At 37.8% G+C, this 101,238-nt stretch overlaps 2 protein-coding genes across 3 annotated transcripts; one reads left to right on the top strand and one right to left on the bottom strand.

Moving 5' to 3' along the window:
- Nucleotides 1-546: 546 nt before the first annotated feature.
- Nucleotides 547-63,886, bottom strand: Rga (Regena). The gene is made up of 8 exons (XM_067779509.1): nt 63,029-63,886; nt 18,483-18,615; nt 18,244-18,407; nt 17,952-18,186; nt 4,141-4,455; nt 1,152-1,356; nt 927-1,091; nt 547-849 (listed from the first exon to the last, which is right to left on the bottom strand). Exons 2-8 carry the CDS (start codon nt 18,610-18,612, stop codon nt 651-653), a joined length of 1,413 nt encoding a protein of 470 aa, XP_067635610.1. The 5' UTR covers nt 18,613-18,615; nt 63,029-63,886; the 3' UTR covers nt 547-650.
- An 11,345-nt stretch (nt 63,887-75,231) lies between these two features.
- Nucleotides 75,232-83,943, top strand: Vha26 (V-type proton ATPase subunit Vha26). 2 transcript variants are annotated; one of them, XM_067779616.1, is made up of 5 exons: nt 75,232-75,342; nt 75,454-75,566; nt 78,780-78,992; nt 79,288-79,608; nt 81,223-83,943. In XM_067779616.1, the coding sequence occupies exons 2-5, from the start codon at nt 75,534-75,536 to the stop codon at nt 81,226-81,228; spliced, it is 573 nt and encodes a 190-aa protein (XP_067635717.1). In that variant the 5' UTR covers nt 75,232-75,342; nt 75,454-75,533; the 3' UTR covers nt 81,229-83,943. The 2 variants fall into 2 exon arrangements, with proteins under 2 accessions (XP_067635717.1, XP_067635722.1); XM_067779621.1 differs by having other exon boundaries at nt 75,263-75,338.
- Nucleotides 83,944-101,238: the final 17,295 nt, after the last annotated feature.

Raw genomic sequence — 101,238 nt, 5'->3', positions numbered from 1 at the left:
CCCTTGAATCCAATGGTCGCAGTGCGATCCTCAATTAATTATCTATCTATCTATCATGTCCTGCATGCGATGTGTCCCCACATGACACAAATCATCTTTACAGTTGTAATGTGGACCTACGCCTCTAACACCTCTCCATATGGACCGCCCCTGTTGAAACTGCCAATTTCCTTGAACTTCCGTTAGAGGACTTTGATGACAATTTGTGAGTCGTCGGGCCCATTGAATGGGGAGGACTGTTAATACAACAACATGCAACGTTCCGTTTCTGATTGAGTCAAGATATTAATGGTTCATATCAAACTTTCAGAATCACCTTCACTCTCGTTTTCACTCCTGAATTAAGACATTTTATTTATTAAGAGACCAACAAACAATGTTTCCAAAACGTTCTAGGTCTGACAACTCCAAAAGCCTTTGAAATGTAAAACCGAAAGTAAGGGAAACAAATTCAGCATTCAATTACTACATCAAAGGGCGAAGAGTCTCGGATATTTATATACAATCTTTCAAGAACACAGTAACATATGAGCACACAGAAATAACTACAATTTCTTAATATAATTTTATTTTCATCATGCTTTTTTCCTTATTCTCAAAAAAAGATTTTTTTTTAATTTTTTTCGTGTTTTTTGTATATTTTTTTAATATTATACAGACTGTCCATTCATGTTCACTAACGCAGATATATTGGGACATTTTTCTAATTTCTCAGCGTCAATTTGGAAATCCTTGGACATACGTTTCCAACTTTGCGCATCGAAGTAGTAGAATTTTCCTTGATTATTCCCAGGAATTCGAGTTATCCATATTTTTTCTTCTATGTGAAATCTCCAATCGCGACCATAACTGCAAAAATAGGAATTAAAGTTCTCCATATCGATTTGCAATACAAAAATTAATGAACACCAAAGACTTATACTAACAGTTCCGCTGCGGCCATCATTTGCCAAATGTCGCCGATATTCGTGTAAAACAAGAAAAAAAGCAGATCTTCTTGCAGTTTATTTAGTAAAGGTGCGGACAGTTTATCCTTTATCGCATAATTTATCAGATATTCGGTTGGCACGTTGCATTCAACGTCTTGTACTCTAGATCAATATAATGTTTTCATAAATATATATTGAATATTTATTCAAATTTTTACAAACCTGCAGGGGTGATCCGCAAACGGTCCGGCGAATGTAGGATGTAAACTTTCCTGTGAATTCAGGTTCAGACCGAGGCCGGTAAGATCATTTCCTAACGCCAACGTCACCAAATTTGGATCTGATTCCGCCGCTCTTATGAATGTTAGGAGACCCACCATACCAAACTGGTTATTCACCATACTCGCTGGAATATTTGTGACCTTGCCTAAATTTAATAATAAGACATAATATTATTAACATTGATAAAAATGTAAATGTGGAAATATGTATGTATGCATGTGAAAACATCACATTGTAGAGATGAGAACTGAGAATAAACACATTTTACTTATGTATGAGTAGTTATTAGTTAAACAAAAACAAGAGCTGATGAACTAACTCTAAATATTGTAGTTGTAAAATCAATAACTATGTGTATAAAGGACTAACATTAAAAAATTTTATCTGGGGAGGGGGCACCATATGTAAACGCCATAAGCAAATTATTTCGAGTTGATAAAATTCTTTCGAAATTTTGAAATTCGGTAGATTACCAAACTGATGCCATGGTGGAATAACCAGGTGAAGTAAGCCGTCAATTATCTCGCTCTAAATTCTTCTTTCTTCTGTCATTCGCCTATCTGAAAAATTTTCACAATGTTGTCCCCGAATAAGTGTTGCTTTTTGCATTTTTCAGGAGTGAAATATGCCACTTTTAGTACTTTTTTCACATAAACTATTAGGTGAGTATCGATGGATCTTTACTGGATTTAGGGTATCTTTGGTGTTGGCTTCCATAAGTAAGGCCGTGCTAAACTAACACTTCCATATTTTTTATATTATTATTATATACATATGTTAAATTTGTTCCCAAAAAAATTGAAACAGGTCTTTGGTTAAACAACCTATTTGCATTCATGTCATATTCACCAAGGATCTTCCCCTGTACAGAACTACTGAAGACTTTTGACTAATGTTTTTCTCATTATAACAAGAACCCCAAAATTGTCGTATTATACCTTATTTTGAAAAAACTTCGCCTAAACAGTGGAATTCTAAATATACAAAAATTGTAACTCACTGTTGCTGTTTGCCCCTAAAAATCAGAACACTAAGATGAGAGGAATGTTACACTTACGGATTGTAATTTAGAATATATGAATCCAGATCGCTTCGGATCAGCATATTTTGGTTCTAGGCCGAATGCCGCTGGGCTAGTCTATCCCCTGATATATTTTGGTGAATAATAACTTGGTAACATTACTAATACATCATGAATTCAACTGTCAAGAATTTTTGGGGATCTTCTGATTAAGTTTGTTATTATATATTAGAAGAAGAAAAATTAAAAAAAAAGTTGTTCGCAATCAAACTTTTTTTGTGTTTTGTGTAAAAATACTATACCAGTTTGCAAATACAATGATGCAAGATAATTTGCACAAAATCCTGAACTCCACTTTATGATATTTCATTTATAATCCTTGAAATGTGTTTATTTACAAATCCAAAGGGAGGCACACTATGGGAGGCTGAGTAATTAAAATGTTTGTTTGAAAAACTTCGTTACATCAAACAAGGTTGAGTTCTATACCTTGTTTGATGTAACGAAGTCATTTTAAGGGATTTAAAACTTATGTTTGGTGCGAATATAAAACTGGGACTGTTCTTTCCATTGAACCGGTTTTCGCAAAGTTGGAACGTTACACCTTGACCCCTTTTTTAAACAACTCCCCAATTACACAGCCACGCAAAAAAAAAGGTTAGCGATCTGGTAACGCGACTCGTGAATTTTCAAATCCGCTATCAGATTTGGCCAATCCTAATCAAAAAAAAAAAAAAAAAACACAAAGGCCCGGTTTATTAGTGGTTGGTTAAGCTAAGCTTAAACTAAGCTTGCTTAAACTCTAGTCAAATTTAAACTCCAGTTAAACTACTGAGCAGTTTTCCAGTCACAGTTTAAGGCCGCCTTTGGGGTACGCTCTTTTGTGCGGCAACATTGGCTTTTTTATTATCTAGATAATTTGTAGATACGGCAACAGCTAGATTTTGTTTACCCAACAAACATGGAAACAAATTCTCAGGCGAAATATAATATAGTTCTCGAGTTGATATCCGACTTCGTTCTCCAGTCACTATCCAACCTTTGAGAAATTTTGTAAAATTAAAAGTTTTCCAGTTGATCTGCAACGTCATTAATATTTTGCAATTATTATCCTAATTTCGAGAGATTTTGAGAAATGTACAGTTCTCAAATGAATAGTCAACCCATTTTTCGAGTTGATATCAAAATACCAAATTTCCCGTATTGTTATTATTTTCTTAGCAGAAATAAACACTTTAGGGTTTCAAATCAACTCGCAGTTTTGACAGCTTTTTCCTAAATGATTGCAGTGCTGGAAAGTTCCAGTGGAATATTAGTTTAGGTACCTAAAATTTAGGCGAACTCGCACCTAGCCTTATGTAATAGCATATTTTGTAAGTACGCTATGATTTTCGAGTTGAGCCACTGTTTCGAAACAACTCTTGAGATTCTAGAAGTATGCCTAGTTATCAACATGAGTTCTAATGGTACTCAAGCCCAAATGTTTGTTGGGTATATTCGACGCCATTTCGTACGAACGCAAATAACTGATAGGTTAACTAGAGTTTAACCCTGGTAGATCGGCCGCTTAAGCTTAGCTTATACTTCAGTTAAAGTAGACTTAAAATTTGCAGAATAAGTTTAAGCGGAGTTTAACTGACAAACTGAGTTGAACTTGTACTGAAAAACCGGGCCTAAGAATCACTAGCGATTGGTTTAAAATTGAGGATATGGTCGAACCACGACTTGCCAATTCTCATTAGCGGATTCGTATTCGCATTACATACCAGCTACTCTCCATTCTCATCTCTGAGTTACTTTGGTTTGGAAAAATATTTTGTGAACGTATGAGCACAATTTGGTGTGAACAACAAAAAAACAATCAATTCATTAAATATGTATGAAAAGAGTTATTTAAAAAAAATTTACCATCAGGTGATGTTTGCACTCCGCTTTTCATAAGTTTATCATTGCTGGAATTATCGTGCTGATGGTCGATTCCTCCTCTACCACTACTGCCGCCACCACTACTAGCGCTAACGCCAACGCCACTCCCAACGGCACCTAACCCACTGCCGCCCACAATCGAGTTCAACGTCTTATCAGCACTACCATCCAAATTATTCTCCGTGATGCCCGAATTCGTTGTACCGTCAGTGATTTGAGTGCCCGGTAACGCAGGGAAATCTTCATTCGACATGGTGAATTCCGACTGTTCCGATGTTGGCTGTTTGACCATGCCAACTATATATACGTAAGTAGTAGGTACAATGTAGCATATTCAAACATACGTTTATTTGTAGAGGAGCGTGACGAATTGATCAATTTTGCGTTCAGGAAATGACGTGTCAATGAAGAAAACGAGAACAAGAAAACAGAAAAGAAAACCCTATTATGAGGAAAATGTTGCCTGATGCCATAGATTTATATTCATACATACATGTGTCTATAGTAGGTGTACATATGTATGTATGTACTATATATATAAAAAATAAGCTTAAAATTTATACTTGTCAAAATTTTTGGTATTGTCAAATGAAATGAATCTTTTTTTATGTATGATGTTATTCGAATGTTAAAATTTTGTTTCCAGTTACATACTACATACGTCCTGGAGTTGGCTACACCACAACCACACAATGTGTTTTTTGCGCTAACAGGATCCCCTCAACACTTAGAGAGCATATTTTTTAGGATATGAGATTTATATCAGTTGAAATTATTAATAAATAGGCGAAAGGAAAATATGAATTATTACATACGAAAGATATAACTGTGTTTTTTTATGTTCATGAAAAGAACGAAGCCCCACAACAACGTCAAAAACTAAATAACAAAAACGTTATAAAACTTCAGTGTTTATTGCAAAAAAAGAAATAAACTATGTTTCATATCATTTAGCCATGCCCGTACGCACGTCTGTCCGTTAACACGATAACTTGAGTAAATTTTGAGCTATCTTAATGAAATTTGGTATGTAAGTTCCTGGGCACTCATCTCAGATCGCTATTTCTAATGAACGAAATAGGACTATAACCACGCCCACTTTTTCGATATCGAAATTTTCGAAAAACCGAAAAAGTGCGATAATTCATTACCAAAGACGTATAATGCGATGAAACTTGGTAGGTGGGTTGACCTTATGACGCAGAATAGAAAATTTAGTAAAATTTTGGACAATGGGCGTGGCACCGCCCACTTCTGAAATAAGGTAATTTAAAAGTTTTGCAAGCTGTAATTTGGCAGTCGTTGAAGATATCATGATGAAATTTGGCAGGAACGTTATTCCTATTACTACATGTGTTCTTAGTAAAAATTAGGAAAAACGGATGACGAACACGCCCACTTGAAAAAAAAAATTTTTAAGTCAAATTTTAACAAAAAATAGAATATCTTTACTGTATGTAAGTAAACTATGTGAACATTCAACTCAACTCCAGTATGATATGGTGCAAACAAATACAAAAATAAAGGAAAATTTCAAAATGGGCGTGGCTCCGCCCTTTTTCATTTAATTTCTCTAGAATACTTTTAATTCCATAAGTCGAACAAAAATTTACCAATTCTAGTGAAATTTGGTAAGAGCATAGCTTCTATGACGATAACTGCTTTCTGTGAAAATGGGCGGAATCGGTTGAAGCCACGCCCAGTTTTTATACACAGTCGACCGTCTGTCCTTCCGCAAGGGCGTTAACACGATAACTTTAGCAAAAATCGATATATATTAATAAACTTAGTTCACGCACTTGCGTGAACTCACTTTGTCTTGGTATTAAAAATGGGCGAAATCCGACTATGACCACGCCCACTTTTTCGATATCGAAAATTCCGAAAAAAGAAAAAAATACCATAATTCTATACCAAATACGAAAAAAGGGATGAAACATGGTAATTGGATTGGTTTATTGACGCAAAATATAACTTTGGAAAAAACTTTGTAAAATGGGTGTGACACCTACCATATTAAGTAGAAGAAAATGAAAAAGTTCTGCAGGGCGAAATCAAAAGCCCTCGCTATCATGGCAGGAATACTGTTCGTGGTATTACATATATAAATAAATTAGCGATACCCGACAAATGATGTTCTGAGTCACCCTGGTCCACATTTTGGTCGATATCTCGAAAACGCCTTCACATATACAACTGAGGGCCACTTCCTTTTAAAACCCTCAATATCTTTAACTTGATACCCATATCGTACAAACACATTGTAGAGTCACCTTTATGGCGATATATCGAAAAGACGTCCACCTATAGAACTAAGGCTCACTCCCTTTTAAAATACTTATTAACACCTTTCATTTGATACCCATTTCGTACAAACACATTCTAGAGTCACCTGGTCCACCTTTATGGCGATATCTCGAAAAGGCGTCCCCCTATAGAACTAAGGCCAACTCCCTTTTAAAATACTCATTAACACTTTTCATTTGATACCCATATCGTACAAACCCATTTTACGCTTCCCAAGGCAGTCGGTTATATGTACCGGAGCGACTCGGGATTTTTCCCGACCAAGGACTGTCATTTCAGTGTGACCCCATTTAATTTGTTGCGTCCCTCCCACAAATTGTCATCCTTCCAGCAGCTCCTTGCAACAGGACTGCTCCATATTCTCTTACTCCGGGAAGGCATCGAATCCAATCCGGGTCCGTCTCCTGACCCCGGTCCTGAGAAATGGTTTTGCTGCATCTGCCGGAAAAGAATCTTTTTAGTACGGTCATACTCTGTTCAGTGTGTCTCTACCTTCCAGCAGCCCCGCTGCTCAGCAAGCCACAACAAGTACCCGCTGCTGCTCGCGCCCCACGGCGCCAACAACTCAAACAGCTGCTACCACTCATAACTACTACCTTCGTAGTAGAGTCGGTACCAATGCTGAGCATCAGCCATTGCCCCCGTCTTCTCCCCCCCCCCCCCCTCTCTTTTCCGTCAGCAATAGTGTAGGTCAGGGAAACAGACTTTTAGTCCCTACCTCCGTTTGCACCGTTTGCCAGCACAGAATATATATGTTTGCCACATCGGCCCAATGCAGCTCCTGCCTTGGGTGGTGCAACTTTCCTAGATGTTCTGGTCTCCGCGACGGCAACCCCCCGACGGGTTTCATCGCGCCATGTTGCCAGGTCGCAAACCCAAATCATCCGGGTACCCCAATGCTTGCCCAAGGACGCCCAGTCCCAGGGCCACAACAGCAATTGTGTCCTGGCCTTCCACAACCCAGGCGTAGTCACTCGTCACTTACCCCCAGAGTGGTGGCGTCTCCCCTTATGCACTTCAGAATTCTGCAGTTAAACTGTAATGGACTAACTGGGAAGATTACGGATATAGTCGATTTCATGAAGCGGCACAACATCCGCATTGCTGCGATTCAAGAGATTAAACTCACAGCAAGATCTGCATTGCAGACCTGTTCTGGGTATAATGTCCACAGGAAAGACCGCGAGAGCGGAAATGGAGGCGGCCTCGCGTTTATCATACACCACTCTGTGCAATATTATATATTTGATCCTGGCATCGACCGCAGGGACAATGTCTTAGAACGTCAAGGCCTATCTGCCCGGTCAGGCGATGCAAACCTAGAAATCATCAACATCTACATCCCTCCTGCCACCTGTTGCCCCAGTGGATACCGCCCTAATATCAGAGCCTTACTCACTGGCAACAATCGCATTATCTTAGGCGATTTCAATGCCCATCACGATCTATGGCACTCAAACTTGCGGGCGGACAGTAGGGGTGAGATGTTGGCGGATCAAATAGAAGAAACGACGCTCTTCACAATAAACGGAGACGCCCCCACACGTATGGCAGAAAGCTGTCACAGTTCGCCAGATATCTCAATCGTGAGCGCAGAACTCGTAAACTGCGTCAATTGGCAGCCGATGATAACATTGGCATTCGACCACCTGCCTATACTTATTTCGCTCGAGTGTTTCGCGACTTCATCGTCACCGAAAAACGCACTTTCATAGACTTCAAAAAAGGAAAGTGGGAAGAATATAAATCTTTTACAGACAACCGACTGATGCCCGCCAAGGGGAGCGTGCCTTCCGCAAGGTCATTGATTCCGCCTCGGCACGTTTCATTCCCGCCAGGAGAATTCCCGAAATCCGGCCCCACTTCCCGGCGGAGGCCGCAAGAGAACGTGACCTTATAAGACAGCTTGATCCAGGCGACCCCCAAATAAGGGATATAAACCAACGCATCAGATTGCTTGTGGACGAACACAAGCGGGCGAAATGGGAGGAGCACCTAAGAGGTTGTAACCTCTCTACCGGTGTGGGTAAACTTTGGTCCACCGTAAAGTCCCTATAGAATCCGACTAAACACAAAGACAAAGTTTCCATCGAATTTGGCGACAAAGTGCTGTCGGATGCGCAAAAATGCGCGAGCGCTTTCTGCCGACAATATATAATGCATCCTACTGTCGACAAAGATAGACGGAGAGCCAATAGACACGCACATAAACACAAATTCAGCGCGTCACCAATCACCATCACCGCTAAAGAGGTTGAGGACCCCATTGGTCGCGCTAAACCATCCAAAGCAGTGGGCCCAGACGGCATAGCGATGCTTAAAAGCCTAGGGAAAGAGGGTTTCAAATATTTAGCGCATGTCTTCAACCTGTCTCTTTCCACCGTTGTCATACCCAAGAAATGGAAAATGGCCAAGGTGGTCCCGCTACTAAAGCCTGGGAAACCAGCTAACATAGGTGAGTCGTATCGTCCGATATCTCTCCTATCGCCAGTGGCAAAGACGCTTGAAGCCATTTTGCTCCCTTATTTCCAAGCAAATTTGCAGCTGTCCTCTCATCAGCATGGCTTCAGAAAACTCCATAGCACTACCACCGCGCTAAATGCCATTAGCACCCAGATAAATTGCGGTTTAAATGAATACCCCAACCATAGAACAGTACTCGTAGCGCTACACCTATCATAAGCTTTTGATACCGTCAACCATGGCTCGTTACTGCAAGACCTGGAATGGTCTACCCTTCCCCCATGTCTTAAAAGGTCGACCGCAAATTATCTGGGTGGTCGGCAGGCATCGGTGCAATTTAGAAACGAAACATCAAAACCAAGGAGAATTAAACAAGGGGTGTCACAGGGTGGTGTCCTATCCCCACTTTTGTTTAATTTCTACATATCTAAGCTACCTTCACCACCGGAAGGAGTCACAATCTTCCGCGACCTTATTTACAACATGGACGTCCCAAATGTCGACCATCTTGAACATCCACGTCGATGGCACTACGCTACCGACTGTCCTACACCCCAAAATCTTGGGTGTGACGTTTGATCAGGATCTACATTTTGGTGAGCACGCAGCCGCAATTGTTCCGAGAATTCAGAGCCGTAACAAAATCCTCAAATCCCTCGCTGGCAATACCTGGGGAAAAGATAAAGAAACGCTCATGACTACATACAGTGCAATTAGCCAGCCGATTACGTGCTACGCGTCACCCATATGGTCGCCAAGCCTAAAAATTACCCACTGGAAGAAACTACAGGCCTGCCAAAATACTGCTCTCAGAATTGCCACGGGCTGTGTTCTTATGTCCCCAGAACACCATCTGCATAATGAGGCGAGAATACTCCCCATCAGGGAGAGAAATGAGATGCTGACCAAACAGTTCCTGTTGAATACCCAGAAACCTGAGCATCCCAAAGACATCTGATTGATGAACCAGCACCGCCTAGTGGCTTAAGGAGTCATCTCCGTAAGCATTTTGAGGAAATACGGCACCTGAGAACCCAGCCGTATGAAGCGAAAAAACACAAGCAGGTCCTTGGTGAACTCCATAAACAGGCGTCGGACCTTTATGCCGGGAATTGCCCGGTGAATCCAGTACTTAAAGAAAAGTATCCAAAACTCCGAAGAGGAACGCATACTCCCCAGGGAAACGCGTGTCACTTTTGCTCAACTTCGTTCTGGATACTGTAACAGGTTAAACTCTTACCTATCCAGAATCAGACCCGACATACAAAATGTATGCCCCGCTTGCAATGTGTCCCCACATAACACCAACCATCTATTTAATTGTAATGTGGAACCAACGCCTCTAACACCCCTTTCCTTATGGTCCACCCCTGTTGAAACGGCAAGTTTCCTTGGACTCCCGTTAGAGGATATTGATGACAACTTATGATCGGTCGCGTCTGTTAGGTGGGGCGAAGCATTGCTACAACAACAACAACAACAGTCACCCCTGGTCCACCTTTATGGCGATATCTCGAAAAGGCGTCCACCTATAGAACTAAGGGCCACTCCCTTTTAAAATACTCATTAACACCTTTCATTTGATACCCATATCGTAAAAAGACATTCTAGAGTCACCCCTGGTCCACCTTTATGGCGATATCTCGAAAATACGTCCACCTATAGAACTAAGGCCCACTCCCTTTTAAAATACTCATTAACACCTTTCATTTGATACCCATATCGCCCATACACATTCTAGAGTCACCCCTGGTCCACCTTTATGGCGCTATCTCGAAAATGCGTTCACCTATAGAACTAAGGGCCACTCCCTTTTAAAATACTCATTAACACTTTTCATTTGATACCCATATCGTTCAAACACATTCTAGAGTCACCCCTGGTCCACCTTTATGGCGATATCTCGAAAAGACGTCCACCTATAGAACTAAGGCCAAATCCCTTTTAAAATACTCATTAACACCTTTCATTTGATACCCATATCGCACAAACACATTCTAGAGTCAGCCCTGGTCCACCTTTATGGCGATATCTCGAAAAGACGTCCACCTATAGAACTAAGGCCCACTCCCTTTTAAAATACTCATTAACACCTTTCCTTTGATACCCATATCGCACAAACACATTCTAGTCACCCCTGGTCCACCTTTATGGCGTTATCTCGAATATGCGTCCACCTATAGAACTAAGGGCCACTCCCTTTAAAATACTCATTAACACTTTTCATTTGATACCCATATCGCACAAACACATTCTAGAGTCACCCCTGGTCCACCTTTATGGCGATATCTCGAAAAGACGTCCACCTATAGAACTAAGGCCCACTCCCTTTTAAAATACTCAATAACACCTTTCATTTGATACCCATATCGCACAAACACATTCTAGAGTCACCCCTAGTCCACCCTTATGGCGATATCTCGAAAAGACGTCCACCTATAGAACTAAGGCCCACTCCCTTTTAAAATACTCATTAACACTTTTCATTTGATACCCATATCGTACAAACACATTCTAGAGTCACCTCTGGTCCACCTTTATGGCGATATCTCGAAAAGGCGTCCACCTATAGAACTAAGGCCAATTCCCTTTTAAAATACTCATTAACACCTTTCATTTGATACCCATACCGTACAAACACATTCTAGAGTCACCCCTGGTCCACCTTTATGGCGATATCTCGAAAAGGCGTCCACTTATAGAACTAAGGCCCACTCCCTTTTAATACCTTTTATTTGATAACCATGTCATACAAACACATTCCAGGTTTACCCTAAGGCTCATTTTCCTACATGTTGATTTTCCCTTATTTGACAAAGGATGAAGGAATATCGTTCCAAAAAACGCCACCCTTGGTCTACAATTTGGTCGATATTTCCCAAACTTATGTGATATGGAATTAAAAACCACTTATAAACCATCTACGAAACCAACGCAGCTAAGCTCTCAGCTGAGTATGTAATGTTCGGTTACACCCGAGCTTAGCCTTCCTTACTTGTTATGTTTGCCTTCTGGTTGTGTTGCGAAGAAATAGTGGCAGTTGTTGTTGCCCCATCCAATAGGTGTGACCGATCACAAATTGTCATCAATATCCTCTAACGGGAGTCCAAGGAAACTTGCTATTTCAACAGGGGTGGACCATAATGAGAGGGGTGTTAGAGGCGTTGGTTCCACCATACAGTTGAAGATATGGTTGGTGTCATGTGGGGACACGTTATAAGCAGGACATATGTTTTGTATGTCGAGGTTGATCCTGGATAGGTAAGAGTTTAACCTGTTACAGTATCCAGATCGAAGTTGAGCTAGAGACACTCGCGTTTCCCTAGGGAGTGTGCGTTCCTCTTCTGCAAGTTTAGGGTATTGTTCTTTGAGTCCAGGATGCACCTGGCAATACCTGGCAATACTGACGCCTGTTTTTTCACTGAGGACCTGCTAGTGTTTTTTGGCTTCATACGGCTGTGTTCTCAGGTGCCGTGGCAGTGGCCCTAATAGCAGTTGGCCCCTCTAATAGCAGATAAATACTTAACAATACTGTTATTGCTACCTTTGATTTAACAGTGGATATCGACTGTTAGCAAGGGCATTTGCATAGCCACCTCTGCATCATTTCCTGGTGCATATAATGTTATTCAGTCCAAGTGTAAGTAACTTGCTCATTGGTTCATGGCGTGGCAGCAAATTGTTTCTGTGCTGTGTTTCTGGTAAGCGAGATTTCAAACCAGAAGCAAATGCTGTCACAGTCAGTTACAGTTGATCCCTCCAAGAAGTCGCAGACATTTTCTGTGATATTTTAGAAGCTGTGACAAAATCACAAGTACACGAATATTTGTCAACTCAACCTATGAAGTTTTTTAATACTATATAGTGATGGGAAAGGGCTAATGGCGACCTCTTTCGAAACCCCCAGCGGGTTAGGGGGTTAGAATATACCCGCGGTAGGTATGCCTGTCGTAAGAGGCGACTAAAATACCGGATTCAAGGGGTTTGTGTAGCGCAGCCCTTTCAGGTTGCCAGCGCAATACATAGCTTCTCCAAACACAATTGTCAACCTCACCTATCCGTGGCGAATCCTGTTTCATTAACAGCCGAGGCTCTGGCGACCCCGAACTCCTCATGGATCTAGGGTGTGGGAGGGCGGGATGGACTAGGTCGCATGTGTTGATAACAAATCGTTCCCGAGATGGTCGGGCTTGGTACCGGAACGTACCGGATCTGCATCCGGCAAAGGACCATCAACTCGATAACACTCCCTAAGACCTTCGGGGAGTGTCCTTATCGCTACAACAACAACAACAACCTCTTCCGAAAAAAGCTATTAATATGGTATCTTTTTGACTAAGTTCATATTTAAGCAGCTTTTTTTCCAGGAATTGAATACAAATTTTTTAAAAAGACTTATTTTGGGTTCGATTAATCAAATTAATCAGAAACGGTTGCTTTATCGAAAACTGTACAACGTATACAGTCAGTCGCGATTTAAGGAGCGAATGCGAAAATCTCTAAGTTGAAATTCCAAGCTGGCGGGGCTAGTAGTTATTAATATTTGACTAACATCTGAAGGTAAACGTCTATCCTTCTATAAGTCCAGTTATTTTGATGTTGTTGTTGTTAGTTTGTATCAAATCAAATCATCAAATCATGTGGCAGTCTGAAAAGCCTCCCTGTTCTTCTCAGATTTGAAAAAGCTATGTATATTAAAATATTTTTCTTAGCTAGTAAATTACATCAGTTAAGTCATGCAAAGAATACAACTATATTACATCGAATGTACATATAAATTATCTTTTAAAATGTGATGTATTAAAAATATTTTTGTTTTCACATTTTAGCAGTGAGTTTGATTTCGCTTTTTTTTTGAACACAATTGCAAAGAGTAAACGTAATAATAATAATTGTTTACAACAAAGACGCCAAACCAAAGTTATAACTGCGTAAGCGCCTTTGTTAAGCGAAACAAGTAAAGGTGTCTAAGTTAGGATGTAACCGAATATTATATACTCAGCGTGAGCTGAGCGTGGCACCGCCCGTTTAAAACAAATGTCTCCACATTTCCTCTTACAATAAGACTTGATAAGTGAAATATCATTGATTCAAAACTATTTTTGCTAAGTTATAGCTTATTATTCTAGTCTACGACCCTTTTAAATTTATTTTATATCTACGTTGCCGTGGTCTTGAAGCGATCCCATCCATTTTTACTAGAAATATTTTCTCCTATAAGGAAAATATATGTATATAATTTTATTACGATATGTTAATTTTTCTTCGACTTATGGCTCCCGAAACATAGAACATTGCTTAGTCATAATAGGGGTGGTGCAACACCCATTTTCAAAAATTTTAGTGTTTTCCAATTTAATGTTATAATTTAATTTAGAAAGTAAAATTCTATTGACACAAAACTCTTTTTCGCTAAGATATAGCTAATTATTTTCGTCTACGACCTTTTAAAAATTTTTTATATAAAAGTGGGCGTGGTTCTCAACCGATTTCGTTAATTTTTCTTCAACGTATTCCTTATAGTAAAGGCAACCTCTCTGCCAAATTTTGTTACGATAGGTTTAACGATTTTTGATTTATGATCAAAATTTGTAAAATTGATTTTATCACAAGTGGGCGGTGCCACGCCCATTTAAAAAAATGTCAACATTTTAGGTGTATTATTTACTAAATAATCAGGTTTTTTGTGTTTTCCAAAATGTTATATATATAAAGTGGGCGTGGTTATCATCCGAATTCGATCATTTTCAATACCGATCTATTCTGGGTCCAGATAAGCTCGTGTACCAAATTTGGTGAATATATCTCAATATTTACTCAAGTTATCGTGTTAACGGACATACGGACGGACATGGCTCAATAAAATTTTTTTTCGATACTGATGATTTTGATATATGGAAGTCTATATATATCTCGATTCCTTTATACCTGTACAACCAACCGTTATCCAATCAAAGTCAATATACTCAATATACACAAAAACCAAAACTATGCTACTATTATTTTTCAAAACCGCCACCTTAACAACTAAAAAGAATGCTCAATGTATATATTAATCACCAATTAAATAGAACAAGTAAGAAAGTCTAAGTTTGGGTAAAACCGAAAATTACATTCGCAACTGTGCACTTTTGAATTGGCTTTTTGAAATTTTAAACATTCGCTGATTGAAATTTGTAAGGGAAAATAGAAGGAAGATTTGCGAAAATCAAAAAGAAATGTATGTTTATGAATTGGAAAAATTACGCAATTTGTGTTGATGAAATTTATCGCACATTTTATTAGTGACAGATGTTATTCAAAACTAAAATTTTTTGAGAACACGCAAAGTTTAATTTTTCATACAGCTTTGACGATAATCTCGTCATAAGTAAGACCAACTGCACCTTAATCAGGTTTATGCTACGCCTCACATTTTTAGAAATTTCACGCGCCCAACGCTTTTATTTAATTGTCTGATCAATGCCCTAGATTGATGAGAAGTGTGATGACTAGTATTTAGGACCTACCTAATTATTTTCTAGCTTTTAGTATTATTACTACTTAATGTAAGTATTGTTTTCAATAAAACCGTTTAACTTAAACATTTTTTTAATTATTTTATTTACAAGTTTTTAGTCTTTATTTAATTGCCTATCATTTCTCATTCTATTTAGTTCATTTCAGTCAAGTCTATGCTAAGTATCAGTAATGGGCCCTTAATCCTTACAAGACTTTACTCCACTCAGCTCCACGTATGCTCGTCCCTCCTCGAACTTCAGAGTATTTTGATGTCACTTTTACCGGACTGTATATAATATTTCTTCCAAAATGAATCAAATCGGACCACAAATACGATTTTTCCGAATATCTCGATCCTTGCGCCACCTAGCGGGAGATTTTTCACAAAGCGATTTCTATTCCCGTATGTAATATATTGTGACGAATATTACCATCTCTAAGTGTTTACTAAGTAAATAATCACGCAACAACAGAAAAAAAAACATTGATGCGAGCCACATATGTACATGTACATAAACACATTAATCATCATGTACACACATATGTTCATACAAGCAGCACATAGATACTCACAAAAGTATGCAATCATCATTACTCACATATACATATGCGCGGCTATGCGAGAGGCAATAAACTACAGATACACACGCGACGCGTATAGCTGGTAACCAAGTAGAAAATTCTAGCAGAAGAAACGCCTAGAAGTATGCAAACGAGACAGCAGAGAGTATAAAAGGAGCGAAAGCTGAGTAGGCAATAATCAGTTTGATTTAAGCACGCTTTCAGTTGCGAAGTATAAGTGTTATTGTGAAGTATTTTCAAAGAAGTCTATTAATGACCATTTTGCATTATTGAATGTTGGAGTTATTTATTCAACAGTTTAGCGATACGAACGTTGGTAGAAGGTTGCAAGTAAGCGGAATTTCACTAAATTCGTTACAATATGTTCCAAATATGAGCTAAATCGGACCACACATGCGATTTTTTGAAATATTTCGATCCATGCGCCACCTCTCGGAGTTTTTTCTTATTATTGCATTTTCATCGGGTTCTGAACTATATTCCAAGTTTCTAGCTTGTAGCTTATCGGGAAGTTACTTCTACCGCACTGTATGTAATATTTGAGTATTTTCAATATCTCGATCCTTGCCGCACCTAGCGGGATTTTTTTTCATAAAGCGATTTCTATTTCTGTATGTAATATTTGTTCCAAATGTGAGCCAAATCGAACCACAAATACGAGTATTTTTAATATCTCGATACTTGCCTCTCAATCATTGCGCCACCTAGCGGGAGTTTTTTCACAAAGCGATTTCTATTCCCGTACGTAATATATGTTCCAAATATGAGCTAAATCGGACCACAAATACGATTTTTTTTAAATATTTCGATCCATGTGCCACCTCTCGGAGTTTTTTTCTTACTATTGCATTGTCATCGGGTTCTGAACTATATTCCAAGTATCAAGCTTGTAGCTTATCGGGAAGTTACTTCTACCGGACTGGATGTAATATTTCAGTATTTTTAATATCTCATCCTTGCGGCACCTAGCGGGATTTTTTTTATAAAGCGATTTCTATTTCTGTATGAATATTTGTTCCAAATATGAGCCAAATCGAACCACAAATACGAGTATTTTTAATATCTCGATCCTTGCCTCTCAATCCTTGTACCACCTAGCGGCGATTTTTTTCATAGGTCGCTTTCTATTCTTGTATGTATTATGTGTTCCAAGTATGAGCCAAATCGGACCATAAATACGATTTTTTTAATATATCGATCCTTGCGCCACCTAGCGGCGATTTTTTTCATAGGCCGCTTTCTATTCATGTATGTATTATGTGTTCCAAATATGAACCAAATAGGACCACAAATACGATTTTTTTGAATATCTCGATCCTTGCGCCACCTAGCGCCGATTTTTTTCATAGGCCGCTTTCTATTCATGTATGTATTATGTGTTCCAAATATGAGCCATATCGGAACATAAATACGATTTTTTGAATATCTCGATCCTTGCGCCACCTAGCGGCGATTTTTTTTAGAGGTCACTTTCTATTCATGTATGTATTATGTGTTCCAAATATGAACCAAATCGGACCACAAAAACAATTTTTTGAAATATTTCGATCCATGCGCCACCTATCGGAGCTTTTTTCTTATTATTGCATTGTCATCGGGTTCTGAACTATATTCCAAGTTTCAAGCTTGCAGCTTATCGGGAAGTTACTTAAATTTCAATTACAAAATTCGTGCCAACCGGCCGTCCACCCTGTCAAGTCAAGCTAAATAAAACCGTTTATTAATACAACCGTTTAAAAAGGGCATTTAGTACAGCTTAAGGCAAATGTGATGCTCAAACGATTGTGAATTACCCGATTTGTATGCTAGTGTACGAATGAAACCTTATGATTATACTGGTCTAATCATATACATAGAGCTTTCTTGTGTTATTTAAAACTTTTAATTTCTTAAATATAATAAAGAAAAAATATTTATAAGAATATCGTTGAAAAACTCACAAGAGGTAAAGAAATTACCATAAGGTTTGCTTCCCGGTGGCTGGAGGGGATTCGTCTGAGGCAGTGTTTGATCGTTTTGACCACGCACATTTGTCAACGATGGAAATTCCGTTGGATCGAGAAGCGCGGGCGTTCCCGTATCTCCACTGCCACCAAAAACAGTGGGAAAGCCACTCGCACCACCTCCAGTACCATAGCCACCTCGTCCCGATTGCATAAAGCTGCCCATATTCGACTAAAAATAAATAAAATATTAGTTTTTTCGTTAAATTAAAAATTTGTGGAAAATTACCATAGGACCGCCACCCAACGCTTGCATTGCTCGTCGTTCGAACGTTTGCTGACCAAAGATATTCGCACGACCCCCTCTTGATAACGCTGGACCACCCACCGACAACTGTGCATTACGATTCGGTGAGAGTTGAGGTTGTTGCGTTTGTCCGTAATTTGCACCGCCTATAAAATTAATACGATATTTCAAATTTCAATTTATTACCGCCATGCCCTTGAATTCGAGAACATGCTTCTTACCCGTTGGAAACATGCCAGACGTGGGTGTTACATGTCCCGAAAGCGAACTACCACCGAATCCTGTAGTTCGTCCCGTCATTGAGGCGTTCGCTAAACTTCTTGGAGGCTGTTGAAAATTTAAATTCGCCATGATCTGAAATAAAAGGTTTTCGAAAAAATTAATTAAATCGCATGGAGTTATATATTTTATGAAATTTGACGAAGCTTTGGCCAAACGAAGTAATCTAATTCTTCTAACATTTTAAGTGATCCCTCCCTAACTTTAGTATACGGCATACAACAGGTTTATAGACACAAACATGACGCTTTTTAATTTATAAGCCTCCACCCTTAGCTCCGCACAAAGAAAATACAACAAAAAATTGCTTGGATCTCGGTTGCCACACTTATGAAATGTCAGAGTTTTAACGATTTAAAATAAATTGTGGCCCGGTGGGAACAATACTGAAGAGTGCTTCTAACAATTTCCAAAAAGCCGCGAAGTTTTCACTAAAGAGTCTTATAATGATCGCAAAAACAATGCCGAAATATGACGGATAGTTTCGAAATGATTCCTAAGGTCCCAGAAGTACCCCTAAAATAAACCCGAAAAGCCTTAAAGACAATGCCGGAAAGTTGTTGTTGTTGTTGTAGCGATAAGGTTTATCCCCGAAGGTTTTGGGGTGTGTTGATGTGATGGCCCTTTTCCAGATACAGATCCGGCACACTCCGGTAACACAGCACCATTAAGGTGCTAGCCCGACCATCTCTGGAACGATTTATATGGCCACATTAAAGTTTCAGGCCATACCTGCCTCCCCACTCCCTAGTTCCATGAGGAGCTTGGGTTCGCCAGAGCCTCGTCTGTTTGTGAAACAGAATTCGCCACGGATAGGTGAGGTTGACAATTGGGTTTGGAGAAGCTATATATTGCGCTGGTAACCTGAAAGGGTTGCGCTACACAGCCCCTTGAATCTGGTATTTTAGTCGCCTCTTCCGACAGGCATACCTACCGCTGGTATATTCTGACCTCCTAAACCGCTGGGGGTTAAGTCTTCAAAATGATTAGGAAATAGTTCCAAATTTTTTTGGAGACAGTCCAAGAAAGATCCGAAGACCGTCCGGAATAATTCCGAAAATAGTTTGCAAGTGATCCCACTGGTCTGGGATAAACTAACAGTTATAACGATTTAGAGCAGTGGTCGTCGTCATCATCATAATTAATTGGCGCTAAACCGCTTAAGCGATTTTAGCCCTTTAGTAACAAATCATGCCAGCTATCCGTTTCGCGATAACTGCGAATGCAGTGGCGGATCCAGGGGGAGGCGAGGGGGCCTATCACCCCGCCACGATGTGGAACTTATGAAAATTATAAAGTTTGTTTTAATTACATATAAAATGTTTAGCTTTTATGTATGTATAATCTATAAGATCGTCCTAACCTCAACCCCCCTACCAAATCGTGCAGGATCCGCCCCTGTGCGAATGTCTGCGTAAAGCTCGTAGTTTCACATTATACCTCTTCCGATACTCGCCGTCGGCATCACGGACAAGACAATACATCTTTCCGAGAACTTTTCTTTCCAACACTCCAAAAGCCATTTCATCTTTTTTCGACACCGTCCATGATTCCGTGCCATACATCAGGACAGGTATGATGTGCGACTTGTAGAGCGTTATATTTGTTCGTAGAGAGAGGACTTTACTTTTCAATTGCCTCTCAGTCCAAAGTAGCACTTGGTGGAAAGAGTTATTTTCCGTTACATTTCTAAGCTGACATCGTTTTTTGATGTTAATGCTGGTTCCCAAATAGACAAAATCATTTACAGTCTCGAATTTATATCCTTCAACAGTGACGTGGCTGCCAAAGCGCGAATGCTCCGATTCTTTCTTGGATGACAGCACCTACCTCGTCTTATCCTCTTTACCGCAACACCAACATTTTTTGCTTTGTTTGGTTTCGAATGGCTCGGAGAGGCCCTTCGCAATCCTTACGGTGGTGGTGTTGCCAAAGTAATTTGGCGAGCCTTATTAACTTTGCAGGCAACTTAAATTCAGACATAGCAGCATACAATCAGCTTCTTTTCGCGCTTTCAAATGTTGCTTTGAAGTCGACGTAAAGATGGTGAGTGTCGATCGTGAGTCTTCTCTAGGATCTGGCGCATCGTGAAAATCTATTCGATAGGAGGTTTACCAGGTCTGAAGCCGCACTGATAAGGTTAAATTAGTTTGTTATACGCGGGAGATTACCTCATTCAGGCCAAAAACATACCACTTTGACTTTAATAGAAAAACATGACTTAAATATAACCGACGATATATCGAACATAATAAAATAACCGAAACTTTAATTTCATAAAACTACCAAAGTCTCATTTCCATATCTTCTACGATGAACCGCAAAATGTTATGTTTTTATGATTTCCTGAGTCACAGCATTTCGAATTTGCCATACTGAAAGCGAACACCTCATGCTCAATGCTGTGAGATAAAGTTCTACTGGTCTCAGCAATTTGAAAGAGCTTAATTTTTGTTATAATTCGAATGGCCTTGAACAAGAGGAAAGGAAGTAATTAAATAAAATTCAATACTGTTATTTTAGTTGACCAACGAAGAAGAAGCAGTAAGACTGCGGTAATCCCAGTACTTTTCCGTATTTGTCTACATTGTACATTTTTGTAAGTTGTCTACATTGATATTTCGCATATTTTTTTTTTTTAAGAAAGTAGCTTGCTAAAAATTTGAATAGAGGAGGCGAAAAAAACCTCTTAAAAGCCATGCAGATGAACCTAAATCAGGACAGAGCAACGTCTGTCGAGGCTGCTAATATTAAATAAAGTTGTATTCTTGCTTTTTGAGTTTTGAAGCAGTGAAGGATGAATGGCAAAATCTTTTTAGATTTATAGCAAGTAAAACTATAGAGAAAATGTACAACATGACGAATATAGTATGTAGGAATAAAGAAAAAACGAAATTCGACCCCGTTTGAGGTTTTTACTTTGCTTATTACACATATCTTACGGGACTAACGAAAGCTCACTTAAGTGGCCATAAAAAACAAAGAAAATCATTTTGGTATTTATATTTAACTAGTTTTACCCGTCGTACGTTGTAACGCCCGAGATCGAATGAATATTGCGTTATTTTTTCTGTTTTGTTTGTTGATAATTTAGTTTATTGTTCTTCTATTTTATTAATATATCTTATTGTAATGCAATTGGGTACACAATATTTTTGGTTTTTTCGTTCGGTGCAAAGATAAGCACATTTTTTGGCATTCCAACTCTAGAGCAAACAACATATTGCTGGCCATGGGAAGAGCACAGACTCTAAATTTATTCCTGCAACAGTAGGCGATTGTCCTTGTGCCTTGTTGATTGTAATTGCAAAAGTAAGGCGTACATGAAACTGAAAGAGCTTAAAATTAAATGGCAAACCTGTAGGGATCCGTGGAACAACAACTCTTCTTCGCTTTTACCGCTGATGATTGTTGCTTCGATTACATCCGGCATTAATTTCTGGTTCCATTGCACAATTTCGGTGGGTCTCAATTCCGAAGAAGCATGATTGGTGAGCCAATTTTCAAAGTTAATATATGCGCAAGCATTCCAGGTGGTTCTAAAGAGTTTAGAAATTCAATTGGATAATTCACAATTTGATCTTCATCTGTAACTGTGTCGATCGATTTATATTTCGTCACTTCACCAGGAATTTCGTTTTGAATGCGATCATTGATTTTGTTAACATGATAATTTTTGGGTGCTAAGATTGCTCGTTCGCATAGCCAAAAAAATTTAAATTTAAAATTCTTAATTCTGAAATATGAAAAACCCTCGTCTTGATCGAAGGAACCTATAGCCAAAATTTGGTGATGATTGAAGTGTGGGAAATACGTTTCCATAGGGAACACACACAGAATTTGAGCTTTATATGTATAAATCTGCGCCTTTTTGTTATCTTTTTTGAAATATCAACATTTTCTGAAGGCAAACTTACTTAAAATGAGGAAAAACATTTCCTAAAAAACTGTTTTTGAATTGATCAAAATTTCAATGTAATGAGCATTGGAAACAAAAAGCGCAACTAACATCTGATCGCTCATAATTGGCACACACATCCGCAAACATCACTAATGGCCATATTACATATCTTTAAGGAAATTCAAGTACAATTTTCAAACAGATAAAACTGTGATAATTTTGGAAAATATAGCATTTAGGACATCTTATTTGCAGTAAAGAGAAAATGTTTGCTCATATTCAAGTACTAGCAGACCCGTCAGACGTTGTTCTGCCCTAAATTTGGTTTATCTCCATACATTTTACTAAACTGTTTCCGTCTAACTCTGTCCTTTCCCCCTCTTCACTTTTTCCTAATCCTTTTATTCACTCCTCCCTCCGTCTTTTTCGCTTCATCTATCGTCTATATTCGTCTCACTATTTCTCTTTCTCAGTCTCCTTCCCTCTTTTCTCTTCTCTCAAGTTCTTCTCATTCTTCTTCATCCCTTATTGCCAGTCCCAGAGGGTCGTATGTATTTTGTTCCAGTCCCAGTCCCAATCCGAGTCTCAGTCTCAATCCTAGTTCTAATCCCAGTCCCAGTCCGTCTCTGGTCTACTTCCCGGAAAAAAGGATCGTAAATACTAATATAAGCAAATCTATATATACCAAATTTCAGGCAAATCGAGTAGGACGTATGTAAATAGGTATGTGAGTATTATTAATTCATGTCTTTATTTCGGCTTCGCATGCATATTTATCAGTTTTGCCAGGTTGATGCGACTATATCGAATATCACAATGAAAATTACTTTAACCCTTCGTTAGGCACGTAGATTTCTGTTACGTGGTTAGGCACGTGGTCTACAATCGTAGACCATTTTAATATTATGACTAAAAGTGTTATTCATTTTTGTTTTTTGATAATACTTCATAAGTATATTCTGTGATTCAATATGAGGAATATAAACTAGTATCTTGATCAAAATATATCTCTATGTTCTGTAAATTTAATAAAAACATTAATGTATGAGTTGTTTTATCATTTATTGTAATTCATATGTGTTTTTTCTTATAACTAATGGACGATTTACAAGAATGTTTTTATTAGTCGTAAAACTTAAAACAAAAATATGTAAAATTCACTTCTTTAAGTAAAAAAATAAAAGTTCAGCACAAAACTTATGATTTTTGCAAGCAAATCTGCTGCATTTAGTGCACGACTTTCGGGATGAGTTATTTATATTGCGAGGACAAATATGACAACGTCCGACATAGTTACTTGGTGGTTGAGTGGGTTGTGGTGCAATACTTGGGATGCCAAGAAGGTTGTGGGCTCGCTGCCTCATTTCCCTGGGTAGTCGAGGATTCTTTGATCTAACTTCAATTTGTGGTCGCATGAGCTCCCAAGCGCATTTTTCAAGAAATTCACTGCGTTTTATATTCTTTTGGGGATTAGTTACATGGTGGTTGAGTGGGCTCGCTGCCTCATTTCCCTGGGTAGTCGAGGATTCTTTGATCTAACTTCAATTTGTGGTCGAATGAGCTCCCAAGCGCATTTTTCAAGAAATTCACTGCGTTTTATATTCTTTTGGGGATTATTTGCTTTATAAACACAAAGACCAGAGAAATTTAGTAAATTGTAAAATGTTACCATTGGCCAACAACGCGTATTCCGTCTGAAAGAATTTCATAATCGCTCGATACTTCTAGTTCCGATTCGGTCTCGAGGTCACTCTCTTCAGCAGCATTGACATTGACATCCATATCTTCGTCAACCTCCGCCTCGTCTTCTTCATCCATAGCGCTTTCTTCACTACTTGATAGCTCGGAGAGGCATCTTTCGCATACTTCAGAATTTTTGCTCCTTTCCACTTGTCTTTCTTTGGAATCAGACATAATATTATCTCAAAATAGTGATATTACCACACCTTTGTAACAAAATATACGCAGAACTTACCTGAACTTAACTAATATTATAGCAAGAAAAAGTAACGTCGTTAGTCACATGGTCTACATATGTAGACCAGCACTGTTCGGACCTTGATATAATTTACAACTGCACGTCAAACCCGCACTGAATGCACTAATTGGATAAAGAGATTAATTTTAAACAGCTATTGAAATAATATGTAATTTAAGAGAAAAATTTAAGGAGTTGCACGACTCTGAAAAGAGGTGGTCTACGATTGTAGACCACGTGCCTAATGAAGGGTTAAATCTCTCAGCAACAGCTTTATATATTTATTACACCAACATTCTATGGGTATCCGGGTCCACGTTTTGGCCTATATCTCGAGACTCTTAGTCACCCAGCGGCATAAAAATTACTCTGTACTAAAGCACACATCAACAGCTTCAATTTGATACCCATAATGTAAAATCACATCCTAGTGTTACCCTGGTCCACGTTTTTTCCTATATCTCGAGACCCTAATCACAAATATGTATAAAAATTTCCCTGTACTAAAGCACTCATCAACAGCTTTCATTTGTTATCCATATTGTATTAACACATTCTAGGGGTATCCGGGTCCACGTTTTGGCCTATATCTCGAGACCCTAGTCACCCAAGGGTACGAAAAATACGCCGTATCAAGGTACTCATAAACAGCTTCCATTTGATACCCATATTGTACAAACACATCCCAGGATTACCCAGGTCCACATTTTGATCACAAGACCCTAGCCAGAACGGGATAAAAGGTATCCTATGTTCGTCTCCTGGTTCTAAGCTACCTCGCCACCAATTTTCGGCCAAATCGGTTCATCCGTTCACCATTTAGTTGAATAATTATTGGCGCCACTTCACACGTATTATTATTCTCTTTCGTATTTATTCGTATTTAGTTGTCGATACAGCGATTTTGAACTATCAGCGATTTTGAACTATCAGTGAAAATAGTGATGGCGATTTTTGAATCGCGGCTATTTTTTACAGCTATAGCGATCGCTTTAATTTATTTTTAACAAGTGAATATATACAGAATATATGAACCAAAATTGCAATAAAAAGAAAAAATATGCACCTTTTAATGTAAACTGATGTAATGCGAAATTCTAGTTTTCTGAGATATTGGCCCCTATTATGACCATTATTCGATCTTCGATCTTCGCTGGCTATCGAACATCGAAAATCGAATTTGAAATTGGTATTATGACAACTCATCTCTGTCGAAATTTTCGTTGTGTATCTAATTTTCAGCGAACAGAAATTTGTTTTCGACGCTGTATCGAATGAAAAAGAATTGTTTAAAATGTAAGTTTTTTGTATTTATGTTCTACTTTTTTACTACCTAGTATTAATTTTAAACTATTTGAATTAATTTTATATATATCCAAGGTCGTGAGTACAAAACAACAGCTTGAAAGACTGATTTCAATTATGGAATAAAATCCCCATATAGAAAAGGAACTTGCACATTATAGAAATGCAACTTTGCTTGATGCAGTTCAGCCTCCTCGTAATTCAATTTTATCTATCTTTCACAAATAAAATTTTCCAAGACATTCAACACCTCTGATAATACCACAGACACAGTCGGCTGGGCAAGTCCGAGTGCATTTTCGTTTCCAGTGCTCAGTTGGTAGGATCCCTGAGCACAAAATCGGAGAACTGTTGCCAAAATTAAAAAATATTAGGAATAGAATTGGCTCTTGTGAACTGCTGCAGCAGTTCATCTGTACTGGACAATAAGTCCATGAATGCTTCTTTGGACAGTCTGAAATTTTGAACAAATCTGTAAACAAAACTTATAATTTCAACAATTTAACAACTTATTTAGAAAGCTACACTTACGTGGTGGAATTCATTTCCAAAGGATTTGAAGCATTTCACCCGTCTTTTACTTCTGGCTAGCTCCAGTAAGCTTTCCTTTTCATCTGACGAATCATCAAACCATAATTCCGTTGTAGTCATAATTTTATTTTTAATATTTGCATTTAATCTAGTTCTGCTTTTGTTTATTTATTTTATTTTATTTGACAGAGTATTGGAAATGTGCTATTGTGAACTTTTGAATTTATCGAAATTCACAATAACGCTTGCCTTCATCGAACGCGCGTCATAATACCGAATGAAAATTCGTTCGATCAGCTCTTTCGACCACAGTCGAAGATCGAATTTGTCTCATAATAGGGACCATAATGATATATATTATTAACTGGCTGAAGACATTATGTTCAGTTACACTCAATGAGATGAAACTAGCGGAAATAGATGTCTATGCATCTTTGTTTTATAAATTTTGCTAATTGAAAATGTTTTGATTTTTAAATGTAAAATGAATTAACCCGAAATAAATCTGTATATGTAACACCATAAAAAAATGATTTATTTACTATTATTTTTATACTACACCGATGTATTCAGAAATAATCCGTATGAATTTATTCTGAAAGTTGTATTTGGCTGCATAATGTTTTTATAGTAAAGTGAATTAATTTTTAATGAAAAACGCAGAGGAAAAATATAACAAATTCTTCAGACTATTATAAAAATATTCTTTGACAGAAAATTAGCCACCCAATTCAGTGCCCTAGAAATAAGCCGGAGAATTCAACCATATAATATGACATAACTTGAATTGCATTCTCCTAAAAAACTTAAATTTTGAGTTACATCTGTTTACAACAAGACGAGTGATAGATATTTCTATAATTCTTTTATTTTTCCATCAAAACCACAAATTTTATAAAACTGCTAACGGCTACTGCCTGGAAGTATTAACTTAGGGATTACATAGGTAACCAATCTTAGACCAAGTCTAAAGGCCCAGGTCTATTTGGCGTCATTTGTAATTAAAACCAAAAAAAATTTAGTCACTTAATCTTTTTTATACACTTCACGAAATATTTATATGAACGGGGAATTTTACAATTATCAATTAGCATGCGTTTCATTTATGGACTCATAAAATTGCCACATTTCACTGCTTGTTTTTTGCTCTCATGTTTCACTCGGTATTATAACGGATTTTTAATAAATTAATACAACCCAGATCAAAACTTCGTTTATAAAAATCACAATTCAAAATAATGTCGCCAGAAAGAGCAAACTAGCTAAAAGTAAAGACAGCTGAGTGCTGCCAGAGGTGATTTTCATTCTTCATGAAGAAATATCGCCGTAGTCGCTGTTGGCGAAATGCTGCCAGAGGTGATTGTCATTAAAAAGAATTTCATGCTGAAGGAAAATAGCCCATCACTGATATATTTGGATAGCGATAGCTATCACTGTTAGCGATTTTTCATACGCGGCGATGCAATCGCCAATAGTGAAATATCGTTCATCACTAGTTCTCGCTGAACAAGCAGAGTAGCGACATCGGGTGAGGCTATTATTTATTTGCGCATTTGCGAAAAGATATTTTGTAAACGCTCTGCGCAGAATGTTTTCATAGTTTAATGTTAGGAATTTATTTTGTTTAAATTTGTCCTTAGACTCAAGCAATAAAGTAGTATTTGTATGGCAAATTTACGAATTAACTACTTTCTGTGTGTTAACAAACATGCGTGCATACACAGGGCCGTAGAGAGAAAATACGGGCCCGGGACTAAACAATTTACGGGCCCCCTATAAGAAATCCACTAATAGTTTTGATTAATTTGAATTAACGACGTCTCATTCATGAATCATTAGTGATGAATTACATAAAAAAAATGTTTCCCACATCAACTAAATGATTTTTGGACTAAGAGCTGAAAATAAAATTAACACAGAATATTTACTATTTATACTATTTTATTGTAACGTAGAAATAAAATTCTCTTTTAACAGCCACATATTGTTTCAAATAATATTTTCTAGTTATTTGGTAACATTTTAATACATTTCTGATAAATTTAATTATGATTATAAATTTTAAATATTCAATATAGAAGGTTCGGATATCAAAGAGTGGCTTTTCTTGCTTTTTTCGCTGCAAAATTTTTTATAATAATATCAAAATTTAACTGTCTTGCCAAAACGGATTCAACACAAAGCGTGGCAAGTCCTAAAACACGCTCTTTAGATGAACGCGATCTATGAAAGTTTTTGGTTCTTGAAAGGACGCTGAATGAATGTTCTGCACTAGCTACAGTGACAGATATAGTGCAAAAGATACGTAAAGCAATACAAATGTTGGGGAAAATTGTGTACAGATTTTGAACATAGACGGCATTTAGCAATTCCAATGGTGACAGACCTTTATCAAAATTTTCTTCGTAAATGTGTTTCAAGTGAATTATTTCGCATTCTAAGCTTTGAGAAATGTCCGACTTCCGTCTTCAAATTGCCACAGAAAGGAAAAGGTCTCGCTCAAATTTTTCATAGCTGCAAATCGTTCAGTAATGCCAGTGATGATCAACGATCACCAACAATGTATTGTTTTTAAAATCAGACTCTGAATCATCCGTAATCATCTCTTGTAATTATTTTCAGAACGTCTTTCGGGGTTTCTCTTTCGAATGTCCGGAAACTTTGGCGAGATGTTCAATTGAATAGCAACTGTTTTGCATTCCTTTAAAATTGTTTCCCATTGGTTCCTGATCAACTTCAAATCAGCTAATAAGGCATCTAGATGTCGGACCTCAACATCTATTGTGGCGTCTCTAGTTTCGACGACCACGTTTCTTCCATTAATGGTAGTCAGTATTTTAAACCAAATTGAGGACAGCAAGATACATTCGAACTTGTTGATGTACTTGAGAATGCCGGTAACATCTCCGTATGCTTGCACAGTCAAAGTCGGTTTTTTTCTTTTGGTTGAAAGGCTATGAAGAGAGCTCGGTACACTTTTTAGGATGTTCCATCGTTGTAGAGTGCTGCTGTAAATAGTAAAACATTTTTGTACAACACTCTGCAGCATCAACACCACATAAATTGAGACTGAAGGTTGCACAAGGCGATTAATCAGCATTCGAGTTTTTGTCGAGAATGTGACGTAGTGCTCCGTTGTAAGCTCCTTTCATATTGGCGCCGTTATCGTACCCTTGTGTACGACAATCTTTTAATGGGATTTCATGTTTACCTAGAGTATGACAAATTAGATCACCGATTTTCTGACCAGTTCCAAAACCAAAAACCGTTCTTGAATTGTAAAATTTGTTGCTTTCGAATTGAAATGGAGTTAGCTCAAAATGAACGTAGTCAACGTTACTAGCCTCAGGCATGCATCAACGATAATACTCGTAGCAAAATATTTGGCTTTCTTGCCTTGATCTAATAGTTTCCCTCGCGTGCTTTGCACAAATTTCTATAAACTCGTTCTGAATGTCTGGGGAAAGATAGTGAACTTGTAAAAGTGTGTGCTGCTGTTATAAAATCCTAACTTTCTGCAAATGATCTCTAAGTACCGGATCATAATGGCTTATGAGATCTTAGATGCCCAAAAAATGTTCATTGTTTCGTTCACCAAGATATATACTTTCGCCTTTGAAAGCTAGGCCTCTTTCACCCAAAAATAAAATAGTGTCAAAAATTCTAGATATATAAAATTTCTTTCCACTTTTGAGTTTCAGTGATTAGTTGTTCATTGATAAGTGTATCAACTGTAGACTCCTTTTAAATTAAAGATCGCCATAACATTTAATGTGATCTTGAGTATTTTGGTGTGATCGCAGTTTATCGTATAGCTTCTTCCATACCTGGAATTTCGAATATCCGCCAGGACAACAAATTTTAGGTCGATTTAAAGTATTGGTGCTTAACAGACGACATGGTAGGCAATAAAAAGTATTGCTACTACTAACCAATCACGCTCCACTTTCTCTGAATTTGGCAAGATCCTGTTTAACAACGAGGTAGGAAATGCCTCGTCATGACAATCACGAGGAGAAATAACAGGACATTTTTGATGACCTCGACAAATTATTTCGTTGACTTATTCAGATCGCAAAAACTCATTATTCACGGTAAATAAGATGGAGTTTGATACAGAGTTGGTGGTATTGTTCGAAGGCTTTTTGAAGATGAACCTTCATCAGTGTCACCACGAAAACTTTACGATTTCGGATTCATGTAAACATACATTTTTGTTTAATGTTTTTATTGTCTCCTCAAGCCCAGGCAAAAAATCACTATCAATATTCGTTGCTTTTGAAATTCGGCTTAAAATTTGCACATGGAACAACTAAAGACTCTCCTGAATTAAAAAAAATGGCTTAGTACCTCTAAATCGCGGGCCGCCTGAGAAACCCGGACCCGGGGTAATCCCCCCTATCCCCCTCTCGACGGGCCTGTGCATACGTCCTACCTCATTGATTTTTCATCAACAACTAAACCATTGTTTACTATATAGTTCGGCAGCTTAAATTGAGGTTATGTTGCGAATAGAGTGGAAGGCACTCGAATGCAGTGAAATATTGATGTAATGCATTTAAGCTGCCAAACTATATTGTAACGTATTTTGGGAAATTCTGCTAACGTTCGAATCGCTAAATTGTTGAATAAATTACTCCAATATTCTGTATTGCAAAATGGTCTTTATTAGAATCACTCCAATATTCTGTATTGCAAAATGGTATTTATTAGACTACGTTGGGAGTAGTACAATTATACCTCACAATTAAACTTCACTTCGCAACTGATAGCGTGTTTAAATCAAACTGAATACTGATTACTCAGCTGCGATGCTTTTATACTCTCAGGTTTCTCGTTCATCTATTTCTCCTAAGGTCTAGTCATTTCGCGAAACTGTATTCCAGAACAATTGTATCCCTTGCTTAGCTATATACATGTATACCTATTTGTAGTTTACGTTTCTCTTATAGCCATATGCGGTTGTATGCGTGAGAACTACTTCGGCTGATGATACATGTGCTTTGCGAGTATCTCTTCGTGTTCCTTGTATGTACATATGTGTGTAAATGATGATTGATTAGTGTACGTACATACGAGTAGCTGCTTAGTATCAGCCTACTAATACTGGTATCAGGTTAGTGATGCTAATATTCGTCACAATACTGTAAACAATGGTAATGAGTAAGAATTTCTCAAGAAAAAACTGCTAACTTTTATCTTTTAATGGTTTTATATTTTCATTCTAAAATTAAAAAAAAAAAATTTTTATAAATTTTATTATTACTCTAATTTATTCACTATACGTGACCCGGTCTATGAAAAGGTGGCTTATGACTCAAATAAATGTTTCCCCTTTTTTCTGGTTTCGATAGTTTTTGAGACGCTCTTTCACATGGTGGAAACTAGAAAGTCCTAACTTGCTTAGAAGTGTACTAAAAATGTAGAGAAAGAAGAGCACAAATGAAAGACGACGAAGCCTTTGGTTCCTGCCACTTAGGTGGCTGGTGAAGCATCCTCAGATTTTTTGATAGAATTTTTTCGATGGCAATGGAGCCAAAATATCGGTCAGAAACTGGTTTGTGCTTTGCCTTTTGGGCATGACTGTTCATAATGCAAAAGAAAAACTACTAAGAAACTGAATAAATGCATTGTTTATCTTCACAGCTGTTTCTCGCAATTTATTTTTTGAGTCATAAGCCACCTTTTCATAGACCGGGTCACATATAATAACAAAATTTTCTAATTACCCTAACAACTTCAATATTATACTCTAAATTTAAGCTATTGGAATAAAATATAAATAACACGATTAATATAATAATTCATAAAGCATTATTTTTGTAAAAAACTTTTCAATAATTTTAGGGAATATATTCCTTAATTTTTTCAATCAAGAACACTTGATTGAATATTTTTCACATTATTTAAATGTACGAATTAGCTCATTGAATAAGAGTAGTCGACTGCAAATCTACGGCCGTGACAGTTACACAATTAAATTTTTCAATACAATTTTCTCCATTTTTACTTCCTATAATAGTTTCGTTTGATGTTTTCCGCACATTTCCATACAAAATTGGATAATCTTACATTGCAAAATTGAGGCACTTCTCGGAGTGCTAGAGTCTTGAAACTTGGAACACGCATCGGAACCCGAAGACAATTTAGCATGAGGGAAACAAATGTTCGGTATGTGGTCCGAACTTGGAAATTTTGCTTTCGAGTTTTAAGGAACTTCCCGGTAACCCAGTGACCTGAAACTTTGCACATAGCTTCGGGCTTTGTTACATTGTTATATTTAGAATAAAAGAGTTTTCCAGATGGGACAGGCATAGAGATGTTTAGAGGTATTTAAAAGTCTATTTAGAATTTGGAACATTACGATAGATTTTTAAGTAGCTACTCATTGAGTTAGAAACATGAAACCTTACACATAGTTCAGGTCGCCTTGACAATGCAACAAAAAGAGAAAATAAAAAGAAGATAACAAAATTGCTTCCTCTACTTCCTCTATTTACATAAATGGACCAGAAGAAACGAAAAATCTATCTTTAAACAAATACATAATCCTGTTGAACTTTTATATTCAAATTTTAACATAACCACTGTAAAAATTTGAATGAGTAACAAAAATATAAAGCCGATCTTAGAAAATAGATTATTTTGAAAGCCTATATATTGTTAATTAAGAAAAGCGTTTTGCTACTTTTTAGCGTTTTGACATGATGTTCAATATGGTGATGCAGCGGTCTTCAGCGGGTGATAGAAAGAGATACAGAGTGAGACCACGATAGACAATTGAAAATCAGGTGATCGGTTCTATTTGTAATTTTGACGTCTATGCAGAAATTAACACATTTGTTTTATCCACAATGGTTTCTATAGCACAAGATCAATTTAATTTTTTCTTTGGTTTCAGGAATTTTTTTTGAATAGGAAGATGATGTGAGCCATCCTCCGTTTCAAAAATTAAAGTATTAAGCCATTCTATGATATGATATTGAAATTTGTAGGCCAAGAGAGAATATTCCATGAGGACCATGCGATTTAAACATTTACTTCTGGAGCTTCAAATGGAATTTCTGAACTTAAATTGGAATTCTCTGAATTTCAAATTCAAATGTTGAACTTAAATTTTTATTTTTGAATTTGACTTGTAGTGTTCTGAACTTAAAATGAAAACTCTGCACGTGAATCGTAAAGTCTTGACAGTGAATTGCGTTTTGTGAGATTAAATATGAAATGAAAGTTCTGAATTTGAGTAGAAATTTCTTGAATTTAAACTTTATGTTATTTAAAAAGAAAGTTCGTGTTATCAGTAATCGAAATTCATTTCTCGAATCACAATAGTTCGAAAGTAGTGAAAAGGATATATGGCATATGTGAAATCGTGGATACACATGCTGATTAGATCCAAAATATATAACCCTTTTTACAAATACTTTAATATTTGTCGTTGAGAAAGTTGTCAGGTACCCAGTTCTTTTTCTTGCAGTCTGGAAGAAAATTCCTTTTCGGAAAACAAAGGTCTGATTTGGCAAGCTATTTGGGAATGTGCCAATTAAGCGACATTAAGCTCAGATAAAAGCAAGACCATTGCGTACTATATAGTTTGGCAGATTAGATTGAGGTTATGTTGCGAATAGAGTGGAAGGCAGTAAAAGAGGGCAGTCGAATGGAGTGCAATGAAGAACAGCAGGAAGAGCAGAGTTGCATTGCATCAATATACATTCAAACTTTGTATCGAATTGCAGATAAATATAGAAAAAATAACTAAATACTTGAATATAAGCAAACATTTTGTCTTAATTACTGCAAATAAATGCTATATATTCCAAGTATGTCTGTTTAAAAATTTAACTTGATTTTCCTTCAAGATTTTAGTGATGTTTGTGTGCGTGTGCGATCAGCTGTTCGTTGCGCTGCTTGTTAAGGTTTACAAAACTTTTGAGAATAGGGAAACCAACAAAAACCGTTCAAGCAGTAAAATTAAATGTGGGGAACAGCGCTAAAAGTAGTTAAAACAGTTGTACAAAACTTAATGTCGGATCTCTCCAGAAAAGTTCGGTTATACGGACAGCATCGAATAAAATGATAAAATTTCTTCACATGTAATTGCTATAATTATTTTTTCCATGTTAAAAAAAATAAGTACAAAGTGACTTTTAGCACTTTTAGAGCATTTTTCAATTTGAAGAACGTTTTGTACCAGTCTTTAGATTTGTCCCTTTTTCATATATAATTTACCATTTCTCATACCTATATGACACTACTTTATTTTCTCTGTAGTTTTCTTGTATTTTCTCTTATATTTTTTGTCGCCTGCCCTCCTAATACGGTTTCGGTACTGGTGTAAGTGTGTAAACTATATTTCAAAAACTAACGAAATACAAGAAAAATACAACCTAGTTATTAAAAACAAACGAGCCAGTTTGTATTTCGATAGGTTTTTTTTGACATTCGGCCTTTTTTCTTTATTTTTTCTGACAAATGAAAATTTTGTTTTTAGTTTGAAAATTTTGTGCACAAAACCACAACTAAAATAAACTTTCTTGTGAAAATGTGAACCATCAGATACCGAAATAATTTATTTTTATAAACCCAATGGATTAATACCATCCAAAGCCCGCCCAACCGACACGAGGGGCGCATCCGCATGACGCAGGGATTTTGTTTTTGCCGAGTTGTTGATAGGCGGAGGTTTATTAAGCGTCGAGATCTAAAACTGCTCAGCTCCAGAAAAAAAATCATCAGCTGAGTATTATATACATAACAGTTGAAAATTATACATATAGTAAATTGTTAAATAAGTTAACGCTTTTAGCATATAAAGATTTTTTTATATATTTTTTTTTTAGTTTGTTACGAGTTAAGATCGGATAGGACAGTTTTCCCGTGTTATTTGCATTGTTTTTATTGTAAAAATTGTTAATGAAAAAGTAAAATTTTAAACATAAACAAAAACATGTCAAACTCACTAATTATGGGGGAATAGTGTTCTCGCTTTCTCATGGTAGATATTGTCTTTGTATTTTGAAGTTCCGATAAAGTTTCGGCAGTTTTTCTAGCTTGGAATCAAAGACAAAATAAGGTAGTGTCATATAGGCATCAAATACATTTTTGCCCTGGGGCCGTATCGTAACATACGTTCACAGATCGAATACGATACGAACGAAAACTATGTACATGATTTTAAAGCTTACTGCTAAGCTCCAAAATAGTGCATAAATCCAAGTAAGTATTTGGCGCCATGCGAATGTAAAGTTACAGCCGTAGAACTCATTGCAAGGCGAAAAACCGAAGAACCTTTAGGCCGAGCTTCTCTTCCAATTTGCGTTGTGCTCTTTTCCCTACATACTGGCTGGACGGGATGTTAATGTTTTATGTCGACTCCGAACGGCAACTGCAAAGCAGATGAGATTTCACTTAGAGGCTTTTCAGGGCAGAAATACAGTCAGAGTGCTTGCCAAATCACTGCCAAGGGGCGACCCCGCTTAGAAAATATTTTTTCTAATTGAAAAGACTTGAATTGAAAAAACACTTAAATTGTGGATGTTGCATTGCTCGGGACGTGAATCAGGACCATCGGTGTAGTACCCTTATATGGCCGTTACTTTAGTTATAAAGTAACAGAGCTGTCAAATTGCTATTTAAGACACAAAAATAAGCTAAGACGAACCTACAATAAATTGCTAACAGCAGTCACAATGTACAATCAACAAAATACTACCTTAGAAATGCAAAAAACGCATACATGTACCCATTGATTCGGCAATAAGTGTAGTCATATATCCAGCACAAACAAAAACATGTTAACCACAACAACGGGAAGTTAAGAATGAAGCAGTCATCTGCACCCGAATGTCTCGCCTTCAATGGTAGCAACAAAAACTACATAGGCCGTCAGTGTTATTATGATTCAAGCCAAACAACCAACTCGCCACCATATATCTATTTGAAGATCTGTTTACTTCAGCGGTCCTCATTTAGTGAAATAATTATTGGCGCCACTTCACACGTATTATTATTCTATTTCGTCTTTATTCATCTGTAATTGTCGCTGAACAAGCCATTGTGGATAAAACAAGTGTGATGTCTTATCCGTCAATTGCTTGACAGCATGTTCAATATAGCTACTTTTAAGCGTTTTGGCAGCGTTTTGACAGGGTGTTCAATATGGCGGCGGATAGGGCCGGCTATCTTCAGTGGTTAATAGAAAAGGATACAAAATGAGACAGTGATAGTCAATAAAAAATCAGGTGATCCATTCTATTTGTTTATGCAGAAGTTATCACACTTGTCTTATCCACAATGGAACAAGCAGAGTAGCAACATCGGATGAGGCTATTGTTTATTTGCGCATTTGCGAAAAGATATTTTGCTAACAATCGCTCATGCGCAGAATGTTTTCATGGTTTAAAACCCCGACACATAAGCAGTTTTTTCATATAGATGAGTTTAACACAAGCTTATGCATTATGAGTAGATTGCACGTATTTTTATGGAGAACGGTAGAATGAGCGACACTGGCGCCATCTGATATTGAAAAGTAGCGAACTCCCAAATTTTGTTGCTAGCAAATCATAAGAAATTGACTTTGCTTTGGTTAAGTGTGTTGGCACACTTTGCAAGTGAAATTATTTTTCCCACTGGTTGGTAAATTTTCTAACATTTTTCGCAATTAAAAACTGCAATATAACAATCGAATACGACACAAAATATGTTAGCAAGTATTTTTGTTGTATAGGGAGAATGTTTATAACAGTGCTTCGCGAAATTTTGTATGTGAATGCGCAAAGCGTAATAAACTTCAATTGCCAAGTCTGAAGTTCCTTCATATTTACGAACGCAACATCTTAGTTGATTGTGGCGATGTTATTGGAATGTATAAGCTTGTGTTAAACGCATCTACATACATGAAAAATGTCATTGTGCCGCGGCCTTTAATGTTAGCAATTTATTTTGTTTAAATTTTTCCTTAGACTCAAGCAATAAAGTAGTATTTGTATGGCAATTACGAATTACTTTCGGTGTGTTAACAAACATGCGTGCATACGTTTTACCTCATTGATTTTTCATCAACAACTAAACCACTACCAATAAGATGATTTTAGTTTTACTCACACAGCCACAGTTTTCACTTTGGGGACCACTGGTTTAGTTTCACAACCAGTGCACGGACTTTACCACTTTATTGGTAGATCTACCAACTTTTTGACCAATTCCCTTTTTCTACCACTTCTACCATCAAAGCCCAAACATCTACCAACATTTCAAAATGTTCGCATTGAAACCAAATACTGCGATCATTAGGTAAACGTATTTAATTGCCGAGCACACCCAAATAACATTAAGAGGTGACACTAACCAAACCAAACTCAAAATTGAAAAATTTGTGCACAAATTCAGACAAGAAATAAATATGTTTATGAAATAAATGTAGTAAATGAGCACGCAAATATTTTCCTGCGCTATTTTCATCAGTTTTTTGTGAACGAAATGATTTTGAACGAAAATAAAAAAAATTTTAAGTAAACGATAATATACCGAAGTCGGTTATTTTGTGCCAATATTTTTGATACATTGGAAAATTGTTGTGGTAATTAGACGTAAATTTTCGTCAGTATTTAAAGCTCGAAATACAGGAAAAAAGCAAGTATCATATAGGCATAAGCTATGTATATATAAATTTACATGTATTTTTTTGTTTTCTTTACATGTTTCTTTTTAAAAGTGTCATTTCCGTGAAATGTGCTTTATTTATTTTACAATACATTATGAATTGTTTTGTACAAATATAAACTGTAGCTATTGTTTTCTTGGAAAAAAAATCTACCAACTTCTACCACTATTTTCATTTTTCGTCTACCAACATTCTCTTTTTAAAAGTCCGCGCACTATTCACAACGTAGTACGGCTATAAGAACGGCCTCCCTTTTGCGCCAGTTGTAGGGTACTAGTTTTATTTGTTTGCACACTATTCACGCATACAAATGCTACGGTTTGCTTTGACAATATAGAAACATGTGAATATATAAGTTCGTCCCTACAGGAAAATCTAGCACGCCCGACAGAGGTTGTCCTGTCAAAACATTGTGTGCCTTCTATTGTTGAAATTACTGTCCTTCATTCAACTTCCTCCCGCTTTCCACTCTTTGTTCTCCTTGCGTTCCATCTCCTCCGTATGTGGACTCAGTATATCAGATATTGAATGTTTACCTGAAAAAGTCTCGGGAAATTTTCAAATTTAGATTGTAATAGGTATAGTACTGTAAAGACTCTTATCAAACCCGTTCTTTTGATGTCATCACAACAACTTAAATGGGAAACGTCTGGGCGCCCTCGGTCGAAATCGGCTAGACCGAATATAAGAACTATTTGGGTTCAAGGAGTTGTGTAGCGCAACCTTTTCAAGGTTGCCAGCCCAATTTGAAACTTCTCCAGCCCAATTGTCAATTGATGGCCTAGGTTTAATGTGGCCATATTAAATCGTTCCCGAAAAGGTCGGGCTTGTACCTTAATGCTGCTTTTTAACAGAACGTACCGGATTTATGTATGTATGTATGACAAAGAACCATAAATATCTATAACACTCCCCAAAACCTTCGGGGATTGACTTAATCGCTATAACATTAACAACTCGTTTTTACTCTAGCTAATGCTGTGTTATAGAGATTTTTTCAGAAGGGCACGTATTATATTCACATGAATCTATGTAAATACATACATATTTAATGAGTGTCATCAAACGGACGAAGGTGCGCATAAAGGATAGCATCGAGGGCAAGAATAACATTATACAAAAAACATTTTAGTACACAATGGCAAGATGGCATTGATTTGCATGTACGTATGTTACATTAGACCATTGTGAATACATACAAGTGAAAAACCTTTCTATTCCTCCATTGCCATACCTACCTGTCAAATAATAGGTTTTTTCTTGCACCCGGGCTCGCGGTTAATAAATTAAAGTACCATGAATTGGCTATTTGTGTTTCAAACCAACTTTTCTTTGAATGTACATACATATGTATATATAAAAAAAATCAGACTACATATTAATATTCATTTGTAAAATCTAGTAAGCAAACTATATAAGCAGCCAGTTAAGCACACATTTTAAAATATGTAAATACATAATGTGTTATACTAGTCATCTACAAAAATGTTTCATAAACACTATTGAGCAAATGACTTAAGTAATCGAACAGCGACTTAACAGGTGATCGAGGCTGTTTACTATTGTGATAGTTTTTATCAAACATTCGCCACTTGCCTGAATTCACAACGCATTAGACTATTTCATTATAGGGAGGGGAGTCTTGAGTATTAAATATTACTGCCGGGATAAGGAATCTTGTGTTCGAGTGGAGGGGGAGGGGCGTGGGTGTGTCTAGCGGGTACTAAAAATTGCTTGCAATAACAAAAACCAAATATCCCAAAATATGATTCTTTTATAATTTTTTTATTAAATATAAACCAAATTGTAGTTATTTTCAAACTACTAATCTTTCAATAGTGCGACCCGTCGAGGTACAGATAAAAATTCGTTTAATACCAATACAACATCGACGTGTAGATCGCGATGAATATTAAGCACAGCAAGACCATTAAGGCGGTATTCACTCATTGTCGATCTTAGGTAAGCCTTAAGGCGACGCAAAGTTGAAATCGTTCGTTAATTTCCGGCAGTCGTACCAGGCAAAACAGCCATGATTCTCAAGGCTTGGTGTATATTGGGGAAAGCATCAGCGTTACAAATATCAAGGGCTTCTAATGAATTATGAATCTTCATACCCTCGATGCGCTCGCCCCACAGCTGAGCCTCATTCGTCCATATTGCTGGCAATGAGTCATGCGAAATAGGTTCATGTCTTGCATAATTTAGAACAAGACTCTATATCAAAATGTCGTGTTTTGTCAGGGAAGAGACAAGTGAAGTTAGACAAAATTTCTCAGTGTTTCAAAAATTGATGTTGTAAATGCGTAATGAAAAGATCCAAGTAAGGAATGTATACTGAAATTCGATATTCTTCAATTTCACGCTGTAAATTCGTGCGTGCAAGGCTTGGTTTTCGAATTTCAATCTCATACTTATCCATATATATAATAATTCTATATCAATACCTTCCTATCTTCCTAATGTGCAAATTTTCTGTCAATCATTACCCAATATGCACAATTACAACTTTTTTCCAACCTTTGAGAAATATGTAGCTCTCAAATGGAAATCCAACTTTTGCAACAATTGGAGATCAAATCGTTTTTCCAAAGTTGGTTTTCAAATTGAGTGCTCTTGGAGGTCAATTTGAGGTATTACTTAAAATTTTTTCAGATGGTAACGCATTTATTCATTTATGTGTGTGGCAATGCTGGCCAATCATCTGTCAAAAGATTGGATAGCAGTGAAACTGAAAGTAGTGAAAAAAGTGAATTAATTGATATATTTCGGAGAAGTACCCAATTTTAGTATTGTAAGTATTTAATTAATTAAATATACATATGTGCAACTATTAAAATGCATAGAAGCAAGAAAATTAGAAGTGAGGTAAGGCAGGTGGTGGCTTTGCTGTCGGAGCGCTCGCCAACAATTGAAAGTTTGCCAATGGAGCCTTCCGCGTCAAATGCTGCATACAATCGTCCTTTGGGAAACTTTTCAAGTGAAGAAACTTCCTCGGAAAGCGATTCAGAAGAGATTGCGGATGATTTGCCCAACTTAAATGATGAAAGCGTTTCTATCGGAACCCGCCTATGGAAGCATAGGTAAAGGGCGGCCCCCACTCCGTTGGAAAGACCAGGTGGAAAACGATTTAAACTCCCTTGGTGTGACCAATAGGCGCCAGTTGGCAGAGAGGAAGAGCAACTGGCGCGCCGTAAATTAAATAAGTAAGTAAATGATGAGTTAGCTAGTTGGGCAGTAGAATTCAATATTACAAATGTAGCTGCCAATAGCGTTATTCCACCATGAGCTTGAACAAACGATATATGGATGAACGTTTTCAAAATTTTACTTATTTTGAGTTTTTAATGAAGTAAATTTTTGATGAAGTAAACAAAATATGAGTACTGGACTAGCTGCTATTGGTGTTGAAATAATATCAATTTTGTAAATTTTACTTATAACAGCTGAAAATCTTACGACCGCTAACTAGATTTGTTTTCAATTTATGCCATTCGTGGCGCCTACGCATATTTTGTAACGGTTAATTCTGTGCATGAGAAATTCGTAGTTGTCAGTTGGTATTATTTGCTTTTTTTTGTCGTTTTTTGGTCACTAAGGGGTCATTTACATACGTATATCTGCGCACTCAGCACAAATCGGTAATGCTATTCTGTGGAGTTCTTAAAACAATAAAAATTTTATAATACTCATGGAAAACAAAAGCTTACTTTTTCATTTGGAGAACGAAATAGCCTAATGTACAATATTGATAGAAGCAAGAATGCTTGTTGAAATATACATATATTTAAGCCCCTCTTTTACAAAAATTTAACGACAGCCTTGAAATTTTGTCTCCTTCTCTCGTTGTATGTCTGTACTGTAATGTTTTACAGGCTGCACAGCTCAGTAGTAGTGATATAGAAGTATAAAGCAGCAGACATTGGTGCGTTATCGGTAACCGTATCGGTAACCTTATAGCAGCTGATTCGACCAACCTTATGGGAATCAATGCAATCGATTATTGGTGTCGCTAAGGTCGTAACCGTATCGTAGCCAACCAATTGGTTTTTGGTTTTCCGCCGTAACGATAAACAGCTGATTACGTTAGGGATACGACAAACGGCACCAATGACTCTGCTTTTACATTTATGTACTTATCGCATATACACAAAGTTGCTTGAAAAATTGTTTTGAAATTTTCTTCCACACGTTCCCTCCTAAATACGAAAATGTTTCTGACAGCATCTGCTAGCTCCACTACATCGCCTAAATCCTGATGGACACTTTGTAGAGCACAACATGTAGTCATATATAACCCACTCATAATTGACATGTTTTAACCATTTATATAATTTCTTTTTTACTTCAAATTGTTTCTATAGAAATGTTTTTTCAAAGCCATATAAATCTACGGTGTTCACAACGTTCATATATTTTAAGAGTACAAGATCAAAAAAGCCTAGATACAGTTTTGTAGCCATTAAATTTTAGTCTAATTAGTTTTTAGGCTGGGCGTTCGAACGCCGATAACGACGATAAAGACACTCCTCCAAGGTTTTGGAGTGTTGTCGATGTTGATGGTCCTTTGCCGGATATTGATCCGATACGTTCCGGTAACAAAGCACCATTAAGGTACCAGCCCGACCATTTCGGGAACGATTAATGTAACCACATTGATCCTTCTAGGCCATCCCGCCCCCATCCTCTGGTTCCATGAGGAACTTGGACTCGCCAGAGCCTCGCCTGCTAAATATGTGTATGATACATTCATATTTGTAACAGGATTCCCTTCGCGTAGATCATGCTGACAATTGGGTTGCGCAAGCTTTGAAGCTATAAAGCTTTGGCGCTTATCAACCCCTTGAATCCCACATTACCGGTACTGTTGTTGCTATTGTATTAACGATAAAGACACTCCCCGAAGTTTTTAGGGAGTGTTATCGATGTTGATGGTTTCGGTAACAAAGCACCAATAAGGTACTATCCCGACCATCTCGGAAACCATTAATATGACCACATTGAACCTTCTGGGCCATCCCGCCCCATCCCTAGTTCCATGACGAACTTCCGCTCGCCAGAGTTGTAACTGCTAATCTCCGAATAGATGTTCAGATCATCGGCATACAGCAGAAATTTGGAATTGGAAAAGCAAGAACCAATGCCAAGATAAATAATAGGGGGCCCAGGATACTACCCCAAGGCACTGCTGAAGTTACAATATTTGCTTCGGTTGTAAAGATAAGACTTAATCCACAGCAGAAAACTCGAGTGGAACCCATAACAGGCTAGCTTCGCGATCAGAATTTTATCGGAAATTTTGTCGAAGGCTTTAGAGAAATAAGTATATTGTATCAACTTCAAAACCACTCCTAAATACCATATAGCAATCCTCCGAGAAAACTGCTAGGTTCGTTAATGTTGGATGGTACATGTGTTTGACGCTAAAATAAAGCTTGTCTTTGAGAATACATTCAAAGGGTTTCGAGAGTTGGTAGAGAGTTTAGAAATGTGTCTGTATGTAATTGGCACAGTTATTTTTACTGCCAGACTTAAATATGAGAGTGATTGTTGCCTGCTTCCATTCGTCAATAAACGTGTGCTCAGCCAAACAACAAAACATCAATTGTTGTCAGCTCTCTCAATGCTGCGAGAACATTGCGCAGTGATATTAATAGTTGCGCGCTTAAGCTGTAAACACAATGCCGAGCGACGACGATATACGCCGCGTCGGGCGATGACATTTTTCAAATTACGCCGACATTTGGTCTACTTAAAACACAATGCCGGGCGAAATTGACGCTGTGTATTCAGAGTGGCCATTATTTAGAAATAAATATGAAAACAATTAAAACTTTTTTAATTCTCTGCTTTAGCACTTGACTGCTAAAACACGCCCAAAATGTTGAGAAATTAACAAAACAACACAAAAAGGTTAAGAAATTAAATTAAAAATTATATGTATAGAAAAAAAAACTGTTTTTGGATATTATGTTTTCTTTTTTTATACTTAAAAAATTGAACAGCAGCAACCCTTGGGATGTTTGTCGTAATCGCCCGGCGGCGACGATAGAAATAAATCTATCGTCGCAAAATGACGTCGCGTAAATTTCGCTCTTGGCGTTCATTGTGTTCACCTTCATGTAATTATGGGGATTCTATTTTTGACAAGGCGATGTTCGTCGCGTTTATTTCGCGGCGTCAGGGCATTGTGTTTCAAGCTTTAAACATGTGTCGTTGTCGCTGTCTCTTGTTCTCCCCGTGCAACAGTGTATGCAATGCCATTTTTTCGACCGATCACCTGTTTTTGCAAGTGTTAATACGGCTGTAAATAACTGTGCGCCATCGTCTACATTGCTTTCTACTGCTAACTCAGATAATGAAAAGTGTAATATGTCTTATGCCCAACAGCTCGCGGCTCCATCTGTAACTGTTAATAAATCTACTGTAGCTAATGCCAATGCTGCCGATACTGCTAATGCTGCTGATACTGCTAATTATTCGACTCCTAGCAACATTTCTGTTAACTTTAATGCTAATTACATTCCAAATAAAACTGCAAATGCCTAAGCTGCTGCTAAACACATAGCCGCTGTAAAGTCAACACGAATGCTAAACATATGTACACCATTAGCTGTAAACAAGATTTCTCATGATAATGCAACAGTAAATGTTGCTGCTAACACTCAAGTTGAAATTACTGCTGTTAATAACAACCATTAATGACAATGCTGCTTCCAGTTCCCGCTGCGCGTTTGCCTAATGTTGACAATGCGCAACCGAGGCAGGTGACTGCCGTGCCGCCTCGCAGGACAAATTTTGTATCACGTCTTCATTCTACGCTTATGGAAAATGATATTATTAAGTATATAGAAGATAGGCTAGACCTTTCACAACCTATTAAAATAGGCGTGTATAAATTTAAATTTAGTTATGATATTTCATCATTTAAAATATTAGTGCCCGACGCTTATTTTGATAGAGTTCTTGAATATTCATTCTGGCCAAAACATTCTGTTGTGCATTTGTTTACAAAAAACCTAACGCCGCAAGAACTTCAAAAAACTCAAAAATCTCTGCGGAAACAGTGAAAAAATAACCATCACCTACCGAAATGTTCGCTCCCTAAGATCGAAATTAAGTACCTTTTTTCTGAATAGGTTTATTTTTACTTCTCAAGTTATAGTTATATATATATATATTTTTTTTACCTTGAACTAGGTCTTAAAGACCGTAAATAAATAAATTATTATTATATATATAGATTTTACTGAAACCTGGTTAAAAGCTGATAATTTTAATTCTGAACTCTTTTCACGTAAATATGTAGTTTATCGGCGTGATCGTGAAGCTAGAGCAGGTGGTGTCCTTATTGCTGTTGACTCGACGCTTCCATCTGAGTTGCTGCTATTGTACATCAAAACTGACATTGAATTCATAGCAGTAAAGCTGGAGACATTGGTGCTTTATCGGTAACCGTATCAGTAACCTTTTAACAGCTGATTCGACCAACCTTATGAGAATCAATGCAATCGATTATTGGTGCCGCTAAAGTCGTAACCGTATCGTAGCCAACCAATTGGGTTTTGGTTTACCGTCGTAACGATAAACAGCTGATTACGTTAGGGATACGGATACAGCGATACGACATACGGCACCAATGACTCCAGCTTAAGGTTGCCTTGCACAATTTTAGTTTGTTTAGCTGCTGCTCGTATATACCGCCACGATCGGATACACGTTTATACATGTCATAGCACTGTTATTTGTAGTTTGTACTCGCAATTGCGAGACAAAGACCGCCAGTAGTTCTTGGTGATTTCAATTTATCATCAGTAAATTAGATCAATACCATCGACTAAAATTTTATGACTCCCACTACTCAGCACGAGTTTTTAAATATCCTGCTAGATACATCTCTTCTCCAAGTGAATAATATTTTAAATTCCAAAAGGAAAATCTTAGTCTTAGTGTTTACAGATGACTACGGCTATTACTCTAACCCGAACTCCCCCATTATCCCTTCCTGAAGACCCTCTTCATCCTACGCTTGAGATAGTACTGGATGTTGTTGAACCTGTGATGCTCGATGTTTCTAAGCCGAATTCCCGACCCCGTTCGAGATGTTTTTCAAAGACGAATTTTAGTGAGCTCAATAAATTGATTTCTGCCCATGACTGGTCGAGTCTTTATGCGTATACAGACGTTGAAACAGCGACATTTATAGCTCTCTTGATGCTTTCTTTGAAAGCTGTGCCCCGGGTAAACCACCTTGGTTCTCAAGGCAACTATTAAGACTTGATAATATTAAATCTAGACTCTATAAGCGTTTCAAAAGATCTGGAAAAGCTATTGATTTTTCTAAATATTTAGTGGCACGCTCCAATTTTCATCGTTGTTGTTGTTCATCGTCTTAACCAGCAGTGTTATAAAGGTTACTTATCATGCTGCATATTCCAATTTATTAATAACCCGAAAGGTTTCTACAGATTTGTTAATTCCAAAAGGAAAACTTCTGGTTTTCCATCTACTTTTATTTATGGGTGCAAAAACGCAAATTCTGATAACGAAATCGCAGATTTATTTGCTGAAGTCTTTAAATCAACCTATTCATCCCAATGTGTCCAATCTGATGTTTATCCATATTGCTTGGAAAGTTCTAATAATGTTTTAAACCCATTTATTGATAAAGATACTGTTCTTAATAGTCTTCTTGCATTGAAACCGATATCTTCACCGGGTCCAGATGGTGTTCCTAGTTGTGTACTTAAGTACTGTGCTGTCAGCTTATCTGAGCCTATCTTTAAATTATTTAAACTGTCTCTGGCATCCGCATCATTCCCATCTATTTGGCAACAATGGTTTATTATACCTTTGCATAGCAAGGAGCAAAATGCAAGAAGATTTGGACTCATTGTATAGATGGCTTTGCACTAATAAACTCAAGCTTAACGTTAACAAAACTAAGTTCATGGTTTTATCTAGGACGACCAATAGAGAATCACTTAATTTTGATCTAAAAATAATGAATACTAGCATTGAGGATGTCAAAATATTTAAGTACTTAGGGATCCTGATTGACAATTAACTGAGGTTTACAGATCATATTGATTATATTGTTGCCAAAATGGGCAAAAAAATTGGATTTTGGAAGAGATCGTGTAAACTTATTAGTAAGAAATATAAGTTGAAAGTGTATAGATCCATCATAGAACCGCACTTCTTATATTGCCCTACAATATTCTTTATTGCCAATGAAACAAGTAGACAGGTTACAAATTATGCAAAACAAAGCTATGAGATTTATATTGAAAGTTAGGTACGACACTTCCATAAAGAGTATGCTTGATGCACTAACTGGCTGAGCGTGAAACGGTTGATTTTTTACCATAGTATGAAATTTGTATTTTATATCAAGCATGGTAAATTACCAGCCTACCTAAGTGAAAAACTTGTTTATGTGAATGAAACCCATTCTTACATAATCAGGAAAAATAATAATTTTAGATTACCTCTTCTCAAAACAGAAACGGACAAGCAAAATATATTTTACAAAGGCCTGAAATGTTTTAATGAACTACCTAATCATGTTAAAAATTGTGAAAACTTAAACACCTTCAAAAAAAGTTTATTAGAATATTGCAAAACCCTTCCAATAAGATAAAATATTTTGTATCTGTATTCCATGTTACTGATCCTTGAGCGTACACAGCAATCCAAATAGACACAGAGGAACCTTATGCATCAGGTCAAATACATATATTGCTCGCAATCAAATTAGGAAAGAATTCCTGAAAATATCGTCCCGGACAAACAGTTGGAGTGTTCATGTGAATCACGTATATTCTTACAACAATGATATATTATAATTAATTATGTTTACATAAAAGCTGGTACAGGGAGAATTGGAAACACGTTCTTTCCAACCGTCCGATAAGAGTGGCTTATTCTGCTGAGCTGCTAGCTTTTGGGTTGACCGGAATCAAATGCATTCCGACAGCATAAATAATAAAACTGGGTAATCATACGTCTTGGAGTAGGGCAGGATTGAGAACACGTCCTTCCAACCTCCCAATGATATGACTCCAAGACTCGCCCGTTGGGACCACCAGTTCCCGTGCTGATCGGAATCTCATGCATTCCGACACCCCAAACGTTAGAATCCTATTATTATTAAAATGTATTTAAAAATTTTTAATAATCTAAGTTTTAGGCTTAAAACGCCGTAATAATAAATAAATAAATAATAATAATAATAATAATAAAAAAGGTAGTAGGTCTAATATTGAGAACTACAGAGGCATAGCTAAGCTCTAGCTAAGCTATCCCTAAAACTTTTGAGCAGATAATTACATACCAGCTTCAATACCTGTGTAGCTCTTTAATATCACCTTGAATTTACGTCTTTTGTTATGAATGGTTTTTTTAGATTGCAAACAAACAGATGTAATTTACACCGACTTTAGTAAAGCATTTGACTCTGTTAATCACGAGCTCTTAGTTCACAACCTTGATCTTCTGGGCTTTCCAGCGCCTCTATTAAGTTGGATTTCAAGTTATCTTGAAAATAGGACTCAGCAAATTTCTTCAACAACAATCTTTCAAAGTCGTTTGATTGCGTGCCCCAGGGTAGCCATTTGGGTCCATTAATTTTTACCCTGTTCATTAACGACTTATCAAAGGTTATCTTACATTCTAGAGTTTTTATGTACGCAGATGATGTTAAACTTTGTTACACATATCTACCTTCACACTTGTTCTGTTTTAATCAGCTTCAGGGCCGATCTTGACTCATTTCATTTTCACCGTGTGAAGCCGGTCCTGACATCTTATATACTTAACGGCAACCCTTTGGAGTGGATATCTGTTGCAACTGATCTAGGTGTTATTTTTGATCCGAAATTAAGTTTTACCATGCATATTTCAACCACTATAAACAAAGCAACTGGTGTATTAGGTTTTATCAAACGTTGGGCTAAAGAGTTTGATGACCCTTATTTCACAAAGATCCTTTATACCTCGATGGTACGTTGTTGTTGTTGTTGTTGTAGCAATGCTCGGCCCACCTAATAGCCGCGACCGATCACAAATTGTCATCAATATCCTCTAACGGGAGTCCAAGGAAACTTGCCGTTTCAACAGGGGTGGACCATAAGGAAAGGGGTGTTAGAGGCGTTGGTTCCACATTACAATTGAAGAGATGGTTGGTGTCATGTGGGGACACATTGCAAGCGGGGCATACATTTTGTATGTCGGGGTTGATTCTGGATAGGTAAGAGTTTAACCTGTTACAGTATCCAGAAAGAAGTTGAGCAAGAGTGACACGCGTTTCCCTGGGGAGTATGCGTTCCTCTTCCGCAAGTTTTGGATAATTTTCGTTAAGTACTGGATTCACCGGGCAATTCCCGGCATAAAGGTCCGACGCCTGTTTATGGAGTTCACCAAGGACCTGCTTGTGTTTTTTCACTTCATACGGCTGGGTTCTCAGGTGCCGTATTTCCTCAAAATGCTTACGGATTGACTCCTTAAGCCCCTAGGCGGTGCTGGTTCATCAATCAGATGTCTGTTGGGATGCCCAGGTTTCTGGGTATTCAACAGGAACTGTTTGGTCAGCATCTCATTTCTCTCCCTGATGGGGAGTATTCTCGCCTCATTATGCAGATGGTGTTCTGGGGACATAAGAAGACAGCCCGTGGCGATTCTGAGAGCAGTATTTTGGCAGGCCTGTAGTTTCTTCCAGTGGGTGATTTTTAGGCTTGGCGACCATATGGGTGACGCGTAGCACGTAATCGGCTGGCTAATTGCTTTGTATGTAGTCATGAGCGTTTCTTTATCTTTTCCCCAAGTACTGCCAGCGAGGGATTTGAGGATTTTGTTACGGCTCTGAATTCTCGGAACAATTGCGGCTGCGTGCTCACCAAAATGTAGATCCTGATCAAACGTCACACCCAAGATTTTGGGGTGTAGGACAGTCGGTAGCGTAGTGCCATCGACGTGGATGTTCAAAATGGTCGACATTTGGGGCGTCCATGTTGTAAATAAGGTCGCGGAAGATTTAGTCGGTGATAATCCCAGGTTTCGCGAGGGGAAAAAACTGGAGAGATCAGGGAGGTAGCCGTTTATTTTATTGCATAGCGCATCGATCTTTGGGCCTGGGCCTGTGGCCATTATTGTGCAGTCATCGGCGTAGGAAACGATTGTGACTCCTTCCGGTGGTGAAGGTAGCTAAGATATGTAGATATTAAACAAAAGTGGGGATAGGACACCACCCTGTGGCACCCCCTGTTTAATTCTCCTTGGTTTTGATGTTTGATGGCGGCCACCGTGGTGTGATGGTAGCGTGCTCCGCCTATCACACCGTATGCCCTGGGTTCAACTCCCGGGCAAAGCAACATCAAAATTTTAGAAATAAGATTTTTCAATTAGAAGAAAATTTTTCTTAGCGGGGTCGCCCCTCGGCAGTGTCTGGCAAGCGCTCCGATTGTATTTCTGCCATGAAAAGCTCTCAGTGAAAACTCATCTGCCTTGCAGATGCCGTTCGGAGTCGGCATAAAACATGTAGGTCCCATCCGGCCAATATGTAGGGAAAAATCAAGAGGAGCACGACGCAAATTGGAAGAGAAGCTCGGCCTTAGATCTCTTCGGAGGTTATCGCGCCTTACATTTATTTATTTTATTTGATGTTTCGTTTCTAAATTGCACCGATGCCTGCCGACCACCCAGATAATTTGCGGTCCACCTTTTAAGACATGGGGGAAGGGTAGACCCTTCCAGGTCCTGCAGTAACGAGCCATGGTTGACCGTATCAAAAGCTTTTGATAGGTCTAGCGCTACGAGTACTGTTCTATGGTGGGGGTATTGATTTAAACCGCAATTTATCTGGGTGCTAATGGCATTTAGCGCGGTGGTAGTGCTATGGAGTTTTCTGAAGCCATGCTGATGAGGGGCTAGCTGCAAATTTGCTTGGAAATAAGGGAGCAAAATGGCTTCAAGCGTCTTTGCCACTGGCGATAGGAGAGATATCGGACGATGCGACTCACCTATGTTAGCTGGTTTCCCAGGCTTCAGTAGCGGGACCACCTTGGCCATTTTCCATTTCTCAGGTATGACAAAGGTGGAAAGAGACAGATTGAAGACATGCGCTAAAAATTTGAACCCCTTTTTCCCTAGGTTTTTAAGCATCGGCATGGCTATGCCGTCTGGGCCCACTGCTTTGGATGGTTTAGCACGACCAATGGCGTCCTCAACCTCTTTAGCGGTGATGGTGATTGGTGACGCGCTGAATTTGTGTTTATGTGCGCGTCTATTGGCTCTCCGTCTATCTTTGTCGACCGTAGGATGCATTATATATTGTCGGCAGAAAGCGCTCGCGCATTTTTTTGCGTCCGACAACACTTTGTCGCCAAAGGCGATGGAAACTTTGTCTGTGTGCTTAGTCCGATTCGATAGGGACTTTACGGTGGACCAAAGTTTACCCACACCGGTAGAGAGGTTACAACCTCTTAGGTGCTCCTCCCATTTCGCCCGCTTGTGTTCATCTACAAGCAATCTGATGCGTTGGTTTATATCCCTTATTTGGGGGTCGCCTGGATCAAGCTGTCTTATAAGGTCACGTTCTCTCGATAAGTTTGCGGCCTCCGCCGGGAAGTGGGGCCGGATTTCGGGAATTCTCCCGGCGGGAATGAAATGTGCCGAGGCGGATTTAATGACCTTACGGAAGGCACGCTCCCCTTGGCGGGCATCAGTCGGGATAGGGAGGGCAGATAGGCGGCTGTCTGTAAAGGATTTATATTCTTCCCACTTTCCCTTTTTGAAGTTTATGAAAGTGCGTTTTTCAGTGACGATGAAGTCGGCGTTACGCTCAAGCAAAATAAGTATGGGCAGGTGGTCGGATGCCAATGTTACCATCGGCTGCCAGTTGACGCAGTTTACGAGTTCTGCGCTCACGATTGAGATATCTGGCGAGCTGTGACAGCTTCCTACCATACGTGTGGGGGCGTCTCCGTTTATTGTGCAGAACGTCGTTTCTTCTATTTTATCCGCCAACATCTCACCCCTACTGTCCGCCCGCAAGTTTGAATGCCATAGATCATGATGGGCATTGAAATCGCCTAAGATAATGCGATTGTTGCCAGTGAGTAAGGCCCTGATATTAGGGCGGTATCCACTGGGGCAACAGGTGGCAGGAGGGATGTAGATGTTGATGATTTCTAGGTTTACATCGCCTGATCGGACAGATAGGCCTTGACGTTCTAAGACATTGTCCCTGCGGTCGATGCCAGGATCAAATATATGTATAATATTGCACAGAGTGGTGTATGATAAACGCGAGACCGCCTCCATTTCCGCTCTCGCGGTCTTTCCTGTGGACGTTATACCCAGAGCAGGTCTGCAATACAGATCTTGCTGTGAGTTTAGTCTCTTGAATCGCAGCAATGCGGATGTTGTGCCGCTTCATGAAATCTACTATCTCCGTAATCTTCCCAGTTAGTCCATTACAGTTTAACTGCAGAACTCTGAAGTGCATAAGGGGAGACGTCGCCACTCTGGGGGTAAGTGACGGGTGACTACGCCTGGGTTGGGGAAGGCCAGGACGCAATTGCTGTTGTGGCCCTAGGACTGGGCGTCCTTGGGCAAGCATTGGGGTACCCGGATGATTTGGGTTTGCGACCTGGCAACATGGCGCGATGAAACCCGTCGGGGGGTTGCCGTCGCGGAGACCAGAACATCTAGGGAAGTGGCACCACCCAAGGCAGGAGCTGCATTGGGCGGATTTCGCAAACATATATATTCTGTGCTGGCAAACGGTGCAAACGGAGGTAGGGACTAAGGGGATTCAAGGGGTTGTGTAGCGCAATATATAGCTTCTCCAACCCAATTGTCAACCTCACCTTCGAGCGGCGAATCCCGTTTCACCGTGGGGAGGGAGGGATTGCCTGAAGGTTCAATGTGGCCATATAAATCGTTCCCGAGATGGTCGGGCCAGCACCTTAATGGTGATGTGTTACCGGAGCGTATCGGATCTGTATCCGACAAAGGACCATCACATCGATAACACTCCCCAAAGCCTTCGCGGAGTAACCTAATCGCTACAACAACAACAACAGGTAGGGACTAAGAGTCTGTTTCCCTGACCTACACGATTGCTGCCGGAAAAGAGGGGGGGGGGGGGGGGGAGAGACGGGGGCAGGGGCTGTTGCTCAGCATTGCTTCCGACTCTACTACGAAGATTGTAGTTATGAGTGGCAGCAGCTGTTTGAGTTGTTGCAGCAAAACCATTTCTCAGGACCGGGGCCAGGAGACGGACCGGGATTGGATTCGATGCCTTCCCGGAGTAAGAGAATATGGAGCAGTCCTGCTGCAAGGAGCTGCTGGGAGGATGACAATTTGTGGGAGGGACGAAACAAATTAGATGGGGTCACACTGAAATGACAGTCCTTGGTCGGGAAAAATCCCGAGTCGCTCCGGTACATAAAACCGACTGCCTTGGGAAGCGTCGCTGGTACGTATTCTCGAGTACTGTTCATGTGTTTGGTCTCCAATCTATCGAATCCATATAGATCGGATTGAGTCGTCTAGAGACAGTTTTTAATTTTTGCATTACGAGTTCTCAACTGGGAATCAAGTACTCATCTTCCACCATACAGGAATAGGCTTCTTCTAATTAATTTGCCATCTCTAGAGAATCGTAGAGTATTACTTGGCGTTATGTTCATTCACAAGCTCATCATTGGCGTGATTGACTCCCCTGACCTAATCAGTCAAATAAATTTTGCTGTTCCTGCTAGTGCCTCCAGACATTTTGTGCCTTTTCATTTACCTCTATGCCGGCAAAATTTTGCTAGAAATAGTCCCCTGTGTCATTGGTGCTCGCGTTGCAATGATTTGTATAACTGCATTGGCTTTGAATGTTCGTTTGCCGCTTTGCATATTGCTATACTCTTAGGTTTAGCCTGATATATTAATTTTATTTTTTCTTATACAATGTGATGTCCCCTGTGTCATTGGTGCTCGCGTTGCAATGATTTGTATAACTGCATTGCCTTTGAATGTTCGTTTGCCGCTTTGCATACTGCTATACTCTTAGGTTTAGCCTGATATTTTAATTTTATTTTTTCTTATACAATTTGATGTCAAATTTTTATAACATACTAATTTTCTATGTACCTCTTTTAAACTTTTTAATTTTAAGGACGGCTCTGTATTTACATATCGTTAGATTAAGGTGAAAATGTGCTAAGTGACCTTTTTTGAAAAATTGTATTTTAATGCAGTTTTAAAACTGAATTCAAAATACATCGATCACAAAAAAAAATATTTAAATTTTTCATTTTTACATGCTGTGGGCAATGATGTGTGTGGGATTCAAGGGGTTGTGTAGCGCAATATATAGCTTCTCCAACCCAATTGTCAACCTCGCCTTCGAGCGGCGAATCCCGTTTCACTAACAGACGAGGCTCTGGCGACCCCAAGCTCCTCATGGAACTTGGGGGTGGGGAGGGAGGGATGGCCTGAAAGTTTAATGTGGCCAAATAAATCGTTCCCGAGATGGTCGGGCCAGCACCTTAATGGTGCTGTGTTACCGGAGCGTATCGGATATGTATCCGACAAAGGACCATCACATCGATAATACTCCCCAAAGCCTTCGGGGAGTAACCTAATCGCTACAACAACAACAACAACAAAACTGCTCGAAATACTGGATTTTGGGACGAATATAACGTCATTAAGAAAATATATAAAAGAACCATAATTTATAAAAAAAAGAAATACATGGAAGATAGAGTAAATCATAACAATGGCGATATGAAACGTATGTGGAAGTGTCTAAAAGACCTCGGCGAGCTTAATGATGTTAAAAAACATATCACTAAAATTGTAATTAACGGTGAATGCCTGGAAAATGAATATGATATAGCTAATGCCCTAAATAACTTTTTTATACAAAGTATTGTTGAAATTAATGATAGCATGGAAGAAATTGTAAATGGGGATGAAATAAGCGCAAATCATAGTAATCCATTTGAAACATTTAAATTTACTGACATTGTAGTGGACGATATTATTATTATCACAAAATCACTTAAAAACAAATATGGCGGCAACAAGCTTTTATTGGAGGGTGTCGTTAAAGATGCCATGACATATACTGCTAATTTCTACAAAGACATAATTAACGAATCCTTAAACAGCGGTATTGTACCTAGTTACTGGAAAATTTCAACAATAATACCTGTTGAAAAAGTAAAAAATACAATGAAACCTGAGGAACTACGTCCAATTAACACGTTACCTACAGATGAAAAAATTATGGAGACAGTGGTGAAGGATCAACTTGTGGCATACTTAGAGAAGCGCAATGTGATTATCCCAGAACAATCGGGATTCAGGAAGAGCCATTCTTGTGAAACAGCGTCGAATATGGTAATTGCAGATTGGAAAGAAGACATGGCGGACAAAAAATTTACGGTGTCTGTCTTCTTGGATTTAAAACGGGCTTTTGAAACTGTCAATAGATCTGAGCTATTGGACGTTATGTTTAAAATTGGTATAAGAGGAAAGACTTTGGAATGGTTCCGGAGTTATTTGGGTGACAGAAAACAGAGAACGATAATTGGAAAGGAGGTTTCATCAGTGGTGGATGTTAACATTGGTTTACCACAAGGCTCGGTCTTGGCGCCAATATTGTTTACATTGTATATCAATGATATCAAAAGATGCTTAAAATATTGTAAAATACGTCTATTTGCGGATGATGCATTGCTTATCATAAGTGAAAAATATGCAGAATGTGCCATGCTGAAAGTACAAGAAGACCTGGACTCGCTATACAAATGGTTATGCCTTAGAAAACTGAAATTAAATGTCGAAAAAACTAAGTTCATGATATTTTGTAAAAACACCAATATCATAAGTAACAATAGTTTAAATAATATTACGCTGAAGGTAAAAAACATGGAAATCCAAAGAGTAGACAAAATTAAGTATTTAGGAGTTTTGATTGATGATAATCTAAATTTTGGAGAGCATGTAACTTATCTGGAAAGGAAAATTGCACAGAAAATAGGCTTCATGTATAGAACATGTAAACATATCAGTCAAAGTCATAAAATATTGGTATATCGTTCAATTATTGAACCACACTTTATTTATTGTCCTACTATTCTGCTATTAAGTAATGATATATATATTAAGAAACTTCAAATACAGCAAAACAAGGCAATGCGATTTATTTTAAAATGTCCTCCAAGAACGCCAAAAATTGTAATGCTCAATAGATTAAACTGGCTTAGTATTAAACAGTCAGTTAGTTATTTCACATTGAAATTTATACACCAACTTAGGTTAGGAATGTTACCGAATTACCTGAGTAGTAAAATACATTATAATCATGAAATCCACAATTATGGAACAAGAAATTGCAATAATATAAGACTGCCTAGAATAAGAACTGAGTTCGCCAAAAGGTCTCTTGAATATTTAGGGTATAAAATGTATAATGAGTTACCTTCTGATTTGAAAGACTGTGAAAATATTAGTAAGTTCAAAGAAAAATTGTTTTTATATTGTACGTCACTAAATGTGACATGAGTAGTTATGTTTAATTTCTTATTTTAACCTAAACTAGGTCTTAAAGACCGTAATAATAAATAAATAAATAAACAACATGTGTAAATGTGCTAAGTCGTCAGCTGTTAAAAAAATGTGCTAAGTCAACCTGTCAATAATATCAATCTGAATTACTAGTCATTTCTTTGTGCGCGCGTTTATTTAATTCATTCAGTTTAAAAGTACATGCTCTCTTGTTGTTGTTGTATTAATGATAAAGACACTCCCCGAAGGCTTTGGGGAGTGTTACCGATGTTGATGGCCTTTTGCCGGATATAGATCCGGTACGTTCCGGTAACAAAGCACTATTAACGTACTACTAGCTCGACCATCTCGGGAACGATTTATATGACCACATTAAACCTTCTAGGCCATACCGCCCTCCCCACCCCCTATTTCCATGAGGAACTTGGGGTCGCCAGAGCCTCGGCTGTCAATGAAACAGGATTCGCCACGGTTAGGGAGTTGACAATTGGGTTGGAGAAGCTATATATTGTGCTGGCAACCCCTTTGGGAGGGTTGCGAACACAACCCCTTGAAATTGGATTTGCCCAATTGAGACATGTCTTTGGTGTATGATAAATGCTTTGCGCTGACTATAATCTACTTCAATTCTTACATGTCGATAACTATATGCTTTCTTACAGACTAGTTAAAAATAGAAAACAATTCAAGTTGAAACTTATATAAGCTGTTATTAAAATTAATAACACTACTGAATCGATTTGCTAGGTGTATAGTCCTAGTTATAGGTTCATTCATAGCATAATTCGTTTTATGAGTTATTTCGATAAATAATCTATTATGCCGAAGATCACGCAGTGGAATATATGGGATGAACAAATTAGATAAATCAGTGGAATTCGTGCTAAAGTTTATTACATTATAGGTAAGCATGAGTGAGATAAAAGTTCTTCTGTCATGCAAAGCCTGAAGAACAATCAATTTGTGCCTGCTTGTACATGATGGGAGGCCGTCTGGCCAGTGAAGCATACGTAAAGAAATTCTTGTAAACATTTTTTGAACTCTCAATTTTATAGGAGTTAGATTCATAGAAAGGATTCCATATTATTGAGCAATATTCAAGACCACTTCCGACCACGGATAAGGAGGGGATTCAAGGGGTTGTGGAGCGCAATATATAGCTTCTCCAACCCAATTGTCAACCTCACCTTCGAGCGGCGAATCCCGTTTCACTAACAGACGAGGCTCTGACGACCCCAAGCTCCTCATGGAACTTGGGGGTGGGGAGGGATGGCCTGAAGGTTTAATGTGGCCATATAGATCGTTCCCGAGATGGTCGGGCCAGCACCTTAATGGTGCTGTGTTACCGGAGCGTATCGGATCTGTATCCGACAAAGGACCATCACATCGAAAACACTCCCCAAAGCCTTCGGGGAGTAACCTAATCGCTACAACAACAACAACAACAACCAAGGATATATAAAGTGCCTTCAACGTCGAAGGGTCCTTAAAGTCCCTGGTGTTACGTCTACTGAACCCAACCATTGCAAAAAATTTTGAAACAAGGTCTAGTCATTATATACACCAACATCATACCAGATGACATACTAGTCAGCATACCCATCAATGTCATACCAATTAGCATACTAGTCAGCCTTTGCGCCAGCATTACACCAAATGACATACTAGTTATTATATACATCACATCATACCAACTGTGACATACTAGTTAGTGTATTCATTATCAACATACCAGTTGGCATACCACTCAGTGTATGCTTCATTGTAATACCAGTTGTCATACTAGTGGATATTTGCATCAGCATCCTACTAGTTAATATACTAGTCCTAGTTGGGTTGAAAAATTACTTGAAATTTTATAAATTAGCCTGGCTGGGTTTCCGGTCTTTGGTCTTCCTATCCTTACCATTATCCGTTAATCTGGAATTGCAAAGGCTTTAAACGACAAGTAGAAAAAATATGCTAGGCTGCTGATGCCCTCATGGCCAAGGGGTTTTGGCATTGGCATAGGTTTTCCGTCTGAGACTATTGATATGGAAGGCTTGGCCTTTTCGTTGATTTGGACGATATGCAGCATTGTCAGCTGAAGTATGCATTGCAAACTGGCTACAGAAGGCACTCGCACATTTCCTCAAATACTAACTACTGTGAATAACACCACAAAATTATAGTCAATGAACCATTCTAAATCTGACTAGTATGATGAACGCCAGAAATTCTAGTCAATTAACTACTCATACACTAACTATTATGAATAACGCCACAAAATTATAGTCAATGAACTAGAATGTTTGCTGACTACTTGGGCTTTTGACTGCAGGGATATTGAGTAAAAAGTGCTAAGTCAGGAGAAAAAATTTGTTTTGAGTGAGGAAATTGTACTGTCATAAAATAGCTGCTGGGTTAGCATACATGATTTTTATTTATTTTTTTCAATGCTTCTACACTCAAAAGCAATGCAACTAAGGTATGCTCATTCACAGTTTTGAAAAAAAAAGGTTATTTCAAAAATTATTCAGCTTTTCTCGTCTCCTGTAAAATTTGTAAAAAGTGACTTAGCACATTTTCACATTAAGCTAACGATATATATCTGTTTATTACAATAATTAGTCGACCGCTTTGTGTTTGCGTCGACTTTAAATAAATAAATAAATAAAAATAAAATAAAAAATCATCATCATCATCGCTTCCCATGGCAGTCGGTTCTATGTACCGGAGGACGCGGGATTTTTCTCGACCAAGGACTGTTATTTCAGTGTAACCCCATTTAATTTGTTGCGAACCTCCCACAAATTGTCATCCTCCCAGCAGCTCCTTGCAGCGGGACTGCTCCATATTCTCTTGCTCCGGAAAGGTATCGAATCCACTCCGGGTCCGTCTCCTGACCCCGGGCCTGAGAAATGGTTTTGCTGCATCTGCCGGAAAAGAATCTTTTTAGGACGGTCATACTCTGTTCAGTGTGTCTCGTGTAAGGGATGGTTGCATCGGACAGGTTGTTATGGGTTGATCCCAAAACCCGACGTCCACGTAAATTTTATAAATCTTTTGTGGCTCCTTGCTGTTCACGTCCAAGGGCGTCCCGTAGTCTACGCCTTAGCGCCCCCCCCCCCCCACTACCTTCTAGCAGCCCAGCTGCTCAGCAAACCACAACTAGTACCCGCTGCTGCTCGCGCCCCGCGACGCCAACAACTCAAACAGCTGCTACCACTCATAACTACCTTCTCCGTAGTAGAGTCGGTAGCAATGCTGAGCATCAGCCCCTGCGCCCGTCTTCTCCCCCCCCCCCCCCCCCCCCCTATTTTCCGGCAGCAATCGTGTAGGTCAGCGAAACAGACTCTTAGTCCCTAACCCCGTTGGCACCGTTTGCCAGCACAGAATATATTTTAACAAAAAATTTAATATCTTTACAGTATATATGTAAGTAAATTATGTCAACATTCAGCTCCAGTAACGATATGGTGCAACAAAATGCAAAAATAAAAGACAATTTCAAAATGGGCGTGGCTCCGCCCTTTTTCATTTAATTTGTCTAGGATACTTTTAATGCCATAAGTCGAACAAAAATTTACCAATCCTTGTGAAATTTGGTAGGGGCTTAGATTCTGGGACGGTAACTTATTTCTGTGAAAAAGGGCGAAATCGGTTGAAGCCACACCCAGTTTTTATACACAGTCGACCGTCTGTCCTTCCGCTTGGCCGTTAACACGATAACTTGAACAAAAATCGATATATATTTACTAAACTCAGTTCACGTACTTATCTGAACTCACTCTGTATTGGTATAAAAAATGGCCGAAATCGGACTATGAACACGCCCACTTTTTCGATATCGAAAATTACGAAAAACGAAAAAAATGCCATAATTCTATACCAAATACGAAAAAAGGGATGAAACATGGTATTTGGATTAGTTTATTGACACAAAATATAACTTTAGAAAACAACTTTGTATAATGGGTGTGATACCTACCATATTAAGTAGAATGAAATGAAAAAGTTCTGCAGGGCGAAATAAAAAACCCTTTAAATCATGGCAGGAATACTGTTCGTGGTATTATATATATAAATAAATTAGCGGTATCCAACATATGACGTTCTGGGTCACCCTGGTCCACATTTTGGTCGATATCTGAAAAACGCCTTCACATATACAACTACCACCACTCCCTTTTAAAAGCCTCATTAATACCCTTAATTTGATACCCATATCGTACAAACACATTCTAGAGTCATCCCTGGTCCACCTTTATGGCTATATCTCGAGAAGGCGGCCACCTATAGAACTAAGGCCCACTCTCTTTGAAAATACTAATTAATACCTTTCGTTTGATACCCATATTGTACAAACGCATTCTAGAGTCACCCCTGGTCCACCTTTATGCCGATATCTCGAAAAGGCAACCACCTATACAACTACCACCACTCCCTTTCAAAACCCTCATTAATACCTTTAATTTGATACCGATATCGTACAAACACATTCTAGTCACACCTGGTCCACCTTTATGGCGATATCTCGAAAAGGCGTCCACCTATAGAACTAAGCCCCACGTCCTTTTGAAATACTCATTAACACCTTTCGTTTGATACCCATATTGTACAAACGCATTCTAGAGTCACCCCTGGTCCACCTTTATGGCGATATCTCGAAAAGGCATTCACCTATAGAACAAAGGCCCACTCCCTTTTAAAATGCTCATTAACCCCTTTCATTTGTTACCCATATCGTACAAACAAATTCTAGGGTCACCCTTGTACCACCTTTATGGCGATATCGCGAAACGGCGTCCACCTATGGAACTAAGGATCACTCCCTTTTAAAATACTCATTAACAGCTTTCATTTGATACCCATATCGTACAAACAAATTCTAGAGTCTCCCCTGGTCCACCTTTATGCCGATATCTCGAAAAGGCGACCACCTATACAACTACCGCCACTCCCTTTTAAAACCCTCATTAATACCTTTAATTTGATACCCATATCGTACAAACACATTCTAGAGTCACCCCTGGTCCACCTTTATGGCGATATCTCGAAAAGGCGTCCACCTATAGAACTAAGGCCCACTCCCTTTTAAAATACTCATTAACACCTTTCGTTTGATACCCATATTGTACAAACACATTCTAGAGTCACCCCTGGTCCACCTTTATGGCGATATCTCGAAAAGGCGTCCACCTATAGAACTAAGACCCACGCCCTTTTAAAATACTCATTAACACCTTTCGTTCGATACCCATATTGTGCAAACGCATTCTAGAGTCACCCCTGGTCGACCTTTATGCCGATATCTCGAAAAGGCGACCACCTATACAACTACCACCACTCCCTTTTAAAACCCTCATTAATACCTTTAATTTGATACCCATATCGTACAAACACATTCTAGGTTCACCCCTGGTCCACCTTTATGGCAATATCTCGAAAAGGCGTCCACCTATAGAACTATGGTCCACTCCCTCTTAAATACTCTTTAATACCTTTCATTTGATACACATGTAATACAAACACATTCCAGGGTTACCCTCGATTCATTTCCCTACATGGTTATTTTCCCTTATGTTGCCACCCTAGCTCTCAACCGAGTATGTAATGTTCGGTTACACCCGAACTTAACCTTCCTTACTTGTTTTTTATGTTTATATATGTTTGATTTATTCACTCTTAAAATAAATACCCTTTTTATCGCCTTTCAATCATCATCAATCCCCCTGCGGGTTAGGGGGTTAGAATATACCCGCGGTAGGTATGCCTGTCGTAAGAGGCGAATAAAATACCGGATTCAAGTGGTCTGTGCCAGCGCAATACATAGCCTCTCCAAACCCAATTTTCAACCTCACCTCCCCTCATCCGTGGCGAATCCTGTTTTATTAACAGCCGAGGCTATGGCGACCTCACGGATGTAGGGGGTGGGTGGGCGGGATGTTCTAGAAGGTCGCATGTGGTCATAACAAATCGTTCCCGAGATGATCGGGCTTGGTACCGGAACGTACGGGATCTGCATCCGGCAAAGGAACATCAACTCGATAGCACTCCCCAGGGCCTTCGGGGAGTGTCCTTATCATTACAACAACAACATCGCCTTTCAATAAAATTAGTTTCCAAAATATACGAAAAATAACAAAACGTAGAAGTAATTTACCCCAGCCGGTTATGGGGCATACAATATTTCCCGCGGTAAGGCTTGACTTTCGTAGGAAACAGCTACAATCCAACCACCTTATAGCAGAATAGGCTGGTATACCGCATCTATATGCGGCAAGAGCTTCCCATATCCCTAGCATACCCCTTAATTTTGGAAAATGGATTTGCTAATATAACTGCAACAAAAACATTGATATACTTTTTGTGTACCGTTAGCACAGGCATTTGTGGAGCGAGAATTTCACTTTTAATCGATAGTTACCTATTTGCAAACAAAAATTTGCGCTCTTTTTTATATATCGATCAAAACATTCAAGCGTTCTTTCACTCATTTATATGAACATTTCAAAATGGTTCGGAATTGACTTATTTATGTACAATTACTTACCTAAGTATTTCCTTTTCTCCTTTGTTCTCTGATGCTGCTGCTTTTTACACGATCGACACACTGTTGTTGCGTTCACCGCATCTAACATTCCAAGTGACCTGTCTTCCGCAGGAGTTCGTGCGTACGCCAAAACGTCACCGGTACTGCTACACTGGGTCTAAATACCTTTACTTGTTCAATGGCAGTAACTTGAATAGCTTTTTGATGACTCTGTTGATGTTACCACACGTATATATCATAGACCTCCAATGAGCCTTTCAACGAATAGCTGGTGAATGAATTGCTCGAGCGCTGAAGCAATCGTGCCCTATGTTTGAAATGTATGTTGGCACAATAATCAATTTCAAACATACACAACAAAAGTCAGGGAAGCTCTCGATAGCAGACGTAGGTATGTAGTAGGTACGTATGTAGATGGTATAACAACTACCGATCAGATGTTATTTTTTGATTGATGGTATTGGTCGAAACAATTGGGTAGCTGTTTCAAGAAAGGCGTTATTCCTTGTCCTATTTTTCAGCTATTTTATAAATCTCATTCCTTTCATTAATGTATATAAAAACACCTTTGAGTATGATTTTTGGTGTGCTTAAGAAAGACGAAATGACGGCGAAAGTTTTGCACTTCCCTATTGGCTTTTTGGAGAAGCCTGTTTACAGCCGATTTCGAGTCCTTTTACTTATGCCTCACAATTTCCACAAAAGAGAAATAAATATTTCACTTACTATTTGCACAGAAAATGCACTTTCTGGCTTGATACACTTGAACTTTTCACACTTTTTTCTCCACAAAAAATTGATTTCAATATTTCACACAAATTTTCTAACACTCTGCGAAACGACAATGGCGACACACGAACACCACGGCCGTAAAAATATCGAGTGGCTGAATTCGTGCTGAATAAAAACCAAGAAGCAACGAGTACAGAGTTGTATTTGATAAACCTGAAATGATTAAAACATATGTGCAAAATTGATGCGGGCGGAGATAGAATTATACTTAATGCCAAAAGCAAAGGGGATATATAAATACATTATTGAAATGTAATAGCGCATAGTCATAAAGATACCAATCCATACCAGGAAAATGTACTGACTGATAAAAAATATCATGATAAAAAATAGAATAATAACACAAATACAAACTACTTTTTGGTAAAATTGTAAGTTTGGCTTTAAAAACTAGAGGAAACTGATATTTATAATCAGAGGCCCTATTCAGCAACTATGAGTTTTGAAATGTACATTTTTCTTTCATACAAATTATATGAAGAAAAAGTGTACATTTTAAAACTCACAGCTACTGAATAGGGCCCCTGCACTAAGATCGTGATACTTTGTTTAACCATTTGTGTTCTTCCCGTGTTTCTTTTAGTGAGAAAACGTCTAAAGCGTGTATAGATCAGTTATATGGTTTGCATTGGCAGGCGGAATGCGAGGAATGCGCTCAAATGAGGGTTATTCCGCAAAACAGTGTGCATAAAGCCAGAGTCATTGGTGCCGTATGTCGTATCGCTGTATCCGTATCCCTAACGTAATCAGCTGTTTATCGTTACGACGGTAAACCAAAACCACCACCAAACCAGCTTTAAGCTGCAGACATTGGTGCTTTATCGGTAACCGTATGGGTAACCTTATAACAGCTGATTCGACCAACCTTAAAGCCTTCCGCGATTTACAACCAGATTGACTGAGTTTTTGTATGTGTGCGTGTCGGGTATTTGACGCTTGCCCCGCGACTATCAAATAAAAAGCCATCAATCAACATTTTCATTGAGAAACCGTAGCGTTCGGACGTGAATATGTCGTCATCGGATGATGACTTTTTTTACTTGCAACTACAGCAGTTTTATTAAATAATAAAAAAATTAATAAAAATTTTATTAAATAATAATAAAAGCTTTACATTCCATAAAGCTGCTAAACATTGTAATTTTCAATAAATTTTAATATGAATTGCTGTTCTTCCGCGCACTTGTTCATTTTGAATGTCGACACAAACTAAATACAACACTGCGTTTTGTTAATCACACCCCGCGACTATCAAATAAGCTAGCGTCAAATGAAAAAATCAAAAATTTTTGATTTTCATCAACGTGTAGCCGACAACAAATACTGTGTCACGAAGCCACCCGACTGCACTAACACACACAAAATTCAGCCAATCTGGTTGTAAATCGCTGAAGGCTCTTATGAGAATCAATGCAATCGATTATTGGTGCCGCTAAGGTCGTAACCGTATCGTAGCCAACCAATTGGGTTTTGGTTTACCGTCGTAACGATAAATAAACAGCTGATTACGTTAGGGATACGGATACAGCGATACGACATACGGCACCAATGACTCCGGCTTAATACCATACAGAATGAAATGAAAATTTAAAGTGTAAATTTTATGTGCAAATGAGTTTTCAAACAGTCTACATTTTAAAGTTAGAGAATCCAGCCCCAGTACTGCGCATACGGTTCTTAAGCCTAGAATATATAGTTTCAATTCGATAATCAGTAAATATAAACAAATTCTAGCGATGCTGATAGTTTTTCTTAGACCAAAGAGGATATATATACTTTTTTTTTTTTTTTTTACTTTTCATATTTATTTCACATACACATATTTTTTCAATCATGAAGCTAAGAAAAAATATATAAAAATTTTATTATTTATGCAAAAGATATTCTTCAAGACAAAAATAATGTAATGCTGCTCGTGAACGAAGATTTCCCCAACCATTTCTGCCCTTCAGCTTCCCAGAAAACACTTAATGATTGGACAATACATAGGTTGTGAGTTATTTGAACCCCAAGTAAGTGAAACTATCTTGACATACCTGGATACGGCTTCAACATCCCGTATCGTATCCGTATTTTAAGATGCAGACGATAATGCTGATGTCGGATGTTGTAGTCGCAGGTGTATATCGGTCAAGTTTGTTTGCGAGTTAGCTGTGGTTCGAATAGCTCACTTTCGCATGCTTTCTTCCCATGATGAAATAAGATTATTATGTAGTATCTATTTTGAATGAGATATGAAGAATAAATGCATTATAATGGCCTTCAAAAATTATTCAAAAATCTCAACCAAAACTATTGAAATATATTCACGAATATGATCAGGAAATGACTGTGAAAAGCAGTCAAATCTAATATATAAAATTCTTCTGTTACGGTTTTAGAGTCTTAACTCCTCCCAAACGGCTGAACCGATTCTCATGAAATTTTGTGAGGATATTGGGTAGGTCTGAGAATCGGCCAACGTCTACCTTTTTTTCGCTACGTGCCTAGGGTGTTGAGATCAAAACGTGGACCCGGGTACCTCTAGAATGTGTTTATACAATATGGATATCAAATGAAAGCTGTTGATGAGTGCTATAGTATAGGACAATCTTCATACCCCTGGGTGACTAGGGTCTCGAGATATAGGCCAAAACATGGACCCGGATAGCCCTAGAATGTGTGTGTATTATGGATATCAAATTAAAGCTGTTGCTGACAGCTCTAAAGTTCATTGTGATATGGAGATGAAGCGAAAATACGGAGGGGAGAGTGAATAAAAAGATTAGGAAAAATTATAGAGGGGGGAGGGCGGAGTTAGACGGAAAAAGCTTATTAAAATGTATGCAGATAGGCCAAATTTAGGGCAGAGCAACGTCTGCCGGGTCTGCTAGTATTACTCTAAAACTATTAAAGCTCAATTTTACAATGATATCAAATATGAATAAAAAGCGTTTCGAAATACGAATCATAAATGATTATTTAAGAATAATCAGATTTATGGTACATTTTTCTCCCGACGATACGTTAATTTTCGAATAGAAAATGCTTTTAAATTTGAACGTTTTTAAATATTTTTTTATCAAAATTTTCAAAAAATGCTGGCTGGGAAATTTCATAAACTATAAGATTTGCGTCTTGTTGGACTGCCATAACCGTTTGAACGGTTAAGCGCTAATTAAGTAAGTAAAGTACCTACCCAACAGGCATTTTTAAAAATAACAACAGACCATATATGTACATATTTACAGTTTCTTTTATAATTTTTAAAATTCAAAAATATACTTTTCATTGCCAATAAAAATAACCAGTGCTGCTCACAATTGTTTATATGGAAGTGCGAATCACAATACATGTACAAAATTGTATGAGCACTGAAACTTTTTTGTATTTGAAAAAATATATTTAAAATTTTTTAATTGTTTAAGGTCGGAAAAAGTTGAATATTTGGTTTCATGTTACAAAATATTTGCTTAATATATTATGTCAATAGTTATACCACCAACATACAAGAGCCAATAAATTAAATTCTGAAAGTAGCGAAAAATTACGTTGACCTCTAGTCTCAAGTTTTTTTTTGTTTGTTTTAATAGGACACGATGAGGCACCCTTGCACAGTTTTACAAACGTGTTGAAGCGGGCTTGCTGTGTTCCAAGTTGTCAGCCTACGGAGGGAGTAAAGGTTTTTGAGTTCCCAAATCCGAGACTGAACGCAATACCTTGGCTTTGGCATGCAACTTAAATTTTTCAGAAATTGCAAATAAAACACTTTACATTTGCGAGTGTCATTTTAAGCGTAGGCATGTGTCAACCAAACGGCTTTTGAACAGTGCTTTTCCGACATTCCATCTAGTGGTAGAAAATGATGAGGCGATTATTGCAAGCGAGGCTTCTAGCCATCCCTTGTCGCCAAATGATTTAACCCTAGAGGAGTTTCAGCGTTTTTCTGATTTGGAATATAACCGGCAACGTTACGATATACCCTACAGTTACGAAGGTCTCGACGAAGGACTTGAATTGGTTTGTGACCATGAGAAGTTTGAAAAGCAGGCTCAGGGTTATCGTAACATTATCCGAGAAAAAGACAATATAATCACAAATCTTAATAAAGACATTCTAGAAATTAAAGCTAAAATTGAAAAAATGGAAAATGCCTGTATAATTCCTTCAATAAATGCCAGTCCTGATGCTGTGACATTTGCCAAAATGATCATCAAGTCGAAGCATACTCGGTATTCACCTGAGGAGAAAACATTGGCACAAAACGTCCAATACATGTCTTCTAAAGCATATGGGCTCTTGATTGACGATTTGGGCTTTCGACTGCCTCATAAAAAATCTTTACTGCGATATCGTCCGATACCATATGTCCGCCCGGGAATTGATAATAATGTTATAAGTAATTTAAAAGAAATGACAAAGACAATGTCAAAAAAAGAAAGAATATGTGAGATTTTGTTTGATGAGGTTGCCATTAAAAAAGATCTCATATTTAATAATAAAGAACATATTTTTGAAGGCTACGTTGATAGCGGAAATGATAATCGTAAAAATTTAATCGCAGACAAGTGCCTATTTTTTATGGTAAAAGGTATTTGCAGTTCGTGGAAGTACATTTTATCATATTACGTAGTGCATACCTCTGACAGGGATTATAATCTTTTAGATAAAATTAAGGAAAATATAGATGTTGCAGAAAAGATTGGTCTTAATGTTAAAGCTATTTTATGCGATCAAGGTTCATCCAACCAGAAAGCATTTAAAGAGCTTAACATAAATCAGTCCAATTCTACATGGATTTACAATGGGCAAAAGATACATGTTATGTATGATTATTGCCACTTAATCAAATCTATTAGAAATAACTTTTTAAGTAATACAGTACTTCATACACCTGATGGACCCGTAATGCATGCCGTTGTAGAGAAACTTTACAATATAGATAAAAAAAATGAGAATTTTAAAATATGCCCCAAGTTAACCAGATCCCATGTGCATCCGAGTTCCTTCGAAAGGAGGAGTGTATCCAGAGCTACGCAACTATTGAGCAATTCGGTGGCAGCCGGGATCCAAATGTTGAGTGAAAATAATATGCTTGGAAATGAACGGCTATTTTGAAGAGTGCGAACCAAAAATCCCTTGAAATGGCATCTGAAAAGAGGTGATGTGGATAAAATTGCTCGCATTAAAGATCACATAGCTTACTTCGAACGACTTATCTCAATATACCAGGCATGCTTAACCAACGAAACGATATCATTTCGTTACGATAATCAACGTTAATAAACGAAACGAAGTCATTTCGTTTCGTTTATTAACGTTAAGATCGTCAAATTAACGAAATGATTTCGTTTCGTTTTCTGCCATATCAAAACGAAATCAAATCGTTTATGTTGATTATTAATTTCAAACTATGCTGGCAAAGCTGATTGATGGCGGAGTCATTAAAGGTGAAAGCATTATCCAAGCTGATTGCAACTTTTCTCATGAATTTTGACAGTACGAACATTTCTCAGAGTATTTTTGACATTACCACCAACGAATTACACAAACAAATTACATAGAGTTTGTGTGTGTATGTGCGCTCGTTGTCGCCACCTTACGGCTTCACCATGGCTATAGCATTGCCAGCACAATTCAAACATAAAGTATCACGTTTCTGTTAACGTTTTTAACGCTAACGAAAGCTTTTCGTTTCGGTTAAAAACGAGAGACAATTTATCTTGATAATTTCTTTATCGATAATATTTCGAAGTGTTTCAACGGAAACGGTGGAAATTTTTTGATAAACGATTAGCTTAACGTTAAGGTGCATCCCTGCAATATACACGCGGAAATTGCAATGCTTTGAGGGTGTTATTTTAACACTAAAATCTATGTTAAATTTATGCGAAGATATTTTTGAAAATAATAGTGACATTGATTTCGTCATTTTGGGAAAGTTAAATCAGGATGCGCTAGAGAATTTCTTCTATAAGTTACGCGCGAGTCAAGGTGTCAATTGCCACCCAACAGCTAACGAGGTACAGTACATTGTCGCAAGACTGATGTCAATGCAAATTTTACGACACCGGTTCAAGGACAAGGGCAGTAACTGCGAGGATGACGATGATGTGTTTCTCGATTGGGTCGAGAACAAACATCCTCTGAAAGTTACTGGTCAAATCCTTATGGACAATGATATTGATGAAGATCCAGATGACAAACGAGCAACAGAGGATGAAGATCAAGTAGTAGACTATCCCGACACAGAAATAGCCGTTTGTGAAAACACTGGAAAACGAATCGCGGAAGAAGATCCTTTTGAGGACATTCCCGATGAAATAATTTTAGAAGAAACTCCGAAAAGACGGAGGAGATTGGATAGTTATATTGATGTATATCCAGAGGACAAACGAGCGACATAGGATGAAGATCAGGTGGCAGACTATCCCTACAAAGAAACAGCCGTTTGTAGTAGCACAGGAGAAAAGGTCGTGGAAGAAAATCCCTTTGAAGACATTCCTGATGAAATCTTTTTAGAAGAAATTCCGGAGAGGTCTGGAGAGCTCCAGGTACAACGTTATTATACGGGCTATTCGATGCATAACCAGTTTAGGAATAAGATAAATTGCGAAGAATTAATGTCCAAGAAAACCATTGATTTGGCGAATACATCTGAGGCCCTTATAGTAGCGAAAAATTATAAAGCGCAAGATGACCTACGTTTAATGAACCCAGATGGTGACTTTTTTGAGATAAGTCGTTTGCACATGAAGTGGTACATGAAAATGTTTAGCGTCATCAATCGCAAACCGGGTATAAAGAAAACAATTATCGACTATATTCGAAGTAAAAGCGATAGGAATTCTCCATTTTGGTTTAATAAAGCTGACGAATGCGCGGAACACCGCTTACAACTGTTGAATTTCATGGTAACAACTTTATTGTACAAAAATGCGAAATGGTCAGCACGTAGAGTGGAAGCTCAATTGAAAAGAACGAAATATTTAGCAAAGAAAAAAAGCACAGTAGTTAAGCTGCAGCCACAGCAAAGGTTTTACATCGTGTGAGAGTTCGCTATTAAGTGGTAGGCGATCTCGAAAATCGTGTTTGCTTTCAAAAAATCTCTTAAAATAAACATTTGACACACGAGCCTAGGTTTTCAAAATCGATTATATTAGTAGTTTTTGTAAACCAGGTGAAAAAATCAGAGAATATGCTCTTTTGCTTCTCTGAGAAATGATTCAATCTTAATTGATTATATCCTGAAAGAATTCGCGATTAAGAGTCTGGCGAATTCGTAAATCGTGTCTAGTTATACCAATTTTCATTAAACTGATTAAATATTTTTAATAAATTTTTCCTTTTTTCTTTTCAGATTTTTAATAATTCTTTTTGTTTCTTTTCAGCTTTTTTATTAATTATTCTTGTTTTCCTTTCAGGTTTTTAAATAATTATTATTACATACCTTTTCTAATTGTTTTGTATCTAATTTTCTCTTTCGTTTTAGGTTTTTCAATAATTTCTTCCTTTTTTTCGTTTCAGTCTTGTTTAAATTATTTTTGATTTAAACATATGAAAATAAAATAAAAATATAAAAAAAAATATAAATGTATGAAAAACTAAAGTTTTGTTAATTATTTTATTAAGTGTGGATTTTTTTCTGTAATTTGAAATAATATTCAAAGTATACAGTTTTATAGTCCTTTTAATTCTACCCTAACAAAGTGCAAGTGTCAAGTTCATAAAAAATTCCGCCGATTTTTGGCAATTTTTCCCCTTTTTCACTATTTTGCGTATAAAATCTTTGATTCTGACCTTATCAACTGACCATGCATAATTTCAAATACATTGAGCTTGCAAGTGTAAACGACCTCAAAACTATTTCGCTTTTGCTATTTTGTTTGTAGGTCAGGTGAAGGTGATGAAGAAAAAGACGATTTTTTTCTGCTCATTCGAAACTTCGAAATATCAGAACAGAAATGGAAATATGAAGCTTTGTATGGTATAGCCTCATGCGTAAAAGGAATGGCATATGTACGTACGAAAGCCAAAAAACTATTTTCATACATTTCACACACGCGCCAACTTTTATGAGTGCCTGGTAATATAAAAATGTTTCTTGTCCAATGATTCTTCTTCTTTCACTTTCAAGACAAGGTACAATGTCTTTAAAAAAATTAATTCTAAAAGTTTGCTTTTGGACAAGGTGTAGTAGGCGGGAATAGAAGTTTTTCTCTTAGGTTGTAGTAGATTTGGCCTATATGTACGAGGCCAGACAGAAACTTTGAATGTGTTAGTAAGCAGAATCAAGTAGAAATAAAAATTTTGTCTGACTTCGATTTTTTGTTCTTCCTCTTATGTTTGTGATTTTGTGGATGAGACGTAGGCGGGAATGTAAGATTTCCTCGCCAAAATCTAAGGTTGGGTAAGTTTTGGCCTATATGTACGAGGCCGGACGAAATGTTAGAATGTGATGGTAATAAGAATCCAAACAAAATCAAAATTTAATATTTTGTCTCTGGTTTAACTTTTGTGCTTGTGGATGAGGCGAAGGCGGGCATGGAAGTTAGGAAAAATGCTTGCATATTTAAGCGACATTCGCTATTTTATATGGTCGCCTATTACCATGCCAGCTTTCGATGGTCTTGAAATGCCCTTTTGAAATTGGTTAGCTTTCGATTTTGTCAAATGTTTTTGGCACATTATTCTTGTAAAAAGTTTTGCATTGTAGAAAACGCGCTTATCGGCAAAATGTTGCTATTTTGCCGCAATTTTTATAATTTCAGCTAAAAAAAAAAATAAAAAAGGATAAACTGGAGCGGGCTTCGAACTTACGAAATCCTACAACAATTCGCTTGCCTATACAGCTGTGCTGGTTAGCTTTTGATTTTGTCAAATGTTTTTGGCACATTATTCTTGTAAAAAGTTTTGCATTGTAGAAAACGCGCTTATCGGCAAAATTTTGCTATTTTGCCGCAATTTTTATAATTTCAGCTAAAAAAAAAAAAAAAGGATAAACTGGAGCGGGCTTCGAAACTACGAAATCCTACAACAATTCGCTTGCCTATACAGCTGTGCCACAATAGCTTATGTCATTTCATAGCCTAACAGGCAGTTATAACCATGAGCATTGTTTACTATATAGTTTGGCAGCTTAAGTAGAGGTTATGTTGCGAATAGAGTGGAAGGCAGTGGACTAGGCAGTCGAATGTCATATAATGAAGGAATGGTGTTCGGAGTTTTTTCAAAGTTAAAAAAAAAATGATAAAAGCTTTAATATAAATAAAACTATTGTTTTAATAACAACAAAAACGCCATATATATTCTGTATACATTAATTGGCAAGGATTATCTCACTTTAAAATTTGAATTAAATAATCTAGTTTTGTTTTGAAATTGAGTCGAGAACTGTGCGTGTGAATGTGCGAATTTTCACCGATCAGCTGTTATTTGCGCTACTTGGTAAAATTTACAATGAGCATGAGTTTCAATGAAGTGATGGCGAGTGAATGCGTGTGAGATATATATAACTAACGTTAATTTCTAACATCGAAACATATTTATATGTTGTACAAAGGAGATAGCCCGATTATCCTCTATGGTTGGTATAGTACTTTTTACTTAGCAGCATTCATTAGAGATGCGAAATGCAATTTATATGAACCAGTAACCCTACACATTTTTATGATTGGTGAATCGGGCTCTTTTTAAAATTTTCTGCCTTCCCTCTGTAACCTTGTAAAAATAAACTTTTTATTGATTTTTGATTGATTTTCAACCACCAAAGCAGAAAAAATACAAAAATAAATAAATCATGGGGTCGACGCGGTAGTCGAACTCAGAGTTTATAAAAGCTGTGCGCGCAGCATAAGGCACTTAACCATCCATATACCATATGATTTCAAAAATTAGTGTGCAGGTGCGTTAGGGAGGAAGAGGGAAAAATAAAACTGTATGCAGATGAGGAAGATGACAAGACAATATGGAAATATTCGCGCAGCATAACCATAATTTCTATTATTTCGATAAATAAGACGTTAGGAAGGAAGAGGGAAATCGAAATAAATAAAATTGTATGCAAATGAGGAAGACGGTAATATGAATTGTCTGCAGATGAGGAAGATGACAATATGGAAATTCGATATTCGAAAGTTAGGTGAGGATGGGGAATTTGTGGTAATATTATTTGAGCAAATATATTGTTCCCCTTTTCTGATCGCTTGGTAAAATCGGCTGTTTTGGGAAAAATGGGGATGATCAGCAAAATTCTGAGCAAGCATGCCGGATCCATACAAGGTTGTAGCAGGGCGACATACATAAAGACAAATTGCATGTACTTTGTTTTTGTATTTCGACGGACTAAAGCTGGAGACATTGGTGCTTTATCGGTAACCGTATTGGTAACCTTTTAACAGCTGATTCGACCAACCTTATGAGAATCAATGCAATCGATTATTGGTGCCGCTAAAGTCGTAACCGTATCGTAGCCAACCAATTGGGTTTTGGTTTACCGAAGTAACGATAAACAGCTGATTACGTTAGGGATACGGATACAGCGATACGACATACGGCACCAATGACTCCAGCTTAATGTCGAAATCGTACTGCGCCGGAAGAGGAAGAGTCAAATCGTATAAGAAAAGTACCAATCAACTGATTTGCGGCTATCACCTTTATGGTTCCGCTATGCATACAAGGACTTTTGTATGCATATTTACATACACATTCTTCAACATAATGCATTAGAACAATTAGAAATATAAATAATAGCACTTGATTGTTGATATGATTATTTATTTATAAATTTTTATTTGCTTATATATCAATCACTTTCAATAACAAAATATACAAATGCATTTATGTGCTGTACATGCTCTTTACAAACATGATTCTCCTTGGCACAGCCAAATTCGATGTTGTTTTCCCTTCTTCGTTTGCCGTATTATTTAAACTTTGGTTTCTGTTTTAATTTCCATGTGTGGTTATAAATTTTTTTCAATAAGAATCCAATATCTATCAATAATTCAATTTATTGCACTATTTACTTTAATAGCTCCGAATTGGCTGTTCGCTGACTTCTTTTTGACATTTCTTATTTTGGTGCGCCGCACAAATTCACCAATTTGAAGGTGGTGGATACGAAGGCAGATAGCAAAACGGACTGCGAAAACCTAATCGAGATCTTTCAGAACCGCGATGGGTTTCACAAACTGTTCCCAACTCTACAGTGCGCCCTCTTGTATATCTATCCTCTTTGTTAGACCTAAAGATGGTTGCCGGTCTTCCTCCTCTGTGCAATGGTCTATTCAAAGGTCTACATCCTCCTTGGCCCTCAAGTGACGTATTGTATCTGATTAGCCTATTATGCGCCGGATTACAACTCTGTATTGAGGTTGACAGCAATTTGACAATTAAATTTATAGGAAATTATTTCGAAATGGGAAATCTCCCAAATCATATGATCGAAAAAGATTGGAGCCAATCAAAAATTTTACACGACGGACTAACTTGGGGTGGCGCACGCGAACATATATCTACCTACACCTAATTTTTTGCAAGTAAAATAATTTTTTATCTAATACTATTTAGTTTTTTCATACATGACAATTAAAAAATATTAGCTTAATGGTTGTTCCATTAATTTTGTGAATATCTACACGAAATTGCAGGAATCGTGAGTTTTAGAAAACTGAATTCATCGGCGGAATCTTGAAAATCTGTGGTAAAGAAAAGATAAAAGCTTGCAAAGATGGCACTCAGCGACGCAGATGTACAAAAACAGGTGAGTAAAATTTGTATATTTTATTGATATCTTCACAATCAGGTTACGAAAATTCTAATTCTTCGATTTTGAAGAAATGATTGCACTTTTTTAATATGTAGACGTAAAAAAAATTGTGGGCAGCTATCATGTCATGAGATGTGTCATGTGAATTGGCGTATTGACCATAAAAAACATTGCTGTAAGTCCAAATAAAATCGAAGATATACCTTACTATAACTAAAACTTTCTGTTATAAAAGGGAAGTATTGAAAATTTACATAAGAATCTGAGAATAAAGGTTTTTTCACTTCCAATTGGGAGGTTGTGGATAGTTAAAATATGAACGTTAGTAGTCATGTGACTACCGAAGGTTATGCCATTAGTGTAAAAGAGACAACATGCTGCGAATGCATTCCGAATGTAAACCAAAGAAAGTTATCTCGTTTTATGAACTGTCAATCACCATGGTATATAAATATGTGCAGGTGTTCTGCTCCTTTTGAAGCTATGTGGAAGTAGGGGTTGTTGTTATTGATATGACCAAGGAGAGCTTACGGCCCGTAAAATACAAAGGCACAAGATCACAAATTATGCGTGATTATAAAGCAGGTTAAAAGCAAACGAATCGATCGATGGAGCTGTGAGATCATCGTATCAAAATCTGGGAGAGCATGTGTTCTCATAATCAGTTTCTTTAACCCCATTTTACACATGTGAAGGGCCAATTGGACGAAAATAGGGTACGTCCCATATGATAGTGCATTGGATATACACGGCCATAGTTCGGCCAATATTGCTATACGGGGTGGCGGTATGGTGGCCCGCCCTGGATAAATCATCGACGGTTCTTGCTCTTCAAAAGGTGCAAAGATCTGCACTATGCATAAGCGGTGCCATCCGCACAACGCCAACGGAAGCTATGAATGTAATACTGACCCTACTACCGATAGATATAGTAGGCATAAGGAAACTGACCACATGGTCTCACTGCATACTGAAATTCTCGACAGATTCTGCATACCCGAATGGACAGATTTCTGCAAACCACATACCAACTTTAACAAGGGATACGAGATATTAATGCCTGAGGACAGTGGGTGAATGGCCCTGATTGGCCCACTAACAGCATTCAGATCTACACAGATGGATCTAAACTGGATAACAGCGTCGGAGGGGGTGTCTATTTGGAACGATTGGACATACAAATATTGTTTCGCCTTCCGGATGTTGTTGTTGTTGTAGCGATAAGGTTGCTCCCCGAAGGCCTTGGGGAGTGTTATCGATGTAATGGTCCTTTGCCGGATACAGATCCGGTACGCTCCGGTACCACAGCACCATTAAGGTGCTAGCCCGACCATCTCGGAAACGATTTATGTGGCCACATTAAACCTTCAGGCCATCCCCTCCCTCCTCACCCCCAAGTTCCATGAGGAGCTTGGGGTCGCCAGAGCCTCGTCTGTTAGTGAAACAGGATTCGCCACGGATAGGTGAGGTTGACTATTGGGTTTGGAGAAGCTATATATTGCGCTGGCAACCTGAAGGGTTGCGCTACACAGCTCCTTGAATCTGGTATTTTAGTCGCCTCTTACGACAGGCATACCTACCGCGGGAATATTCTAACCCCCTAACCCCCTGGGGTATCGCCTTCCGGATCACTGTACCGTATTTCTGGCCAAGCTTGCGGCCATACAAAACGCTGTGGACTGCCTTAGGCAGAAGCACATTTATATTTTCTCAGACAGTCAAGCAGCACTGAAAGTCCTTGACTCTGTCAAAACTAATTCTGATACTGTAGTAGGCTGTCGCAGATCACTTAACGTGATTGCTGAACAGTTTACTCTGCATCTGGTATGGGTTCCGAGACATAAGGGCATACCAGGTAATGAGATGGCGGATGAGCTTGCAAGAAAGGGTACCTCCCTTCCACTTCCGCCATTCTGAAAGAGGTCGGGCATGCCGCTCTCCACCTGCAAGCTCAAGACAAAGGAGGCTCTACTGATGGAAGTGGGAGCCAGGTGGAAGCATCATGATAGATGCCACACGGCAAAACTCACATGGCCGGAATAGAATGAGAAGAGATCGAGAGAGCTTTTCACCCTCCGTAAGAGGGATATTTCCTTAGTTTTGGGTGTTCTCACTGGTCATGTTTGTATTGGACCGCATGCAGAAAGGATTGGCTCTTCATTTAATGTTTATTGTAGAAACTGCGAGTACGAAGAAGAGCCTGAAACTGTTAGGCATCTACTCTGTGAATGTCCAGAGCTCGGTAGAAGAAGGCAACGTTTTATGGGAAAGATGTTTCTCGTAGATCTGACTGGTATAGATGAGGTCAATACACGACGCTTAGTTAGCTTCACAAACTCAACAAAGTGATTTGATTAAGAGAGTAGGAACAAATCCGTGTTGTTTCACAATGGGCCTATGAAGGCCTTTGTGTGCCGCTCCGATGTGGACGGCAGCCACTTGAACATAACCTAACCCTTCTGTAATCACTGATCAAAGATTATACTGATTGGAATTAAGTCAACTCCCGGAAGCAGCCTGTTTAATATCACGTACCTTATTAACGGGTTTTCAGACTTTATAAATTTATTATCGACCATGTTTTTACCATACGCCAAATCCTGGAGACTCATGGTAAGAAGTTCAATATGGCCCAACTTTTTGTGGACTGCTGGTATGCTACTTTATCTGAATTTTCAGTTCCCTGCAAAGCTTATGAGGATTATTACCATCATTGAGTAACTCTCCCAGCTCCGTAAGGATTGGGAAGGATCTCTCCGAGCTGTTAGAAACCAAACCATACTAACCACTGTACCGTCGCGAAAAAGTGAGCCCCAAAGTGTAAGAATATTCTCGCGGTAAGACATGCCCGTCGTAAATAAAATCCAAAAGCAGAAAGGGATCAAAAACCGTTTCCATGATAGTCGTGCATAAGGTTGGGGTGGCCAAGCGTACCGCATTCATATCCTGTAAAGAACTATACACATTCGTAACAATCCATGAAATCTTCGGAGAGTGTTTTTGAGGTAACAACAACAATAACGAATTCCAAAAGGCCTAAATGATATATATCGTTGGTGCCATATAATATTGGTACAGTTCGTTGTCTTTGTAAATTTCGTGCTGGGCATTTTGTTGCGAAATAAAAAATAATACTTTTAAGGGAAATACCATTTTTGATCCCATCGTTGCGATTTACTAAAACTTTGATTTTCATTCATTTTCCAGATTAAGCATATGATGGCATTCATTGAGCAAGAAGCCAATGAAAAAGCCGAAGAAATAGATGCTAAAGCCGAAGAAGAATTCAATATTGAAAAGGGCCGTTTGGTGCAACAACAACGTCTCAAGATAATGGAGTACTATGAAAAGAAAGAAAAACAAGTCGAACTTCAAAAGAAGATTCAATCCTCAAATATGTTAAATCAGGCGCGATTGAAGGTGAGCTTTTGAAATATCTATGATGTACATAGCACGTGGCACACCTAAATCCAAAGGGTCAGGGCATCCTACATCAACTTAAAAAACAAGCGCAAAGGAAATTTTGAGTTTTTACCAAATTCTTTCGTGGTGATTAGTGGGGCTATTCGACTATACAAGTTGGTCGGCATTGAACACGGTAGTTTGCATAATTTTAAAATTCTAAATTTTTTTGTTAGTTTCCTTTAGATGTTGGTGTGCGTCCTTAAATGTTTTTCTCTTGTATATACTTAACGGCTCATTTCTATTTTTAAAGGTGTTAAAAATGCGTGAAGATCATGTACGCAATGTACTCGATGAAGCGCGTCGTCGTCTTGGCGAAGTCACCAAAAATCCCGGCGAATATAAAGAAGTCTTACAGAAGCTTATCTTGCAAGCGCTATACCAAGCCATGGAGCCGAATGTCACCTTACGTTGCCGACAGGCCGATATTGGTCTAATTAATGAAATACTTCCCGCCACCCTTGAGGAGTACAAAAGCAAAATTGGTAAAGATGTTAATGTACGTGTTGATACTGAAAATCATTTGTCAGCGGACACTTGTGGTGGAATTGAATTAATCGCACTAAATGGACGTCTCAAGGCAAGTTGTTGCTAAGTATAATGAAAAGGGTTATTTCATGAAAGTTTTCTTAAAAACATATCTCCTGTGGTGTGTAGAGCTTTAATAGGTAGGTTTGTATTTAATAGCCACCTGACGGTAACTCTTATTAATGGGCTATTTGGGAGTCAGTTGCTAATCTTATTTATTAGACAGCTTAAGGCTAGATCACCTTCCTCTTGCTTTTCGTGTAGCGATAAGGATTTTTAGAGATATATACGTTCTGGAAAATATCATTATTAAGGTAAGAGCCCCACCATTTCAGCAACGATTTGATGGATCACGTTGAACCTTCCAGGTCATTTAACTTCGGGTGGCCAGAGCCTCGACTGCTGAACAAACAACCCCGCCACGGGTGGATGAGGTTGACAATTGAGTTGTACCCCCACCTTCCGGAATTATTCTCTTATTTTGTGAGACCCTATCGTCATGATAAGCTTGGACCTTATAGGTCTTTCGGCCGCTGCCTCCCTGGTCCCTTTAATAAATAAATAATAATAATAACTATGGGTTGGATTTTAGCACTTTATCGGTATTGGACTTCTTTGGGACTAGATCGGTATTTTTTCGGAAACAACTAAATGTCGTCAAGTTTTATCGATGTTGATGGTCCCCAACCCGATACGTTCTGGAAAATAGCATTATTAAGGCAAGAGCTCCACCATTTCAGCAACGATTTGATGGACCACGTTGAACCTTCCAGGTCATTTAACTTCGGGTCGCCAGAGCCTCGACTGCTGAACAAACAAACTCGCCACGTGTAGATGATGTTGACAATTGAGTTGTGCCCCCACCTGCCTGAATTCTTCTCTTATTTTGTGAGACCCTATCGTCATGATAAGCTTGGACCCTATAGGTATTTCGGCTGCTGCCTTCCTGGTCCCTTTGTGGTAACTGTGGGTTGGATTTTAGCAATTTATCGGTACTGGACTTTTTTGGGACTAGATCGGTATTTTTCGGAAACAACTACATGTCGTCGAGTTTTATCGATGTGGATGGTCCGGAACCCGATACGTTCTGGAAAATAGCATTATTTAGGCAAGAGCTCCACCATTTCAGCAACGATTTGATGGACCACGTTGAACCTTCCAGGTTATTTAACTTCGGGTCGCCAGAGCCTCGACTGCTGAACAAACAAACCCGCCACGGGTGGATGAGGTTGACAATTGAGTTGTACCCCTACCTTCCGGAATTATTCTCTTATTTTGTGAGACCCTATCGTCATGATAAGCTTGGACCCTATAGGACTTTCGGCCGCTGCCTTCCTGGCCCCTTTATGGTAACTTGGATTTTAGCACTTTATCGGTACTGGACTTTTTTGGGACTAGATCGGTATTTTTTCGGAAACAACTACATGTAATCGAGTTCACCTAGTTTTAAGTTTTATTTTCGTGAATATTGGAGGAATTATTTCCAGAAAGTTACGGGTCTGTATATAATAAAGTAAGCTTACAAGAAAAGCCTTTGGCAATTCTAAAATGAAATAATTTCATTTCTTTGACTAAACGCTATTTTAATTTCCAAATAGTTTCTTTAAATTGCCTCATGCACTCTAACTTACATGCTTTTTTAACAATTTTGCTTCTCTACGTTTAGGTGCCCAACACACTGGAGTCCAGATTAGAACTGATTTCACAACAACTTGTGCCAGAAATACGTAACGCTTTGTTTGGACGAAATGTAAATCGTAAATTCACCGATTAAATATTTTAGGTATAACAAAAAAATAATATTGAAACAAACCAATAAATCAGCAGACACATAAATCCTACATATTACATAAATAATTAAATATGAGAAAAAAATAGAAAAAAGTATAGCTGAATACGAGTTTATAATTTAATTTTTAAATTGCAAATAAGATATGTAACAAATCAAATGAAAACTAAAAATGTATCAAATTAAATAACTATTGAAACGGAATACCAATGAGAGAAACAATTTCGTTGCTTTGTACGACGACAACTAGCAAACATTTTTGGTTTCGACAAGTGAAAGCGCGAAAGAAGAGAAGACAAAAAAATCCAAAGAAGAGCATGCGACTCCCTTTTATTAACATCATTGTTGTATAGAAATTAACACGTGCAAAATCATTTTATACCCAGACGCATTGCTTAGCATGCTAATATAAAAGAGCAAATATTTATGGGTTAGTGAACTTGTAGTAGTATATGTAATGTTTGTACATTTTGTACATGAATGCAATGTCTGTTAGTGTGAAGTGATTTAGCATAAACTTATAAATTGAATAAAAGGGTAGCAGCAGCTTAGTAGTTATAAGTTATTGGAATTGTGTTTTTGTTCTTAGTTTTTATTTGTTTAGAGCTTTCAAATTATACATTTTATGCAATAGAGAATAATTATTTAGAAGCAAAAATTGTCAATTTGTCAAAATTGTCAAGCATAAATTGTATGAAAGCCAATACATAATTACAAAATTATATATACATTCCTATAAAAATAACATTTTGTTATGCGCGCATAACTTAATGATTTCTTTCTGTTTACGTTGAAATGTTCACTTATATTTTATTAATTGTTTATTCATTTAGCATTAACGTACGCTTTTAGAGTCATTCTCGAAGTGCTAGCTAATGCTTGTTGCGTATATTAATAGCTTATTAACTTGATGTTACATGCTGTGTATGAGTTTTCATTACTTTTGATTTATAATTTCATTATGTGTGTTTTTGAAAATATTTCTTCTTTAATGCTGTTTGTTTTTATATAAACAATTAAAATTCGAAGCTCCCTTTTTATTAAATTAACAGGTGCTTAGCACATATTTTTTCAGCTATTTTTAAGCAGTTTTAAACAATTGTGTTGCAACTTCTGTTTATGTAGACAAACACACATACTCACGCAAACTATTAATAAATACCTGACAATACATTTGTATGGAAAAATGTTCTGATAAGCTATAATGCAAGCAAAGGAATAAGATGAAAGTAATCAAAGTTAAATAGCTGACCAGTTGTAAAATCGTTTATTAATTATTGTTATAAATGTGTGTAGCATGCAAAATGTAAATTACAAAAAAAAAAAAAAAAATTGTATTTAAAACGTATACTTACAAGTGGCGGGCACACTCAGCATTGCTACATTTCAAACACTGAAATAATTAAGATTTCATTTCACTGTGCGAAATGTGGCGCTCGTACACAAGTTGCGTCTTATTAACAAATTTTAAATATGTTGCTCTTAGTATATATGATATATCTAGATAAGTTGTTTGCTTGTTGGTTGCAAAGCATAAGAAAGTTTGGGATTTTGCAATTGAAAAAAAAAAAAAAAATATATATATATACTATATACATACATACATACATACATATAGAAAATTGTTAGTTCGCCGGTTGTGTGCAGTCATTGTGTTAGCAAAGATTCGTTTTAAGTGCTTAAGAGTGTTGTCGTTGTTGTTGCAATTTCAAAAGTACTTAAACATTTTATTTTTTCACAAGACTGCAAACAATTTGTGTTATGTTACTCTTTGCTTTTGGTGGTTTCTCACTATTTTTTTTATTATTCTATATAACCGATGTGTATATGTTTGTCACGATTCTTTGCGTAATCTAAATGTTATAATGAAAAAATAAAAAAAAAAAATGTTGGAAATATTTGCTGCTACACAATTTAAACAAAATGTACTCCCAATTTAAAAACAAACTAAAAACTAAAATCCTATTGAAAGCTAATACCAAAATTAAGGGAACGAAAGTTTCATTGATTCTTACTGTCTGGCTGTATGCTGATACATCACTTATCCATCCAACAAATGTATGTGGAATGTGTGTCGGGATATAGTAGGTAAACCCATCATTTATTATATTTATATATTTATTATATTTATTTGCCTTCATTTTGATTTGTTTTTTCTCTTCTTTCGGCTTTCTATTAAGTTATGAAATAGTTTTAGGGTTAAAAAGTTTTCTTTTTTGGCATGGTTAATATCTACACATACAAATGTGTTAAACAAAACCAATTTTTTTTTTTAAATATGTATGTATAATATTTGCTTTGTTTATTTTATTTTTTTTGCTTTTAAATAAATACGTATACATAGAAAACTTGTTAGCGTATAAATATTGCTATATTAATAAAACCTAACACACAAATACATCAATAATTAAAATTAATTTACTTAAAATGACCGTTAATGCATGGGACGCTATACAAATTTCACATTGTTCCAAACAACAGTAAACAACATATATACATACATACATATTAAATGATATTTAATATTAATATAAAAGATAATAATAAAACAGTATTTGATTGAAACAAAGCGTAAGGAAATGGAAAACAAAATATGACTGAAATATGACTTTTGACTTGGCGTTGGGTAATGATGATGTTATTGTTGTAACTATAAAGACACTCCCCGAATGTTTTAAGAAGTGCTACCGATGTTGATGGTTGTTGTTGTTGTTGTTGTTGTAGCGATAAGGGCACTCCTCGAAGGCTTTGGGGAGTGTTATCGATGTTGATGGTGCTTTGCCGGATGCAGATCCTGCACGTTCCGGTAACAAGCACCATAAAGGTACTAGCCCGACCATATCGGGAACGATTTGTACCACATGAAATCTTCTAGGCCATAACACCCTAGCTAGAGCCTCGGCTGTTAATGAAACAGGATTCGCCACGGATAGGTGAGGTTTATAATTGGGTTGGTGAAGCTATATATTGCGCTGGCAACCCCTTGAGAGGGTTGCGCTACACAACCCCTTGAATTAATTTGGTATTTTAGTCGCCGTTTACGACAGGCATATCTACTGCGGGTATATTCTAAGTCCCCTAACCCGCTGGGGCCGATGTTGATGGTTCTTTGCCCGATATGTATCCGGAAGTTCCGGTAACGAGCACAGTTAAAATTAGCAAAATTTTGTGTGCACTATTTAGCGGTGAAAACCGTCTTATTCTTGGTTTTATTCTGGCATTCCAGTTTGCCAGCGGACAGAAGAGGATGGGAACTAACACAGCTATAGACAATACGACTTTATGCATGATAAATGGCGACGCCCCCACACTAATTGCATGAAACTGTCATAGCTTGCCAGACATTTCGATCATCAGCGCATTCAAGGGGTTGTGTAGCGCAATATATAGCTTCTCCAACACAATTGTCAACCTCACCTTCGAGCGACGAATCCCGTTTCACTAACAGACGAGACCCTGGCGACTCCAAGCTCCTCATGCAACTTGCGGGTGGGGAGGGAGGTATGGCCTGCAGGTTTAATGTGACCATATAAATCGTTCCCGAGATGGTCGGGCCAGCACCTTAATGGTGCTGTGTTACCGGTGCGTACAGGATCTGTAGCCGGCAAAGGACCATCACATCGATAACACTCCCCAAAGCCTTCGGGGAGTAACCTTATCGCTACAACAACAACAACATCAGCGCATGACTTATAAACTGCATTGAATGGCAGCCAATGCTTATCTGACTCATCTGACCACCTTCCCATACTCCTTTGAATACAGCGATCAACAAATTTTATCACCCCGGAAGGGCGACTTTCATTAGTTTCAAAAAAGCGAATTTTGAAGACTACAAAACTTTCACAAATAATGTTTAGCAGCTCTCCCCATTTCGACTGATGTCCGGCTGCTGGACGCTTAATTCCGGCTGTTAGAATACCTGAAATCATACCCCATTTGCTGGCGAAGCTGCACCCCTGGCAGGAAGAGTGGCCTATTGAGACAGCTCCACCCTAGTGACCCTCACATCAGAAATTTTAAGTTGGATATGATGCGGCTGGTAAATGAACACAAACGTGCCAAATGGGAAGAGCATTTAAAGAACTATAATATCTGCGGGTGTCGGTGAATTGTGGTCAACCGTCAAACCCGACAAAATACAATGATAAAATATCCATCGCCTTTAGCTATAAAACTATCCGACCCGAAGAGATGATTTTTCGGACTAATTCAGCCAAAACCCCATCAAAAGTCGGTTTTTGAAACAGTCAACCACGACACACTACTCCACACCCCAGCGGGTTAGGGGGTCAGAATATACCCGCGGTAGGTATGCTTGTCGTAAGAGGCGACTAAAATACCAGATTCAGCGCAACCCTCAGGTTGCCAGCGCAATATATAGCTTCTCCAAACCCAATTGTCAAGCTCACCTATCCGCGGCGAAAACTGTTTCACTAACAGACGAGGCTTTGGCGACCCTAAGTTCCTGCTGGAACTTGGGGTTGGGGAGGGAGGGGATGGCCTGAAGGTTTAATGTGGCCACATAAATCGCTCCCGAGATGGTCGGCCTAGCACCTTAATGGTGCTGTGGTACCGGAGCGTACCGGATCTGTATCCGGCAAACGACCATCACATCGATAACACTCCCCAAAGCCTTCGGGGAGCAACCTTATCGCTACAACAACAACAACAACAACGCACTACAAGACGTAGAAGCTTCACCCTTCCGCCTTGTTTAAAAAGATGAACCGCAAGTTATCTGAATGGTCGTCAAGTGTTGGCTCAAGTGTTGTGCTTTCCTCACTACCGTTTATTTTCTACACACCAAATCTTCCTTTCCCAACTGAATGAGTGTTTTATCATTTCCTATGCCAACTACTGCACGATAATGGCAACAGGACCTTTTCCTTCAATAAACGAATTAGTTTCTAAACTAAATAGCTATATCCCCAGTCTTTCTGGGTCCTTCGCTTACGCTACGACGTGGAAGGAGCAGATGACGCAAATATTGGACGTTCACGTCGAGGCGTTCCCTAGCGATTGTCAGTCACCCAATGACCTTAGGGTTAACTACCTTCGTGCCAAAATACTACACTCAGAACAACTGCTTGATCTATGCCATTCTCCAAGAGGGATAAAGAAACATCTCCGTAAGTACTATGATGCGATCCGACACCACCATATTACCAAGGGAGATATGCCCAACTTCGTTCTGTGTGCTGCAACAGGTTAAACTCTTCCTTTTCCAAAATCAACCCCCACATACATACGTAATATATGTCTTGCATGACACCAACACACATTCAATCAATGTGCCACCATTGTAAATTTTACCAAGTAGCGCAACTAACAGCTGATCGGTGAAAATTCGCACATTCACACGCACAGTTCTCGACTCAGTTTCAAAACAAAACTTTAGATTATTTAATTCAAATTTTAAAGTGAGATAATCCTTACAAATTTATGTATACAGAATATATATGGCGTTTTTGTTGTTATTAAAACAATAGTTTTATTTATATTAAAGCTTTTATCATTTTTTTTTTTAACTTCGAAAAATCTCCGAACACCATTCCTTCATTATATGACATTCGACTGCCTAGTCCACTGCCTTCCACTCTATTCGCAACATAACCTCTACTTAAGCTGCCAAACTATATAGTAAACAATGTGTGCCACGTTCCACCAGAGCGGATAGAATAATAAGAGACGTAAATTTGTGCTTTCTGCCAAATTAATTTGTAATGAACCATTTACGGGTAATTTTAAATTGCTTCTACACATTTTCACGAGGTATTTTGTTTGTTTCCTTTTTCCATAGTGTACCTATACCAAGTGTGTTCACTAAGCGATAAACGTCAAAACTACAAACAGCCTCGCTCACCTGATGGAAATCTCAGGTCTAGAGTCGCATTTTTGGTCTCAACGACAACATTTTTGACTACCAATCGTATCGACTTTTTCAATTTTTCAATCATTCGGCGCACTCGGTAATGGTATCCATTTTGAATTCGCTGTCATTCCGAATCCAGCGAGTGCCTGTCAGAATGCTTGACAGATAAGTCAACCACTTGTACTTGTACACTATGATGAAAAGATGGCTTATGACTCAAAAAAGAAATTGCGAGAAACAGCTGTTAACAGCTGTTTTTTTATTGAGTCATAAGCCACCTTTTCATAGACCGGGTCACATATATTAATAGCCGTCATCCGGTGGCAAAATTCTGAACCAGATAAATAATTTTGCATGTAAATGCAACAACAACGATTTGAGCCAGATATATCCAGATAGAAGTCTGGTTCAATTTGTGACCCAGATAATTTGTTAATTACTTCTTTTTAGTTTTGCAGCGCTGCCTTTAATAAACCTACTTTTTCAAAAATAGATGTCGCTGCTTAGCCTTTCGCCGTATGAGTTAAATGAAAAACAGCGGCGACATCTGCCTATCACATTTTACGTGTGCGAAAATTCCACTACATCTGCTTCTCAAGTCTCTCAATGATCCAGAGCATCCCGTGAGAATTGAGCGTGAGCCGGAGCTGTAAAACTCACTGGAAGACGGCTAATATAAACTTCTTAAAAATATGTAGAAAGTAATTTTCTAATACCCTCTAAGTTGGTAGATAGATAAAGATAAAGAAAAAGATAAATTTCGAACTGACGTATTATTTCTATCCTCTCTGGTTCCGCCTTGGCCTTCATCACCAGTACGCTTTAGGCACCATTGTAAATTTTACCAAGTAGCGCAACTAATCGGTGAAAATTCGCACATTCACACGCACAGTTCTCGACTCAATTTCAAAACAAAACTAGATTATTTAATTCAAATTTTAAAGTGAGATAATCCTTACAAATTTATGTATACAGAATATATATGGCGTTTTTGTTGTTATTAAAACAATAGTTTTATTTATATTAAAGCCTTTATCATTTTTTTTTTAACTTTGAAAAATCTCCGAACACCATTCCTTCATTATATGACATTCGACTGCCTAGTCCACTGCCTTCCCCTCTATTCGTAACATAACCTCTACTTAAGCTGCCAAACTATATAGTAAACAATGTTAGGCAAGCTGCGGTAACTATTTAACAGCGGTGGTGGGTTCGACTGTTAAATTATTACGTCTATTCCTCTTTAGCGGTCACCGTGGTGTGATGGTAGCGTGCGCTGCCTACCACACCGAAAGCAACATTAAAATTTTAGAAATGAGGGTTTTCAATTAGAAGAACATTTTTCTAAGCGGGGTCGCCCCTTGGCAGTGTTTGGTAAGCTCTCCGAGTGTATTTCTATCATGAAAAGCTCTCAGTGAAAACTCTTCTGCCTTGAGATGCCGTTCGGAGTCGGCATAAAACAAGTAGGTCCCCTCCCGCCAATTTGTAGTAAAAATTAAAAAAGAGCACGACGCAAATTGGAAGAGAAGCTCGGCCTAAAATCTCTGCGGAGGTTATCGCACCTTACATTTTTTTTTACGTTCCTCTTTACCAACCATATTTTACCAGCGTTGCGCCATCTGTTGCATGATGAAGGCTTAGCAACCTTCGAAGGTCTTTGAAAAAATTTCTATCTTCTATTCCAAAAATAAAAAAACAGTTTTTTTTTCAATTATAGAAATATTAAAAAAAAAAAAACCATAATTATCATAAAAATTAATTGTGTGGACTTGAGCTTGAATCGAACCTGGAATCCGTTATCAATAGGCCGAAAAACAAAGACACTTTAAGTTGTTCAGAGGCAGACACCAGCTCACACGCCGCAGTCATTTTAGACCCCTCGCTATTACACCGTAGTTGGATTCTCGAGGTTTTCTTACAGCTTTACCCGCAAAGGCAAATTTTAATATTACATTAGGTCCATTATGAGGTCCACAGCTTATTGCGTCTGGTAATAGTCTAGACAGGGTTCGACTGCTAAAAACGTGTAAAAAGACGCGTATTGGCTTCTACAACAATAATCCGAAGGCGGAAAATAAAAATGTTAACTCGTTCAAAAGATATTAACGAAAAACAGAAAAATTACCCCGGGTCCCTCCAAAACCGGGGGTGGGAACCATAGTATTTTTGCGCAGAACATCTTTCTGCGTTGTCGGCCTTTGTCAGCGATTATAAAAATTACCCCGACCGGTCTACCAATGGGATGGGATCAAAATCAAATGCGTGCAAAATTGCTTTGAACATTTTTTCAGTGAAACAACAACATTACAACCACCACATGAAAATTGCCAATTTCAACTGCAAATATTTTCCGCCTTCCGATTATTGTAGTTGAGCTCGATACGGGTCTTTTGACACCTCTTTCGATATTTTTGGACGCGTATTAGCAGTCGACCCCTGTTCTAGACTTTTACTCTGCGCCTGATATGCCTAGGCAGTCTACTGTTTGCACCTGTCCAAATTTTATTACGGGTTGTGTATATGTAATATATACATATTAATGTTCATTGCCTTGCAATAAGTTGAAACACCTGTCGAACAAAATTATTTCTGAGCGAAAATGGAAAAAAAAATAACAAAAAGGAGTATGATTTTTTGGAAGCCAGTTGTTTGATGCGTTGACGCATCACAATCCTTTCATTTGTTTTTTTTTTTTTATTGTACGCTTCGATTTCGTTTTTTCTTATTTCTTATATCTTCGCTGCCACCCAGGGCCGAATTAACCCTCAAAGGGGCCCTAGGCAACCATCAATTTGGGGGCACTTTTTCACGTCCGTTCCCCTTTTTCCGATTAAAAAATACAAACTTATATCCTTCATAAATATTTTATTGTCACAATGTAATAATATCAATAAAATTACAATCTACATTTTGAATATGTTGTTTTCTACATTTTTTTCGGCAAATTCATCAATTATATCATCAATGTCGATTTTGTTCAATAAATTTGACCCATTGCAAAGTATACCTAACATCTCCAGTCGCTCTTGTCGCTTTGTAGCTCTTTCAGCAGCTTTGATTCTTTTTAATTGTGAGAAGGATCGTTCGGCAACAATTTGTGATCATTATTGTTAAAAAAATCCGAAGAGCTATTTCTGTGCTAGGAAATACATCGGCTAATTGATCTTCCATTAGAATCTTATACAAATGACTATGAGTTTTTGTGTTTCAAGTAACCTTGGAATTGTTTCATTTCAATGAAAAATTCTTCCAAATCCCAGAATAAAAACGAAATAAATTATGTATAGCTTCGTGGAGGTCTCATCACTTAGAGACAAGTTGATGATCGCACGTCGTTTGATTCCACTGTGAAGATTATCGATGATTTCGAGGAAACCTTTTGTCCTAAAATCATCGTGAGGCGAAAATTCTACTTCTGGAGCATTTCCATCATTGGGTTGTTTTTTTCTACGACGAGTGGGTTTTACGATTTCTGTATAACCTACACCAGACAAAAAAGGTAATTGGGATAAGGTTTACAACAACTAATGGCGCATGACGTGGCTGAATGCCTTGTCCGTCCTGATGTCACGTTGTTTAAATTTTTCCCAAATTATTAAATAAAAAATAATTGTCTTGTTTTTTCTTCCAAGTCTTTGAACTTTTCACGGTATGAAACTAAACTCTCTTCTAACGATCCGTACAAAAAAGCACACGTTTGCAAATCTGCTTTTTCACTTTTTGACTTACTCACTGAACGCATAGCAGTCAAAAGAGAGTTCCATAAAATCAACATTCATTATCAGCAATGATTTCTAGAACCTCTAATATGATATCAAATTAATCGTAAACTGCATTCGTCGCATTCGAATGTGCTTCCCAGCGTGTAGCTGACAATGTCTTCAAAGTTTTCTTATTGTTTATTTTATTTTTTAATACGCCCCAGCGATAGGTGGAAGTGGAAAGAAATTATATAATGTCTGCATAATGGCGAAGAAATCTACTGCATAAAAACAGCACTTCACAGCATGCTCTCCAACCAAATTAAGGGAATGCGCAGAACAGGGAACATAGATCGCATTCTCATTCGAACTCAATATTCTTGCTTGCATACCTTTATACTTTCCGGACATGTTTATTGCGTTGTCATATGATTGTCATCTACAATTTTGAATATCTAAACCACAGCCTTCAGTAAGAAACTTTAAAATTTGATTCGCTAGACTCACCAGTATGACCTTCCAACTGAAGAAAAGTTATAAACCTTTTCTGTACCCAGCTGTACTTGTACACAGGGTATTATAACTTTGATTGGATAACGGTTGGTTGTACAGGTATAAAGGAATCGAGATAGATATAGACTTCCATATATCAAAATCATCAGTATCGAAACAAATTTGATTGAGCCATATCCGTCCATCCGCCCGTCTGTCCGTTAACACGATAACTTGAGTAAATATTGAGATATCTTCACCAAATTTTGTACACGAGCTTATCTGGACCCAGAATAGATTGGTATTGAAAATGAGCGAAATCGGATGATAACCACGGCCCCTTTTTATATATATAACATTTTGGAAAACACAAAAACCTGATTATTTAGTAAATAGTACATCTATAATGTTGAAATTTGGCGTGTGGACTGACATTGAGAGTCTTGATAAAAATTTGAAAACATTTTTTAATATGGGCGTGGCACCGCCCACTTGTGATAAAATCAATTTTACAAATATTATTAATCATAAATCAAAAACCGTTAAACCTATCCTAACAAAATTCGGCAGAGAGGTTGCCTTTACTATAAGGAATGCTTTGAAGAAAAATTAACGAAATTGGTTAAGGACCACGCCCACTTTTATATTGTAACGAATTTACTGAAATTCCTCTTATTTGCAACCTTCTACTAACGTTCGTATCGCTAAACTGTTGAATAAATTATTCCAATATTCCATAATGCAAAATGGCCTTTATTAGAGTACTTCACAATAACACTTATACTTCACAACCAATAGCGCGCTTAAATCAAACTGAAAACTACTTACTCAGCTTTAGCTCCTTTTATAATCTGTGATTTCTCGTTCGCATACTTCTAGGCGTTTCTTCTTCTAGAATTTACTACTTGTTTACCAGCTATAAACTCAACAGGTATAAACTACAGATGCACATATGCGCGTGTATATGTGAGTGATACTCCCACCGATGATTACATACTTTTGTGAGCATCTCAGATATATGCATGTGTATGTGTGAGAACTGCTTTGATGATGATTGCATACTTTTGTGAGTAACTCTCCGCTGCTGTATGTACACCAGGGCTATTCAAAACTGAAAGTGCACCTGTATTAGTGAGAGCGCAATCGTCGCGACGATCGTGCGGGTGAATTGATTTTTCATTTAGTCGCTTACTAGCAAGCAACGAGCTAACAACAAGCGTATTTATCGTGCATAATTTTTCATACATATTTTGATACCGATCAGCCAATACCCATTACCATTGTAAATTTTACCAAGTAGCGCAACCAACAGCTGATCGGTGAAAAATTCGCACATTCACACGAACAGTTCTCGACTCAGTTTCAAAACAAAATTTTAGATTATTTAACTCAAATTTTAAAGTGAGATAATCTTTACGAATTTATGTACATAGAATATATAAGGCGTTTTTGTTGTTATTAAAACAGTAGTTTTATTTTTATTAAAGCTTTTATCAATTTTTTTTTTAATTTTGAAAAAACTCCGAACACCATTCCTTCATTTTATGACATTCGACTGCCTAGTCCACTCTATTCGCAACATAACCTCTGTTTAAGTTGCCAAACTATATAGTAAACAATGCCCATTACCGATATTCCTACGCCAAGTGCCAAGCGACGACTAAATCAATTAACGACGACAGAGCGAATCATATGCATGTGAATTGAGAGGGCACAATTGTGCTATGAAATGAATAGCCCTGATGTACACATTTGCTGCAACATTGTCATAACTCAAAAAACACAATTTTCCAGGGGAGCCATTCAAAGATTTTAACTGCCATATGTTGCGCATATAAAGGAATATTTTCTGATGTATATTGGAACGATTTTCCGTCATCCCTTGTCAAATTTGGTTTTGAGACAAACCGGTTTCGGCGTTGTGCCATCATCAGTGTCGATTTTCGTTCTGATCTGTTGTTGTCATTTGTCCTGTATTTATAGTTCGTAGGTATATGAGCAGGTATTGTCAAATTGATGCTTGTGTATATTTAGTTATGTGTATGTGCTGTGTGTTCGTTCAGAACCGAGGGTGGTTTACTAATCGATTTGTCTGGCTGACTGGGGTAGGTAGAAATCTGTGATTTTAGTCGTTTGACCTTCTTTGTCGGTTTTTTGTTTTGGTGTGTTAATTGTTTTGTGTTTATTTGTTGTTGTGTGTTTGTCTGTTGTACTGTGTGATTAAGTTGTTTCCTGTAAACAAGTTTTAAAGGCTCGAATATTGTGTCAGAAATTGTGTTTATCTGTTCGTTTATTATTCTACCGTCGAATGTTTTCTGTTTGTAGATTTCCATGTTTTCGAGTACGTTGAGACGTCGGCCCTTTTCTTGTATGTGAAGAACCCTAACTGTTTTATTGATGTTTGCTGGGGAACATTCATTCTCGAACATGTGATTCGCAAAGTTAGACTCGGGTATAATGTTTGGATTCCGTATTTTTTGGTTGTAATCTCTAATATGTTCTCTGAACCTCGTTCTTATTTGCCGTCCTGTTTGTCCTATGTAACTATGCTGGCACCCGCAGGTAAGCTTGTATACGCCGTGGCTGCTAAACGGATCCTCTGAGTTAATGTTAGTTCTTAGTTTTCGCCCTAGATTGTTCGATGTTTTGAATGCTGTGTTAATGTTGTATTTTTTAAAGAAGTTTGCCAATTTATATGTTGCTTTTCCAGTATATGTCATAGTCGTCCAGCTATTATTTTCCTTTTCATTATTTCTTTTTGGTTCTCCATTTGTCCTTCTGAGCTTATCTACTAGTGCTTTTTTATATCCGTTGTTTGAAGCGATATTATATATGACCTCAAGTTCTCTCTTATATGCCTCTTGTGTAAGAGGTGTTCTTTCAAGTCTATGTACCAAGTGCCTTAATGCTGCATTTTTATGATGTTGAGGGTGATTTGAGGTATTGTGTATTATTGTGTCGGTGGCCGTTGACTTTCTATATATGTCATAGTTAAATCTTTTGGCTTCTTTATCAATATTTATCGTGAGGTCTAGATAGTTGATTCATCCGCCTTTTCCGGTTTCCATTGTAAATTTTATATTGCCGTGCTGTTTGTTGAGGTACTCCAGTACGAGCTCTTCGTTATTAGTAGTTAAAACGCATATTATGTCATCCACGTATCTAGCATAAAATGACACGCCTAATTTGGACTTCAGCTCCTGTATGTACTTTTCTTCCAGATTTTGCATGAACATTTCCATAAGAATTGCTGATGTGGGGCTTCCCATTCCAAAACCCCTTGTTTGTCTATATATTTTATTGTTGAATTTAAAATAGTTTTGACGTAAAGTGGTTCTTAGCGTATTTGTGATTTGCATACTTTTCATTTTTTTTGTGTTATGAACTATTGTTGAGCTAACTATGTCCAAAGTCTCCGATAGTGGTATAGATGGGTATAAATCTTTTATGTCAAAAGAATATAAAGATAATAATAATAAAGAGAATATTTTCTTTTTTATAACACGTGCTAAATTCTTAACTGATCACGAAGATTTTTTTATACAACATAGATCATGATATTGGGTACGTTTATATGTTATTAATTCAAAAGTCGTGTTTTTTGAGTTATGACGATGTTGCAGCAAATGAGCGATATGTGTAGACATAATGATTGATTTGTTTATGTAAATACTAGTGACTGCTTATTATCGGCTTAGAGATGATAATATCCCATAGCGTTGCTAATATTCGTCACAATATAAAAGATTTGTGATGTGGCCTACGCAGGCCATTTCGATTTTTAAAGGGGTATATCTTTTTGTTTCGTTAATTTTTCAAAAAACGGCGTCAATATACCATACAGGTCTGTTAGCTGAAGCTTCTGAAAATTTTACAACTATTTGTAGCGAAGTGATTACGAAAAAAATATATTTTACACAAAAACTTCATATGCTAGGGCAAATGGTGCGGCATCTCGAGGAAGTGCTGAGCAAATTTACTGCAGCGGAGGGTGAGAAAGATAATCCGTATGTCACCGACGACGACGATGAGGATTATGTTCCTGTTGATGACGTAGAGGGGTCTGATATTGAGAATGAACTTGAGGTCAAAGAAGAATTGCCCAGAAATGGGATGAAGTAATCGAAAAAGAGCCTAGTGTCTCAAATCTTGCCAGTTGAGTGAATCGATTACTAGGTGAAAAAGAGCAATATATCGAGTGCAAGATTGACAATATGTTTTGTAAAAAGGGACCGCCAGAACCTAGAACACGCCATTGGAACCGGTTTATCAATACCCGCACCAGACCAGTGTGACCTGCTCATAGATTTCTGCCGTTTGCAGTGTCTATTTTTCGTGACATTATTCCACCTGAAATAGTGGAATTGTGGAATTGTCGATCAGTAGAAGTTATCAAAGCCTGGAATAAAGCTAATCGAACACGTAAGCCAAAAGAGTGGAAACCCACTGACGAAATGGGAATGTATGCTTGGTTTGGATTGTTATTATTTTCCGGTGTGCTCCACTGTAATAATATGCAAGCAATGGGTCTATGGCATCCTCGGCATATTGATATTTATAATGCAATGTTAGATCGATTCAAAATGCTGTTTAGGTTTGTTCGTTTTTATTTAGCTAATGCTGTTGAGTAAATCTGCACCAATTGACGACATTTTGACTATGATGAATCGCAATCTTCAAGAAGCAATCGCATTTTGTGCCATTATAACAAGAAATGGAAAAAAATTCAAATCTTGAAAAAGGGGCGTGGCACTGCCCCTTTCTTACAATGCATTTCCCAACGTTTCTGAAGCCATAACTCGACGAAAAATTTGGTGTTTAACAGGAAATATTTTCAGTAAAAATGGACTTAATGGATTAAATCGCCTTCTTTTATATGAAAGATTTTGTAAAAGTGCGTAGATGCAGGTAATAAGCTATTTCTAGTAAAAGTTGGAAAATTTCGTTAATAATCCTGCCCTTTTTTGTATTACGTTTTTTAGTACAATGGCACCTGTGTGTTTATGTTTATTGTTCTGTTATATCTTTATTTTAAAATAAACAGTAGGGAAATCCCCATATCTGAAGGAAAACTGCATTATTACCCGCTCAAGGTCATTGGTGTTAGCCTCTGTATCCTTTTGCTTCTTTTAAACGAAAATTAGTTCAGAATAGAACCATATGTATAGTCGTAAGTATTATTGCGCAGCCTTGTAACACTATTAAGCACACAAAACAAACAACAACAGCATTTCAAGTGTACAGCTGGGTATGTAATGTTTGGTTTCACCCGAACTTGGACTTCCTTACTTGTTATTATTCAATATACTCTCCTTTCACTTCGATACACTTCTTTGCACGCTCATACAATTTGCCAAATGAGTCGGAAATGGCCTTTTTAGGAACCTTGTGTACTTGGTCGGCCGTCACCTTTTGAATGCGGTCAATTGAGTTTTATTTATTTGAGTAAAATTTAATTTCAGTTCTGATTATATTTTTCTTTCACTCTCTAGAATTTTATGTTTGTAAGAAAATTTTAGAAGTTTTTTTCATTTTTCGGGGGCCCTCTAAAATCGGGACCCCAGGCAACTGCCTATTCTGCCTACTTGTTAATCCGGCCCTGCTGCCACTTTTGTGCATCTGCCATTTTTTGGCAATGCGATGCTTGCTTGCAACATGTGTTGGATGCATTCATTTCACCTTTGCTAATATTTTCCCAGCAGAAAATTGAAAAGCGCGCACTGCCTTGCCTTAATAAGAACGATTTCTCAATGCAATTGCAATGCAATTTTGTTATTTCTTCCACTTTCTCTTCGTTTCATATAGCAATACCTCTACCTATATTTCATTTTTTTTCTTGGATGTTGGGGTAGAGCACTGCCCTCAAGTAGCTCAATGAATCAATCGCGTCAAAGCTAGAAAGATCATTTAGCTCATTACAATCTAACAATTTATTTGTTTGCACAGGATCTTAATTCCTTTTTAGAAGGTTCCTCTCCTAAAACTCTGTGTAGAGAAAGTCTTTCGCCGAGAAAACGAGGGCAATGAAAGATTGCGTGTTTTGCGTATTCCAAATTGCTGGGACAGTGTGGACAGAAAGCTTCCTTCTCTATCCTATGCTTAGTTAAATAATACTTCAAACCACCGTGCTCATTTAATATCTGGGTGAGGTAGAAGTTTAATTCGCGGTGCCCCTTATAACAGTCCTCTATATTCCGAACTTACGTCAAGGTCCAGCGTGCTTTCCTCGATTCTTCCCACCGTTCATGCCACCTAGCTATTGTTCGTGACATTGCACTTTCCTTGGCACCATCCGATGGTCGCTCTACTCCAAGAATTTGCTATTCGTATAGCAATATTTCTGTAGGCTGCTAGTATATCCTTTTGGTGGGTCAATAAAATTCGTGCCACACTGGTGCAGAGTATTATATTGTAACGAATTTTGGGGAACTCCGCTTATTCCAAACCTTCTGCTAATGTTCGAATCGCTAAACTGTTGAATGAATAACTCCAATATTCAATAATGCAAAATGGTCTTTATTAGACTACTTTCAGCGTACTTCACAATAACACTTACGGCTGAATTCTGTAATTCAGTCTCATCTCAAGTCTCTAAATTTGAGATTTTCCTTTAGAGGCAGTTTTTGTGACTTGAGATGATTTCGGTATTCAGTAAACGAAAGTCACAAAAACAATTCACCATATCAACGAAATTCACCAAAATGACAATTTACTCATACATTGAACAAATAATATAGCATTGCATTTTGTCAACGCAATCTTGAGTGGTGTTTTGGCTGAGCTCGCTAAGACGCCGTTCACAAATTTTATAGAAAAACCCAAAGTGTGTATGTTCGAATCTCAGCGGCGCCACATAGAGTTCGATGTTTTTTTAATATTTTCTGTTTTTTAATTTTTTCTATGCTTATTTTAATTTGAGGAATAAAAAAAAATATATTTAAAGCGTTTTTCGCAAATAATTTTCATACTTTTTCTGAAATTTTCACGTTTGTGATCTGCCCCGGCCCAGCTCACAAATTAGTGATTGCTTTTGTGAGGCTGGAGACGCGAGACAGCTTACAGAATGGCAAATTGTCTCAAAAGTGATTTTCACCCCAAATAGTCTCTAATAGTGACTAGAGACGGCTTACTGAATTCAGCTATTATACTTCACAACCAATAGCGTGCTTAAATCAAAACTGATTAGTCATGCCTCAGCTTGCGCTGCTTTTATACTCTCTGTTTCCTCGTTCACCCACTTCTCCTAAGGTCTAGTAATTTCGCGAACTTCATGCTTGGTTACCAGCCATATGCATGTATATTTGTAGTTTGTAGCCATATGCGTGTGTATATGTGAGTACTACTTCGGCTGATGATTACATGTGTTTGTGAGCATCTCTTCGTTGCCTTCTATGTATGCGTGTAAATGATTATTGATTTGTTTGTTTGTTTTTAATGGTGTGTTCAATTTATACTTATTGTAACGAATTTACTGCAAATCCTCTTATTTGCAACCTTCTGCTAAGTTCGAATCACTAAACTGTTGAATAAATAACTCCACTATTCAATAATGCGAAATGGCCTTTATTAAAGTTCTTTACAATTACACTACAACTGATTTTCAATATAATACTGCTATTGCTCACTAGATAGCGTCTTAAATCCAACTGATTATCGCGCCTCTACTGTTGCTGCCTTTTATACTCTCTGATTTCCTCGTTCGCATCTTCTAGGCGCTCCCATTTCCAGAATCTACCAGTTGGCCATCAGCTATCAAATTTATCAGCTGTAACTACAGATGCACGATTTTATAGCTTCTCTCATTGCATACTTTCGGGAGTATCTCAGATATATGCATGTGGTTGGGCGTTGCTTCTCTGCTGCGTGTACGTACATACATATGTGTTAACATAATGATTGATTCGTTTATGTAGATACAAGTGACTGTCTGCTTTATTGTTGTTGTGACTTCATTTACTTAGCATCAGACTAGGGATGTGGGTATCACTTAGTGTCACTAATATTCGTCACATTGTTATTAAGAATTCATGAGCTTAACACCGGCTTATAATAATTTATTTTCAATTATTATGTTTTTCTAAGAGAAACTGAAAAGAAAGAAAGAAATATTTACTGGCTTATTGCGATAGTACTATTTCGAAAACCACCACGAATTCATCGTCAGGCAATTTCGTGAAGTTATCAAAGGCTTCACCGAGATTCGAACCGCGAATCACACGATGAAACTACAGTTGTCTTAACCACTAGGCTATCCTGCTTGTACTTGTCTCCCTGATTAATTAAGTGTATCTTATTTCTACGCTAACAACACAATTGAGATATTCTGCCTCTATTGATTTGTTTACGTACATACGAGTGGCTGCTTAGTATCAGCTTAGTGATGCTAGTATCACTTAGTGATGCTAATATTCGTCATAATATTATATGGTTACGTTAGACAATAGCTGACGTTTAGTTTCACCTGATCGGCCAGTGTTGGGCATTATTTGCTTTGGGGCTCCACTAACTTTGGAAACTTTCTCACTCACCGCACTGAAGAGCTCCTTAAAAGCTAGTTTTGAGTCAATGTTTACTCCTAAATATTTCAAGTAAGGCTTTGAATTTATTTGATAATCTTCTATGGTTAGGACTGACTCATCTACAATCCGCTTTGAGCTCACCAAAACCACTTCTGTCTTATTGCTAGCCATCTCCAACCCCATATTCGTCAGACATTCCTCCATTCTTCCCACGGAGTCATTACATATTGCTTGGTGCATATGCCATTTTTGGGCCACTGCTACTTCGACAATATCTATCTATATCCCTATTGCAGCTCTAACTCTCATTGTAACACTGTCTCTACCTCTACTTCTACCTCTACCTCCACCCCTACCTCTTCCTCTATATATATGTACCTCCACTTCTATATCTACTTCTACGACTACCCCAACCTCTCTCTTTACCTCTACCCCTAAGAAAGGAGGTGTATTAATCGTATTTTTTTTGAGACTAGTCTCGAACGTATTTTGAAGTCATCACTTTAATTGCAGATTACATATTTTACTATCACTCACACACATGCAATACATATCCTTTTCACGAAATGCGATTTTACCGCTCACATCAAGTTATATGTTACACATGTTGCATATGTTTTGGCTCTGCTTTTATTGTCTGCGGAAGTTCATTGGTCGTCGTCAAAGAGGATTCTGTTCGGTAACTAATGATCATTGTTGGTCATAAACTTTGGTTTAAGCGGTGTTACTCGTTTATTTTTTGTTTTTAATTTTGGAAAGATACAAACGATTGCCAAAAATACGCGGATGTCGACCAATCGACAGCCAAAGTAGTAGTAAGAAATCCCCAGATATGTATGTTTCCTTTTTTATCGCACAAGCTGTGATCTGGGACAAACGTGTGAACCCAACGACGAGTGTGTGGGAGATAATGGGAAATGGAATATATTATGATGTACTTATAAACTCCCTTCACATGTATGTTAAAAGTTTGAGAATTAATCTGGAACTTTTTTGTGAAACAAATATGACCAAACTAAAATTGATTAAAACCAAACGTCACAGGTACAAACCAAAATGAAAATGGTGAGTTGAGTTTCAAAGTCAAAGTTGTTGGTTTAAAGATCAAAATATTGCAATTTCGCAGCCGCCGTGGTGTGGTGGTAGCGTGCTCCGCCTACCAAACCGAAGATCGGGGGCTCAACTCCCGGGCAGAGCAACATCGAAAATTAAGAAAAATGTTTTTCTAAACGGGGTCGCCCCTCGGCAGTGATTTGGAAAACACTTCGAACTAGGTTCAAATTTCTAACAGCATACATGT

The sequence above is a fragment of the Eurosta solidaginis genome, chromosome 1 (assembly GCF_040869045.1).
Source record: "Eurosta solidaginis isolate ZX-2024a chromosome 1, ASM4086904v1, whole genome shotgun sequence".
Lineage (NCBI taxonomy): Eukaryota > Metazoa > Arthropoda > Insecta > Diptera > Tephritidae > Eurosta > Eurosta solidaginis.
Note: the sequence above shows the minus strand (reverse complement) of the source record. Positions and strands in the feature narration are given on the sequence as shown.

What these genes read in the sequence shown, in the direction of transcription:
- Rga (XM_067779509.1), bottom strand. Translation starts at nt 18,612, where the DNA reads ATGGCGAATTTAAATTTTCAACAGCCTCCAAGAAGTTTAGCGAACGCC. An exon ending in CGTTGGGTGGCGGTCCTATG is followed by an intron (nt 18,187 to 18,243) that starts GTAATTTTCCAC and finishes ATTTATTTTTAG; the next exon opens with TCGAATATGGGCAGCTTTAT. An exon ending in TTTGCGGATCACCCCTGCAG is followed by an intron (nt 1,092 to 1,151) that starts GTTTGTAAAAAT and finishes ATATTGATCTAG; the next exon opens with AGTACAAGACGTTGAATGCA.
- Vha26 (XM_067779616.1), top strand. Translation starts at nt 75,534, where the DNA reads ATGGCACTCAGCGACGCAGATGTACAAAAACAG. An exon ending in ACGCAGATGTACAAAAACAG is followed by an intron (nt 75,567 to 78,779) that starts GTGAGTAAAATT and finishes TTCATTTTCCAG; the next exon opens with ATTAAGCATATGATGGCATT. An exon ending in TAAATCAGGCGCGATTGAAG is followed by an intron (nt 78,993 to 79,287) that starts GTGAGCTTTTGA and finishes CTATTTTTAAAG; the next exon opens with GTGTTAAAAATGCGTGAAGA.